Here is a 144179-nt window from a genome sequence, read left to right on the forward strand (position 1 = left end):
CATCGCTTCTGCGCTACGCAGCACACCGCTGCTATCTCTAAGTCCACGCACGTACGCGTATCTATTGCGTGGACCGGCAGTGCAACCATATAATGCCTGTTCTCTATTTTTCGATCGCAGGCGCACATATTTTTCTTTTATTTATCTCAAGATTAGCAATAATATTGTTACTGAAATTGTTCTTCACAATGTGAGAACATTGTGAAGGCGAGAGCAAGCAATGTGGCAGGGTTTTTGAAAAGTCATTTTAAGTTACCTACTACACGCAGTGGAATAATATCTGGCTTCAGTGTTCACAGGCGCGCCTTCTACAGCAACGCTTTCTTACTGCGTTCAAAAACAAAAAGTGTTTCAGGGCCCCATTAATTCACGCGTTACATCCGGCTGATGGTTGTGGTTTTTGACGTCTCACCTACAAGAACGACTGTTCTTGCGAGCATTTCGTGATGCTTCCGCCGGTATCTTAAGCGTCAAATTTTGCTAAGAGGCTGCGCTTTACTTAGACTATCATTTTACGGGGCCCACATTTTTTCTATAGTTGGCCTATGACAGTACACGTAGAAATAGATGTTACTTCTCTTTATTGTAGAGTGTAACAGTATCGCAGTAGGTGGACGCAGGAAAGAAATTTATGGGCAGTTCCACTCTGCGAAGTTGGATGACCAGGGGAGCTGTATAGCCCACGAAAAAGAGGTGAGTCAGAAATTTAAACAAAGATACGGACGTATTTAGAGCAGCTACCTATGGTCATCATGACGATATAGATACGCACACACATTCGCGTACCACTTCTGTTATTAAAAGTGTCCGGCGCCTAAGACAGTGAATGGCTTATACCCCCTTAAGCAAGGTCTCATATCCCCGTAAACGCGGCCTCCCCATTACGACGACGCTCGTTATCCAACCATAGTCGGTCACAAACAATGTATTTAGAGTCGAAATTAAGATCAAGGAAGGCTCTTTGAAACGCCACGTTCGCATTCTTGAACCCATTCACGTTGACCCTTTGACGTCGAAGGCGTTTCGCGTCATTCTCCAACTGACGGTATGCTTCGTCGGTTCTGGCTAGTCGCTTACGTACCGTCTCGCGGGGACGCTCGTCGGCCGCCACATTAGCGTCCACACGCCGTCGACGATCACGCTCGCTTTGCTGCTCCCGCCGTCGCTCTTCATGCGCGTGCTGTTCTGCTCTTCTGGCGACACGCAGCCTACGCTTGCACCGATGGAAATAAACTGAGATCAACTACGTTGTTCACCTGCAGAGCCGTGTCATCAGTCGCATGCGAAATAGCCATTAGTGATGCTGACAGGTTTTTGCATAATGAAGTCAGCTGTGGAAGAACACGATGACGACGAGGCTCGATCCATTGCTGGTGATGATAACTTCTGCTCGCGGACACCACCAAACCTCGGATCTGAGCCGTATACAGCATCACTGTAAAAAGCTGCTTTCTACACCTTGAGGACCGCCGCGCTGCCATGCGTCATACGTCATTCAGACAGGCACAGTGTACACACGAAATTCAAAGAACAGCAACAAAGACAATTGCTCGGCGACAATGAGGTTTGGGGATCAGACGTTTATTAATTGGTCTAACTCAGGCTACGTATAAACAAAACTAAGATATTCTTGCTAGGTACACACTTTCGTAACGTACTAGCTGGCTTCAGTAATAGAATGATTCATGGGAATGACGGAACATTTATATGATTGGCGTGTAAAACAGAGCACGATGCTTATTCCTAAACTATGTGGATCTCACGTGATGTGGGAATCGGTTTAGCGAAAGCAGTGCGTTTGCGGCGCATCCGGCTAAAGCAACTGGTTGCTATCATTGAACAATCATTGTGACTGCTGCCCGATTCTTGGCTTATGCTCCTTTGTGGGCGCGAACCATGATATAGGATCATCATCATCATCATCATCATCATCATCATCATCATCATCATCATCATCATCATCATCATCATCATCATCAGTCACTTTGACTTGGTGTCCTGCGCTCTGCACCGGAGAACGTGAAAGGGTCGTTTTCCTCATTGTAGAAAGGCACATAGCCAGTGGTCACACGCCTATAGTTGCTCAAGTTGGTGTCAGAAAGTTACAAAGTGTTGATGAAAGTGGTACGTACCCTTTGCCGCATGTACTGTGATCCTTGTCTGCGAGAATGGTTCTTTGAATAGCGGTACGTGAGACACATGCTCAGTTACCCAAGCTGGTCCGACGGTTGGTTTTGAACCATGTTCTACTTGCAGCCTGACGCACTACCAACTCGGTCGTGGACTAGCAATGACTCAGGAAGGCAGCAAATGATTAGGTATATACAAACAGAGGCTTCTAAAGTGGGCGAAATATCCTCGAAATGCTAACGCATCAAAAATAAAGCGAGCCGCTTGGTTTTGCACGAATATATTGTTGTTGGTGAGTACAACTAATCCTCATATTATGATGGGGGGCACTGGATCTTAGGGCGGATAATTGTTTGACTTGTTTGAGCGTGTTTACTTTGCTTAAAAAGAACGTGGAAACTTTGCTGTTGGTGATTGGTAGTAGCACGTTGCAATGCATTAGGTAGGCCGGCTAAATATTTAGCGTCGCCTAACTGTTCCGAATTGTTTCGACTGCGTGACAATATTTCCTCTATAGAGCGAACGAGCAGAGAGAGAAACAAACCTTAAAAGGCAGATTGTATTTCCTGCGTGTAAACGACGCTGCACTGGATAGGCAGTTGAAGGCATGTAAAGGTTCCAGAGAAAAGTAGATAAAAAGGAAAATAAAGACATTCCGGCAAAATCCACCTCACGACGACCGCCGATGGTAAGGCATTAGCATTGAATCAACATCGCAACTAAAGGCATTTTTACCGCCGAGTCGTGTCATGTATAAGACGTGTAATGAAGGATCACTCCTCTTTCGCGCTTCCTTAAGTACACTCAGCGCTACGTAGACCCACCGCCACGAAGCCTCCGCGTCGCTTCCGAAATTCAAAGCGCACCAGTGCGTGCGAACGCTGAGAAAGACGTATTAGCGACAACCGGGTTCCTAGGTCGCGCTTCTCTCTGGACACGTTGCGTAATCTATACTCGGGGGCAAGTTTCTGTTGCTCTGAAGGGAAAGCTACAGAGACAAAGCGCGCACATGTTAGAGTGTATCGAAAAAAAAAAAACTCCCGCGTTTTAATCCACGTTAGTTTAGGCTGGGGACAAGTTAACACATACACCTTATTAGCAACAGTTCAATAAAATAAAACACACCACTTAATGTAAGTGTACTTATTCGGCTGCTTTTTCCTTCCGCGTCTGGGCAAACGCGAAACCGTCGCTAATTGGTAGCTGTGTCGAGTCACCATCTGCTCCGAGCAACCGAAAGCACTATCAAACGCTTGCAGACTACTTGGCGCGTAACACATATGCCGAAGCTCCGCCCCCGTAGCTTTCCCTTCATAGCCACAGAAACGTTTCCACGACTATTGGCGGGTAGGACTTATGGAGTAGTCATCTGTCGAATGCGCTTCCTTTGTGCAGTATTAGGCATCACGTGGCGCGCTCCTCACAGGTTTGGCTCGCGGCGCTCAATAAAAAACACTATGGGGCAGCACTCCTGGCCATTTCTGTACATATTCGCCAAACGAGGGAAGTTTTTTTTTTACTGTCAAAATTATTTTCTTAGGGAAATTGAAAGCACAGAATCCTTTAAGACGCTACTGAATACGCACAGTGAACGCCATGCGCGCTGTCACCGCGATGGAGTCTCCCGAATCTGCTTCTTGCTGGAAAAGTAGGGAAATGCTTAGCGCAAGCTATGGGAACTATGTTCTTACAGTGGGCTCTCTGTATAACCAAATGGAGCATAACAAAAGGGCCTCAATGCAGTGATCGCTCAGGTTTGTAGTGACCGACTGCGCGTCTGCATGCCTGTCCGCGTACAATGTTTCGCTATCACTGCGTGCGCGTTTTAGCACCGTGCCGTGAGGTTTAGGCCGCAGAATATCATCATTTGAAAGTACACAAGTGACCATTGTAGAGCGTAGACTATCACATCTGTTCAAAAATAATTTCGTTATAGAGACGTCGATGCTTACAGCGACTGTGAGGTGCCGTGATGACGACTCTATCCTTTTTTTTTAATTCATCGTCGCCTAAATATTATTTCTCAAGTTGCGTCGTACTGTATGTTTATTGGTCTTCTCAGCGTGCGATTTCCCGCTGCTTTTTTTTTCCTAATCCAGTGCGTTAACTCCTAATACAAATATGGCCATATACCATCATTTTTCAATGTGCTTCTTACCGCTAACGTTCCATTCCAGTGAACTTGCCAGTATCTAACATCAACAAGTTCATAGACCAAACCATCTTGACATTAGCCGGCCAACGGGCATGGGCGAGCGTCTCAGTGCCCGTTTGCTATTACTTACCGAAAATCGCAGTGCTCTCGCAGTAGCAGAAATCTTCCTCGCGTCTGTGCTTGCTGCATACCCGAGTTGTAGCAGATGGCTGTTTGCCGGTTCAAAGTTTCGCGACCCAAGCTTCACGCAGCTTCTTGTCCTGCGGCTATGTATGAATAAAGCTGACACTGGGCTCCATTGCGTACGCCCGGCATTGCGGTGCCGAGCAGTAGCCTACCAAGCTTCAGGCGTCCAAGGGCAGTCATTACCTGCTATAGTGCTTTCAAATGTTGTCAAGCAGACACCCAAGGAGCGATAGCCTCACCAATTAATCAGAACGCAGCGCTAGTGGGATTTTAAACTTTCGTTTTCAGCTCGCTTTGGCGCTTTCTGAGCTGCCGACGGGGCCGCTGTGTCCGCGTGATCCCTCATGCCACGTCACGCCGACGGTGGTGCCAGCTTTTCCAGTGGTGGAGCTCGCCCCCAATAGGGGCACTGAGAAGTCCGCGCATGGCCTCCTAGACGAGAAGCACAGCGTGGTGGCGTTTGCGAACGATTAGAATTGTTCCTTCACTTGCCGCACACTGGCACATACTCAGTGACTCAAGTTCGCGAAACGTTCATTGAAGAGCGGCACATACCTTGTGCATTGCAGCTCGCTTAAGCGTTGTTTTGAAAGGCATTCATTGAAAAGCGCCGAATACCCACTGCGTTTTTGGCGCATCCTGCAAATGCTGTTCTTGAGGAATCTTTGTGACGTGGGTTCCTCATTGACTCAGTTACACAAGTTGGTCCGATGGTTGGTTTTAACTCTTTCGGCCTTGGTGTACTATAAAACGGACCCGAAGGAAAATTGTCCTAAATCCTGACGTAAATGGTTAGCAAACTAAAAAAAAACAATTTCAGATATTCTCTTTACGTCTCTGCCAACAAAGCCGATAGTTTCTTTGTCTTTGTTTTCATCAGAGAACCCTAGTGGTGTAAATGAAATGGCGCAAGGCAAGAAAGACGACTGCAGCAGTATCTATGTGTTTTAATAGTATTGGGCTCAATACCTACTGTCTCGATGGCGATCAAAATTTTATGTCCTCTTTCTGATAATCTACATCGTGTATTTATATCAGACGTATTTGCCTTTCCTTTGCGCATAGCCCATAGCACGCTATGACCTGTGTATGTTAAATATAAGACACCAGGGCTCAACGGATAAGGCTCTTACATCAGTTAAATGCAGAGTGAGAACTATGTTGCCTGTCTGTTGCTATGTTTCCGTTTTAATATTTTAGAGGCGATGAGTCAGCCTGAAACACTGTAATCAGCGGAAAGGGGACTCCTATAGCGAAAGGTCTGTATCTAGAACCCAAATATGTTTGCTGCAGTATAGGAAGTGTGCACGTTGAAGGTAGAAGACTATGACGATAAAAAACAAGGATATACAGCTTGCATTTGCAGCCTTGGGGATCTGTAATTGCTGCAACGTAGATGAAGAATCAGCCATATATGACAAAACCACATCGGACAAGCCCCTATCAAGTAGACAGAGGCCATTCAAGTGCAATGACGAGCCGTGTATTACGAGCCCAAATGATGTTTTTTCGGCCTTTCACGCACAACAACCACTGTCAAATTGCCATCACGGAAGTTTTCTTTTTTTGCATTCATATCTGTGACACAGGTGAGAATAATATGCAACTTTGAGATACTTTACATCGCGCTTTACAACCACTAAGCCCTGGTGTCTATATATAGGACATAACACCATATATTATACTGAGGAGCTACAACGTATATATTAAATATTTGGGGGCAGTAAATTCATAGAAAACTATGAAAATACGTTTTGCACGTTAAAATATTTCAGGGCTGAAAGGGTTAAAGCTTAAAAGTTAAAGGTTAAAAGCCTGTTACTCAGCACAGCAGTCCGATGTGCTACCCATCCGAGCACGAATTACCCCGTGACCCATATAGGCGGCATAATGGTTAGATACAACCAGGTAGATAGCCACCGACAAGTGCGTATTATACGCAAAGAATGCTAGCGCATTAAAAAGTGCAAATTCAACGAGTGCACCTGATAAATATACTTACAGGTAAGATTAGGGGTGAATTCAGCCTTCTCTGCATATTGAAGTGAACTTTTTTTTAAAAGCTTTCTAAGAAATGGTACTTTTAAATGCTTTCTAAGAAATAGTAGTTCTGATAGGCAAAGAAATACAAATCCAAGGCTCACCGCCTTCTTTAAAAGCTGACGTTTCCATTTCTACAAGAAGGGTGCAATACGCACAACGTAGAATAACTCATTGTCGTGCGCTCCTGGGGTCACAAAAGATGTGAAGCCCTAAAAAATAAGGGAAACAAATGGAATTGAACTGCAACGCTTGCGTACAGATGTGAACCCTACACATTATAGTGCTGTCGGGCCGTCAAGAAATTGCCATGATAGTTTTTTTTTTTCAGCCTCTGTGTGAACATGTATATAAAGGATTTTCAACGCAAGAAAAAGCACGCGACCGTGCATGTGTTAATCAGCATGGTGAAGGTTTATATCTTAGGAACTGCTCTTATTTTCATAGCCTTTATTTCGTTAAATGAGAAAGCGATTCCACCGTCGGCATTAGCAAGTCCCATTCCTTGGCCAACCTGGACAGGGTGGTCGTGTGGTGGTAGTCGAAGGCCAGGAGCTGCAGCCGGCAGTAGCAACGCTATGTCGGGTCAACAAGCAAGGCAATATCAGGAGCAGCTCAGGCGCCAACAAGAGCAAGAACGACAACGACGCCAACAACAACAACAACAACAACAACAGCGACAGCGACAACAACAACAGACGCGAGGTTGATGCAAGAAGAAATATGACCAATATGGCACCTTGTTGAGACGGTGAGTTTAAAGTTTAGTTCCTCTCTTCGACCAACAACGACATATAAACTTTTGAAGCATGCTATTAATATGGAGATGGGTGTAATTTGTTCTATTGAGACTAACTTTATCCCGCGTCTCAACCCCAGCTACTGCAATTTAAGAAAAAGGAGCTATGCTAAGAGCACTCTTACTGTACCGTGCTTCGGGTCCACGTCAAAGAGCCCTAGAAGTTGAAAATAACTCCGCAGACTTCAAACTATGGCTCCTTTTGCAGTTGCTGCGTTGCTTCGAGAATTGCAATACTCAGACAGCCGCGGTACTTATGTTGTCACTCGCTAACTAGTCCAGCAATCAATTTTTTGCAAAAACGCAGATACGCGTGGACACCACGCATGAAATAATAGAAGTGCTGGGTATCAAATCAAATGTTATCGAACAGCCTGACTGAATTTATCAATATGAAAATGACAATTCTGGCAAAGAAAGAAAATCTCCGTATGCTTATGGCACACAACACAGACCATGAGGCGTGTGTGTGCCATGCTTTAGTACGATGTTATAAATCTTAGTTTTGTCACGACATGCCTATGTTTTGTTTAGTTTTGCGATGAGTGGGAGTGGCAAACCCGCGTCACTAAAGCTGGTGCTCATAAAAGAATGTAAATCATACACTAGGCGTCAGCAGAAAAAAAAGTAACGATACTGCATCATATGAAACAATGCAACTCCTAAATCAAGTTGAACAAAAGAAACAAGGAACATGAAAAAGGAGCCTGTACAGTCTTAAGAATTAGCACTTTCTTCCATAAGGACATATAAGGACGAACAACGACAAATAAATGTTTAGGCGCCCTAGAGCCGTTTTCAATATTGAGATGGGTTGAGATGGGAGGCAAGTGTAGGCAAGTGTAATTGTGTAAGTCATGAACTGGCAAACCAGCCAGGAAACAATGTGTCAAGATGCGCGTACTTGTTTAAATATATTACAGTAATAGTACACTCACTTACACGAATCGATAAACTCGTTCCGAATATATATATATATATATATATATATATATATATATATATATATATATATATATATATATATATATATATATATATATATATATATATATATATATATATATATATATATTCCGTGTGTGTGAGTGTGTGTGTGCGTGTGCGTGTGTGCTGTGAGTGGGGGGCCACGAATTATAACCAACCCAGTCCAATAATTTAAAGCTATATACATGAGTAGAAAGTGATTGTATGTTAGTTAAATAGCAGGCTGAGGTTGGATGAAAATCACTTACATGTGCAGACAGCAAAAAAAACTTGGTTTTCTTTGCATGCCCTAACACAACATCATCATCATCAGCCTGGTTACGCCCACTGCAGGGCAAAGGCCTCTCCCATACTTCTCAAACTACCCCAGTGATGTACTAATTGTGGCCATGTTGTCCCTGCAAACTTCTTCATCTCATCCACTCACCTAACTTTCTGCCGTCCCCGGCTACGCTTCCCTTCCCCTTTAATCCAGTCCGTAACCCTTAATGTCCATCGGCTATCTACCCTCCTCATTACATGGCACGCCCATGGCCATTTCCTATCCTGCCCATGCCCTACGACATAAGTACACAAATCTGACAAACGAGGAGAAAGGGGGTTAACCGAGAGTCTCGGTTTATAATGATCATATCATGAGAAGCCAACAAACCCTGTCACCAAGAACAATATAGGGAAAATTACTTGTGCCTAATAAATAAAATAAGGAAACGATAAATTAATCGAAACACACGTGGTTGAAAAAACAACTTGCCGCATGTGGCGAACGATTCCACAGCCTTCACATTACGCGTGCGATGCTCTAAGCAATTGCTCTACCGTGGTGTGGTTCAACCATGCATTTGGCTGGGTATTTATGTGTTTTATTAAAATTACCCGGGAGTGTTAGGCAGCGCCTTCACTCACAGACATTGGCAGTGGATGTGGAAAGTCCTTTCTGCCGCAAACGTCACGAGAACGTGATCTTCTTGTGTGAAGGCAACCGGTCAATAAACCCACACATGCTACCTTCGAGATCCACAGATTCGAAATCCTCATTATGCAAGAAAGAGAAGAAAGCGTGTTAACCGAGGGTCTCGGTTTCATTAATCATATTATGAGAAGCCAACAAAAAAGACAACAAGGAAAACAAAGGGGAATATGCTTGCACTTTCTAATTGAAATCTAGAAATTATAAAATATTGGCAATGAAAGTGTATGAAAAACAAGTTGCCGCCGCTGGGGAACGATCCCAGGTCTTTGCATCACGTATGCGATGCTCACACAAATTCTCTTCAGCCGTTGTAAAACAGCCAATACTCATTATCTACTGCACTCACGACCTCATCGCGGCCTAATAGCTGATGGTGGTAAGTAAATAGCGCATCTTCAGAATTTTAGGAGCAATTCATCGACATGCAGGAAAGCGACCTCTGTCATATTGGTTCAAAGCAAAAGAAAACTGCTCACTCGTCAGCATAGCAGCACCCATAGCTGCTGATTTCGCCCTTCTCCCCGGTGTCTTCCAACTGCTGTTTGCGGCTCTTGACGGAAAAGAGCAGTGCTTCTATGATGACGCCACTTCTTGGTCGGGAGGGAAAGGAGGGTTGTGGTAACTGGGGGAGAGAACAAAAGACAACCGCAGTAAGGCTGATGCTCTACTAATCGCGTGCCAGCCGCCAGTGCTCGCCATGGCCTTGTCATCATCTGTGCCACCGTTAAATTGGCAACACCCCGTGGGTTGCACGTTGACCTGCGCAGACCGCTGGCGTTCAGATTAAGTGCACTTGGTGTAACCCTTACGAAAATGGGTGTTGAATTTCCATTGCCGATTTGTTGTACTATAATTGAGTCAAGTCAAAGTACATGGAATTTCAACACCAGTTGACTCACCACAACGAGAGTTCAACGGAATTTCCGTTGTGCACTGCCAATGATTTTTCCGTTGAATGCTTTCCAATTGATTTCTCGTTGTATTTTCACGTTGCGATTACACCGGTACCACATGGTCACTTTCGATCGTGATCTTGCTCCATTAGGATCAGTAATACGCGCATCGCGTTCGAGCCTCTTTATCGCGATCATAGGCTGACTACCATTTGTTTGATACAGTGTCTCGATGCTTAGCCAAAGGTTAGTGTGGATCCAAGCACTATAAGTAGCATTGAATTTTTTTAGGACAATTGTTTACATACTGAAGACTACTGAAATCATAAATATAGAAATGAAACAGAAAACTGAGAGAATGAAGGAATAGCATAATAGAGCGAATAATAATGAGGAGCAAGATTATATCGAGAACAGTGTCATACAATCAGCTGATGATAACGGCCCTATTCACAATGACAAACGAAATATTTTCCTTTAAAAAATGTTTTATGTTGAAATTTTTACAGCACATTAGACAAATTTGACAAGTCCCTTGGACCTGCAACACCTGAAACTCCATGAGGATCACTTAATTGGACAGTGTTATCAACTGTCACTGTCAATTGCAATCAAATTTGTTCCATATCAGGCTTGATTGCAATCGAAAGTGGCTCTGTGACACCAGGTATTAGATGGAATGACGAAAGCCAGGCGTTCTTCAGCTTGTGGCTGTTTGGGCTTGTTGTTCCACATGTTGACAAACTGAGCGGAGAAAACACAGACAGAAAGAATGATACGAATGCTTGTTTGTCATCTAGTTTCTTTTGTCTGTCCATGTTTTTCTGCTCTACATTTTCTCAACAGGCATCCATGTTTTCTTAATATTCCAGAGGTGTAAATTAGGATAGAGTACAGGCACACTGCAACAAGGCAACAGCAACTATCTGCAAATTACTGACAACCATCGTGATTGTTGCCCGAGGATCAGCTAGGTCACACTCGTTACAGTATGAGTATGCATCCTATCCTAAAGGAGTCAGGATAGCCGTCTGCTACAATATGAAAGAAAATACACCTCTCACTCTATTGCACTGCTTGTTTCTTATTAAATGCAAGTGTCTATATGCAGATTTACAAGCCCCCTGCTTGTATTGATACAAGTGCAATGCTGTTTAATGATGTTTGTTAGCATGCTGCAAGTGTACATTTCAATTACCCTAGCTATTTCACTAAGTGATTGTTGAATAAGAAACGTGTTTTTGTCCTCATAGGAAAAAGCTAATTTGAAATATGTCACACTGTTTGGACTTATAATATATTACCCAATAGACCTATATTTTGCAAGTTAGATCTAGCATGCAAATGATGACTGCTGTTGGCCACACAGTGTTGCTGCACCAATTTTCAGATTTGCAGACGTGGATAAGCAAATGAAGAGAAAATGAAACGCATGTTCTGTGCCACCCCATGATTCCAATGTATTGCTTGTGATAATATGAGGGGCCACTCGTGAACCTGTGTGCTACTCCCCCACGCAGCGATTACTCAAGGAACCAGACATATAATGCTCTTTATTATTTACAGGCATCGCAAAAGTGTACAAAAGCATACTATACATGAAAAAAATCTGTATATATCACTTTTGCTCACAGCACACATCATAACAAAGCATAAAAATGTGGCACAACATCACGTAATAACTTAACAAAAGCAAGCGTGGTTAAATAGGATGTGCTTAATTCAAAAGAGTCCATAGAGCTTTCCAACAAAACTGAGCTCTGTTGCAAGGTAATGTAACATTTTCTATGGTGTTGGAAAATCAAAATGCAGCTGCAGTATTCATTTTGTAACAAGCGATGAAAGTGACTGTAAGGTCTTGTGAGCAACTTCCAGACAGCGAATAGCTAAAGCAAGTCTAAAGCCCTTTGATGGCATCTCATATTACTCATCTTTTATTATGTAGTTTAAGGAAAATGTTACTTCGCCATGCCATTTGGACAACTATCACTCACTTATCTCAAACAAAATATTACGCAAACATCTAATTTTGCCAGCTACAGTTGGCAATCTGAAATTGTGGATATCTGATGCCATTGACTTAGCGTCTAAGTGTACCATTCATAAATTCAAATCGAAAAAGACGGTGACTCCACAAAGGACCCCAGTTTACGGCACTGTCGACAACATGCAAAAGAGGAGAGCATTATATGTCACGTACTTGATACCGTACAATTCCTGGTACTCAAGAAGAAACTTCATCTTTCTCCTAACTGTAGCAAGCTCCTGAATGCAGATGCAAGGGTCAAGAAGGTAATGCATGATCACAAAAAATTTCAACTAATGGTTGTACTGTCTTTCTAGAATGCGTCCTATTAATGTGACTGGGGAACAAAACAGCAGCCGATTCCTCCAACCGGCAGCTTTCCACTCCTTTATGTCCTTTAAAGACCTTGGCAGCCTCGTGAGCTCCCATATGGGGGCGAGGCTCAGAAGACATTTGTCTGCATCAGGAAGATGTCGGCATAGATAAAATCGGTGGCACTGTCTGGACTTCAGCCACATAAACATTGTTGCCCGAACAAAACCAGAACAAACGGCATGCACGTAGTGTACTACAAAGGCCTCACTAAATGAAAAAAAAATGAAAGAAGTGTCAGCACACTTGCTACTTTGATGCCACAACTAGGGGCCTGCACGACCTTTTGTGCATGGCACAAAAATGGCTCGTGTTCTGAGCTTGTTTGCAGAACCACTTGGCAGACACACACGACAAAACCCATTTCACACGACAAAACCCATTTCCTTTTGAAACAACCTGCCCAGAGTCCTCACACGATGCACAACCATAAGCACTGTTGAATTGTGTCATACTAGTTAGTTCACATTTGGAAACGCTGTCTACTGTACGGGGACCAGGAAATGTCTTTGACGTGTGCGATACACCCCTGCTGTCCCTCCAAACAACTCCAGTGGATGATATTTCATTCATTCTTTTCACAAACTGTATCAAAAAAGAGTTCATTGATGGCCTCTCTGTGCCAAACCACAGCCCAGACAACAAAAGAGTCTGTGCACATTCTTTGCATGGCAGTTCACTAATCATCAAAAGAAGAGACCACATGCTCGCATCAGAACTTTCGAAAAGGGGCACACCGTCAGTATTCAATGTCAATGTAATGTCATTCGAAGTCACAGGCAACTTGTACTGATAGCTTTTTGTGATGTCACACACACACAAAGGAAGTGCCTGTTCTACTGCATTGCAGCTTTCCCGATTCTAACACATCTGGAATTTGGCCCTTCAGATCCATTACAAGAAAAAATGATGAGCTTTTCAGTAAGCTGCCACTCGCATAGTTCACATTGCACTGACTGCCAACCACATCATTTCCTGGTAATTCTGGTAGTTCACCAATATACCCAGAGCACACACTACAGTATAAGTGCTTAGCATACTGCTTTTCGGATCCGGCAAAGTGTCAAAAAAGAAGTATACTTTGATGTTGGGTACGCGACACCTTCTGGCAAGTGAGCTCTGAGAAGCTGCACTAAGCTATCGGTGGCTTCTTTTGAGCAGCCATGGCGCAAGCTGTGGGCCATGACCATTAAGAGGCTTTCGGCTTTCGTAAGCTTGGCTCCAGGAAACAGGTCTTCATCCTAAGCAGAGAGGAATGGTAGCAAACAATGGTGGTGTTAGAAAAAGTACAACATTACAATCATACACTTGTAGATGCCTGTTTTGTTACCTGCACAGTAAATTGGACAGAAAGTCCTGCCATGATAAGGGCTTCATGAGTTATCTTGTGGCACTGAGTTTATACTGGCTAACATGTTACTTAACCTGGCAACTAACTTTAATGCACCATTTTAAGCTACCCCTTTTACTTTGTGAACCTGCCTCGAAATAATGCAGATGCCAACTGTGCATGGTGAACACCAGATGGCCACCAAAGAAACCTCTTTAAAGCAGCCATGGTACATGCAGCACAGTGAGACTAAGCACTGTCTTGCCATGAAATGTGTGCTTCGGGACAGCAGATATTTTTAACATGTACTTTTGGAGTACTATTAAATAACGACAGATGTTCAAGGAAGATTTGAGGGCTTCATTTACAAACAACCCCCAAAAAAGCAGGCTTTGGCCACAACACGACAAAATTACGCGCGCGCGCGCACACACACACACACACACACACGAACGCACGCACGCGCGCATTATGTATATATGCTAGAACAGGCGCCAAGATAACGCCTGAACGTTAAAGGAAAACCCTAGGAAATTCCATCAGCACATTACGTATTCTAAGGCTCTGCGGTGCTCTGTTCCTGCCTCAGCTCCACTTTACCAGCACCGGTTTACTAATGCTTTACCATCAGTAAACATAGTTTACTGATGTAAACTGTGTTTACATCAGTAATATGAATTTAACAGCGTGGTTTTCTCCTTAATTGGGAGAAATAACTGCTGCGAGCAATGATCGCATCGGTACGCTCCCTACTTAATTCATTCCATCACGTCAATATTTTCACTATATGACTCGGTCACTACGCTGCATAAGCTTCAGGAGATAACCTGCGGCAGGCGTTACAGCGGGGCAAAATAAGACGTCACAGCAACAAAATAATATCTGGAAATTACGCCTGACACCACAACGCTTACCAAGTCATCCTTCCAGCCTCTCGGAAAATGCTGCTCGCCGGGGTCAGGATACACGTCAGCGCAATCAGCGTCACATTCCGATTCGCTGCTCTCAGACGACGAGGTAGACAAGGTTTCATGCGTGCTTTCCAATGGATGACAGTCTTCAGTTGCAGCGTCAATTGAAGGGAATGGTGCGATGTGGCCTGCGTCAGCGTCTGCTTCGTTTTCGCAGAAATTCTGTTCACTTTCATCAGTAGAACCCAGTTCACTGTCCAACGCGGCAGACGAAGCACCGACTGATGAACGTTTTTGAACCTATTTTGAGCGTATGGGCACGTCGATGGACGGGTCCCATAAGTAATTTCCGAATTGTCTTCTCGGCGACATTATTCGTGAACGGCGCTGGGCCTTGCACGATTACTTTACGATAAAATCTAGAGCGCAACACCCAAGTAAAACATAGCGAACAGCGAATGCGGAGTACAGCGGAGTAGTCATTCAATCACGTAGTAGTGCACCCGCTGGCTAGAAAACCTAAAGGCTAGAAAACCTAAAGCCAGACGGTCAACTGCCTCGACGCTCAATGACTCAACAGTGAAACGTTAGATCAGCGTATCCAAGAGGTAGGTCTGGAAAATGCATTTTATATTAGTAGGCAATAGTGTGTGGCTCACAGGGCCGCAAACATTTATTAAATTTTTGTTTCAAGCTTTTGTTATGAGTTTGTTAAAAAATAATTTTAAGCCAAACACAGCCATATCTAAAAAGTGAGCAGGAAACACTGATACCATCTCTTTCGTTTGCGTTATAGTGAACTAGTTCACTATAGTTTGCGTCGTGTTTGCATTTTTCCGTCGCCATTTCGTACGTATTTTTGTTAGTTGCCTCCCGTCAAGTTGGTTCTTTATTTTATGTTCCGGCCTCGGCACGTGCGTTTGTTTGCTCGGACAGCTGGAGCGTAAGATGTCTCACGTCCTTGCGAAGTGAGTTGACGATAACAAGTGGGACGTGTATCCCGTGAATGCTTTGGCCGACACGGATGTGGCCTTCCGTCTCATATCGCAGCAGGGGTCAATTAAAGAAGTATTCAACTCATCATTTGGAAAGAAGGAGCGCCACCGGACCCGGCAGTACTCCTTGCCTTCGGTGAGTACATCTCGTGTTTTTTGACGGCTGTCCCTACTAAAGTAACATATTTAACAGGGAGAGGCGGGCTAGTTGGTGGTCGATATTGGAATGCATCATGTAACCGCGAAAACGACAACGGACGATGAAACATCCGCGCCTGTCCTGTGTGTTTCTTTCCTCGTCCGTTGTCGTTTGCGTGGTTACATGATGCATCCCAACTAAAGGCACGTTACACGGAACCTGTCTCAGAAAAGTTTATGCGCTGTCCAGGTTGCCGGTGTAGCGTGTTGCACGTACAATCAATTGATAACTAAGACACGAAAAAAAAAAAATCTCATACCGAATATGATCGACGCGACCAGTTTGTGTGCTAGACCTTGACATTTTTCATACGTATGCCCGAGCAGCGCAATGTAATACAGCCTAGCCACAAATTCGTGCCAGCTTGCCCGCTTATCAGTCATTCTGCTCGATATTTCAGCAAAGTTCTGACTGGTGTCGCATAAAAGTCGCGGGCCGCTTTTATCGTCGCGACAAGAGATTGGGGGATTTTTTACAAGCACTGCTCCCGGAGGGGACATGTAACCGGCAAACGAACGCTTCAGAAGAGCACTTGATATTATAACAAAAGTAGCGGCGCAGGTTCTCCAGGGCACCCAAGGGGTGCGGGAGGATCAAAGCTGGAAGCAGGGCGGCCCGTGAGTTGGGGCCGCGGAGGCCGAAGCGTTTCAGGGGCATTCACACTGTAAGGCATTCGTATTTCGAGCTGCCGGTATTCTACAGGTGGATGGTCACGCATTTATGAAAAAGAAGTAATAATTATTTATTTACAATATCGCAAAGGCCCCAGTAAAGGGATTTTACATGAGGGGTGGGCTATTTACAAATGCATTAAGTGTTATATACAATTTTTTTTATTACTGTATTGAAGTCGGTGCTACTGGAGAGGAGCGCAACGTCAGAGGGAAGGTAATTCAAATCTTCCAATGTTTTGACAAAAAAAAAATGAAGAAAGATTCACAGTGGTTCGAGCAGATGGTGGGTATACAGCTGTTTCGTGATTGGTGCTGACTTGATGGCAGGAGTACAAGGTGACGTGTGATAAAACTTGAACAATAGGCACAGACGTGCTATTCTGCGGCATGCTGAAAGACTTCCAAGGTTTGCACGAGATTTTAGTTCGGTGAGACTAGAATGGTATGAGCATTCTGAGAAAGTGAATCTGGCTGCATGGTTCTGTACAGATTTTAGCATTTTATTAGGGTTACTTTGGTGAGGGTCCCAAACAGTACATGTGTATTCCAGTTTGGTCGGATTGTGTGATAGGCGAGAAGTAGGACAGAAGGATGTGGTAGATAAAGGTTACGATGTAAACAACCAAGAACGCGGTTAGCTTCATTAGTAGTGTGCATTGTATGAAAGGACCGTGTTAAATGTGATGACAAATGAACACCTACGTACTTGTACGCACTTACACATGAAATTGCGAAGTTATAGATCAAATAATTCAGTGATGAGTAATATTGCTGGCAATGAAAAGAAAGTAGTGATGTTTTATTTGTGTTTAGTGACATGAGCTACTCGTTGCACCAGATTTCGATCCGTTGAAAGTCAGACCGAAGGGAGTGAATGTCAGACAGGTTGTTAATTGGACGATATATGTAGCATGCAGTCGTCTGCAAAAAGTGTGATGTTAGAAGAAATATCACTCGGTAAATCATTGATATATATTAGGAATAGTAGTGGGCCTAGGATCGTGCCCTGAGGCACGCCCAAGCTGACAGGAAGGTAGGCAGAAGACTGTTTATTGGCGCGCACGAATTGCTGGCGGTTAGTTAGAAAGTCACAAATCCATTCAAAAGCAAAAGAATTAACGCATGAAAGTTTTAGAAACGGGCGTTCATGAGGAACGTTATCAAATGCTTTCTCGAAGTCCCCCCCAAAAAAGGACACACACTCACACGATATATCTCACGTGCTCCTTTCTTCCGCATTCCAAAGAAAGCCTGCGAAATATAAAAAAATACCATGTGACGGGGCAATGGTGCACTGTTATTGTGTTGCTTGCTCTCAAGCATGCGATGGATGAAGACGTCGGCTGCAGCGAGACTGGCCCGTGACAGGGCGTTACGTCTGGTGTAGGTATCTGGGCGTGCGGCTTTTATCGCATGACGGCACAAATGCATGCTGCTGGCTGAGCGGTGCCGAAGCGATAAAGCATCTAAGGAGACGAAAGAGAACAAGAAGATAGCTTTATTTCTTTTTTATTCTTGAAATGGACACGAGCTGGCGGCCTGCCGATGGAGTGTAATGGGGTTGGGCGGGGAGGCGGCGTTAGGGCCAGAATGATTTTGCAGTGACCTTCAATCCAAAAAGTGCCTTTCGATTATAATGCGTGTTCGAAGAGGTCACCATCTCATAGGCACATTTTCCAAGCCGTTCTTGATCATGGTATCAGGGATGGAGTTGCAAACTTGTCTTACTTTTTCTTTCAGGCTCTCTGATGTTGTAGTTGGTGTCCGGTATACTTGATCCTTGATGTAGCCCCAGAGAAAGAAAGCAAGGGAGTTAAATCTGGCGACCATGCTGGCCAAGCAATGAGCCCATGCTGTCCAATACACTGCTGCGGGAATAATTCATGCAGCCATTTGCCAGCTTTGCTGCTGCCGTGTGCATGAGCACCATCATGCTGATACCAAATATCCTTGATCCTAGCCAATGGAACTCGGCAAAGAAAATCCTCAGGCGCCCCATCAAGGATGTCATTCATATGTTTCGCCTGTAAGCATGTTATTAAAAAACAGGAGGCCAATGATAGTGCCACCGTAAATTCCACACTACACGTTAACCGACCGCTGATATTGGTAATGTCTTCAAAACCCAGTGAGGGTTTTCGTTGCTCCAATAGTGAGTGTTGTGGATGTCCACGTGGGCATTACATGAGAAGGTAGCTTCATCAGTCGACAATGTTTTGTTGGCAAAGCCCGGCGGAAGATAATCTTCCACCTTGATTATAATCCAGTTTGCAAAGTGCTTTCGATTTTTGAAATAGCGGGGCTCCAACATCTGGTGCAGCTGCATGTGGTATGGATGAGGCTGCCTCTTCTTAAGTACTCTTCACATTGAAGAATTTGGCACTCCAGCTTCAGCACCCACACTACGAGCACTTGCATGTGGGTCTGAAGAAAACTGACACAGTATCTATCTCCATGTCCTCGTCCAGGATTGAAGATTTATGTTGCTTCTTCGTAAAAGTCCCAGTCTGTCTCAGCGTTTCATATGCATGCGCAATCATCATTGAGCTCAGATACTTACCTGGATGCCAGTGTGGAAATGGCTAAAGTGCACGCCTTCTATGTCCACTTGACGCACCTAAAGCCAAAACCATATCCTCCCTTTCCTCATTGGAGTAAGCCATATCCACTGCTCAACGTTGGTCACAGCTGAATAGCGTTGCTGTAGAGAACACGCAGGGATATGTGTGCCTGAGGAGCTCTGGATATTGGGGGCGAGCTCCACCACTGGAAAAGCTCATGCCACCATCGGCGTGACATGACATATGAGAGGTCACGTGGACACAGTGGCCGCATCGGCTGCATTGGAAGCACCGAAGCGAGCTGAAAATGAAAGTTAAGTGCCACCTGTGCTACTGTTCTGATTAAGTGGTGAGGCTTTACCGCTTGACAACATTTGAAAGTACTCTAATAGGTAGTGGCTGCCTTTGGAAGCGTGCAGCATGGTAGGCTGCTGCTCGGTGCCGTTGTGCCGGACGTACGCAGTGGAGCCTGGTGTCAGCCTTATTCACACGTAGTCACAGAACAAAGAGCCACATGAAGCTTGACTTGCGAAACTTAGAAGTGGCAGGCAGCCATCACCTACAACTCCGGTATGCAGCAAACAGGTGCGAGGAAGATTTCTGCTATGGTGTCAGGACTGCGCGATGTTTGGTGAGTAGCAGAAAACGCACACCGAGACGCTTGCCCGCGCCCACTGCCTAGCTAATGTCATGACGGTTTTGGTCTATGAACTTGTTGACGCTAGATACTGGCAAGTTCACTGGAACGGAAAGGCATGGCATATGGTCACGATTGTGTTATGAATTATTGCACTGGATTACGACGAAGAAGCACAGGGAAATCGCACGCTGAGAAGACCGATAAGCATACAGTGCGATGCAACTTGAGAAATAATATTGGAACGTCCAAGAATTCAGAAGACAAAAGAAGATTTAATCGTTGCGATGTCACATCACAGTCACCGTAGGTGTCGAAATCTCTATCACAAAATTATTTTTGAACAGTTGTGATAGCGTCCATGCAACAAAGATTGCCATTGTACTGTAAAATGCTCATATGCTGCAGCCTAAAGCTCACGGCACGGTGCGAAAACGCGCTCACTGCGAAAGCAAAACATTGTTCACAGACATGCATGCAGACGTGCAGTCGGTTGCTGCGAACCCGTCCGATTGCTGCATTGAGGCTTCATTCTGTTATGCCCCATTTGGTTACACAGACAGCCCACTATAAGAACATATTTCGCATAGTTTATTCGCAGCATTTGCCTACCTTTCACGCAATTAGGGAGACTCCATCCTGGCGACCGCGTGCAGTGGCGCTCACTGTACATATGTATTCGGCAAAGAGATAGCGTCTGTAAACAATTCTGTGCTTTCAGTTTGCCCAAGATTATTATATCGACAGTCAAAAACTTCCCTCGTTGTGAGAGTACTTACATAAATGTTGAGGAGGGCCGTCACGTGGTGTTTTTTTTTTTTAGCGCTGTAAGCGAAACCTATGAGGAGCGCGCCGCGTGATCTCATACTACGCAAGGGACGAGCTTCTGACAGATGGCGACTCCGTAAGTCCTCGCCCCCAACATTGCATTTCGCTGGAATTGGTTCAGACGAGGTACATAAGGTATGATCTACATCCGGTAAACTGGAACAGCCTGTGGGCGCACTCTTTCGGGGACTGACACGCTGGTGACGGTGCACAAGTGTGAAGCCAGATGCGGCCACCCGATACTGCGACCACAAAGTGATGTGCATCCGTGGGGTGCGAGATTAAAAAAAAAAAGTCTGGTAGACAGTAAGTGCGAGAAGGAGAGCAGACGGGGCCAGTATGGAAAGAGTTGTCTGAAGAATACATGTGTAATCTTCCTTGAATATAGCCAAGGTTTTTTTACCATTAGTTAGTTTTGTCCGCATGCGACTTATCCACTGTTATTCGAGCCCTAAGGTTTAAAGTTCTAGCATCATCGTTCAATTTGAAAACTTTTACAAGGTCATTTGTGTACAAAGGCAAAATTCCAGCAGCAGTAATTGCTTTCCATCATTCCCACGCAGTTCGCCCTTCCCTTCTTTCAAGCAGAATCAAAATGCTGCTTTCATCTTTTCTCTTTTGTGGCCTTAGATGCTTTATCGCTTTGGCAACATTTGGCCAGCAGCATGCATTTGCACCGTCCTGCAATAACAGCCGCATGCCCGGATACCTACACCAGGCATAACACCCTCTTGCGGGCCAGTCTCACTGCAGCCGACACTGTTCATCCATCGCACGCATCAGAGCAGCACAATAACAGTGCACAAGTGCCCCACCACGTGGTATTTTTTCATATGTTGTGGGCTTTCTTTGGAACGCGGAAAAAGGGGCCATGTGAAATATACCGTGTTGGAAACAATTTATTGAGAGGTTTCTGTAAATGCTCTACAACTTTGCATCTCACACTTGGGGTCTGCAGCCAATACTTAAAAAGTTGATTAATTAAACATAAATAATCCGTTAGTTAAGGGGAAAATAAAAAAACAGCCTGAGTAACTCTAGAACCGTGCCAACATTATGAATTTGGTTCAACTTGCGTCCGGAGTGCCTTTCATTTTTAAAGCTTTGGCTCAAGCTATGTGGGACAAGCTGTATATATAGTACACGAGGGAGATTGAAAGGTTAGATGACATAGCTGGCTGTTCATTACACTGTTACCAAAAAAGTTGTTTGTAAATTTAATAACTAACCCTCATTTATCACTAGTTGCGAATAAGCTCATTATGTAAACTAGGTTGGTACTTAACCAGACTTACTTAGTCAAGACAAGCATGGGCCGATTTTTGTAGCAATGCCTTTTCCCATGGAGGAAAGAAACAAAGTAGGAGGGCTTGACGTCACATTTTTGAAGAAGTGACTAGCGCAAGGGTGGACATGAGACAATGAGACACTAAAAAGATGACAAGGACAAGCGCCTGTCCTTGTCGCCTTTTAGTGTCCACTCTTGCGCTAGTTACTTCACCATGGAATACCAACTAGCCCGGTCTCGCACCCCACATTTTTGAAGCCGGAAATGCAGCCATGTTGGTGTGCCATCTCCCTTTGTGCCTCCAATCAGCTCGCCAGAACAGTTAGGCACGAGCTTTGAACTTGCATTGCTATGAGCTGCCAGAAGTGTGTGCTGCTTATGCGCATCAGAACAATGCCTGTGAAACTTCTTGATCAGTTTATTGAAGCAGACGCGATCCTGTGCCCATCTGGGGCATGTTCAAGATGACAAAGACCTGCACCGCAAATACTTGAGTATGTCTGTTGCTGACACTTTCCCTCACAGACCCAAAACATCTTTCAAGCTTACACACCTCGCTTCAAAGTCAGCTTGTCTTGCAAACATAATGTGCTGCGAGAAAGACGCGGGTCGAACAAGCTTATTTCACTTTTCAGAGGCCTAGCACAGCAGCGAGAGCTTAAGGGGCATGGTTGCTATGGCAAGGTTTTCATTTGGGGCACCATTACCAGTGCTGCATTGCGAAAAACAGCATGCGATTTCCGTCACACTACCTCCAACACGTCTGTGTTGGCCGGCGCCTCTCCTACGCTCTCCTTCCTCCATGCCTTTTCCCGATAACAATGCCTTTCAGTGCTCTTCGCTTTAGTGAGTGGTCAAGCGAGGCTGTGTATCGGGCGGAGCTTTAAAAGAGGCCACTCATAAATGCGAAAAGCACTGAAAGGCATTGGCATCGAGAAAAGGCATCGCCACAAAGTACTGGCCATGCTCGCCACTTCTTTCTGTATAAGTAAATACAAATAAAAATTGGCTCACAAATGTACAGGACTTGACACAGCATAAGAATTGGGGATAAGAGTTAATGGAGAATAGCTTAGTAACTTGCGAATCGCTGATGATATTGCCTTGCTTCGGAACTCGGGGGACCAATTGCAATGTATGCTCACTGACCTGGACAGGCAAAGCAGAAGGGTGGGTCTAAAAATTAATCTGCAGAAAACTAATGCTTAACAGTCTCGGAAGAGAACAGTAGTTTACGATAAGAATCGAGGTACTGGAAGTGGTAAGGGAATACATCTACTTAGGGCAGGCAGTGACCGTGGATCCGGATCATGAGACTGAAACAATCAGAAGAATAAGAATGGGCTAGGGTGCGTTTGGCAGGCATTTTCAGATCGTGAACAGCAGGTTGCCATTATCCCTCAAGAGAAAAGTGTGTAACAGCTGTGTCTTACCAGTACCCATCTACGGGACAGAAACCTGGAGGCTTATGAAAAGGGTTCTCCTTAAATTGAGGACGACGCAATGAGCTATGGAAAGAAGAATGATGGGTGTAACATTAAGGGGGATAAGAGAGCAAGTTGGGTGAGGGAACAAGCACAAGTTAATTACATCTTAGTTGAAATCAAGAAAGAAATGGGCCTGGCCAGGGCATGTAATGAGGCGGGAAGATAACTGATGGTCATTAAGGGTTACGGACTGGATTCAAATAGAAAGGAAGCATAGCAGGGAGCAGCAGAAAGTTAGGTGGGCGGATGAGAGTAAGAAATTCGCAGGGACAACATGGCCACAATTAGCACATGACCGGGGTAGTTGGAGAAGTATGGGAGAGGCGTTTGCCCCACAGTGGGCGTAGCCAGGCTGATGATGATGACGCAAGTGATCATTGTTAGCATTGTGTTCAGTGGGGCTGGTTGGTTCATGTTTAGAATAAAGACAGGGACAGCACATCATGGAGTACAGGACAGCGCTCTGTGCTGTGCTCTTTACTCGCTCGCCCTGTGTTGCGCTGTTCCTGTTTTTGTTCTAAAGGGATCATTGTCTGTGTTTATATATTTTTAAATAAGGTTTCCATTGAAACCGTTCAACGGTGTGGAGTAAACAAAAATATCGGGACATCTGAACATTCGAATATTATTCATCAAACAACCATGCAGGCTGACTGATCACTGGTTGTCCAGTTTTAATCTTTGAATAAGTTGGGAATCAAGCAACCGAATAACTGGTATTGCCAAAGGCCTGATTTAATGGTGCTTTTATAGTTTGTCAACTACCATTGGCAATATTGAATTAAGGCGTGTTTGTAAGAAGGCATTATGTTGATAACTTCGATGACAGTCTGCGAAAATGCACTGCCCACAGATAATTTTCGTGCGCGTGATACTGCTAAACCAATTGTTCTTGTATGTTTTTAAAAAAATAGATGCTTTCTTTTATTTCAGATATCAACCCATGCAGCACCTGTACTGTTCAGGTAAAGGCACTTCAAGAAGAAAATCGGGAATTAAAAGATGAAGTGGAACATATGAAGCGGATGGCAGAAAAAACACGATTACATTTATGGTAAAAAGCCTTTAAACATATGTTGCCACAACATTATACAGTCAGCAGCTGTCCTAACCTTGGTGCTTGACCACTTGCCATTGCTTTTGAAAAAGTTGAAGACCCTTCAAAATAAGAAAGTTAATTTCATGAAACATGTTTTTCAATGGAAAGGTTTTTGCTTCCGTTATTACCATGTGAACTTGGTCACAAAGTGCCAAACTATGTCATAAAAGGCGCTGGAAAGAACACTCTTCCTTTCCTATGAAAGCAAAACAAAATTTTTCAGGTAAATGAAGAGAAGGAAGTTTTACACCATAATGCATTCGTCGATTATCAGCCATTTCTAACATTTTTATAGGCCATTGAAAGGCAGTAAAATGGCCTGTATTTAGGATTTTTTCCAGTAAAAGCTTGAATTTTGCATCAGGCAAATGGTCAGGACCTGTACAATGCTGAAAAAAAAATGCTTGGACGGAATATGGTACAATAGTGTACACATGTGACGACCACTCAAAAAAGCTGATACGGTGTGCTAATTTAACAATGAATTGAAAAAAAATATGCAAACACTGCCTCTTGTGATAGCTCATTGTGTTGTTATTAAACTGAGAAAGCTTTGTTAGAATAATTTTTTGCTTAAAGGGAGAAAAAAGGATATTGAAGTGCTATTCCACCGATCTCAAAATGTACAATACATCTTCTCACTTCAGGAAGCCTCTTGGCGCCAAAGACGGAATGCATGGATACGAGCGCTCCTGTGCCAATAAATAGAGGTTAGTCTAAACGGATTTTAAGGTAATTGCTTCATTGCTAGGGTGGTTATGAGCCTCTTCATTCAAGCAGGGCTGCTAGATTACTTGTGTTTACCAGCATGTCACTGTCTGCTAATTTCCTGCTTGGTGCCCTTACACAGCATTGGGCAGTGCATTGATACCGACGTATTTGCTACCCGACTACTTGTGCCAGTCTAGTTAGAATTGGGCAGAATGCAATAAATAAAATAATAATAATAATTGCAGATTCTCGTAAATATCAAACGAGTAAGTTGGTGGGAATGAGCTGCCCAGTATTGTGTAAGGATGATGAGCCGGCCGTTAGTAGACAGCGACATGCTACTAAATACACGTAATCTAGCAGCTCTGCTTGACCGAAGAGGCTCGTAACCACCCCAGTACTGAAGGAATCAACATAAAATCAGTTTGCGTTACCCTTATGGCACAGTAACGCTCGTGTTTAGTACTACAGGCTCAATATATAACAAGAGATCAAAGGACGAGAGAAAAGAAATAAAATGTGCATGCATCCGCTAGCACAAAAACTTGGAAAAGGACAGCAGAAGCACAATGAGATAAACAAAGTGGCGAGTGATCGCTTTTTCATTCTGCGTAACTTGTGCATTTATCCACTTCCAGTTTCATTTCACATGCTGCCATGGCTCAGTGGCTGCATTTTGACTGTGGTGCAATCCAAAAGCACCTGTCTGTTGTGATATACTAAAGAACCATAAGTGATTGCTTTCATAATTTCATAACCAATTTATTTTGCAGAAGCACCCAAATTAGTCAAAACGACCTAAAGCTGCACTTGGCAAGGTTGTAAATCAAGCCAAACAAACAGTTGGAACTTTTGTTGCTTGCCCAAAGGTGCATATATCTATCATATCTTCTGTCTTAGCTAGCTAACATAAATGCATGAAATGGTACTGTCAGAAAAATGAATTTTTCGCACTATCCTTAAACTTGTTCTCTGCAAGCTCCAAGTCTCTTCAAGTCAAAGGCAGGAACATGCACATTGGTATAGCAATGCATCATCAGAAATTGCTGTTTATTTAAAAAGGTAGTAAGCAGGATGACCTCTCATTGATAGGCTGCATTTTTCATATCAATTTTGTCTGTGAAAGCACACATTAGGGTTGATGCCTGAGGAAACTTGTCACTGTCTTCACTGTAATTATGCATTTATGTTTCTGGCTAGAAACGTCATTTATAGTCCTAATATAATGTGTGCTGTGTAGCATCCATGTCTGAACCTGTTCTTACTATTGCCAAAAAGCACTCGTCCTGTCTCCCTTTCTCATCCGTGTTTTCTTCGATGAATTCATAACAGTGAGCTTGCGTTCAAATCCTTTTAAGCCACTGATAACTTACACCATCACCAGACAGTAACTTTAATGTCATGAGCTTGTACAATTTCACTTGATGGAGGTCACTTTGGTGTTACATGACAAAAAAGTGTCACCTGATATTGAGGGCTATGGTGCTTATGAGAGTAGTATGCACTTGAGCTTTTCCTGTGCCTTTATGCTGTGTGTAGATATCATGAATGGATATGAAAGTGCCAGAAAAACCAAACTTGCCTCTAGTGGGAGCCGAACCCACAACCTCTTCACTACAAATTGCGTTACCGCGGCAACTGTTCCAACTTCTAGATTCTTGGGTATTTTGTTTATGTGTAACCGTGGGTGTGTTAGCCAGTTCTATTCATGCCAATCCATTGGATGTGGACCATCCTTTTGGCCAATGGTGACGCATATGTGAACTTTATGAGCAGGCAGCTGACCAATAAACTCTTGTATGCTATTTGAAGACATCAAACCTGCCTGATTCAAGACCCTCATTATGAAATTAAAGACAAAGGGAACTGAGGGGCCCAATTTTGTTATACACAATCATGTGAAACCAACAGATAATAAGCCAAATAAAGCATAAAGGAAGTTATCTGTATTTTTTTACTTAAGTGTAGAAATGATAAAGCAAAATGATAGTCGATGAAAAACAACTTGCTGCTGTAAGTCATGTCAGTAACTGCTGCAGGTTACCGCATTGTTTCTCTCCTTTAAACTTAGCTATTTGTTCCTAGATGTGTCACCCGCTGTGGTTGCTTAGTGGCTATGGTGTTGGGCTGCTAAGCATGAGGTCGCGGGATTGAATCCCGGCCACAGCGGCTGCATTTCAATAAAGACAAAATGGAAAAGCGCCAGTGTATTTAGATACAGATGCACGTTAAAAACCCCAGGTGGTCCAGATTATTCAGGAGTCCCCCACTACAGTGTGCCTCATAATCAGATCGTGGTTATGGCATGTAAAACAGCATAATTTAATTTTTTGTTAGGTATGTCATTGCCAGCAAATTCTGAATCTTACTCTGCAAAAGGTTATGGGCTATACAGCTCCCACATGATATTTTTTTTTCATGTTCCCAGGTGGACATTGGGGCCGGTGTGAGTGTTGAACAAGGCACCCTAGAGAAGCTATGCTGAGCATGCGAAAGTGGCCTTGGCAAATTTGCCAGGGCTTTTTGTGGAATGTATTCACCCCTGAGGAGCTACGGGACGAACCGCTCCTGGGTGAGAAGAGCAACGTGCACTTAAACCAGCCATTGAAGGAGGCCTTGGACCCTATTCGTATCCGAGCTGTGATTGGTATGTACGTCAGTCCTAGTGGTACAACTCCAAATTCCAGTCTTGGAACATTATTTTAAAAATTCGCATCTCCTCGTGCGTTACTTAGCAAGAGATATGCGCCAGCACAGCAATATTAGCTTTTAGTTTGACTGGTCAAGCTCGGCACCACCAGGTAGCTGGACTGTACAGAGCGATCAGGCCACTCACGGACGTCTAGGCTAAAAGCTCCTTGTCACAGCAATAGTAGCATGGAGAGGATTTAGTGTACGCCTCCACCTATCCATCAAAATCTCCAAATCTTGCCTGTGGTTAACAGAAAACCAAACACGCTTGGCATTGCGACAGAATGCTCGCAACACATGCTGCTTCGACAGCTCGCTTGGGATCGACTGCCAGTCAGCTGGCGGAGAAGTTTGAGAGGCTTGGTGCGCTGGCTCAAGACAACTAAAAGGAGATGACAGGATGTCCCATCACGATGCAGAGCCAGTGAAGGCGGAGCTTAGCCTGGCGAATGAGTTGGAGAAAAAGCATGGCTATGGAGGTGGGTAACTTTAATTGGCTAAAGTTCTCTTAAAGGGCCCCTGAAACAGTTCAGACAAATTTTGTAGACGCGTAGGATACAACTAAAGTTAATCATTCACACCACAATTTGTGTGAAGCCTTGCGTATTAAGAGAGCCACTGACGATTACAAGTTACCCTCCTCCGTAGCCATGCGTTTTCTCCTCAACTCGTTTGCCAAGTGATCAGGGCTAAGCTCCGCCTTCACTGGCTCTCCGTCAGGACGGCACGTCGTGCCGTCTACTTCCAGTTCTCTAGGACCGAGTGCGCGAAGCCTCTCCAACCTCTCCACCAGTTGCTTGGCAGTCGACCCCAAGCGAGAGCTATCGAAGCAGAGTGCATTCTGAGCAGTCTGTTGCAACGCCGAATGTGTCTGGCATTCCGGTAACCACAGCTGAGCGGACTGATTGGTCTGCACGGTCTAGCCACATGTTGGTGCAGAGCTTAACGAGCCAAACAACGAGCTAATATTGCTCTGTCTCGGCGTAAAACAATTTAAGCATTTACAAAAGCATGTTAACGATTACGCTCGTGCAAAATATTTACACCAGCAGCAAGGAAGAATACACTTTGTTACTGTTACTGTTTTTGGTCAAGCTCTGTGCCATCAGGTGGCTGCGCTGTGCAGTTTGCGCTTCTGCTCATCCTGTGAAACGGCACAGTCAAACGGCCAGGCCCTGTCTCCTTGTGCTTGCATTTACACAAATACCGGACTCGCGAAACACTATTGTGGTTTTTAGTAATCCTCCGGTGTAAAGTGACGGCTGCAAACGTGCAAATCCTGGCGCCGATTCGATATCGACAGTCCGATGCACTGCAGCCACTTCGCTCGTCTGCTGCCTTGCAGAGGGACATGGTGTCGCAGCTTGACATTGCCAGTTACTACGTTTTCAGCCTTCAACGTAACAAAGGCGAATCGTGTTTCTTGCGAAAGGACTGAGACCGACAATGACTGCGGAGCTCTCGTAAAAATGGAGCACGTTGCAACACAAGCAGACGACACTTGCTGTGCGCCAGAAGTGTAGTGACAAATTTTTCTTGTGCATTCTCTTTCTGTTACTTTCTTTTTATAGAAACAAATTAACTAACATTCCAACTATTAAGAACAACATTGGTTCACCATAAAGTTAAAAAAATTATTGATGAAGCGCGCTGGGCGGCCAGTCGGATAGCTTGCCCTACCAGCATCATTAGGACAGTTTACATCAAATGGTTAGCTGCGGCTGAAAATTCAGCCGAGTGGTGTGCTGTGATCGGCAGCAATGTAAATTTTTGAAATCTTATAATAAATTATGTGCTTTAACCGGAGCACTTACATGTGTCACATAATGATCAGAAGGACCTATCCTCTAATGGCTCAGTATGTTTGTACAGAATCATCAAAATCATTTCGGGGTCCCTCTAATGTAAGATGCTTTACACAGATTGTTGTGCGAATGTTTTACTGTAGCTGTGCCCCACGTGCCTACAAAATTTGTCCGGACCATTTCGGGAACACATAAGTGTGTCTTAGCAACAAGGCTGTATGTCAACGCTTATTAGCCTTCATAAGCTGTGATACTTTAGTGTTGCTATCATTGCTTCCACTTTTGGGTGAAGCTTCAACTGTTTTTGTCATTGAAATTCATTTTTTCTGATTGCCCGATAATTTGATAAGGTTTACGCACCCTTTTGGGTAAGAGAAATTTGCTGTGAGGATAAATGAATTTATAAAAGGTCAAATTTTCATTCAACGAAATTTTTATACAACGAAGTAAAGTGCTGGTTTTACTGGCTTCGTTATAGAGGATTACCTGTACGTGCAAATGAATTATATAAAATTCCAATGAATAGCTGCTAACACACTGACCTGTTCTTTGTGCATGCCAAAGAGCTTGGTGCCAGTACTGAGATGTTTATCTTCATTCTGCCTCTGCTCTTTACAATATTGTGGTGCACACTTGATAACTGCAGACCGTGGCTCAAAGTACACAACGTAGCTAAATTACGCTGTGATGGTGTTTTATGACTGACACTAGCAGTGTGGCCTGCACTTAAACATAGCATAAGGCTTCAATTTGTTATTATTTTATTAGACAGCTAGAAAATCCTGTATGCATCGGTAATCTTATGCTGTATTTCTTTTCCAGACTACACATGCTCCAAGTTTCCCTCTGCCAGCCTCTCCTACATAAAGAACATCATCTCCTCAGTACTGGCAAGAGAAATGAAAGAGCCTGAAGCTCAATAAATGTGTGGGCTATTGTATAAAAGGAATGATTCACATACTTTTTGTTAATCACGAAGTTGTTTCTTTTCATGACACCACAGGGAAAGAGGCCTTGCAATGGAAAGCTAGAAAATGCACCTTGAAGATGTCCCAAGGCCAAGCCATGCCTCAATGGCGAATATCAACATTAGTTAATTTCATGTTGCATTGCACCTTACAATCCATAAATTTAATATTGCATTCCACTTTACAATCCATAAACTTAATGTTGCATTCCACTTGAAAATCCATAAACTTATTGTTGCATTCCACTTGAAAATCCATAAACTTATTGTTGCATTCCACTTTACAATCCATAAACTTAATGTTGTATTCCACATTACATTTCATGGAAATACAATTGTTCGTCCATGGGAATTCCATGGAAAGTCAAGGCAATAACTGGTAAATGAAATTACAATGGTTTCACGGTGGCCACTTTTCAATGCTGGTCAACAAATCTGCAATAGTGGGACAATGATATTTCAACAAAAATTTTGTTCATTGAGCAATAGGACGGCAATGGAATATCTACTAAAATTCAACACTAATTTTCATAAGGGAAACAAGTGTGTGAGAGTAATAGGTTGTGAACATAGGCAAGCAATAGATCTTGACGATACATTGGCAAGAACCAATGGCTTGTTTTCAGCTAGTTATGAAAATAAAGCAAGTGATTTGAATCACATACGCATGCAGAAGAGTGAACCATTCAAACTACATTCAAAACCACGTGCAGCTGCTAGCACGCAACGTAGCCTAACCGCGCACTTCCAGCCTAGGATTGCTCTTGCGCTGCCGCAAGACGGCGAACTTACTCATCACCTTAGGCTAATTGACGAGTTTGTGTCTGAGTGAGCCTGGGTGAGTTAAATGTTGGGGAGGATGAAGCTGAGTGAATCCTAAGTGCAAAATATATTTATTTTAGCGAGTGCGAGTCGGTGACATTCATTTTGCCGAACTGCGCCACCAACCTGAACGACCGAGGATAAAGCGGATTGCGTCGAACCTGTCTCGCAAGTTGAACCCGAATGAACCTCGTTGAGCAGTAAGTTAGGTTGTTTGTCATTACGATGTTAAGTACTTTATGGGTGCAACAAAGTTCTTTTCGAGATACTTCCTAAACAACAGGTTCATTACGGTGTCTACTGTTTGCAATACACTCTATTTTCAGTAGAAAGCGCCTGCAATGCACAGAGACGTTGAGCGAGATGTTTGCCGCGAAATACGTGTTCAACTTCGTCGTGTTTTCTATACTTACAAATTACCGGTAAACCAGAACAGCATGCATACATGGCAACATTGATGCCAAATTCGCTTATACCATTTCCCCCAGCGCTATAGATCTTAATTATTTTTATTAATGCCTAATTGACGCACGAGCCTCCATAATCTAAAATATAGGAGGCTTTGCTTATATTCAGAAGCGGCTCATTATGTCTGGCTCTTCACATGAGTCTATTCAAATGAATCACGAGACTGACCGCGTAGTATCAACTGACCAGCAAATCACACCCATAGTAAATCGACACCAAAGTTACGCAGAAAGCATTGCAGATGACTGTCAATGTATGCGAATAGTCCGAACGAATGGAGGAATGAAGAAGCAAAAGTACGAAAGAGTGAGCAAGCTAACGAGCAAGAGAACCCCCTCCATCTCCTCCCACCCACTCGGATCGGCGTGAGCTTACATTGATGCTCCTACCCCTCCACGTCCTCGCCTCCCCTCTTCGCAACTCTGAAGCCCGAAAGTACGCTCCCTTTCTACGTCGCGTTTGCTCAGCTTCCATCCTCGAAGTTCGACGAGCGTTCCACCAACCACCGACAACGGAAACGCTCGTAAAAGCCAAATACCGCTATTTCTTTATTACTTTGGTGTATAAATAAACGAAGAGATACTGAAGCATCAACCAATAGTAGAGTTGAAGTTCCGACTAGGCGTACATTAACGATCGTGACGTACAAGCGCGTAAAACGTGAAGGGCGAATGTAAACTGCTGTGCGTTACGTTCTTCTCGTTCGTCCCTTGTTAAATGCGCACGATTAGTTGAAGATCTACCACCAATATACTATTTGAATGAAGACGAAGCGGAATACATCTTTAATGGGAAAGATCGCATTGGGCTGCAATAAGAGAGTCGCAGTTTAGCCCGTAAGGTGAAGCATCGACTGCGATAGCAAATAAAAGACAGCTATACGAAATAAGGATGAAGTACGAAGTAAACGTGGCGTCACGCGCACACACACACACATGAACACATTTTAATCGATGAACGCGCACACTCGCTGTCAGAATGCTGCATGGACAAAGCCCGGCAGCTGCAGCGAAGCTATTGCCCGTCCCATCAACGCAAGCTAAGCAGCGAGAACACAACGCACACGAAGCTATTAGCCCTCGGTACGCCTAGGTTCTGTAGTCATCTATGGCGCGCAAGATTAAGCCACCATTGTGAGCTCACCTTCACACACTTTCACCCGCACATACGTCATACGGCGTGCGTCAACATTGTTATGGCCCCTGGACTATACAGGAAAATCACGGCGACAACGAGACCGAGGGGTGAATTGCGCGTGGCATGTAGATATAGAGGTTTTAAATAAGAAAGAAAGTTTAAGGAGACAAAGTAAATCGTACACTGGTGAACATATATATATATATATATATATATATATATATATATATATATATATATATATATATATATATAACTGCATTAGCGCAATCATCCTAGGTTAACATGTGTCACCTCCCCGTTTCGACGGGTGTGCCGGTAACTCATTATCATGTTCTAGCCTTTATTCTTTATTTATTTAGAGAAACCCAACAGGCCCCTAGAGGCGATATGCCAGAGGTGAGAGGACCATCAAAGATTATAATACATAAAGAAATTAGAACATATAGAAAAGAAACTCAGTGCCCTTCCACTCTCTGAAGAAGGACGACCAGCGAAGTTGTGTATGTGGGCCCCTTAATGCCGAAATGCACCTCCACCGCGGGTCCGCCCTTCATTGCACCAACATCGGGATCAGCCCACGTGTAGTGTTACGGTTTGGATGTACCACTACGGGCAGAAAGGATGCTCGAAAGACCCTGCTAAACTGAAACCGAAGATGGATTCCTAGTTTGCTATGATTTTCTCGTGGGGATACTGGTCTGGCAGGTGCCCCGCAGTGATGACAGGCCCCTTTGTGTGTGCGACCAAGGGCAGAACGCTTTCCGCGAACCAATACCGCCCTACGATCATCCGCGTACGTGTAGCCGCCTTATAAGCACGTGCGAACGTCACTTGGGAGAAGGGCAATGGCGCCTACGATTCCCAACGCACGTGTAGCCGCTAGCGGAAAGAAGCACGTGCGAACGTCACCTGGGACACAAAGCAGCACATCCACAACCAGACTCAGTGCCTGTCATGTGACGATGACGTGAGCAAGATCCCGCCTACGATTTTATAGGGCCTATTTAGACGACCTGCAATGTACTTTCATTTCATTGTCTTCTTGTCATTCTTCATCAAATTGAATAAACCATGCAAGTTCGAACTTGAAGTCGTGTCGTCCCTGCCTGATCGCCATGGTCTACCGGATGCCTGTAGCCTTCCGACAACGCCACGCCACCCAATAGTAACGTTGGTCGAGCTTCAAGTGAACGGCGTCGCAGCCACTGTCGGCAGTGGTGTGGTACGCTACCCTGGAGAACGCAACAAATGGTTGGCAGCAATTGGGTTACGCTACCCTGGAGACCCCAACTTTGTACGGCATCTAAGAGATGGTCTCCTCTTCGTCCTCGTGACAACGTTCGGCAAGAAGGTGTCATGATTCATGACTTCAAATGGCGAGTGCAATGTTATTTTCACTAATATACCACTTGGCTTTACGTATTGTTTGGAGAAGTACAGAGCAGTGATGTTTTTTTTTAACCTTTGACGGAAGTTTTGATTACGTTGAGGTTGTTATAGAGTAAAGAGTTAGCAGCACTAAGGGAAGCCATGGACTTGAATGCATTAAAGAAATCGTAATTGTTGAGCTTGGCCAGAAAGTTGGGCCTCCAAATTGCCGAATGAAACATAAAGCCGGAGATCATAGAGACGATAGAAGAAACCAAGGCAAGCGACGATGAACTGAAGGAAGGCCTAGAGAGCATTGTAGATAAGGAGTATGAGCGTAAGCGCCTAGAAGAAAAGGAAGAGCGTAAGCGCACAGAAGAAAAAGAAGAGCGTGACCGCATCGCACGCAACGCACTCGAAATGAAGCGCCTAGAGATTTAGCTCCTGAAAGCTCAAAATACTGAAATTCCTAGCACAGAGGCACGTGAAAGCGAGCGCGAAATGGCAGACTTGATGGCACCGTACGCAGTAGGAGGGCCATAGGTCTTTTTCTACTGCTGTTTTAGCGCGCTTATAACAAGGCAAAATACGTGAGAAACAAGTGGCCGCAACGCTTGCTTACGTTGTTGCCACGTGAGGTATCTGATATCATTGCCTGCATGGGGAAAGAAGAAGCAGATGACTTCGATGTAGTCAAAGCGAGTCTGCTTAAGAAGTATAGACTATCAGCAGAAGCATTCAGGCAAAAATTCAGGGAGGTCTTGAAGACCAAAAGTGAGTCATACTCCGATTTCGCATACACCTTGGAGGTAAACCTGAAAGAATGGCTCAGAGAAGAGGAGGCACTGGGCGACACCGAAAAGATAATGCAGTGCTTTAGAACAGTTATACCGCCGGCTGCCAGGTAACATCAAGTATTGGGTTCAGGATAGTCCAGGCGTGTACACTATCACGAGCGCGGCCAATCTCGCTGAGGCATACGTAACTCGCCGTACGTTCGAAGGCAACGAAGCTCCTAAGAAGGAGATCAATAGAGACCCGGCAAGTCAGAGCGATGGTCAAAGTTGAGTCAGTATAAATACATGGAAAGGTCAGATTCGGTGAGAATTAGTGACGAGTACACCAAGGGAAGGAACGAGTCGCCCGAACAGAACGCAGAAAGGCAAAACAAAAAAGCTTTCCAAGAAAAGAAACCAGTAGTTTGCTACAGCTGCCAGGAAACGGGGAATATCTCCTGGGATCAAAACATCCAAAACTAGTGTTGATGTTACTATCCAGTAACGAGGAAAAGCTGAAATTACTAGAACCATACATTCAAGACCTCGTGGTAAACGGCAAACAGTCTCGGATGCCTCGCGGCTCGGCAGCCACAGTGGACGTGGTGCATCCGTCGTACGTAGGTGAGGTCAGTTCAGGGGAGAATTTGCTTGGATAAGACAAGCCATAGAGGCCTCCAGTGTTTGTCTCTGTGTGGCCAAAATGCGTATCGAACGCCCTTTTGGAGTACTGGACACTGAAGACGCCGTCTCGGCACACCTCCCGCCTCAGTATCTATATTTGTTTTCTATCAAATCTGAGGATTTGTTGCGACGCAGCGAAATGGGCATTAGTAAAGGAATAGTGCAAACCCTAACTCATTCCAAAGCAAGGGAGCTCATGACCAAGGCAATGTATGAATGTCCAGTGGTGGAGGAAACAGCTTTGACGGAGAATTCATCAATCAGCACCAAACAGGACAGCGCATTAGGGGACAATGCGGAAAGTGCACTAGCTAATGAAGAGGTGAGGCAAGCGCCGGAGCCTGAAATGTCTCACGAGGCAGAATGTAGAAGAACGTTATTGAATGTAAGCCCTGCCACATTGATTGCTGAAGAGGAAAAAGAGCCCACGGCTGCCACCAGTTGCGTTTTCTAGGGTAGCGTACCCCAGCGCTGCGAACAGTTGTTGCGACGCCGTTCGTCGCAGCGCAAGCGGCATTACTCTTGGGTAGCGTGGCGTTGTCGGCGGGCTGCAGGCGTCCTTGCCTGATCGCCATTGTCTACCGGATGCCTGCAGCCCGCCGACAATGCCACGCTACCCAATAGTAACGCCGGTCAAGCTGCGAGGAACGGCATCGCAACAAATGTCGGCAGCGCTGGCGTACGCTACCCTGGAGAACGCAACAACTTACGCAACAACGGCGAGTGCTTAACGCCTGCTTCACTTCCGCTGGGCGTCGGCATTGCACTATTTTCGGTATTCGCCCACGTATGGGGAGTGCATGACGCCTGCTTCACCTCTCCCGTGGGTCGGCCCGGCATTGCATTATCTTCGGGATCGGCAAACGTATGGAGAGTGCTTGACGCCTGCTTCACCTCCACCGTGGGTCGGCCCAGCTTTGCACTGTCTCCAGAATCGGCCCACGTATGGGACGTTTCTTGCTTACGACACGAAAATTTCCTTGGACGGTAGACGTGTACAGCTCCGCTGTTAAATTCCCAACCTTTCCCCTAACGGATAATGGGGTTAAAGTGAAGCTTGTCCTGCGTGCACCTGATTTCCGTCACGTTTAAGTTGCCCACAGGATGGCTTCGCCATCACGCTACCTCAACTCGGGATCTTCTCGTTGCCGTCGGATTGCCTGGGCGCAGGCGTCTATAAAAGCTTGATCGGGGAGCCGACGGCGAGCCCTTTCATTGGTGAATTCTCGCCGCCACTCGTCGAAGGCTTCGTTCCTAACGAGAATGGAAAAGGCGTGGCCGTCTCATCAGTTCTCCGAGTATATACTAAACGGAAACGAAGCCGGCACAGTTAGTGCGAAACCCTTTCCTGCCTTTTCCCTGCCCGGCGGAAGCGTAAGTGCTCTGATTGGTTCGCGAGTAGCGTGAACGGGCGCATACGCAGCTGGAATACTTACTAATGACTCACGCTCTGGTGCCAGTGCAGCTGTCAACTCATCGAGCCACCCATTCCCGCAGCTGCACTGCTCGGGGACAAACTGGTTTTTTTTCCTTAAACAAAAAGTCATCGAAATCTGCGTCGCTCTAAAAAAAGCATGTTAAGAAATGCGCTAATGAACAGTAATATAGTGTTATGTTATGTGCAAGCAACAAAGCGGAAACATTTCAACAGTACACCTAATTCAACAGTGAAAGTTCACAGAGGAAAATATTATCTATAGAATTGTTCTTGTAAAATGTTTATTTCAGCAAGAGGCGGCACAAGAACTAAGTCGCTATCACGGCACAATTCTACCAGTACGATACCAGATAACAATTACGAAGCATCAAATACACGGCACGTTTTCAAAGTAGTGTTCGAGTCCTCACTCACTAATATATAACAACATAGACCCACGGAAACGCACATGAAATAATATTCATCATATCAATTGATCTTGAACATATACAGCGTGTACAATTGTTATGTACATTGATAATGTGACAGAGACACCTTCCACAATTTTTTAGTGATGCTATGAGAAGTGTATATAAAATGATCATGATACGAGAGCACGCACACACAGAAATAATGGGCCCCTACATTCTATGCACATTCAATGAGCACTTCTGGTGGCCTTGCGAAAGGAACCAGGTTGGTCGAAAATTAAGCCATACGCGTCCATCAGCCAACGAGACGAAACGGCATGACCACAGTCGAAAGAACTTTTCTTACAGAAACCGCCGTGGCTCAGACTAGAGCCTCTCCAAACAGCCTCACAGCGGTTACGCTATAGACGAAAGGCCCCCACTGAAATTAAAGGTCGTGCAAAGCAGCCACGTGAACAGCGAACACATGTAATAACGCGGTTAACTCCAAGGCCACGGAAACCAGTATCTATGCCCCCCCAAAATGTCCTGGCATCAACGCATCGCAGCAACGCATGATTATTGGATAGGTTAAAGGACTGCCCCGGAAAGGTTAAAGCTGCCCCGGAAAGACGGTGGTCCCGGGTTCGAGTCCGGGACCAGGACGAATTTTTCTCCAACCATGAGGCTTTTCTTTCGAGGAACCCGTATGGGTTTCCATTGTAGCAATTGCTACGAACGGGTGGATATCTCATTTTCCCTTCATTCATTACTTCTCTCCACCTTGCGGGTTTCCGCAGAACTACTACGTCAAACACTTGCCTTTGCTTCAGTGTTGTCGACAAATTCGACTTCGCCCTGCCATCTGCTAGTCGCCTGGTTAGCTCAGATGGTAGAGCGGCTGCCCCGGTAAGCGGGTGGTCCCGGGTTCGAGTCCCGGACCAGGACGAATTTTTCTTCAGCCATGACGCTTCTCTTTCGAGGAACCCGTATGGGTTTCCCTTGTAGCAATTGCTACGAACGGGTGGATGTCTCATTTTCCCTTCACTCAGAGCCGGTACAGGCATGCCGGCGCAGTGTCGATGCCACAGTCGACTAGCTGCAAAATCCTTTGCATATTTTCGACTCCCACGGTAAGTTGGATCTGCATAAAATTTTCTTCTTTCTTTTAACTTGATTTTGCAGATTTCTATGTTAACCGGGATATTATGTCAATGCGACGCACTTGCTCCCTTTTTCTTTGTAATATCCGATATACAGTTTCCACATAAAGTTCAGTTTATCATACGTTTATTTGCTGGCGAGAACGTTGTGCAATAACTAAAAATGAACATTACGTTCAGCAAAACTATCTCTATGTGTTTCACGTTCAGCATGCCCCGTTATCACTGAGCAGTGTTCAGGCTGTATTCTTATTGGTTATCGGCAGAAATACTTGATACATTGTTGTCTAGCATTAGGATACCTTGTAGGAAATACGCAACTCCCCCTTCCTCCTACGTCCCCCCCATTTGGTGATTTAAAACATACATTACTACCTCCTTAAAAAGAATGAAATCCATATAACTGGTGCGTAGGTGAACAGCCGTGAACACCGTGATTGGCCACGGCATCAGACGGAGGCCGTGACCCACTCCCAAAATATGATTAAGGTGGAATAGGTGGATTAAGGTGGATAATGTTGATATGTAGACTAAAGAAGATTAAGGAGGGCTAAGGTTGCTGCGAACTAGAGAAAGGTGGATTAAAGTGGCAAAAAGTGGATTAAGGTAGACTAAGTTGATTATCGTTTGTACAAATTAGAGAAAACTGACTTAGGTGGATTGAAGTTATTTTTAAGGTGGTTTAAGTTCCTACGCTTTGGCATTCAAATCACGTGAGGACTCTTAAGTGGCTGTCATTTTTTTTCACTACTTCCAATAGTTGAATTATTATCCCTCATTTCATAGTGTTCTTGATGCTGCTATATGTACAATTCAAGGAAATATTTTAATTACAAGAAGTACTGTCAGAACATGGCGAGTTGGCACCCTGGTACAATGATAGACATACTTCCTAAAGAATGTACTTCATAAACAACGTTCCCGTAACCCAACACATTACACCATGCTGTCGACCAGGTATTAATTATCCCACGGTGTATATGTAAAGGAAAACAGGGGGAAGGCGGGAGACGGAAATTCAAGACGATGAGCAAAACGAGAACAGCGCTAAAGTGGGAGCCAATGTTCCCGCAAGTGGTCTGGTTTTTTTCAGGGTGACATACTCATTCCTCGCCACAGTATATATATATATATATATATATACCAGAATACAAGCAGTTCTGGGTCCGGGTAAATATTCACAATGAAGTAGACGGGCGTATGAAGCGGTTTATTGACGTTTCGGCGGGGTCCGGCCTTCATCAGACATGATGAAGGCTGGACCCCGGCCGAAACGTCAATAAACCGCTTCATACGTGCGTCTACTTCACTGTATATATATATATATATACCGAACCCACAACATTCGCATATATCTGTGCGAATGTTGTGGGTTCGGTTCTCACCTGCGGCAAGTTGTTTTTCCATACACTTTATTTCCCCTAATTTAGCATTTCTTTATTTCGTTTATTAAGCAGAAGTAATTGCCGCTGTGTTGTCCTTGGAGTCAGTGTTTGTTGGCTTCTGATGACATGACAAATCAAAATCGGGCCCCTCGGTTGACCCCCTTTCGTCTCGTATATATATATATATATATATATATATATATATATTAGCATGGTGAAGTGAAGGAAGAAGTTCAATGGGACTAGAAGCAGAAGAAGTTTGGCAGTTGCCTGTACGCCATATACACCATTTCTAAATATACATTACTTTAAAGTCGTGGGCCTGCTTTCTTCCCGCAACATTTTAGTGGAGGTGCGGGGTACAATCACGGAACTTCGCAGCGGACGTCATCTACCTGCCGCCACAATGGCAAATCAACCGACACAAGCGACAACGCCTCAGCAGCCCGTGCCAACGGTCATCCTCACTCATCCGCGGCACCCGGGGACATCTTGTGGCACGGACAACGCCGACGTTGAGGACTGGCTTACGATTTACGAGCGAGTGTGCGACAACAACAGGTGGGACCCAACAATGATGCTAGCAAATGTGATATTTTATGTGAGGGTAACTGCGAAGCAATGGTACGACACACACGAAGCTGACCTAACGAGCTGGAATGTCTGCAAAGGAAAAATGCGAGACCTGTTTGGCAGACCTGTCGGTCGTCAGCTGGTAGCAAAAAAAAAATGAACTTGCGTGCCGCGCTCAGACGTCCATAGAATCTAATGTCGAGTACATACAGGATGTGCTGGCCCTCTGTCGCAAGGCTGATGACGACATGACCAAGGCAGACAAGATTGGTCATATACTGAAAGGTATTGCAGACAATGCGTTCAATCTCCTGATGTGTAAGGATTGTGCCACTGTGGATGCAATTATTAAGGAGTGCCGGCGCTTCGAACAAGCGAAGGGCCGTCGCGTCGCTCAAACTTTCGACCGATTGCTGAATACCGTCGTGACATCTTCTTGCGAAGACCCGCCGCGTTTCGTTCAGCCCACAGGACCGGAAGAAATAATGCGCATCGTTCGCCGTGAGCTTGAGGCCATGGCCCCGGCTCCAGTTCATTCAGACTGTCGGGAAAGCGTACCCGCTATCTCCGTTATACAAACGGTCGTTCGAAAGAAAAAAATCAAGTTTGGGCATTCCCTCTCTGTGCTTCGTCTGCCATACCAACACCTACCAGATTTCTCCTGCCTCTCGCTCCCAGACGCAAAGCTTTCCGCCACTCCGTCGCAACCCAGCTGACTGGCACACAGCGAATGGTAAACCCATCTGTTTTAATTGTTTCGGTATTGGACACATCGCCCATCATTGCCGCAACCACTAGTGGTCGCCTCTTCGGTGGTCGTCTCCGAATCACGACCGCCAAGTACCAGACAATCGTACTTTCTCGCCCTATACGCCGACTAAGAGCATCAACGCCGACAATGCTCCACCACGATCCAGCCGCTCCCCGTCTCCGCAAGGTCGTAGGTCCCGTTCGCCTCTCGTTCACAGCTCTTCGTCCCCTTCTGCAACCGGTCGCTTCGCTTCGGGAAACTAGGCGGTGCAGCTCCCGGAGGTGAAGCTGCAACTCCGACCCAGCTTCTCTGTTAACCCTGCCTACATGTGGAAACCTACTGGACATTGAAGTTGATGGCGTTCCTTTTAGATCTCTCGTTAATACAGGAGCGCAGCTTTAAGTTATGAGCGCTGCTCTACGCCGAAGGCTCAGAAAGGTTCTGGCACCCGCCGTACCGTGCACTGTGCGAGTCGCCGATGAGAGTACTTCACCTGTCCTTGAAATATGCACAGCACGTGGGACCATTGGGGGCCATTATACCGTTGTTTTATTTATCTTCCTTGAACACTGTCTACACAACCTAATTCTCGGCCTCGACTTCCTTTCGAAACACTCTGCCCAAATTGAATGCTCCGCAGGTGTTGTACAGTTGGATCTGCCACTTACTGCCGACGCAACCACTTGTACTTCACACCGCTTATGTTCTGCTGAGTTTGCAAGGCTGTCTCCACAGGCGGCTACAAATGTCCTCCTGATGCCCTGTCCTCCCGTACCTGATGGCGAGTACGTCGTGTCGCCGCTTACTGACGTGGTTTTGTCGTGCAATATTTCCTTACCAAGCACCTTAATCCGGATCCGCGAAAACTGCGCTCGCGTGCCCATCGTCAATTTTTGATTTTTGTCGCATGTGCAGCCACATGGTATTGCCATAGCGCAAATCACTCCTTTCGAAGAATTTCAGATTTATTCTTTCACATCTGAATACTTCCGCAGTACCAATGGACCTTTGTCACCCACTCCTTCGAACTAGACGCCTGCGGACGATGTTTCTAAGATGATCGCCCTTGACCTTCCTTCCGAGCAAACAACAGCTCTTCGTCACCTCCTGTGATCTTATCGGGAGGTCATTGACTTGGACGACCGTCCACTTGGCCAGACATCTGTTGTCACGCATTGCATCAACACCGGTGGTGCCAGCCCCATTCATAGTCGGCCATATCGTGTCTCCGCACCAGAAAGGGCCATTATACAGTAAGAGGTAGACAGCATGATGGACAAGGACATCATGGAACCTTCCAGTAGCCCATGAGCATCATTGGTTGTCTTAGTAAAGAAAAAAAAACAACTCGTGGCGCTTCTGCGTTGACTACCATCACCTCAACAGCATAAAAAAAAGGATGTTTATCCCCTGCCTCGCATTGATGACGATCTTGAATGCCTTCACGGATCCCAATACTTTTCATCAATTGACCTCTACTCCGGCTATTGGCAGATTAGCGTCGATGAGATGGACCGCGAGCAAACCGCCTTCGTCACACCGGATGGTCTGTACCAATTCAAAGTCATGCCCTTTGGGTTATGCAATGCGCCTGCTACATTCCAGCGCATGATGGACTCTCTCTTGCGTGGCTTGAAGTGGTCTATCTGCCTCTGTTACCTCGACGATGTGATTGTGTTTTCGCCGAACTTTGAGAGCCACTTGCGGCGCCTCAGAACCACACTCTTCGTTTTTCGCAGGGCTGGCCTTCAGCTAAACTCCTCCAAGTGCCATTTTGGTTGCCGTGAAATTAACATGCTCGGCCATCTTGTAAACGCCACCGGAATCCAACCTGATCCACAGAAAGTTCACGCCATGCGAAATTTTCCTGTACCTTTTTCAGCAAACGATGTCCGTAGTTTTTTAGGCTTATGCTCTTATTTTCGGCGATTTGTGAAAAATTTTGCCGACATCGCTCGCCCTCTCTCTGACCATCTTAAGAAAGACGTCTCTTTCTCTTGGGGACCACTGCAGGAGAAAGCCTTTTCTACCCTGATTGAGCGGCTTACAGCTTCCCCAATTCTGTCACACTTTGACCCTTCTGCGCCCACTGAAGTACGAAATGACGCGAGTGGTCATGGCATCGGCGCGGTCCTCGCTCAGCGTCAACAGCGCCAAGATCATGTCATCGCTTACGCTAGCCGCCTCCTTTCCACACACGAGCGAAATTACTCCATTACTGAGAGAATGTCTTGCGCTCGTATGGACGGTCCCGAAATTTCGACCGTACCTTTTCCGGTCGGAGCTTCTGCGTCGTAACCGATCAACACGCCCTCTGCTGGCTCTCCTCTTTAAAGGACCCAACTGGAAGCAATGCACGTTGCGCATTACGTCTACAAGAATATACATTTTCTATTATGTATAAGTCAGGGCGCCTGCATAAAGATGCTGACTGCCTGTTCCGCAATCCCGTGGATCAACCGCACGATACCGATGCAGACTCGGACATCAGTGTTCTATCCCTCTCCGGCTTCCTCCATATTGGCTACGAGCAGCGCTTTGATCCTGTTCTTCCAACACTTATGGAACGCCTAAGCTTTTCGCCCAATGACCCATCACTTCGGATGTTCACCTTGCGCGATGGAACTTTATACCGTCGCAGCGCTCGTCCTGACGGCCCGGAACTCCTCCTAGTCGTCCCCAAGCACCTTCGACTCGCCGTGCTCCAGCAACCTCACGACTCTCCTACTGCTGGACATCTGGGCATCACTCGTACATACGACCGCTTGCGGCGCTGCTTGTTCTGGCCCGGCATTTATCGCTCTGTGCGCCGTTATGTCGCTTCTTGCGACCTGTGTCAGCGCCGGAAGACACCTGCTATGCCTCCCACTGGTTCGCTTCAACAAATTCATATACCTACAGAGCCCTTCTCCCATGTGGGCCTGGACCTCCTTGCACCCTTTCGAATTTCCATCAAAGGAAACAAATGGATTGCTGTAGCAACCGATTATGCCACCAGATATGCCATCGCATGAGCGCTGCGAACCAGCTGCGCTACAGATGTCGCCGACGTCTTACTATACGACGTCATCCTGCACCACGGCGCCCCTCACCATTTGCTGACGGATCGCGGCCGCTACTTTCTGTCGAAAGTCGTCCATAATCTGCTATGCTCCTGTTCTACAGAACACCAGATTGCTATTGACTACCACCCTCAAACAAACGGCCTCGCCGAACGACTCAACTGCACACTAACCGAAGTGCTCGCCATGTACGTTTCCGGCGATCACCGCGACTGGGACGTCGCTTTACCATACATCACTTTCGCATACAACTCGTCCCGTCATGACACTGCCAGATTTAAACCATTTTATCTTTTGTATGGTCGCGACCCCACCTTGCCCTTTGACACGTTGCTACCTTCCGCAGTACAATCACCCAGCACTGGTTACGCTCGCGACGCTACTGACTTAGCCGCCCAGGCCCGAGATGTCACCCGTCATCGCCTCACAGTGTCGCAAGGTTCTCAAAAGCGGCGCTATGACCTTCGGCACTGAAGCTAACATTTTTCACCTGGTTCCCTTGTCCTTCTCTGGATGCCTTCACGTCGCGTTGGCCTGTCGGAAAAAACTAGTTTCCCGTTATTCTGGTCCGTACCAGATCCTACGCCAACTGTCCCACGTGACATACGAGATCGCCCCGGTCGGTCAGCCTTCAGTGCCTCCCAACGTAACTAGCGATGTTGTTCATGTCGCCAGGCTCAAGCCCTACTTCCCCCCCATTAAGTGATGCTCTATAACTTGCACCAGGACGGAGCTACCCCACCGGGAGGGTGGTGTTACGGTGAAGTGAAGGAAGAAGTTGAATGGGACTAGAAGAAGATGAAGTCTGGCAGTTGCCTGAATGCCATATGCACCATTTGTAAATATACACGTGGGCCTGCTTTCTTCATGCAATACACACACACACACACACACACACATAAATATATATATATATATATATATATATATATATATATATATATATATATATATATATATATATATATATATATATATATATATATGTATATATGTATTAGTCTATAATGAGAAGCCAACAAACACTGACACCAAGTACAACATAGGGGAAATTGCATGTGCTTAATACATGAAATAACGTAATGATAAATTAATGGAAATTAAAGTGGATGAAAAAACAACTTTCCGCAGGTGGGAACCGAACCCACAACCTTCGCATGTCGCGGTCGATGCTCTACCAATTGAGCTACCGCAGCGGCGTTTCCCCATCCACTTTGTTGGGTATTTATGTGTACTAATAGAACCCTGGGAGTGTTAGCTAGCGCCCCCACTCACAGACCTTGGCGGCGGACGTGGAACGTCTTTCTTGCCGCAGGCGTCACGAGAACGTGATCTTTTCGGGTGAAGGCAACTGGTCAATAAACCCACATATGCTACCTGAAGGCATCAATGTTGCCGGATTCGAGACCCTCGTTATGTAATAAACGAGAATAAAGGGGGTTAACCGAGGGACCCGATATTTATTAGTCTATAATGAGAAGCCAACAAACACTGACACCAAGTACAACATAGGGGAAATTGCATGTGCTTAATAAATGAAATAAAGTAATGATAAATTAATGGAAATTAAAGTGGATGAAAAAACAACTTGCCGCAGGTGGGAACCGAACCCACAACCTTCGTATGTCGCGTGCGATGCTCTACCAATTGAGCTACCGCGGCGGCGTTTCCCCATCCACTTTCTCGGATATTTATGTGTACTAATAGAACCCTGGGAGTGTTAGCCAGCGCCCCCACTCACAGACCTTGGCGGCGGACGTGGAACGTCTTTTTTGCCGCAGGCGTCACGAGAACGTGATCTTTTCGGGTGAAGGCAACTGGTGAATAAACCCACATATACTACCTGAAGGCATCAATGTTGCCGGATTCGAGACCCTCGTTATGTAATAAACGAGAAGAAAGGGGGTTAACCGAGGGACCCGATATTTATTAGTCTATAATGAGAAGCCAACAAACACTGACACCAAGTACAACATAGGGGAAATTGCATGTGCTTAATAAAGGAAATAAAGTAATGATAAATTAATGGAAATTAAAGTGGATGAAAAAACAACTTGCCGCAGGTGGGAACCGAACCCACAACTTTCGCATGTCGCGTGCGATGCTCTACCAATTGAGCTACCGCGGCGGCGTTTCTCCTTTTGCTCACTGTATATGTGTAAATTATACACAACTGGTCAATCCCAATCAATCTTCACTGAGAAGCAAAATAAAACGGAACTGTTTATTTGTATTCCTCACCGTAAACGCAGCTTACTATTAAGTGAGGTTAAGAATATACAAAGGGGCGAATCAATTGAAGGAGAGCTACTTAGTAATGAATACAGAATAAGATCTGTATTTAAATACTGCAGTGATTGTTCTTTTTGGTGGTTATTAGGTGTTCTTTTTCATATCATCGCCCTCTGCACATAGCAACACGGTTGATTTATCAGCCGTGAATCCTATGCGCAGCTCCTATTATTTATTAACTTCTATTGAACGGCTACTCACAAACTGCTCTTCGTTTTCATAGAAAAATAAAGACAGCGTACATGTGGAACTTTAGTGAATGGGATTTCAATTTCCAACGAAGCTGTAACTTAAAACGCTTAATAGCACCTGTCTAACGTATTTATTTGCAGACCCACACGCTCTTTAATAAGCATTCATATCACACATAACCTCGCTCATATATTAAGCAAATGTAGACAACGCTTCCATTGTAAACCATGGAGGGCGACATGCACACGTAAGTGGGAACTTGCACACGGCATGAAAATATGAATAAATAAGGCAGGTTTACGGATACAACGGCAGTAAGCATGGCATGCAGAAAAAAAATGATCACAAACAAACTTACCACATGAGAACACGGTCGAAAGCGATTGTTAGCAAGGCACCTTCTGTGGATTAGCGGCTATGGCATTTGAATGCTGAGCATGGGGTCACGCTTTGGAATACGGGCCATCGTGGCAGCATTTCAATACGCCCGATGTGCAAAGTAACTGACAGGCTTGAGGATTTAAAGTTATGTGCATGCTAAAAAACAATTTCTTAATGTTACTTCAAAGCGCCTTGCCTAGAGTCAGTGTTGTCCTTTGGTGTTAAACTGGACAAATATATCTTGCCTTATATTCAAAGCCGCCCAGCTTACATTGATGCCTTTTCTGATAGGTGGAGCTTGTCGCGTGCTCACAAAGCTGGTGGTGCGCTCAGAAGAAAGAATGAATTGCTGTAACTTCTTGCCATCTTTTTTCTTGTCTCTGTAAAGTGAATCCTAATAACCCTGCTTTGTTTGCTGTATTGTACTGACTGATTTTCTGCGCGGAATTCTTGATAAGGTCATAGTGCGAAAATATTGTATAAATATTGTCTTCTACCGCAGGTATCTCGAATACGACCAACTCAAGGTGCAGAAAACCGCTTCGTCGGCTATTCTTATTGCATCACTTGCCAACATTAGAATCGCGCCTAAAGAGTGCCGCACGGCCAGGTGGAAGTGAGAAATAAACGTTTCATCTCTCATCAAGAGTATCTACTATTTGATTTTTGTATGTTACATTAAGCATGATTGCATCTGAGTTTTGGAAGCAGCACGTATTGATATTGAGCACCATATTGATGCTAGAAATTGATCTGTAGGAAGCAGGGCACCACCAACATCTCCGATGTAGAATTATGCCGAAACATTGAAGAAAAGGCCTCGCATGAAGTACAAGTCAGCCTTACCTGTCCCGTCATCAACCACAGTGCGCCAACAATGACTACAGCATAGAAGACGGCATGAAAACGCCCCGGTGGGTTACAAGTTAGGAACCCGTTTTTATTCAGGGTTTGAGTTGAGGGGCGTTGTGATGCGCATATCATGAATGTGGCCTCTATTTGTGACTTCTATCACGGCTTCATTGACAAGATGACTTCAATTAATGGACAGACCAAAGCCCAAATAACACCGGCGGAGCTTTATCATAACTTTACTAGGGTACATATAGTTAAATAGAATAGTAAATGGTTGGGGATGATGGAAAAAACAAAAATGGACGAAGCTGTGACGTTTTCTGTTCATCCTGTCCAATATGGTGTTACTCTATTTAAGAGGAAGCTTCAGATCTGGTGCTCCTATCTAAATACATGTAAAAGGAGTTTTTTTTTCTCAGCAAAACTGCACCAAATTTTTTAAGTTTGGTAGAATTTGAAAGAAAAACGTAAAACCTAGTGAGTATTGGTTTCGAATTTTTTATTTAACGTTTCAACTTTTTATTAAAAATTGGCAAATATTGATCAACTTTAAAAAAGCAAACTATCAAGTTTAGTACTTTCTAACTCAGATATGAGAAATGATACCACAGTTATCTTAACTGTATATAATTCTACATCTAAAGAGGACAAAATGGATATATTACATTCGAATCTAAAAAATATACCAATATTGAAATGCCGCTTTTGCAGAACCCTCGTACACAACGTAACAAATTCACGTAAGATATAAAATAACGTATCAAATGTGTCAACTTCCAGTGGTCTAATGGATGCCGTTTACAGAACTCAGATGTGTGTTACACGCCGTGGTTGCTCAGTGGCTATGGTGCTGGGCTGGTGAGCACGAGGTCGCGGGATTGAATCCCGGCCACGGCGGCCGCATTCCGATGGGGGCGGAATGCGAAAACACCCGTGTGCTTAGATTTAGGTACACGTTAAAGAACCCCAGGTAGTCGAAATTTCCGGAGTCCTCCACTACGGCGTGCCTCATAATCAGAAAGTGGTTTCGGCACGTAAAACCCCATAATTTTTTTTTTCAAATGTGTGTTGTTGATGGAGACCTTTTGATTTGTATACTTCATGCTTCTATTTCTCTCAAACTTTCCATGTTTGAAAATACTTGTAACAAAATTCAGGCCATAAATCGAAATCCCGCTTCCAACAGTCACTAGAATTTTACTTTCTTTCTCAAAAGCAAAAAATTTAAGTTAAACTCAGTCGAAGGGTTATCTCAGAAAAACAGTTTTGCGTTTTACAGGTATTTGAACAGGCTGCGTCGGAGTTAGGCCCGAGCTAAAGCTACCTCTTAATAAAGGGAAAATGATACATCCACCCATTTACTCTATGTACCTTCACCATGCAGCACCCAGCCCAAGTCACCCTCATTCTGTTTGTAAACTTAGTCGCCGCGGTGTCTTAGGCGCTATGGCATATTGCGCCTGAGGACCTAGTCTCGCATTTAAGTCCAGGACGCATTTGATGTGGTCGAAGGGCCAAACCGTTTCTCTGCAGTCTTTCGAGAGTGCAGTGAAAAACCCAGAAGTTCGAAATTACTTTAGTTTCTTCTCTAATATTTTCTGTTTGTACAAAAGTAGCATTGGGACGTTGAACCCTAAAACTAAGCGAACTGTTATGCCTACAAACCATAATATATACATCGACAGTATACATAAGGTATACATATTGACAGTATGTATGAAGATATCCCCGATGATTACGATATTCTTAATACGAAATTTGAGCGCAGCTGTATAGGCGTTTTCGTTTCGCGATATAAGCAGGTGTCGCACAGAGCACCCGAATTTGCAGAGCCACGTCAGTGTGGGCAAACTCCATATACCTCCCTTTAGACGCTCGGCCGCATGCCACTGGCAGCTGCCGGATATCCAACCTGAAATAATTCACAAACAATACAATACCTCCATGACGTCACTGATGAGGTCGAAGGTAGCGGGAAGGGGCGCGCACCCGGGAGGAGGAGGATCGCGGCGGAAGCCTTCCGTTCCAACTTCGCAAGCAAGCGGGATACGTTTGCGCTCTCTTGTAGGCCCGCTGGCCGCGCGGTGACATCGGCCAGATTGGGGAGCATGACCTATGGAAGTGTGCCATCTTTACGAAGCACTTTTTATGCCACGTTTACCTTGCAAGCTTCTGTCCATTTTCTAAAGCACTGACGTATCGGTCGTACGCACAGCGCTAAGCATATATAATTGGAAATATTTATATTGGAAACCGTCGTAAACTACCAGTATTCACTGCTAAGAATGTTACATTTCTTCATTTCGCGACATTAGTCGCATTGCAATTCCTAACCTGTGGTTATGTTTGGGAGTACAGTTCGTCTAGTCCATAGATATAGGGGGGGGCTAGCTCAAGGAAAATAACTTCCTGGCACCAACATGCGGCAACTTTGTCCGTGTGTTGTGAAGTGGATCAAATAAAGTTGGCCGATTTCTCAGTCATCCAAAACTCAACAAATGTAAAAGCTGCACTTTTTTGTTTTTATTCCCACAACTCTCCCCGGAAGAAGACCAACCTCCACGTAGTGCGAAACTGTCAATCTGCAAATAAATAGAGAGACAATGCATGGCCTAAACCTTCTTCAGTATGATCATGGGTGCATAAGAAGCCAACAAGAAATTACGTGCGTACATCGTTTCGCCTTCGTTGCTTCTGAAAGTTGATAAAACATGACGGCCGTTCATGTCGGCAGAGTAAATGTTGAAGAAAATCTATAGCCCAACAAACACGCGCTCAAGCCCTTCATTACAGGTAATTAACCAGCAGCAGATGGGCTGCCGTAAGACGGTAATGAGTCGAGGAACACCATTCTTAAGTAAGTTAACTCCAGCTTGCACAGAACTGGTTTACTCATTAAAAATAAATACCTGCACAGAAATAATTGTGAAATACTTGCGAATACTTGTTCTCCATAAGAAACCCGAAAAACTTCGCAGAAGTGACTATCCCGGTGTTATAACCCCACAGAGGCGCACAAGACATGTGATGCGCCGATTTCTTAATCTTTGTCTAATGCTTGGTAGAGCCTCCTCCGTTCCTTGGACGCCTGATCAAGCTTCTCTGTCTTATCTTTCCCATCTTCATGCTTGGCAGCACAGCCGAAGCTGATGACCGAGCCCAATCCGATTGGTTATATCGCTGAGCGAGTGGCAAGTATGAGCGGAGAGAAGCTGGAGGGACACGCGAAGTTCACAACTTCCCGGATTTAAAATTCACAAAAAGAGAAATAAAAAAATAACTAAGCAGAAAGAAGATTTGTTGCCCGTTGACTAAACTTTTTTATTGCTAAGAAAGTGTGAATGACAAGAAATGTGAACATCCACGTCTACTTCTTTCCGCGAGATCTTAGATTGTCCGGCAACTGCTAGGAGCGCGTGTGTTCCTTGAAGCCAAAACTAGCACTCACTTTCCGGGAGTTAACCACGTCGCGCTGAGGTTTTATTAGGCAGGCCCCACAGTTGCCGCTTCCCTGCAGCTGCAGGTTATGCAATCGTGATCTTTATTATGAAACGCTGGCGGCGAACGCCATGGGCGAAGGCGAGCATTCTTGTTCTTTTTCTTTGTATTTCCCGTGCACAGCCGGAGCCACCGTTACCGCGGATGAATGAATAGATGCTATGAGCGTACCTTTTTAAACGGGGCGGTGGGCTGTGCCCCCAAGGTCATGTTGTAATTTTGCCTATAATAAAATAAAACAGAATTATCAGAATCAAACTGCCATAACCACTATAAGGAACTATAGAATTTGGACGCCTATATTGTCAGTGATCTCCCCACTTTTCTGCCTCCAAACTTCCGCTCGCCTATTACCATTCTCTAAAGCGGACATAATTGCAGGAAAATATTTTAGGGAGCAGTGGTCGGACGTCCTGAATCCAGAGCCCAACTTGCCTATGCCGTCTGCCTGACCTGGCTAATTAAGGACTTTTCTTCTACCAAGTCGGAACGGCTGAGCTGTGCCTCCCACTGCTCCATTGTGATATTGCTATTTGGCCCAAGAGAGCGCTTAGTGCACACCCAGGATACGTGTACTGGGGTGAGTATGCCACCGAACCAAGGTGGCGTACTTACCCTAATACACGGATAGTACTCAACGCCGTGCATCCCACTCGTTGGCCCTATAGCGAGTGGGATGCACGGCGTTTAGCATTTGTAGATGCAGCCTTTCGAAACAACCAAATCTCAAAACAAATGACAATCACTTCAGTATACTTCTAAGAAGATGAAGGTGAAAGCCTACGCCCTCAAGAAACATTCAACAGATTACACAGTATTTTCATTGGAATGCCTTGTTACTTCTTATCACTTGTTTTATCTCACCAAAACTTGTTGCCTCGAGTGTCTTATTAAATCTACGTGAATTGATTGTGCCTTTTTTGGCATGATGAGTGGCATCAGTGCTAGCTGTGGGAGAAGACGACGACGGACGTGCGAGCATTCGCACGAGCGGGCGTCTGCCCTATATGAACTCACATGATTTTTGTACCGCAGCCGCATTTTTCAGACCATCGGGGACATGAGTGACTTAAGGCATTCGCCTTACTAACACATGCGCCAATGGAACGCGTGATGAGGAGGCAGATCAGTGGTTGACATGCACAGTTGCCAAATGTGCAATGTTGCAGTTACATGAACTCGAATTACAGTGGCGGTGGTTGTGAAAAAAGCCTCGTGAGCCTTGTGGTGATGATGGAACTCTGGATGTGGCCGCGGTCATCGTCAGCGTAAGAGAATAAACGGGCGGACAAGGTAAACCAACTTTTCTAGCTATACACTGCTGCCGCAGTGAAACACTAGAGTGACCGGTGTTTCCGATTTGGCTTTGTCAACCGACGTGTTTCTCACTGCTAATCCAAAATGTCATACGGAACAAAAATTCGCGCTAGGGATAGCTGTCATTATCGCAATATTGAAAATATAAACCTATAAATGGGCATGCATGTAACAACTTTCTGGCACCGATCCCCTTTTTCCTGCGGGTTTAAGTCATTTTGGTAAAATGCGAAAGGTTAAGTTTTGGCTGGACTTCGACAGAAACATAATCCGTTTAAACAGTGGGACTATAATTCCGATGGCCTTGACCAACATGCAAGTACAAAAAATTGCTTGTTCCGAATCCTGTAGTGTAGTTGTTATATTTGTTTCATAGCTGGGAGGACTGGCTTACGGCATAAAACAAATAGTTATAAACTACTAATAAATACGAATACAGCCCTGTATTATGCAGGAAGTCTAAGAAGATTCACAGCACAGTGTAGTTTGCACCGTAGCTTCGATGAGTACATTACCCTCTCCACAGTTTCTGCTCTGGTAAAAATGAATCTACGAACAATTGAAGATTGCCAGTGTGACACAGAAAAGTCTGTTGCTTAAGTTGGGACACTCGCACCACTATTATGTATATTTCAGAGAAACATAAACATGCGCAGCACATGGTCAATGCACAAGCACAGCGCGCGCATTGTTGAACGAGCTATATGGAATGTTCTACGGTACCTAATAGTGCAGCTATATCAAAGCCATGCCAAGATTATACTATGAGTATGAGTGGATAATATGGCTGGACTAAGAGTTTCAGTCTTTTAGGTGCACACTCTACTGTTTGCAGAACTGAGAATCACCGAAAAAGAACAGCATAATGAAGGGCAGAACTTGTGTTCTACGTAGCCGCTATGAAGCAACACTCAAACAGCTAATTTGCGAGCAGTAAACGAACGCATACACCGACAACAATATTGCATCATCCAGCAATAACTTCGGTAAGCAGCGAGCCTATATTTGGATACCGCACCTGGAAACGTACAGGCCCACAGGCCGCGTATAGCACCTACACAATTTCAGCGATTCGAACATATGCGTTGAACCTCGGAGTTGGAGACGCTTCTTCACCGAAGGGTATCAACAATGGAGTCGCACAAGAAAACCTATTGTGGAATATAACGTGCTCAAGCTGGCCCTATAAAAGCTTATTTTGAGTGAAAAGTCATAAGAAGGAGCTTTCTCCTTCGGTTTGCAGAAACTGAATTGTGGGGTCTGCTCGAGCACATGTGCACGACTGGAAAGGCCAGAGATAGGTTTTGAGGAAGGGAAGCTGGGCGAATTGCGCGGTTTGATTTTTTTTGCAGTTGCGAGAAGCAAGACAAAGCCGATAAAGAAAACGTTACATGGCTGTGCAGACTCGCCTACAACAGGCATTAAACCATCTCAACAACGTAGAGCAGGAAAACGAGAACAAAGAAAAAGCTGGAGCCGATGTTCCGACAAGTGGATTTGTGTTTTTGAACGCCTTAAAATAGACAAGTTCTATTGCCGAAACGTCGGCTCCCGCTTTTACCTTGTTCTCGTTTTGCTCATCGCCTTTAATTTCCATCCCCTGCCTTCCCCGTGTTTTCCACAAAAATGTACGTAACAAAATCACATAGGTGTCCGCTTCATAAAGATATCAGTGTTTAAAAATGAGAGCACTTAAACTAAAACATAAAAGCTGCAGCTAAAAAGTAGCCTAATTTTCAACTTTTCTTGATTATCTTTATTTTTCAACAAACAGCAAAAGTGTTAAATTGGCTTGCGGCTTTCATGCACTCGTTGTCTTTAAATAGTCTCTTGACGACAGCTTTTCCACGCGTACTTTTCGGTTTGCGCTGCACTAAAATATGAAGGGTTGAGTCAAAACTGAAATGTTTTCCAAGAACCTTTCAATATTGATGATGTGCGGTGTTTTATGGCGCAAGGGCCAGGTTTGGCCAAAGAGCGCCATGAAAAGTTATAATGTTAACGATGTTTTTTGGATGACGTGCACAATGAATTGCTCATGTTATATGTGATATGGCTGTAAAAGGACTTAATACCTGTTGCTGTAATTGGTGTAGGATATATAGGTGCTAAAATAATGACGCTGACTGAGCAGTGATGTGGGCTATGAAAATGGGCTTTCGTGAAAAACATGATGCAACAAAACATAAAGATGACACCACAGTTCCAAGAGAGCCCTTCAATTCAGGCCTGTTAGTCAGGTGCTAAAAGTTGCTTGGCCAAATGATTTCCAAGGTGTAGGTTTCGGCTTAGAAGTCTAAAACTATTTGCAGATTAAAAACAGTTCATCGTTAAAAAAATGCAGGGTGAAGAGGTATATTTTCGCGATCTGCCGTAGCGAAATACTTTTTCCTCTCTGTTTCTATTGCGGGGCACTGAATAAGAACATGGAGGACTGTGAGACTATTGCGGCACTTAATGCAAGTTGGAGGATCGCCCCAGTCAAGCGATAAGAGTGAGTACGTGAGTACGCACGTGGGTACGTACGTACGTGAGTGGGTACCACGTACGTGAGTACGCACGTGGGGCCTATTCTTAATCTGCAAAGAAGTACTTTCTTGTATCGTGCTGTTTTGCCATTTATCTAGTTCTCCAGTTTTCATTTTATTATGTGACGCTTATCGATTACTTATGTATCCCACTCGCCTTGCCAATGGTTCCTGAATTTACGGCATAGAAAAGGCTTTAAGTCTATGGCAGGGTTGGGGAGATTTCCATCTGCATCGCTAAAAGTTACTGACCTAGCGCTTTCATCAGCAGCACCGTTGGCGTTTATACCTTTGTGATCAGGTACCCAGCATATGGAAATCACTTTTTTCACATGTATAGGGAGCACAATAGACTGTACAGCTCACTAAAAACGGAGTTATATTTTCTCGGACAAAGTAGGGCTCTGACTGCACTTAATGAATCTGTAAACCCAATTGCCCTATCAAGGTTTGTGAGCCTTATCTTTTGAATATCCGATAGTACAGCGTAGGCTTCTGTTGTAAGGATACTTGTGTGTAGATTTAGTGCCCCGGATATTGAATATGAAGGTCCCAGAACTGCGTAGAAAACTCCTTTAGAAGGCTTGGAAGCGCCTGTATAGTATTCTGTACAGGAATACTTCCCCTGAAGTTCACGAAAATGGAATTGTATATGTGCTTCTGGCACCCGCATAATATTTCTACGAAAGAGATGTCGCTTTCAATGGTCTGTCATTCTCACGGTTGGAGTAGGGAGCGAGTGATATTAGGACATTCTCTGGGACTATAACACCTGTTTCTTCTGCCAGTGCTATCAAAAGAAGGTCCAACGGAGCCCTAACAGCTGGGTCGTCACGAAATAGCCTGGCAGTAGACACGTCACGAATAGATGAGTCACATGGATGATGCACGTCTGATTTCACCTTGAGAACATAAGAAAAAGTTAAATATGCCCTTTGGAGAGGTAATGACCATTCATTACACTCCACATACAAGCATTCGACGGGACTTGTCCTAAAGCGCCTGTAGCCAGGCGTATACTCAAGTGGTGAATGGGATCTAGCGTCTTGAGAACACTAGGCGAAGCAGAGCTATATGGTCGAGGCAGGACCGTATAAGGCTTTTGTAGAGGCTCAAAAGGCATCCCCTCTCACTTCCTCAAGATGTGCGGAACAAGAGCTTCAGTAAATTCATTTTCTTCAGACATCTCGCTCGAAGATACCTAAGGTGAGGGACAAATGTTAGTTTTGAGTCTAAGATGATTCCTAAAAAATTATGTTCGTGGCTGACAGATGGCCGCTGTCCATTAAAATGGACAGCAGGGTGAGGTAATACACCTCTCTTTTTAGACAATAGAACGCACGTGCTTTTTGCGGGTTTACCTTAAATCCACTCTCGTCAGCCCACTTAGATATCTTGTTTAGGCCAAGCTGTACATGTCACTCACATAGAGCAATATTGCATGATTTACATCCTATCTGTGCGTCATCCACATACACTGAATAAAACATTGTTCGTGGTATGACCCTACAGAGGGAATTCATTTTTACGATGAATAGGGTGCAGCTCAGCACACCACCTAGTGGCACACTTGTTTCTTGCGTAAATGGACGATATAGCACATTACGAACCCTCACACGAAACGTACGATTAGAGAGGTAGCTTTGACTCAGGTTCAACAGATTGCCTCTGACACCCATGCCAGCCAGGTCACGAATTCCAGCACGCCAAGTTGTGTCGTATGCCTACTCTATATTTAAAATACCGCTAATAAAAACTGTTTGTGCACGAAGGCATCTTGGATATTCGCCTCCATGCGGACAGTGTGATCTGTCCAAGATCTGTCCTCCCTAAAATCATACTCGGAGGGTTTAGTACTCTGCTGCTTTCAAGATAATGAATTAGGCGTCTGTTTACCAATTTCTCAAAGAGCTTGCATAGGCAGCTTGTCAGGGCTATAGGCCTGTAGCTGCTGGCCGAAGTCTAATGCTTGCCTTCTTTGAGAATAGGAATTACGACTGCTTGTTTCTAGGCTGATGGAATATAACTGGCTGAGAATATGGCGTACAAAAGTGTTTGTAGCGTTTTGAGTATTTCGGCGAGGTATTCCATCATCTCATCAACTATGCGATCGTCACAAGGAGACGATTTTTTGCAACAGTTCAGTGCAGCCTGGAATTACGCCATGTTGAATGTTTGGTTGTAAGGTTCATCTTTATTTCCTTTTTGATCCAGAGGCTGTCGCCCCGCTTGCCGTTTATATCGTAGGAATGTATCTGAGCAATGGGATGAACTCGATATGTACTGAAATTGTGCCCCTAGAGGATAATCTTCGTCCTCAATAATGTCCCCTTGTGTGTTTGCTAAAGGTAGAGGATGAGCTTCGCGGCCTTTTATTTTGTTGACCCTATTCCAGGCTTTCCATCCGTCTGTATACGAATTGCTGCTACTGATGTATTTTGCCAACTTTCCCGTTTAGCCTGGCGGCGTGTTCTTCTACCTAGTGACTTTATTTTTTTGAAATTGATCTGGCTCTCGGCAGTTGGAGATTTCCAAAGGTGGCTCTAAGCGTTATTTTGATTTCTACGAGCTTCCTTGCACTCCGCATTCCACCGGGGAACATGTCGTTTGAAGGGCGATCCATATGATTCAGGCATACATAGTTACACCGCATCAACAATAAATGCTGTCAGATATGCCACTGCATCATCAATAGGAAGTGCAGAGATGTCTTCTCAGGTTATGCGGGTGAGTTCTTTAGAACGTTTCCAGTCGGCTGACTTCTTTCTAGCGGGGGAAGCATGGAGAGCAGTCATCACGGTTTATTGATTTTATGACAGTTGGAAAATGGTCATTCCCATATAGTTTTTTAAGCACGTTCCAGTCTAGATACGGTCCGAGTGTACCAGATGCATTGCTCATATCGATCGATGAAAATGTTTTGTTTGCCACGCTATACAATGTAGGCTCTTTGTTATTTAGTAAGCGTGCAGCTGTAGTGAAGAGGAAGTTTTCTACTAAGCCTCCCCTGGCATCACAACAACCTCCCCACTAGGCGTTGTGTGCATTGAAATCTCCCACGAAAATATGAGGTTCGAACAGTTCATAAAGAAAGCTTTGAAATTCTATTTTTGAAATATGGTAGTTCGGAGGGATATATAGGGATGTAATTGTTATCAGTTTATTAAACAGTACCGCATCGACTGCAACTGCGTCTAGGGGTGCTTTAAGCTCTGATTGCCGGCAAGCAACACCCTTGTCCACAATTATTACCACACCGCCAAACGAGGCCAGGGCATTGTTGCGGTCTTTTCGAAAAATGGCATACTGCCAAAGAAAGTTCGCGCGTGAAGGATTAGGATGTGTTTCTTGGACACACAGTACCTTTGCATTGTACTTATTTAAGAGTTCCTTAATTTAGTCGAGGTTGTCGAGTAAACCCCTGACATTCCACAGTAATATTTGTGTATCCATAATATACGTGTTTTCTGCTCTGCGTCTAAGCGATTAAACTAGATTAGCTCACGAGACCTTTCCAGGCCCCATGATACGAGGTTTCTCTTTCTTCCCGGCCCGGTCGAGGGAGCTGCGCCGTTCCTTGGGCGTCTCAGATGCCGGATTCGTGCTGGTATATATCACCTCATCTGAGGCGGTGGATACTGCCCGCGCAGAGGGTACTTTCGCGGGAGTGGTGGGCAGATCTGCACGGGTAGCGGCCCTGGGATCAACAGGCCCGAGGGTCTGCTGGTCCTCCTTTGCGGGGGCCGGAACAGCGCTGACTGTTCCAGCCGGGGGGTGGGGGAGCTGATGGTGTGACCACCGTCACACTCCGTGTGACATGGACGGCCGCCGAATGATGCGGCGCTGACCCTCGGCGTGTCACATCGGTGTAGGAAGGTGTGCGCTGATTGTGGAGTGACAAGCACTTACGTGCCACTGGGCAAAATGAGTTGAGTTTACTTTCATTTCTACGATTTGTTTTTCTTTCTTCCAAAAGGGGCATGATCGCGAGTAGGATGGGTGATCTCCTTTAAAGTTGGCACAGTGCATTGCTGAAGTGCAGATCTCTGAAGCGTGCTCTGTTGAACTACACTTAGCACAATTGTCACGCCTTCTGCAGGTTTGGGACCCATGCCCAAAACGCTGACACTTGAAGCATCGACATGGATTTGGGATGTATGGTTTACGAAGCTTGCGGTAGCCAGTTACCATTGCTTCAGGCAGGTTGCCAGTTACGAAAGTAATAATTATGTATTTGGTCGGTAGTTGCTTGTCACCTGGCCTTAATTTTACTCTTTGCACATTTACTACGTTCTGGTCTTGTCATCCTTCTAGTAGTTTGCTTTCGCTCAGTTCTAGAAGATCATCTTCTGAGATGACCCCGCTCACTGTGTCCATGGATCTGTGTGGGCCCACTGAAACTGGAATTTCCCCAATTGTTAAAAGTTTCGAGAGGTAAAAGTTTACAAGTATACAGGGTACAACTTTCGAGAGGTATTTCGTGTACCGAAGTTACCCAGGGGAGCCAGCAAGAGGGCAAGGCTCCGCCCAAAAATTGAGCCTCTCACCAGCGAGAGCGTTGCCAAAAAGTTGAACATTTCCCCTCTTGGCGACTGTGGCATCTGTGCTGCGCAGCACGCCGCTGCTATCTCGGAGTCCACGTAGCTACGCGTAGCTATTGCGTGGACCGGCAGTGCAGCAATATAATGCCTTTTCTTCTTTTTTATTGATCGCAGGCGCACATATTTTTCATTTATTTATCTCAAGATTACCAATAACATTGTTACTGAGAATGTTCTCGTCCCATGAAACCAGTCAATAGGTGTCGATGGGCTTTGCTTTGTCGGACGATGACATTGTGAAACGATTTTGCATTGTTTTTGACACGACATCTTAAATTACCTAATACGCGCAGGGGATTAATATCTGACTCCCGTGCATACAGGAGCGTCTCCTACAGCAACGCTTTGTTACTACGTTCAAAAACAAAGAGTCTTTCAAGGCTCCAATAATTTTCGCGTTACATCCGGCAAGCGCTGATGACTGTGGTGTTTGACGTTTCACCTTCAAGGACGACTGTTCTTGCGAGCATTTTGTGGAGCTTCGGCTCGTATCTTAAGCGTCGAATTTTGCAAAGACGCTGCGCTTTACTTACACTATCTGAAACAAAGCATTTTACGAGGTCCAAATTTTTGCTATAGTTGGCCTATGACAGTACAGATAGAAATAGAGGTTACTTCTCTTCATGGCTGAGTATAGTAGTATCGCAGAATGTGGACGCAGAGGAAAAATTCATGAGCAATTGCACTCTGCGAAGTTGGATGACTAGGGAAGCTGTTAAGTGCACGACAAAGAGGTGATACAGAATTTTAAACAAAGATACGAAGATATTTATTGCACTGATCTGTGGTCATCGTGACGATATAGATACGCGCACACATTCGCGTGCAACTTGTGTACGCGTACAACTTCTATCGGGCACCTAAGACACTGAATGGTTTATACCGCCTTAAGCAATGTCTCATACCCCCGTATACGCGGCCTCCCCATTACGCTCGTTATCGAACCATAGTCTCTCACAGACATTGCACTTGGAGACGAAATTAAGATCAAGGAAGGCTCTTTGAAACCTCACGCTAGTGCCCTTGACCCCATCCGCGTTGACCCCTTCGCGCCATTCTCCGACTCATGGTATGCATCGCCCGTTCTCGCTAGTCGCTTACATGCCTTCGCGCGAGGACGTCGTCGGCCGTCGCATTAGCTTCCGCACGGCGTCGACGTTCCCACTCGTGTCGCTGCTCCCTCCATCGCTCTTCATACACGCGCTGCTCTGCTGTGCTGGCTACGCGCGGTCTAGACATTGTACCGGCGAAACGAAACAGAAAAATTACGTTGTTCACCTACAAAGCCGTAGCGCCAGTCACACTCGAAATAGCCATTGGTGATGCTGATAGTTTTCTGCACAGTGGAGTCAACTGTGGAAGAACATGACGACGACGACGCTCGATCTATTGCTGATGATGATTATTTCTGCTCGCAGACACCACGAAATCTCGGATCTCCGCCATATACAGCTTCGTTGTAAACAGCTGCGTTTTACATCATGAAAACTGTCGTGTGGTCATGAGTCATACGTCCTTCAGACAGGCAGAGTGTACACAAGCAAATCAAAGACCAGCAACACACACAATTGCTGGACGACAATGAGGTTTTGGTATTAGGCTCTCAATCATCAGTCTAACTGAAACTATGCATAAAAAACTAAAATGGTCTTGCTAGCTAGGTAGGCACTTTCGTAACGTGCAGGCTTCAGTAATAGATGATTCGTGGAAGCGACGGAACATCTACAAAATTTACTTGTAAAACAGGGCACGATGCTTATTCATAAGCGTTTCCGAAACCATCTGGATCTCATGCGATGTGGGAATAGGTTTAGCGGAGCCAGTGCATTTGTGGCGCAGCCTGCTAAAGCATGTGGTTGCTGTCCTCGAAGCATCGTTGGGACTGCCGCCCGACTGTTGGCTTATAGCCCTTAGTGGGTGCTAGCCATGACCCAGGTTCATTGTCTTCATCATCATCAATCATGGTGACTTGGTATCCATTGTGCTCTGCATCCTCGAAGGTAAAGGATCTTTTTCGACATTGCAGAGAGGCACATACCCAGAGGTCGCATACCTATAGTTACTCACGTTTACGTCAGAAAGTTACAAAAAGTTAATTACAGCAATGTGCACCCGGTGCTGCATATACTGTGACTTATGTCGTCGAGAAAGGCTCTCTCAAGAGCGGAAGGTATGCAACATGCTCAGTTACCTTAGCTTGTCCGACGGTTGGTTTCGAACCCTGTTCCCCCAGCAGCTCTACGCACTGCCTATTCGATCTTGCACTGTCAGTGATTCAGGAAGGCAGCAAATTATTAGGTAGATACAAACCCAGCCTTCTAAAGTGCACGAAATACCATAAAAAAGTGAGCCGCTTGGTTTTGCACGAAAGCAGTGCAGTTGATGAGTACCCCTGATCCTTATTGTACTGTAATGGTTGGTAGCGGAGCTTAGGGCGGATAATTGTTTCACTTATTTGAGCGTGTTTGCTTTGCTTAAAAGGAACTTAGAAACTTTGATGTTGGTGGCTGGTAGTAACACGCTGCAGTACATTACGCAGGCCGGCTAAATATTTAGCGTTGCCTAGTTGTTCCGCACTGTTTTGACTGCATGACAATATTTCCTATATAGAGCGAACGAGCAGAGAAAGGAAGAAATTTTAAAAGGCAGATTTTTTCCCCGCGTGCAAACAGCGCTAGGCGGGACAGGCAGTTCAAGGCACATAAAGGTTCCAGAGAAAAGTAGATAAAAAGGAAAATAACAATATTGCGGCAGAACCCATCTCACGATGACTTTCGACGGTAATGCGTAAGCATTGAATCAATATCGCGATTAAAGGCATTAATACTGTCGAATGGAGTCATGTATAGAGCCTGTACTGAAGTCACACTACTCTTTGTCGCTTCCTTAAGTGCACTCGGCGATACCTGGACCCACCACCACGAAGCCTCCGCGTGACTTTCCAAACTCATGGCCCATCAGCAATAACCGGGCTCCTTGTTCGCGCTTCTCTCTGGACACGTCCCGCCATCCATATTAGAATAGAATAGAATAGCTTTATTTCCATCTACTTGATGGAGGAGGCTGCAACTAAAAGTTGCTCCAGTAGAGGCAGCTTGACGAGGCCCGCAGCCCCCCCCCTACAGAATATTCGGCAACACCATAGATGCAAACACACACACACACACACACACACACGCACACACAAACACGCATATATATATATATATATATATATATATATATATATATATATATATATACGTATATATATATATATATATATATATATATATATATATATATATATATATATATATATATATATATATAATGCACACCCATATCCATACAGAGCCACTGGTGACTAAAACAAAAATACTTAGGGCAGCTTGTGTAGTTCTCGTGGTGAATAGAAATGAAACAAGAAGACGCCACTGAACATTGTATACACACATATATATACACACACATGCATTCATATACCCGTATATGCGTACACACTCGTATGCATACCTACATATATACGCACTTTATACACATACTAGCCGAGAGGATGTACATTTAACCAGTAATTTAAAAATCCTGCACATACAGTGTCTCAGTTGTTGGGCCGTTATTTGGATGATATCAACGCCTAGAATATTATATTTATTTAGAAGCATTGGCATTGTGTGTGACAGCTTTTCCCTTAAATGATTTGTTCTGGGTGTGACCATCCACCATATCTCTTTATGACGGGTAAAATAAAATTTGTCATTAGGTTCAAGGTTACAAAGTTCTCGTAGAAAGGAGCAGTTCAGTTTTACTTCCCGTCTAAATGCAGTTGTTAACTTGTACTGGTATAACTTTAACACAGAAATTATGTTGGCTTGCTGAAATAAGTTTATAGTATGGGAGTTGTAGGGGACATTAAAGAGCAGCCGAACAAACTTCTGTTGCAAGACAAGTAGTTTATGCAAATTAACAAAAGTAGTTGCACTCCATACCAATAAGCAATAATAGAGGTACGAATAAAAAAGCGAGCTATAAATCAGAAGTTTAACTTTAAACGGCAATACAGATTTACATTTTCACGTCATGTCAATGACCCTAGATAACTGGATTGTGACTGCGTCAATGTGTTCGTCCCAAAGCATATTACTCGAAAACATTACGCCGAGAGTTCTCATACTAATAACCATTTCTATCGTTTTTTTCCCCGTACGTAATGTTAATATTTGAATTCACTGGCTCATTCTTAGGCCTAAAGAGCACAGCTTTAGTTTTGTTTGTATTTATTTCTAATTTGTTCATTATTAACCAGTCCCTCAGCTTCTCTAGCATGAAGTACGTTTCATACTCTATATCTGTACAGTTTGTTCCTGAAACAAATATACTGGCGTCCTCAGCATACAGGACATGTTTCGCGTTTAGGTAAATATTCATTACATCATTGATATAGGCGTTAAAAAGAAGGGGCCCCAAAAAACTTCCCAGCGGAACTCCTTTTGAAGTAGGCTTCATACTTGAGCAATGCATACCTATCTGAACAAATTGCTGTGTGCTTGCTAGGTAAGATTTATTAGTGCTAAAGAATGACCTCGAATGCCATAGCTATGTAGTTTTTCAATCAATGTTAAATGGTGAATATTATCAAATGCTTTGCTAAAATCCATGTGGACGCCAAGCACAAGTCTTCTTTCTTCGAACTGGAATAAGATGAATTCCTTTTGTTCCAACAGCGCATATTCGGTGGACTTAAGCTTTCTGAAGCCGAATTGGGATGGTGGTATTATATTGTTCCTCTCAAAAAATTTATTAAATTGGCAATGTAAGATTTTTTCCAGGCCTTTAGAAAAGATAGGCATTATGGATATAGGCCTATAATTTTGGATATCATTTCTGTCTCTCTTTTTGAATAAAACACTCACTTTAACGATTTGCATTCTTTTCAGAAAAATTGCACTGGGCAAACATAAACTAATAATATATGTAATGTACGGTGTGACAATATCTAACACGTGCTTTATCGGTCCAATTTGCATGCCTTCAAAATCACACGAGGAACTATTTCGCAGTGACGTGAAAGCAGCGAAAACTTCATGCTCAGAGACAGGCTAAAAAAATAATGAGAAGGGGCTAGCAACAGGCTTCAACTTAAACAATGTCCTAGATGAACTGTTTTGATTGTTGCTAACAAAGTGATCATTAAACATAGTGGCGATAGGGATACCAGATGTCCAGTTTATGTTGCCATTTGCCATAAACCATTATGTTGCCATTGCCATTTATGTTCAGTTTTACTACACGAGAATGCGATTTATTACGATTCAGGACAGTATTTAACTTTTCCCATAAGAAGTCGGGTTTTGGTGCAGAGCACTCAAATTCGACTGAATGTGTCACAATCTACTTAGTTTTATTTCTTTATTCAGTTTATTTCGATAAGTATTTAATTGTTTCAGTGTATCTGGCACCTTATTTTGAATACATTTATGATACAATTCATTTTTGCGATGTATTTTTGCAAGCAGTTCAGGCGTTATCCAAGGTTTACGAATTTTTTTGCCTAATGTAATTCTTGTTTCAGGAACGTGGTGCTTGTATACACCAGAAATTATATCTATGAACTTTGTATATGCCTCTTCAGCGTTCGTCATTTGACCAATAACTTCCAAGTCACAGGTTAACATCTGAGTTCTAAAAGCCTCAAGGTTGGCTGCTGTAATTGGCTGATAAGTGAAGCATCTCACATCTTTCTTGTCTCGAGAACTATGTTTAGGTATCATGATAAATATTGGAAGGTGGTCGCTTATGTCGTATGATAGTACACCGGCGGTTATGCTTTCGCTTTGCATATGTGTTATGAATAAGTCGAGTAAAGTTTCACTGCTGTCTGTAATTTGGGTTACAGACAGCAGAAAGCATTCGCTGGCTACATTCTCCGGCTCTAAAGGGAAAGCTACAGAGACAAAGCGCGCACAACTTAGAGTGCTTCATTAAAGAGTCTCGCCTTTTAATCCACGTTTGTTTAGGCTGGGGACGAGTTAACTTACACACCTTATTAGTAACAGTTACATAAAATAAATACACCGCCTCATGCAAAAGTTTGCTTATTTTGCGGTTTTTGCCCTTCCGCGTGCGGGCAAGCGCGAAACCGTCGCAATTGGACGTTGTGTCGATTCCCCGTCTGTTCCGAGCAACCAAAATCACTTTCAAACGCCAGCATACTTCTTGGCGTGATAACACATCTGCAGAAGCTCCGCTCCCGTAGCTTTCCCTTCATAGCCACAGAAAGGTGTCCGCGACTGTAGCGCCACTGAGAAGTCCGCGCGTGGCCTCCAAGACGAGAAGCGCAGAGTGGTGGCGTCGGCGAACGATGAGAATGGTTCCCTCGCTTGCCGCACACTGACTGGCACATACTCAGTCACCAAGTTTGTGAAGCGTTCATTGAAGAGCGGCACATACTCTGGGCATTGCAGCTCGCTCAAGTGTTGTTTTGAAAGGCGTTCATTGAAAAGCGTGGCATACACACTGCGTTTTTGGCGAATGCTGCAAATCCAACGGGTTGCTCTTCCTGAGGAATCATTGTGACGTGGGTTCCTCCGTGAATCAGTAACAGAAGTTCGTTCGATGGTTGGTTTTAACGCTTTCGGCTCTGGTGTTCTTTGAAAATGACAGAAAGGGATATTGTTCTAAATCCTGAAGAAAATGGCCAACTCAAAAAAGCATTTAAGAGCTGCTCTTTACGTCTCCGCCAGCATAGGCGACAGTTTCCTTGTCCTTATTTTCATCAGAAAGCCCTAGTGGTGCAAAAAAAAAATGGCGGAAGGCAACGAAGACGACTGCAGCAGTATCCATGTTTTTTCGTAATATTTATCTCTATATCTATTGTATCGGTAGTGATCATAATTTTATGTACTGTTTCTTAAATTCTTCGGGGCGTATTTATCTCGGGGAGATTTGCCTCTCATTTGCGCATAGCCCATAGCACGCCATGATCTTTGTGTCCTAAATATGAAACCAGGGCTCGCGGTTAAGACTCCTGCATGAGTTTAATGTAGCGTGAGGGCGCTGTTGCTTGTGACAGCATCCGATTTCGTGTTTTCTTATTTCAGAGGTGATAAGTCAGCCTGAAACGCTGTACTTAACAGCAAGGCGACTCCTATAGCGAAAAGTCTGTTTCTAGTACCCTAATATGTTTGCGGCATTGTGGAAAGTGTGTGTGTTGGAGGCAGAAGGGACTATGACCATGAAAAGAAGGTATACACTGTTAAAAAAAGTGACGTCATATTACGGTAAAATAAGCTCCAAACTCTTGATGCCAGGAAGTTCCCGTAATGACACATGATACTACTGCAGCCGTAATTACCAAACAACATTACCTATGCCGTAACTGAAGAAACTACTGTTGAAACCGTAGTGTTCCTTAACATTACCAATTCCGTACCACAAGCAAAAACCTTTGAACCGCACATATTTACCAATATTACAAATGCCGCACAGCAATAAACAGCCATTAAAGCTGTAGTACCTCCCAACGTAGCTGATGCCATACTACGAATGAAAACTTTTGAAGTCGTAGTTACCTACCAACATTGTCAATTGTGCACCACGGTTGAACGGTTACATCAATGTAACATGCAAGTTCAAGGTCGGAACCGTAACTGGCGCCCATGGGATCTCACCTGTGAGAAAATATTACTGTAATGACACCGTAATAAACTTGAATGGTTGCTATTCTGTAGGGCAGGTTTCATGAATAGTGTAAACGTCATAAAATAATGCAACGGAAATAGACGGAAGAAATAGAATTGCCACAACAGCGATTGCTACAGGTGCTCGTGTGTGACTCCTTTTCTTCTTTCTTGTGCAGAATTTCCGATTGTTGTAGCCATCTGTTAGGTAGTCTAATTACAGTGGAACTCGTACAGCCAATAGTCCATTAGAAAATAAAGATGTTAGCCAGACTAATGAACAAAACCAGCCTTTTGGCTCTTGAATGAGAATTAGGAGCTGAACAGACAGACACCAACAGACACGAATTTTGTTGGTGAGCTTTCTCCTTTTCTAACACCACCAAATGTGTTTCATGCAGAACAATTGATACTTCATAAAGGTTACATGTATACTCAGGATAGTCTTTGGAAAAAAGACAAACACAAGAAGGTCAATTTTCAATTCTGTATTCAAAGAACATGAACCTCAGCCAGAACGTGAGCCTGTTTTCTGCCATCAGCGGAGCTGAAAATGAAACGCAGGAAATTTAGGTCAGTACCTGAAGTAAACCAAGCAATATTAACAGACGCACAGGGCTCCATTTGTTCTTGAATGACACAATCTCTGCGCTCGCTGCCAGAGCTGTCGAGCGGCCACCTTTGCTCCTTTTCATTTGCTGGCGTGTGCTCTCCTCTCATAATATGCCGACGAAGTATCTGGAATGAATGTGAGATGGGCAGGTGACAAATGCAATTAAAAACAGCCACGCAAAAAAGCCATTGCGTTAACTAAATTATAATTCCAGCTTGGTTCCGCATCCTCTACTATGCTTGGCACGCAATTTCGGCCCCTACCAGTAGATACACACTGATCTCCGCATCTACAGACAATCATCTTTCCATATCTTGGCACTCATGCTAGGCTATTCCACACTGCGATGGAAATATGCGCCGCCATGAGGGTATCCATGTAATGAGCAGCTTGTATATGAATATTTGTGCCTGCATTGTTAACAGGCATAATCAGTGATGGACCAACTGAAACCTTTGTTCTTTTATATGCAAGAAATGATATGATTATGATAACTTTCAGCTTGAAACTTCCAAAACTTAGCAAAAAAGTGCTACTTTCAATGTAACACCAAGCAAAAATGAAAGATGGCATGTCTTCCTGATGGAGAAGTCAAAATAAGTATAATGAAAATAGAACCCCAAGGACACTAGTCCAATAAATCTACCTTCTGTTCATTTTCTTCAGCAATATTGTTTACAGATAATGCTATCTGTACAATAAGGGTAAGGGAGGTTAAGCACACCAATACATGTCACTCTAACTTGCAGACAAAACTTGCAAACTATACTGCCTAGCCTCACATGCTTCCTTCAAACCATCATTACCTGCTTTTTGTGATTAAGCTGTACAAATGGCAGGGCATAACAGACGAGATAATACCATGCAGTGTTACCTTGAGGTGTTACCTTGGCCAGTCTTGGATAGAAGGAATTTTACAGAAAAAGAAAGTTGAGAACTGCCAACTGTAGCACACATTTTACAGCAAGTAGATCATCTATATTCACCCTTGTTCTTAGCGCTATATGGCACACGTTATAAAAAGCAAGGCTATTGAACAAGATAGTAAAGTCTATCTATTGTAATACATAGTTGTGTTCCGTGTTAACTCTGTGGAACACCCACTATTTGCTGTGTTCAAATAATTTAGTAATTCCTCAAATACCTCTGTCAGAGTATTACAATGGGTGGGCTTCTCTTCAATAAGGAAAATGTTTTATATAGTGGCCTTGAAATGGTACAGTTTGATCGGCGGATGTCTGAACAAAGAATTTCAGGTACAAAGAAGTATGTGCAGGCGGTAGATACACGATTTTATGCTGGATGTGCAATGGCGCAGTAGCTATGTACAGGCGATATTGCAGTTCAGAGAGGAAGAACTCGATATGAAAAAAAAATTAAAAATTTTGTTTCGTATTTCTAAGTCGTGATAGGTAGTCTGTAAGGACATGATGCAGTAGTAGAAATACTCGTAATAAGCAAATATAACCGTAGGACTTTGAATAGATTTGAGGGTAGCAGACTGAACTGTAACATTTTTTTATCGTACTTTTATTGTCGAATATGCTAGTAGTTTTACAGAAAGTGATTCGACAATCCAGCAACGATGAAAGTAATCAAGAACGCAGTTAGCTTCCTTGCTTACTTTAGTGCGAAAGCACTATTAGCCTACCAACCTGGATTTTGCCTTTGTCTGGGGGAAGTCTTGTAAGGTGGGAAAATTCCAGACCGAACACCCAGGACCACCACAAAGTGACGAGACAAGCAGTTGTCCTAGATACTTGCACTGGAATTTCCCCACCTTACAATACGATGTACCAACTAGCACCAACCGAAGTTTTATCATGAAGCCTACTCGTACAGCCCCGCGTACGGTTCCACGTACAGTTCCGCGTACAGCCCCACGCCGAGGTTCCATTCCACCGTCAGGTGGAATGGAAGCTCGTCTGTCAAGCGCAGTATCCCGGTGCTCTAACAATTAGGCCGCGATCCCATGCATACTTCTCTCTTTCCAAAGCCAGACCAGTTCTGTGAAACGCTCGGCGTGTGCACCTCCTGCCACTTCGTCTTCTTTCTTTGTGACAGCTCACACATCATGAAAATGAACCATGCGCCCTATAATGTAAGCATGCGTGCCGTGCTGCTTAGCAACTCCTCCCTTACGCCTTGCCTTGCGCGGAGTGACGCCCGCAGGCGTATGTGTAAGAAGACAGTCTAACAATGACAACACCACTGCAAAGCGTTTAATTAGCAATCGGTCAAACAACGGCGTACCAATGCCTAGCTTATTGCAAGAGAATGGCTGATCTGGTGTTTTCACGCCATGTTCCGTGGCTGGCACAGCCAAACCGTGTCATATTGTAATGCGTTTTGAGCAACAAAGATCATGGGTTCGATTGGTTCCTAGAAATATGCAATTATAAGGTAGGGAAGTTTTTGTTGTATTAATAATATAGTTAGAAGAGGGTTAAGCCTAATTTGCTGGAAAGAAACTGGAGAAGTTTAACAGACACTCAGTCATTAACCAATTGTTACACTGGTCTTGAATTCCACGCACAAAGCAAAGCCAATCAATGAGATCAACTTCAGTGCAAAAATGCAGAAAGATGAAATTTTGTTTCCAGCAGTCAACAGAACACAGATTTTCTGGCTCAATTAAGAAAATTCCATCCCTTGTGAGGCTCAAATGTAACAGTGCCCCCCTTCTTATATGTTATCAGCCTTGCTAACAAAAATTCTACTTCCAGCCTTGCAGTGTAGTAAATACAATAATTTTTTTGCAACTGCAATCTTCTTAGGCACAATGTACTGTTGTACTGAAGCAATGGGAAAATGCATCACAACAGTATATTTGTTTGAATGTTCATTGCATGATAAAATACTGGCCATTTGCATGGTGTCTTTCTGAAGCAACGGGCATAAATGAACTAAAGGAAGAAAATTGTACCAAGACTCATTGCTGAGAACAGGCAGAGATTGATCATCAGCCAATTGTATGTCTGCTGCCAAACAAAGGCCTTGCCCAACTCGTCGAATCCACAGCGTTCCTTTAGTTCCATGAACACCTAGATTACTCCTGTGAATTTCTTAATCTCATGAACCCATCTCAGTCACTGGCAACACCTACTGTGCTTCATTTCCTTCGGTATCCATTCTGTTATAACTTTAAGGGCCACTGGTTGTCATTCTGGTACATTACATGATCTGCCCACCTGCATCAGTTTCGCTCGCTGTCAACTAGAATTTCACCAACTTCCATCTGTTCTCTAACCCAACCAGCTTTCTTCCACACCGTATAATTTTTTTCATTCCATTACTCTCGTTGCACATTCCTCAGTTTTGTTTCAACTTTCTTCCTTACCTCCAAAGTTACAAAACCATAAGTGAGAATTGGCAGAATATATGGATTATGTACCTTTCTTTTCAGAGAAATTAGTAAGCTGCTCGTCATCGCTTGGGCAGTGCCTGCCAAGTGCACCCCAGCCTATACTTATTGGTGTATTTACGAGCTCAAAGTTACTGTAGTTTTTTCTCATATATATTCTGTTCATAAAAAAGTGGCTCTGGGTGGTTAAATCCTAACACTAAGCGAACTGTTATGCCAACAAACCAAAATATATATGCATACCAATTCAAAGTATACACAAGAATATCACCGACGATTACGATACTTCTGACGCCAAATTTTAGTGCAGCTCTGTGCGTGTTCCCTTTTCGTGATATAATAGAAGGTAGAAGCAGAGGTCGCCCCGCCGGCAGGAGTAGAGTTGCCGCGGAAGCCTTCATTTCCAACTTCGTAGAAAGCAGGATGCGTTTGGCCTTTCTTCTAGGCCCGCTGGCCGCGCGGCGACATCGGCCGTATTGGGGAGCAGGACCCGCTGAAGTGTACCCTCATGCAGCGTTTACCTTGCAAGTTTCTGTCCATCGTTTAAAGCACCGTGCCATCGACCGTACGCACAGCGCCAATCATTTATAATTCCAAATATTTAAATGGAAAACCATCGTTAACTATCAATATTCACTGTTAAAATGTTACATTTTTTCATTTCGCTAAATTAGTCGCTTTGAAATTTCTAACCAGTGTTTAAGTTTAGGACTACAGTTAAACTAGACCACAGATATAGGCTGGCTTGAATAAGAAAAGCAACTTGCAGGCACCAACATTCGTTATTTTGTTCGTGTGTTGTGAAGTGGATCAACTAAATCTGGCTGATTTCTCAGTCATCGGAAAGTGAACAAAAGTAAAACGTGAACGTTTTTTTTTTATTCACACAATTCGTACTAAAAAAAAACACCAACCTCCACGTAGTGCGAAAGTGTCAATCTGGAGACACTACACATGTTAAACCTTCTTCAGTACGATCAGTGGTGCACGAAAACGCAAGAGGGAATTACGGGCGTGCATCGTTTCGTTGTCATTGCTCTTGAAATTTAATGAATCATGATTAACATTTTTTTTACTTTAGCCTTGGCTGTTCATGTCGACAAAGTAAATAGTGAACAAAATGTATAGCTTCAGTCACACGCACTCAAGCATTTCATTACAGGTATTTCACCGGCAGCATATGGGCTGCCGACATGACGATAATGAGTCGAGCAACGTTGTTTGCGTGTCACGTCACTCAGACTTGGAAAGAACTTGTTTACTCATGCAAAATGAATACCTGCTCAGAAAATATAGGGAAATATTTGCGCTTACCTGTTGTCAATAAGAAACATGAAAAACTTCGAAGAAGTGGAAATCCCGGTGTTAGAATACCACATAGCCGGAAAAGACGTGCGATCTGCCAATTTAGGCATTTTCATCTAATGCTTGAAAGACTGTCCTCCGTTCCTTGCACGCCTGATCAGGCTTCTCTGTCTTATATTTCCCATCTTCCTGCTTGGGAGCACGACCGAAGGTGATGACCGAGCGTGATCCGGCTTGTGATATCGCTGAGCGAGGGGCAAGTGTGAGCGGAGAGAAGCTGGACGGACACACGAGGTCAACCACTTTCCGCTCTTCGCCTGATTTATTATTTACAAAAAGAAAAATAAGAAATAACTAAACAGAAGGAAGAGTTGTTAGCTGTTTACTAGGCGTTCTTCATTTCTAAAAAAAAAACGTACGTTTGACGAGAAATATGAACATTTATATCTGTTTTTTTTCCACGAGATCTAAAGATGTCCGGCAACCGCAAGGAGCGCGCATGTTCCTTGAAACCGAAACTAGCACTCACCCTCCAAAGAGTGGCTGCGTCGCGCCGTCGTTCAAATAGACAGGCCTCGTGCACTAGAAAACCGCACGGCGCAAAGCCAATCGTCTAATCAATCCCCACCCTTTACCTTCGTGCCCCTGCTATCCAATTACTGCGGCCGACTCAAGATCCAGCGACTCAACCGCATGATTTAGCCTCTACCTCACAGAAAGCGCAGCACTGAAGAGGTAGTATCTCTCAGACGTATTCAGACTAACACATTCCTAAACCTACACAGATACAGCGCAATGTGCCCACAAACACATCGCGGCCTCTGCTCCTGTGCGGCGACACATGCCCTACACTATTCACATGTCGTGGAGCTGTGGGGGCAAACATCAACACTTAAAGACGCCTAGAATGGCATTTGAGTGGATGGACGTACAGCTAAGCGGCGATACCCTGGCGGGACAAGAAGCTCTCGTCCAGCAAGTACGTCGAGCAGGCATTGCCAGTGGAGTCCTGGAATGAGAATACCTCCCACTCTTCCTCAAGAGCAACGATCTCGATGGTCCATATCAATGCTTTCTCTCTCAGACAGGCACCGCAGATGAGGCTTTCCGGCAGCTACAGTTAACGCAATCGTAATCTTCACCAGGAAGCGCTGGTGGCGAATGCTATGCGCTAAGGCGAGCATTTTGGTTCTTTTCATTTCTTTATTATTTTTTTTTGTTTCCCGCACACAGCCGGTGTCACCGCTACCGCGGGTGAATGGATAGATGATATGAGCGTACGCTTTCAAACAGAGCGGTGGGTTGCGACACCAAGGTTATGTGATAATTTTGCCTATATTAAAAGAAAAACAGAATTCTCACCATCAAACAGCCTTAACCAATATAGGGAACTCTGATTTCGTACGTCTACGTTGTATGTGATCTTCCCACTATTCTGCCACCAAACTTCCAATCGCCCATTACTAATCTCTAAAACGGGCATGTGTGCAGGAAGAGATATTAAGGAGGGGTGGTCGAGCTCCTCCATCCAGGGCCCCACTGGCCCCTGCCGCCTGCCTGACCTGGCTAATTCAGCACTTTTGTTCGGCTAAGTCGAAATGGCCAAGCTGTGCCTCCCACTGCTCCATCGTGTTTTTGCTATTTGGCCTGTGAGGGCGCTTAGTGGCTCCCAGATTACATGTATTAGGGTGGGTATTCCACCGCAAAAAAGGCAGTAGGCTTTACAGCGAGTGCGATGCATGGCGTTTAGTATATTTAGATCGGGAAATGTGAAACAACAAAATCTGAAAACAAATGAAAGAACTTCAGTAGACGCCTAAGAAGTTGAAGGCGAAAGCCAACGTCCTCAAGAGACATTATAAGATTACTGTGCATTTTCCTTTGATTGCACTGTTACTTCTTATGACTTGTTTTCGACCCCGAAAGGTTGTGTCTTCGAGTGCCTTATTTACTCCATCCTAATTAAATGTGCCTTTTTTCGCATGATGACCGGCATCAGAGCCAGTTGCGGAAGACGACGAGCGCGCGGCTGCGCTATACGAACTCGCACGACTTTTTGCACCGTAGCCGCGTTTTTCAGACCGTCGGGGGTTTGAGCCAAATAAGGCATCCGCCGTAATAACACATGCGCCAAGGTAACGCGTGATGAGGAGGTAGCGTAGTGGTTAGCATGCCAAGTTCCCAAATCCATAATCCTGGAGTTACATGGGCTCGAATCCCAGTGGCGGTGGCTGTGAAGAAAGCCATGTGTGCCCTGTGATGATGATGAAGCTCTGGATGAGGCCGCGGTCATGGTCAGCGTAACAGAATAAGCGGGCGGGCAAGACTAAACAACCTTTTTAGCACTATACTGCTGCCACAGTAAAACACTACAGTAGCCAGTGTCCCCGATTCGGCTTGGTCAACCTATGTGTTTGTCACTGCTAATACAGAATGTGATACGGGGCAAAAACGCGCGCTTAGGGATAGCTATCATTATCGCAGTAATGAAAATATAAAGATTCAAATATGCGTGGACGTAACAATTTGTGGGTGTCAATCATTTCCCTGAGGATTTAAGTCATCTTGATAAGAGGCGAAGGCGGAAGTTTTGGCTGCACTTCGACAGAAACATAATCCGTTCATATAGTGGGACTATAATGCCGATGGCCTTGACCAAATGCAATTAAAAAAATCGCCTGTCTCGAATCTTCCAGCGTAGTTGCCACTTTTATTTTACAGCGAGGAGGGCTGCCTGACGCAATAAAACAAATAATAAGAAAAAGATAATAAATGTGAATGCAGCCCTGCATGTTGCAGGAAATCCAAAAAGATGCAATGCACAATGCAGTTTGCACCCCGCGTTGCACACTTTCTGCTCTGGTAAAATACTTTTACGAAAAACTGTAACATCATCAACGTTCCGCAGGAAAGACAACTTCAAATTGGGACACAGCCTGCTTTTTTGTGCACGTCAGGGAAAAACGAATAAGGCAGCATGCGCTCGATTCACAAGCAAGGCACTTGCAGTGTTCACTGCGCTCTCTGGAATGTTCCACGGTACCTAATATTGCAACTATGCCCAAGCCATATCAAGACAAAAATGATATGATGGGATAATGCGACTGGACACAGCGCTTCAGTCTATTAGGAGCACACACTATTGTTTGCTGAACTGAAAAGCACTGACAAAACAGCATGACGAAGGGCAGAATTTGTGTTCTACGTAGTGGCACTGAGGCAATGCTCAAACGGGTAATTTGCGAGCTCTGAACGAACCCGTGTACTGTTAACTCTACTGCGTCATCCAAAAAGAACTTCGGTAAGCAGCGAGCCTATATTTGGAAGCCACACCTGGAAACACAAGAACCCCTAGGCCACGCACAGCGCCAGCTCAACTGCAACGATTCGAACATATGCGTTGAACGTCGGAGTTAGAGACGTTTCTTAACAAAAGGGTATAAACAATGGCGTCGCACAAGAAAATCTATTGCCAAATATAACGTGCTCAAGCTGGCGTTTTAAACGCCTATTTTGAGTGCAACGTCACCGGAAGGAGCTTTCTCCTTCGGTTTGCAGGAGCCGCATCGTGGGGTCAGCACGAGCATGTATTCACGACTGAAAAGGCAAGAGATAGGTTTTCAGGAATGGAAGCTGGGCGAATCGCATGATTCTGTTCTGCAGCTGCGCAAACCAAGACAAAGCCGATAGAGAAAATGTCACAAGGGTTTGCAGACTCGCGTACAACAGGTATTAAACCTCACAACAATGTAGATGAGCAAAACGAGAAGAAAATAAAAGCGGGAGCCAACGTTTCGACAAGTGGCATTGAGATTTTAACGCCTTGAAATAGACAAGGGCGCTTGTTGAAACGTTGGCTCCTGCTTTTACCTTGTTCTCGTTTTGCTCATTGTCTTGAATTTCAATTTCTCGCCTTTTCCGTGTTTCCGAAAAAATGTAGGTAACAATATGACGTAGGTGTCTGCTGTTTGAAAATGAAACAGCTTAAACTACAAACATAACAACTGTATCAGAAAAGGAGCTTACTTTCTAGTTTTCTTGACTATCTTTATTACTCAGGAAAGAGTAGGAGTGTTAAAGTGGTTTGACGCTTTCACGTACTTTGTTATTTTTTCATGGGCTCTAGACAAGAGCTTTTCAACACGTACTTTTCTGTCTTTCACTTGCTTTGTGCTGCACCTAAAATGAACGATTGGGCTAAAATTGAAATGTTTTCCCATGGGATCTCAATCTTGATATCTGCGCACAATTTATTCGCGCATATAACTAGAAAAGTACAACCTGCTAATTTTAGCAAGAATCTTTGCCTATTCTATAAAAGTGATAAAAATAAACACGCTTCAATATAATAAAAGTTACCAATTGTAGCATACCTTCACCTATTTTATGTGCAAGACATCCTGAAAATCCGCATTTGTGTGTCTATGATGCTTTGGGAAGTTACGTTTTTTTTCCTTTCAGTAAATATTTTTTCACTAATTTACGTAAGCTACAAACAGCACGCCAAACGAAAAGAGTGAAACACGAGATCAAAACTATCTCCCACCTACAAGCGTCAACATGGCTTTATAGCGCCTAAGTAAAACTCCTTCAGTTTGCTTGAAGTTGGCAAGAAGCTTTTTATTTTTTGCTTTTACTATAGCAGGAGGGTCTTCAAAAATGCGTTTTGCTTCGCAAAGTGGAAATTTTTGTTGATATGGACATTGCTGAGGGTTGGCGGTAGAGCGATTGTTTGCATATATGTAAGCAATTCTGTTTTTCGTTGTTGATATTGCGCAAATCATTTCAAGCAAACAGATTTGTGCTCACATACTTCGCACCGAAACAGGAACGCCTCTTTTCCTATTAAAGGCAACCAAAAGGTTCAGATTCATTTGAAACGATTTGCTGTCTGCATCAACAACGCGGTAAGATGGCAGGTGTCCTTAATTACTCAGACTCAAGCTAAGACAGATACCTTCAGTATCTTCAAGGAAGGATTTTTAATTTACACGGGGTGATATGCGTTTTTATAATCTAGGCACGATAATTTACAACTTAACACTAAAACGCAATTTCTATTTCTGTGTCCATTATTGGAAGGTTTTGTAAAGTTGTAAACTGTATAGCCAAAATGCTGAAACAAAACTATTATATAACCTCAAAATGTTATTTGATGAATAATTTCTATTCGAAAATTGCAGTGATTTGAATTGGCAATGCTAAAATTGTTACTTAGAAATAAATGGCAATCTTAATCTAATTTTCTTAGTTCAGTCAGAATGCAATATCTTGAGCCAGTTCTGGGAGAATTCTCGTTATTTCTAAAATTGTGATAGATTTCCTGAGGATTCTTGGTGGTTGCAATTCTAATGCGTGTGAATATCTTCAATGAAATATTAGTAAGTGTAATGAGAAATGTCACTACGAAGCATCTACAAAATCTCCCATATTATCGTTTCGAAAAAGTTGAAGATATCACGAAACTCTCGGACACGCGCTATGTGTCGACTATCATCGCTTAAAGCAGCCCTGAATCACTTTTCTTTGAAAGTGGAAAATGCATTTGGCGTAAAGACACACTATTTCAGAAATACATTGCAGCAGAAACACTTTTGGCCTTCTTCGCGTTTATCCCGGTGCTTCTTCGAAGTATTGCACTACGTAGGCTAGAGCGGAGCAGGGTGGCGCCCACCGTATAGTGTCATGCACTAATTACTACAGAGAACTGTGGCACTAGTGTCTATGGGTGCTTCAATGGGGACAGTATAAACAGCATAAGAATTACGGGAAGTACGCGCCATTGGCCTAAACATCGTCCTTCTGGCTTCAAGATGGCTCCGCGACTTCGTAATTTTGTAAGTTTCAGCGTACTACTAAGTATAAAATTATTAAAAGAATTTTTTTTAATTGTCGAATGACAGGATTCGAACAATGGACTTCTAACATAGAGGTAGGATAATGAAACCACTTCACCCTGGACACATGCATCGACAAGCGGCATACAACGCCCTTGTGAATTTTTCTTGCGGTGAAGGCAGCGTGTTGAGACGATTGGCGCGATTCAATTTCGTCACCTGGACAGGCTAAGCAGCTGCAAATAGTGGCGATTGTGTGTTTACGCAGTATTCTGCACTTAGAAAAGTATATATCGCTTTTAAATTGAGGACAATGAAGCCCGAGAAAGCGTAAATAACCGAAGCCACAAGAACGTCTTAATCCACGAGAACGAAGACCAGAAAAATGCATGTACTTCCCGTCCTTCCTATGGCGGCACGACGATTTCAGCGCCGGAGTTCCCTCTCGTAATTATTGTATGAAACTCTATGGTGCCCGCAACGCCGGGCCAACGAAGCGTCGCCATGATGCGCAGTTCAAACCTAATGTTGTGTGTTCACATCAACGCCACAACATCCGATTCGGGCGTCTACTTGGCGCCAACTTAAAGGCCACCCCTTAAGGTTATGACCATGCTATCTGATCCGTTTATTTGACTACAATATACTCAATAGCTACGTGGGGCCATTGTCCCACCGTGTGACAATCACACAACTTCAGACAGTCCTACAAACATAGTCTTCATGTTCACTTGTGCAAGTGGGTGGACATTGCGCACATAAGTTTCAGTTGAGTTTGAATGTTTACAGGGGGTATTCAGAGACCTGGATTGGGAAGAATTGGGGATAAGAGTTAAAGGAGAATACCTCAGTAACTTGCGATTCACTGATGATATTACCTTGCTTAGTAACTGAGGGGACCAACTGCAATGCATGCTCACTGACCTGGAGAGGCAAAGCGGAAGGGTGGGTCTAACAATTAATCTGCAGAAAACTAAAGTAATGTTTAAATGTCTCGGAAGAGAACAGCAGTTTGCGATAGGTAGCGAGGCACTGGAAGTGGTAAGGGAATGCATCTACTTAGGGCAGGTAGTGACGGCGGATCCGGATCATGAGACGGAAATAACTGCTATATGTAAATGCTCGTTCCAGGCTTCTTGTGCATTCATCCAGAGTTGTGGCACAATGTAAGCAGCAGTCATTGCCGTATGAAGCTCCACCGGATGCCACCAGCTGAAAAAAATTTAATTACGAGCATGTGTAATATTGGTACATTGAACTAACAGGAATATTGCGTGTAGAGGCGAATCCTGCGGAAGTGGTGAATGAGCAGCATTACAGATAAATTCACTGTTACATACATTTCGTAGGAAATAGACTCCTCCCAAACAGCGCCACAAAATCTGAAGGAAACATCCGATTTTAAGCATTCCTGCCTACCCGAGCATTATTTCCTGCACTTTAAGAGCACAACTACACGGGTGACTGCGCGTTTCTAAGACAACTTGGCCTCAGTCGATGGTATGGTACGCCAAGTACACAGAGGTGGCTACAACGCAGGCTTTCAGCCATACCATGGTACATGCTTGCAGAATGTCTTCTAGTCGCACTCGAGACATTCGTGGGCGCAAAGCCTGTTTTCAGTCGCTCAGAAGACAGAAATGTCAAGTTATTGAGCTCCTCAGCGTAATTTTTTTACGCGTCCGGCCTGCCGGACAAATAGAATAAATGGCGAATAGAAGAAATTGTGTCCGAGTTTTAAAGGTGAACCTAAGTTAGTTATTTCCAGATGCACAACCACTGCGGTACAAACATTCGTCGATTGTCATAAACTACAGGCCAAGGAGATGGTAGTCCCTTATTAGCGCCAGGCGCTGCTCACTAAAAGCGGGACACTCCAATATCAGGTGCAGAAGTGTCTCGCAGCAACTGCAAGACATACACGATGGACTGGCCGCACATGTTTGTATAAACATTCGCACACGTTCACACAGTGAACCCTTATCTTGAGTAGTTGCGCTCCAGCGTGACGAGGCAAGCCTTGACCGCGATTACACGGCGCTAACATTCCATTTGTGACTCGTTGGTCTGTATGCTGCCTAAGTATGTGGCGACTAATCAGCAGGCTAGCGTCATCAAGCTTGTACAAAATTTCGGGGCACACACAGTTGTTATGAGTGCAAGCTGAAGCCAGCCGATCAGCTTCTTCACTTCCGTTGATGCCTATGTGTGAAGGTGTCCATAGAGCAAAGAGAGACACCCGCCGTGGTGAAATGTTGTTTCCATAGCCAGAAATGCTGCGCGCAAATGGACAATCAATCAAACTGTGTTGTAATCCACTAAGGGCAACGCGACAATCAGTAAAGGTTGCAATCTTCGATGCGGGAAACTCCTTTTGCACGTATTTGAGTGAAAGAGTAATCGCTGGCAGCTCCGCAGTTGTTAACGAGGCTGAAAGGGGTATTTGATGTATACCTCGTACTTGAGTCCAAGGGCAGAAAAAAGATGCAGCGGCGCCATGACCGTTGTTGTGTACAGATGCGTTTGCGAATACTTGAAGATAATCGGGAAATCTTTCGAACCTGTGTGACTGAGCCAATTGGAATATTGCCGATACAGAAATATCAGAGATTTTGCGTATGTCAGGGATTGTTAGGTATATGGGGAATACTTGTTTGGTGAGATCTTACGGAGACGGAAGCATAAATGAAACAGCATGTTCAGAAATGCCATGATGTTCATAAATAATGACGCCATTTTTCCCATGTGATACAACTGAAAGTGAATAATATGATCTAGGAGCGATTGACCATTCGATGTACGGTACATACGCTCAACATGACATAGAGCTCTCTGGCCTGCTTGCAGAATCAAGGATAACTGATGTGCCTCGGTGAATAATGCAACATAGTGCGCTTCAAGATGTAATCCCACCATTAGTGTAAGTGCAACGGAATAATCTCATTCTACTCTGGTCATCAAACTAGTTGGTACGTTCAAGAACGGCAACGCATACATCATGCCTGAGAGTACAGATTACTCGTACACCTTCAGACCGCAGCCAACACCCCAAGCAGACGAGGCGGCCACATAGTTAAGGAGGAAACGCGATTGGCGCCGTACAAACTGAATGCCAGGACGCCAAGAAATCCGATCATCCGCAATTATGCCCAAGTAACGATGTTGTGGCATCCCGCTTATCCGCATTTGGTCAAGGCACAGTCGGCTCATTGTTCGACGAGCGCGCTGTTTAGGGTTATTTGCTATTGCAGCCGACTTAGCAGGCGATATCAGCAGACCAACTTCACCCAAGCACTCGGAAGTCGCGTTCAGAGTTCTTTGCAAGCTTACACGAAGCTAGTGACGAAAGTTCGAAGGACCGCTTATTCACAGCGCAATATCAATAGCATAGATAGCTGTGCTCACAGGGAAGTCACTGTCCCGAGGCAACCTACTTGGACGCACGGTAAGTACGGCGTTAAACAGAATGGGCGATAAAACGCTGTCCGGTGGGACACGGCCCTTCAGAGTGGTGGATTCACTTGTTATTTCTCTGACACGCACTTTCATACGGCGCTTCGATTGATAATTCAGCACAAAGCGGAGCAGACCGCCCGAAATTAACGTGGTTGTAAGGACGAAAATAACAGCCTTATGCTGTTTAAGTGTGGTTATTTCGACTACTTGGTTAAATACAGCAATGAGGCTCACAGAGCGAGGAGACATGGCCAGGAGTGAGATAGGACGAGAGCTCGTTCTTATTTCGCTCTTGTCCATGTCTTTCAGCTCTATGACGCCCATTGCCTTATGCGGAACCGAGTGGAAAGCTTGCAGTATGTCTAGGAAGAGCATGCAGGCGGAATGCTTGCTGCCTCTAGAAAATAAGGTCTGAAATGCTGCCAAGAGCTCCAAGGCGGCGATGAAAGTCACTTGTGACATCAGGGAAAAACGTGAGCTTCTCTAGCATGACAACAGGCCGAAACATGACATTTGCTTCATTAACTTCACGTTTGAAGTTAGGTATATTGGCCGGTAGGACTTGGTGTGTCTTGAAGGGCTCTCCGGCTTTATAATTGGCCTTTATGTGGAAGATTTCCATCAAGCAGGTATTGAACCAGTTCTGCATATTTTATTATACTCGTCCAATATACAGACATTGTTCCGCAGGGCTTGATACGTCACTCCGTTTTCACCTGGGGCAGCGCTACGTTTGAAGTCGCAGCTCCTCAAGAGTAAAGTCTGCCTCGTGCAGCTGGCACGCTCGATCGTACGAAGTGATCGTACGAAGTGGTCATCTGACTTGTCGAAGAAGGAAAGTTGCCATTTATCGTGCCACTGGAAATAGGATAGGCTAATAGGTATGCAAATGCCTGCGCTGCAATTTTCGGTGACTGGACAGTCGCCATGCAGAATGTAGCCGTAGGGGCCTTGCAGATTTCGGGAGTGTGGGGTACCTCCAATACGTCCCATATTCTTCGAAAACCACTTCCAGTATACAGGGAACTACACCTCTTGCACTCAAGTTTTCTTGATGTTCTATATCTTTCTGTTGCTTTTTCCCGTCTCGTGCAATTAATATCAGTCCTCCGCAATATACCAAGCCCGCACGACGTTGTACTGCAGCATACCGGGTATATATATTGTACTGGAGATGAACGAGCAGCAGAAACTGCTTCGAGAAAGGCGACGACTACGAGTGGTTAGAAGCCTTCTGCCTGTGTTGCCGAAGCTCTTTTTCCTCTCGCTGCGGTGCTCTGCTATCTGAGCATTTTATCAATTGCACTATAACGCACGTTGACATTTGGTGGACAAGCTGGGCCCTTCCCAAGCCTTGAACTCCGCAGCCTGACGCCCCCTAAATTTTCTGCCATGCCTCAGGAAGCTGCGCAACCCAATCCTCCCCTGGCATCGCCTGTCGTCTGCTCCGGTGCTCTACGTCAACAAGACTCTCCGGTCTTCAGCGGCAACGACGACCATGACGTGAATTGGCTCTCGTCATACGATCGCGTGAGTGCGCATAAAAAATGGGATGACAAAGCTAAATTGACTAACGTCATCTTCTATCTTTCTGGAGTAGCTAATCCCTGGTTCCGGAATCTTGAATCAAACCTTTGCACCTGGACAGCACTTACCCATTGTTTCAAAGAAGTTTTCGGTCGCCCTGCTGTGCGCAAGTTTCGCGCAGAACAACGCTTGCGTGGTCGCGCTCAGCAAAAGGGTGAAAATTTCACCAGCTACGTTGAGGATGTCGTTCACCTTTGCCGGCGCATTCAATCCGCCATGCCAGACTCTGAAAATATCAAGAATGTCATGATGGGAATAGAGGATTACGCCTTCCAAATGCTCTTGGCGAAAAATCCTCAAACGATTGACGAGGTCATTACACGGTGCCAGAGCTATGGTGAGCTCCGCAAACAACGCATTATTAGGCGACGAGTTGCCGCGCGCGACGACATCATTTCGGCTTTAACCGACAGTTCCAGTGCTGCTCCCGCCCACTCTTCGTTCCTCGACCAAATCAAGCAATTCGTTCGCGAAGAAGTCGCGCGCCAACTGTCACTGCTGCCTGCTACCCAGTCGTCTGAGTCCTCTTTGTTCCCAGGACTCAGACGCGTCATGCATGAACAAGTCAGCGACGCACTACCTCTCGCTAATCAGCCACCTTCAGCGCCGGTTCCGCTCACGTACGCTGCCGTCGTCACCAGGCCAAGACCACCACCGGAAGTTGCGCACTACACCGCCACAAACGGCTTCTACGCCTCGCCTTCTGCAGCTGCGACCTACTCGCCCAGAAGCGGCTTTTGCGCGCCTCCGCAGCCACTACGCCCTGCTCAGAACTGTGCACCGCTACCTAGGCCCCCTGTTGATAAACCATGGCGTACCCAAGACAACCGGCCGATCTGCTTCGCGTGTGGCATTGCTGGCCACGTGGCACGGTTCTGCCACCGGCGGGGTTGGTATCCCCCCGATACCGCGAGATTTCAAGGGAATGCTCCTGACCCCAGTCCCGCTATTAGTCACCAGTTGCGCACTTCGATCTTTCATCTCCTGTTCCCCGCAGCTTCAACACTCGTCGCTCTCCATCTCCCCGTCGACGTTCACTCTCCCCCATCGTCCACCGACCTCTAGCTGTGGAGGAAAACTAAAAGGTGTAGTTCCGGAGGCAAGAACGGCGATCTCTTCGAACGGCTCAAGCCCTCGTTTATTCCATACGAACATCATTGAAGCTTTTGCCGAAGGTGTCGCTGTTCACGCGCTTGCCGACACGGGTGCCGCAGTGTCCGTGATGGCCGACCAGCTTCGCCGCACGCCCCGAAAAGTCGCGAGGCCTTTTTCTGTCATTTCGCTACGCACAGCATGTGCTGAGCCAATTGAGCCCTTAGGAACATGTACCGTCCGTGTCACCATACAAGACAGTTTACACCACATTGAGTTTGTTATTCTTCCCAGCTGCTCTCATGCCATCATTCTAGGATGGCACTTCCTCTCATCTCATCACGCTGTTATTGATTGCGCCCCTGCAGAACTTGCGCTGACTCCATTTTGCGCAGCCTTCTGAAGATTTGCCTCCACCTCCTGGTCGAGGGTTCGTCGCTACCGACACTGATATCCCTCCTTTCTCTTCCGCCTTTGTACCCGTTTCCTGTGGTGCTTTAGCGCCGAAGGAGCGGCGAGGCTCTCTCGATCGTTCCAAAAAAGACAAAAATCCCGTCACGGTGCCTGGAAAGGACGCGTGAGCTAATCCTGGTCTCTTAAACACACAGCACTTAACACAGGTAGCATAATAGATACACAAATACTACAGTGGAATGTACGAGGACTTCTAAATAACCCCAACGACATTAGAGAACTACTACACAAACACAATCCCAAATTTCTGTATGTTCAGGAGACACATATGAAATTCAGAAACACAAACTTTCTTCGCAATTACTTCATCTTCCGGAAGGACCGCGATGAGCCTAACGCCTCTGGCGGAGTAGCAATAGTAGCGGACAAGTCTGTAGCATGCCGACACGCCGCCCTTCCGACCACCCTTGATGCAGTGTCAGTTCGGACCATTCCTTTTAATAAATTAATCACTGTCTGTTGTATTTATATACCCCACCAAACCACAATCTAAGGAAACAGACTTTTACAACCTTATTTTCTGGCTTTTATTTACGCTTTATTTTAATGCTCACCACACGATGCGGGGAGACTCACGATGCGACGTGAGGGGTCGATTAGTAGAAAACGTTTAAGTAAACACGGGTACGAAACGACTTATTATAATATGTATCACGATTCACATTGTTCTATAGATCTATCTATTGGCTCGGCAGATCTTTTCCCTTACCTAGAGAGGAGTGTTATTAAAAACTCTTACGGAAGTGACCACATTCCTATACTTTTAACCTAATTGAAGAACATCAATGGTCTTCTTATACGCCTCGGTGGAAACTCGCTTCTGCTGACTGGGATAATTTTAGAGAATCGACTTGCGTATCACGAGATTTTGTCACTGATTTTACTATTGACGCGGTAGCGTATTTCACCGCTTTTAACATCGAGGCAGCTAATAACTTCATCCCACAATCAATGGGTACCTCATCCAAAAGACGACTTCTGTGGTGTAATGAGGAATGCAAGGAGGCGCGCAAAAAAAAAAAAAAAAACTAAAGCGTGGGGCATACTGCGCCGATACCCCACTATAGAAAGTTTGATAGAAGTTAAAAACATTATGTCACAGGGAAGGCGGACGCTACGACAAGCTAAGAAGACAAGTTGGGAGAGATTCATGTCCGGCATCAACTCCTACCCACAGGAGGCAAAAGTCTGGCACGGGCTGAGGAGACTAAAGGGACAACAATCTCAGCCATTGCCACTTGTTGATAAAGAAGGAAACAAGTTGAAAGACACGGCTGATGCTCTTGGTGAGTACTTCGAGCGCGTGTCTAGCTCCGCTTACTATTCGGATAAGTTTATTAAACATAAAGCAATAGAAGAACTTAAGCCACTCAATCGCGAATGCATCGCAAACGATCCTTATAACCATCCTTTTACCATTGCTGAACTTAACGCTTCCTTATCAGTGCGTCGCAGCTCTGCACTGGGCCCCGATAGAATCATGTATGATATGCTTAAGCACCTGCACTCCGACACACAAATCACGCTACTAACATTTCTCAATACTATCTGGGCTTCTGGTTATCTCCCATCACAGGAGGAAGGAGGCTATTGCGATCCACATTTTGAAGCATGGTAAAGACACTTCATTGCTTACTAGCTACCGTCGTACAGCGCGTACAAGCTACCTCTGCAAGCTTTCTGAAAAAAAAATGATCAATCGCCGCCTCATACATCTCCTAGAGTCCAGTAACATGCTTGACCCATTTCAATGTGGTTTTAGGGAAGGGCGATCTACCGCCGACCATCCCGTGCGCATCGAAGCGAGCATTGGCGATGCCTTCGTGCACAAACAATCTTTGTTATCAGTATTTCTGGGTATGAAAAAAGCGTACGGCACAACCTGGCGCTGCGCAGTCCTGCGCGACCTTCCGGCGCTGGGCATCCGCGGCAATATGTTAAATATTATGGAGAGGTACCTAGAGAACCATACATTTCGAGTGAAAATAGGTCATGCACTGTCGCGTAAATTCATACAGGAAACTGGGGTACCCCAGAGCGGCGTTCTCACCTGCCCGCTCTTCGTCGTAAAAATGAACACGCTTCGTGCATCATTACCACCAGCTACTTTTTATTCCGTCTACGCAGACGATATCAAATGGGTTTCAATTACTGCAACCTCACAGTATGTGAGAGACAAGTACAGCAGACGCTAAACAAGGTGTCCACATGGGCAAAACAAAATGACTTCAAAATCAACCACAACAAAAGTTATTGTGTTTTCTTCCCAAGAAAGAGAGGCCTGGTCCCAGATCCTTTTCTAGAACTGGGTGGGCAGCAAATTCTTTTTAAAACAGAGCACAAATATTTAAGTGTTATACTTGACACAAAGCTGACTTTCATTTCACACAAAAAATGACTAAAAATAATATGTCTAAAAAGAAGGAACTTACTTAAAATCCCATCGCACACAACATAGGGTAGCGACAGGAAGTACCTGTTCAATTTTTACAGGAGCCTAGTTGAATCCCGAATAGGTTGTGGTGCCGTAGTATATCACTCTGCCACCCCGAGCGCGCTAAAAATCTTAGACCCCGTTCACAATTTGGGAATCCGCCTAGCCACTGGCGCATTTAGAACAAGCCGTGTTGAAAGTCTGTATGTCGAGTCAGATGAGTGGTAACTCCATTTTCTGATAACATACATTAGCTTTACCTATTTTCTTAAAGTGTGCTCTAATAAGGAACATCCGTGTTTCACAACCGTTAACGACTTGACGTGTGAAACACTTTTTCGTAATAGACCCTCTATGAGATTGCCTTTCCCACTGCGTGTAAGAGAAGTTAGCGAAGAAATGGACGTCCCATTTATCTAACAACGCTTAATGCCTGCAGCTAAGCTATTACCGCCCTGGAAATGGCAGGGGATGTAATGTGATGTATCCTTTGTAGAGGTCACAAAGCACGCTCCTGAGCTTGAAATTGCCATGCGTTTCCGTGAGCTTCAATTGAAGACTTTTACAGAGATGCCTCAAAATGAAGTGCTGGCGTATCCTACGCTGCTGTTGGTCCCAATTTTTCGCAATTTGACGTGTTGAACCCCCTAACAAGTATCTTCACTGCAGATGCCTATGCAGTACTGTGTGCAGTAAAACATAATGAAACTGATACATGACAAAGCAATCATATTCACAGACTCGTTGAGTCTTGTGAAAGCACTTATTTCGCCAAAGCATATGGATCCTGTCTTCAATGAACTCTACTCACTCTTATGCAGCATCTATTTATCACATAGACATGAAGTAATATGCTGGGTTCCTAGCCATAGAGGAATCGAGGGAAATGTGTTTGCTGACGAGATGGCGAAATCAATAGCACTGCAGGGTATTCATTCTGCTGCAGTCTCTGCCAGTGACATGAAGCCTTTCCTAAGAAACAAACTGCGAAGGCACTGGCAACGCTTCTCGGACGCAGAAACGAGTAATAAGCTTTACCTAATTAAGCCCAAGTTAGGTCTCTGACACCCAACTACGAAAACACGAAGAACAGGTGTCCTATTTACTAGACTAAGAATAGGACACATATTCAGCACTCATAACTTTCTCCATACCGGTAACGAGCCTCCAACCTGTGGTAGATGTGGCAACAGGCTGACCGTCCTCCACGTCTTCCTGAAGGGCCAGGAAGCCGAAAGACACAGGAGGAAACAATTTCCTTTTGCATACCACCATTGTATTCCCCTGCATCCGGCTATATTTCTTGGTGAAGAACCGCTTTTTAAGACCAAAGCAGTCCTTGCTTTCTTGAAAGATGTTGTGCTACCTGTTACAAGCCCAATGGTTTCGTAGCGCATCCTCTTTCCAGAGGATATGGCTAGGATACTTTTCTTTGTATAGCAAATGCCTCTGCGCCCTTGGGTTTCAAGGGCTCTAGTGAGGCAGTTGTGCTCTAGATAATTTTAGCATGTCAGGTACTTTATATTGCACCATTCCTTTTCAATGCATTGCATGCTCATAGTACACGTCAATAGTCAGTCCAACAATTTTATTACAGGTAGATTTTATGGAATTAACATCAACTCTTTTAGGCCCCTTTACAGCCACGGCACATTAAGAAAACAGAACCCATCAGTCCACTGTGAACTCATGAAGACTAGCATGGCGCTCTTTTGCCACACCTTATCCTTGCGCAATTCAACATCAAATATTCATTTATTCATGTACTGCCTTCTGGTCAATGGGCTGCTGGAACTTTGTGATGGCAGCTGTATTCTCCAGGTTCAGCCGCACTCCGGATTTGGTGATGACATGGCCCAGGAAGAGAAGCTCATCGTAAGCGAGGGGGCATCTTTCTGGCTTCAGAGTGAGCCCTGATAACTTGATGGCCACTAGTACTGGCGGAAGCCGCTTAAGGTGATCGTCAGAATTTCCGGCGAAGAAGACGCCATCATTCAAGTACACAATACAGGCCTGCCACTCCAACCCTGCTATGACATGTCCATCGCGCCTTGAAACGTCGCACGCGCCCAGCACAGACCGAATTACATGACCTTGAATTCAAGGAATCCGTCTTGCGTGATGAAGGCGGTCGTTTCTCTGTCGGTCTTGTCAACTTCTATTTGCCAGTGGTTAGTCTTGTCTAACATTATACGAGAACTGTTTTGCGTTGCAGAGCGGATCTAATGCGTCCTCTGTCCGTTTGTGTGTGTGTGTGGGGGGGGGGGGGAGGTTATGCTTCCTTCTTCGTGATCTTGTTAAGTCGACCATAATCGACGCTTAAACACAGGGTTCGCCTTTTTTCTTCAGCAAGACTACAGCAGAAGCCCACGGGCCTTTCGGCGGCTGTGCGATGTCGACACGCAGCATTTTGGCGATTTGTTGCCTTATAGCTTCAGGTTCTCGCGTCGAAATTGAGAAAGGGCTCTGGCAGATTGGTTGAGTGCACTCTTCAATTATTTACAGTGCATTGCAACTGGTGTTTGTCGAGTCCTCGATGACGTCGAAAAACAATCTTTGTATCGTAAGAGAATATTTCTGAGCTGTTGCTGCTTACACGCGGGGAGGCTTGGATATGAGTACGTCGAAGGCTGATTCGGAAACTGTGGTCGTCGAGGTAGATGTGGCAGAATGCGAGAGGACAAACGTATTGTTGGTTTAGCCAATCTCACCGATGTATGCGATAGCCTTGCCACTGTTGACATGATTGACCTTATGACTGAAGTTGGTCAACATCACTTTTGACTTTACTTCATGCAGTCGACCGATCCCTGGTGCGACGCAGATTTCACGATCGAACAGTAGAAGTTGATAACCCCCGATGACGCCTTCTACGTCAGCGGATGTTTAACTGCCAGCGGAAATGGCAATGCTAGAGCGAGGCGGGATGCTGAATTGGTCCTCAAGTACACTCAAGGCACGCTGACTGGAAGGCCGCTCCGGCGGTATCGCTTGGTCTGTGGATTGGGTAATCGAGTTCGGCCTCAGACAGATGATTGCGCCGTGTTGGCTCAGGCAGTACGTGCCGATAATTACGTCTCAATAGCAATGCTGTAGGATAAAGAACGTCGCAGGGTAAGTCCGGCCATTAACTGTAATCCTTGCCGTGCAGATTCCAGTCAGCGTAATGAGGTGTCCTACAGCTGCTCGAATTGGTGGACCGCCCCATGCAGTCTTGACTTCAGCTAGGCAGAGCATAATCCACTGAAGAAGGAGTAGTTGGCGGCAATGTCTACAAGCCCGGTGATTTTATGACCATCGAGAAGCACGTCCAGGTCAGTCGTTCTTTGTATTCCGTTGCAATTAGGTCTTGGCGTCGCATCTTGGCTGCATCGCGTTGAACTGTGGCTGGTACGTGGCGTTCCCAAATAGTCTTTCGTCGGTGTATTCTTGGCTTCCAGGCTTCCTCGGAATGGCGACGTGTCGTTGCTTGGCCGTCTAAATGGATCTTGCAGCGTCATAGTCGACGGCGGAGGATTTTGGTCATTTCGACATACGGCAACCGAACCTCCACAGGTTGCTGCTTTCTGTTTTCCGGATAAGGGCTCATGGACCTAACCCGGGCTGGGCAAGTCTATAGTCGGCGCTCCGTCGACAGCTATCCTTTTGGCGACGGCGAACGTGACTCTCATCGAGGGCTCCACTGCGTGGTGGTGAGGTAGTCGGCGATTTCACGAGGGCGTTCATCTTGCTGCGGGAGCGGAGCTTTCACGGCGAACGCTCGTAGTCCAATTTCGCGGTACGTGCTCCGCCGGTATACGTGGCCTGCATTTCCGTTGTGGTAACAGAGCGGACGGTGGTCCGGAACATGCCAGACTGCTGTCTTCCTCCGGAAGCTGCAACGCGTGGCGGGCTGGCGTGTTGATGGTGGCGCCGGACGAGGGGCTTGCAGCTTTGCTGGGTTGTGTTGCGGACGCGGAGAGGGAATCAGGTGCGCGTTCAACGGCGGACTTGGTTATCGCTTCCGGCTGGGGCTTCAGTGATTGTGGTTGCACCTCAGGAACTACAAGTGATCGCTGAACATATTCTTTGACGATGTCGGCGATGAAGTCGCTTGATGCAGGACCTTGCAAAGAGCTTCTGCATTTCGTCGCGAACGCGTGCACTGATGGTCACTCGCAGGTCGCCGACGCCGAGTCCTTTATGATTAATGTACTTCGGCCACAGCTTTTGGTGGTTATATTGCCTTGTTCGTATACCGAGCGTCCCCTCAATGGTTGTGGTGTCGAAAGGAAATTTAGCAACTGTCTTAGGGGGATTGCGGATCAATTTGGGGAAGAGCTCTGGCTTCACACCCCTCATCAAGAAGCGAACTTTTTTCTCCTATGGTATGTCAGGGTCGGCTTGTGTGTACAGGCGAGTCATCTCCGTAAAAATCCCGATGTTCTCGTTGGGTAATTACAATCTGGCTTCTAGCAGAGCTTCGAGCATTTCCTTGCGCAAGACGTTCGTACCGGTATGGAACAGGTCCCATGTTAACAGAGTCAACTCCCGCTTGTCAAACCACATTTTGGCGGCGTCTTCTAAAGCGAAGTATACATGCCACAGCTTTTCGTTGTAGTTCCAATTATTGAAACTTGAGATTCGTTTACAAACCTCCAGCCAGGTTTCTGCGTATTCCGCCGATGATCCACGGATAGTCGGTGGCTCCCGAGGCTTTTGTAGCATGATGGGGGCACTGGGGCAGCCATTCGGGTTGTGTTCTTGGCCAAAATTTTCTTCGTTGTCCCAGGCAGAAGTCTGTCTTCCGGGGGCAGGTGTTTTAGCCGGTGGCTTGCACGGAGTTGCTGTTTTATTTGCGGTCTGGGCTTTGATCACGGGCAGTCGGGGGCGTCTGGTGCACGAACGCAAAGCACCACCGCCAGATTGCACGTAGTAGTGATCACACAGCAAAACTGTGTGACGAAACTGACATTTTACGGGGCGAACCTGTTCCCTCAAGAACCGGCCACACTCAAAGAACGACAGCGGCGAACACATTCGGCGATCGTCGAAAATCTGGGGCCGAATCTTATAACGGTTCGGAATACGAACCGTTCGCTTCGCCACTTACGTCACTTGATGTGCCACTCCAAAGCCGGCGGTGGAAGAAGGGGAGGAGGTGACCAATAGATGAGAGGGTGCCACCTCTGAAGTGTACGTCACTATATGACGAGCTAATCGAGGAATTGCAGAATGTTTCTGCTTGCTAAACAAATCTAAAATATAAATTAAATATTACACGCCAAGTTTTGAAGTATAAACTTGTGGTGCCGGGCGTTTACGCAATGTAGAAGTAATTTATTAGTGTCATTCTTTTTCATAGTCAGCCCACAGGCGGTATCGTAAGCGTAAATGAGTTGGCCACGGAGTGGGCAGAGCACAGCGCTACGTCGTCTGCTACCAGGAGCTCGCACGATGCATGCAACAGGAACGCACTACCAGCACTCCTCAAATAGATAGCGCGACAAAACCGTGAACTGGTTCTTAGGGACACCTTTACTAGCCGACTATATCAATTTTCCTTCTTTTTCGCCCTTCGTCATCGGCTCGGACATGACTTGCTCACCGCCGCGCTGCCGCTATCCCTACGATCTGCCCCATGGCGCGTCACGTGATAGAAGCAATGAAACTTAAATCGAACATTACGGTATACGGGCCCTGCATTTCCTGCGCGAAGTCAAATCGAAGAGTGTGGTGCTGATGGTGCGCGCTGTGCCGTGAAATTGAGAAACAAAGTATGGCACTCCCGAAATAGAGAAAAAAGGGCAGCCAAATAAGAGAGCTCTACAATACCTTCCCGTCCTGACTATAATTTTATCAGCCGAACGAAGGAAGCGCTGAACCAGCCTAGGTTGAACCCTTCTGACTGCTGAACGGCGATCTGCGAGCTATTAGCACTGGCGATAGCACTGGGAATTAGATCTCACCATGCAAATATCTCCTTGGCATTGACTTTGAAGCTGAGGTCACGGGAAAGCTGACCCAGCCCTTCAACGGGCCAACACAGTAATTGCGAGAGCAACTTTGTGGACAATGTCAGCAGCAGAGATCTAGGCAATTCCGACGAATGTTTTGCGTCCGACTGAGCTCTGGGAGCTGCAGGCCGGTGGCAATCAACCCCAGCGCGCAATATTCCTTCCTCTGCGTGGAATGGCCACTCGTACGCTTGCAGCCGAGTCTCCTCCATTTGATAGCGTAGCCTGCAAAAGGTCTACTTAGAAAGCCAGGAAGGGCGGTGCAACTCATTATCCGTCACTTCTTCGAAAGCGTATCGCATTTCCAGCCGTGGTCGACACCGAAAGAGCAACGCCAAGCAGACGACGAATACAAGTAATAGCCTCCGAAGCAACCAACGCACGCGCGCGCGACGCCCGCGTGTCTCCGGGGACGCGCGACCGGCGCGCGCGGCCAGAGTCACAAGCCAACAGCCAAGCCACAGAAACGGAACCCAAAGCGGACTACCCCTTCGCCGGTTCCTACGACCGGTTCGCTTTGAAGATGATTGACAGATGCGTGACGTATTCGAAAATTGCGATACCGCCCCGCTGCCTCTGACGACCTGTGACGTAATCAAAATTTTGGACAATCAGGTGAGGCCAAAGGAACGGTTCCCCAAGCGAACCGTTATAAGATTCGGCCCCTGATCAGCGGATCAAGCTTGTCGGTTTTTATACATGAGTCCTCGAGCGTTCTAGAGCAGTCGCTGGTGTGCGTGTGCCTTCCACTGCATCACCCACACATGCAATCACATTACAGAAGGATTGGTGATAACAGACAGCGGGTAGAACAATCGATAACATTCAAGAAACTTCCGATGTGTTCAGGCGCATCCTGCGCTCAGCGATAACATCTGTTGCACAGTGAAACGCGGTCACCTGATAAAGTTGAACAAATACACGCGTCAGTAATGAGAAGAGGGTTTTATATTCTCATGACGCGTCAGTGCGGCCAGCCGCTGTTGACTACTTCTGTCTTGCTTTCCTATGCGTAATAGCATGACCATCTTCGAGACCTACAGCCGTCACGAAGCAGCCAATGGCACCACTTGAATCTTCTGTGGGGCCAGCGTACCTATGAACTCGCATCAAAAGTGAAACTTGCTGCGTGGCCGAATATAAAAATGCAACTAAGAAGTCGTGAGGAATGAAGAAAAAAAGACGCACACTCGGAAGAAGGCGCTCGGATTGACGGCCTCTTGTTGGATTCTCTCTATTGGACCAGCCGTGGTGCCTTAGGAGCCATGGTGTTGCGCTGGTGAGAACAAGGTCGCGGGATTAAATCCTGGTCACGGCAACCGAATTTTGATAGGGACGAAATGTATAAATTCCCGTGCAGCCTGCCTTGCGTGCGAGTTAACGAAATCCAGGTGGTCGAAATGTCTCCGCAGTACCCCACTATGGCGTGGATCATAATCGGATAGTGATTTCCGCGCGCAGATACGTGCTATCGATTAATTACTAAATAAGTATCTTCACTAGTGCATGCCCTATTATAAATACTCCGTATTCCCCACAATTTAAGTACCATAACTCGAATAATATCCAACACTATCATGTGACATATAGCAAAAACGTGCTTTTATTTGGGACCCTATATGTTTTATATCGGATTGTGGGATATGGGAGTTATAGAACATATGTATTTTTTGATAGGGACACACACACACCCGCATACATACATACATGCATGCATGCATGCATGCATGCATGCATACATACATACATACATACATACATACATACATACATACATACATACATACATACATACACACACACATACACACGTACATACATACATACATACATACATACATACATACATACATACATACATACATACATACATACATACATACATACATACATACATACATACATACATACATATACTGTAACGGTAACGAAGAACACCACAAGTGTTAGAAAAGGAAGGGCACGCAGAAGGCTAGCGTAGTAGTTCATTTTTTGTGACAGTTGAGATTTGGGTGTCTTGTACCGCTTTAAACCCGTTCAAGGCGCCTGAATCCCGTAACATTTTGGTGGCAGCAGTCATGCTAAGCCGCAGCAAGACGTGCCCCAGTACGATGCTTTACAGTTTTATATAATTTTCAAAATTCGTCTCTTGCAGATAACGCATTTCTAGTCCTTCACCAGGGTTATTCAAGCAGGTGGAAATTACTTTCCTGATCAATCGAAACTCATATTCAACAAATAACAATATTTCACTATGTAACTTTCTCATTAGTTACATTACGACACATATTGAAATTTAGGAATCGTAACCGGTCAGTTTGAGATGCGTATTCATGTCGAACGAACCTCCATTATTACACCAGTTTGCAGATATGTGCCATGAAACTCGCCGTAAAATTGAACTCTTGTGACACTTTATTGTCAAACCACTCTTTTATGCGTTCAAGCAAAATCGTAACTGGAACGCCGATGCTTTTCTCCCCACACTTGTGTAAAAAACGTCTCGAAAGTGCCGCCATCCTGGAAATTAATATCAAGTGAATAGGGCTTCATAGCTCAGCGGCTCCAATGTGTAAATTTCAATGTATGCCTTAAATAATTAGTAAAGAAGCTCTTTAGCCCATTCTTGTTAACTAGTGGAATACGTTTCGATTTGTTGTGTTGATCCTGTCCGGTTCTTCGAATAGTTCGAATAATCGAGCTAAGCAACAAGAATTATGGTACTTTGGCCTGGCGATTTTTTAATTATTTCGGAAATCCTACAAATCATCCCCACGTGTATAAAACATGTTTCAGCATGGAAGGGCACCAGAAAGACTAGGAAAAATATATATTTATTCATTCTACTTGCGTTCCAGCTCTGTGCATTTCTAAGAATGGTCTGGCAGTAACCTTAAGCTGTGAAAAAAAAAGATAACCATTGTTCTTTCTTGTGAAGTCAAACCATAGTGGGGTATAAAATACAACATCATGGAAGGGTACAAGAAAAAACTCGGAACAAATTCTTCGCTTCTTCGCTTTGCTGGTCTCCCAGTTCTAGGCACTTTTGAGAATGGTCCTGCAAGAACTGTAAGCTGCAAAAAATAGGAACAATTGGTCTTTGTTCTGAAGCCACGTTGAACAACACGAAGGAATGCACAATGTCGGCAAAGAGTCTCATTTTCAAGTTGCTTTTATCTTCTCGAGTATAGATAAATGTCCTGCTCAGGTGGGTCGCGAGAATAGGAGAGATGGTCAGTCTGCGCATACATATTGTAACAGGCACGCCAGGCCGACTTAATCGCTTTACGCTTTACTTACCGCAATCGTTAACATCTTCCAATTACTCTCACTTCGCCTTTCTCAACGTTTTTTTCCCAAACGCATACTAGCTAGTGCACGCCGTAACATCCCGCCGCCGGGTGAGAATGAAGAGGCAATTTATATCGACAGGTTTTTTTTATAAGCTAGATAGAAATGCCTCATGTGCGTCTGGTTGATCGTTTTTTTTCTGTATTACTTAGAGTGATCATACAGCTCATCATGCAAACAATGCGTAGGCGATGTGCCGTAGCTTGAACTGCTCTCGAAGTCTTACATTCTTACAAAATATTGCACCACTTGGGGCTTATCTTGCCCCACCACAATAGTCGTCCTCAGGCTTGCTTCCGTTTTCTTTCATCAACGCTGTGAGCCGGGTACGTCCAGGTCATGAATGGCATGCGCGTTATCAGTGTGACGCAGCATTCTCGACGGGACAGTAGGAAGCGCAGATTTTTCAAGATGAAGTGAAAGTTTGCAGTCCCAGGGGCTGCAAACTTTCTGAAGAGTGTACGATGGTCAAGGTGACGAATAAAGGGATAAGTTTGTGCCAGCTTGGACGGTGGTCAAATATCGAGGCAGTAAGGCAACCATACGGCATTATCGTCAATACCATGCTCCGTAATTTCAGCAGCTGCTCAAAGACTTTGCCAATTATTTTATAATGAAACGTCAATAATTTATACCAAATTGCTCCTTGTTTCCAAGATACATTCATTTATTCACACTTCAAGTTCTTTTCTTCGTGAATTTTCAGATTTCAATGAACCTTGGCAACAGAAATATAACAGTCTTTACTGTCATAATGCAAGAAATACATTCTATCAATGTTGTAATAACCGAGAGAAATTTTCTTACAGTATTACGCAATTGAATCGTCTCAAGTATCAAATTTTCGGCAATTAAGTATACACCTCGGTGAAGCATGCGATTCGCGGATGATATTGCCTTGCTTAGTAACTCAGGGGACCAATTGCAATGCATGCTCACTGACCTGGAGAGGCAAAACAGAAGAGTGGGTCTAAAAATTAATCTGCAGAAAACTAAAGTAATGTTTAACAGTCTCGGTAGAGAACCGCAATTTACAATAGGCAGCGAGGCACTGGAAGTCGTAAGGGAATACATCTACTTAGGGCAGGTAGTGACGGCGGATCCGGATCATGAGAAGGAAATAATCAGAAGAATAAGAATGGGCTGGGGAGCATTTGGCAGGCATTCTCAGATCATGAACAGCAGGTTGCCATTATCCCTCAAGAGAGAAGTATATAATAGCTGTGTCTTACCAGTACTCACCTACGGGGCAGAAACCTGGAGGCTTACGAAAAGGGTTCTACTCAAATTGAGGACGACGCAACGAGCTATGGAAAGAAGAATGATAGGTGGAACGTTAACGGATAAGAAAAGAGCAGATTGCGTGAGGGAACAAACGCGAGTTAATGACATCTCAGTTGAAATCAAGAAAAAGAAATGGGCATGGGCAGGACAAGTAATGAGGAGGGAAGATAACTGATGGTCATTAAGGGTTACGGACTGGATCCCAAGGGAAGGGAAGCGTAGCAGGGGGCGGCAGAAAGTTAGGTGGGCGGATGAGATTAAGAAGTTTGCAGGCACGGCATGGCCACAATTAGTACATGACCGGGGTTGTTGGAGAAGTATGGGAGAGGCCTTTGCCCTGCAGTGGGCGTAACCAGGCTGATGATGATGATGATGATGATGATGACGATTATGGTGATAAAGGACACACTCGCCGAAACAAATGAGTAAGCTGGCTGATATACACTTGCTGTGCATTATGCCATATCTATGTTTCTTCTACTGCTATGACCACTTTCTTCAAAAGATTATTGTTTTAATTGGGTGCAGAGTGCTCTGGTTATAGAAAGCCTTTCTTTATTGTTGTGATATATTTACAGTCGAGTGATGCATATTTTAACTGGTTGCATGTCCGAGGCAAGCATTTTACAACCTGCGATCAAATTGATTCTTATCTATTGATCTCAAATGTACAATGACTCCTAAATAGTGGAGGAATTAAATTACGAGATTCCATTTTCCATGAAGGCCATCGGGCCCACCACGAATATTGTAAATCGCTGTACTGGGAGCAGTTCTACTTTAAAAAAACCACATGATTTATTGACATCTTTGTTTTGACGCCCCTTCTTTATTGTCACCACACTTCGACAAGATGTCACCACACTGGAGCTCTATTCCGTATGCCGGAGATAGATTTGACACAAATTTTCACAGTCACCTTAATGATATGGCGCAAAGCTCGTTTGTTTTATAGAAAACTTCGAGCAATATATTGTCAGTTTTAGGTAGATCCATGCCTGTTCTATAAGACAACGCGTGAAAATATTTGTACACAGTTGCAATAAATATTCAATTCAATTTTTATTTTTCCAGAAATAACAGGTCCTGGAAAGGTTCAAGAGCTAAAAGCTGTCTCGACAGCTTGACTAGGCCCATGACCCCCTCTACAAGGCAGTATTGATGTACAGCAAGAGGTAGTGTCCATGACATCAAGAAATGCGAAGAACAATGAATTATACAGTAGCATTAGAGCAATTAATTAATAAATCTACAGCATATGATTTCAATATGTGTGTAATAACTTTGTCTATAGTTATGAACATATCACAATACAAGCAAAAGATGTTTAAAACACCACAATATAAAGAAAAATAGAATACATACATGTTCATGTGAAACAGTACTTGCAAAACAATAAGCAACCATACATAGCCATTCATTCTTTGGATACAAAATATATTCTCAGTCCTTTTACGCCGTAACTGATCACACATTTATGCTCACTTAGAATAAATGGCAGATTATGCTGTAATGACTGAACTTTATAATTATTTCTAAATTTCGGTTGAAGCCAAACATCATCGTTACGTGTGGATAGTGTAATATGTCTTTTTCTTAGAGATGCTAGATTCATTGGAAAATCTTAGAAAGTTGCAGTGGAAAAGTAAAAGGAGCGGAGCAAGCGATACGGATTTCCACCCTAATTATATTGTAGCTTATAAAAGCACTTCGCGTGAGAGACTGGTAATCAAGGTTTGCAATATGTCACATGATCCTCTTTTGAAGTACACCTATCTTTGCAACGTTTCCTTTAGTCGTTGTAGCCCATACTAGACCACAGTAGTTGATATATGAAGCAAACAGTGCATGATAAATTTGGATTTTAGCCTGTGTTGGAAGAAGATGTCGGCAACGAGATAAGTTCCCGTCACTGCGGCTAATTTTCTACAAACATCTTCTATGTGTTTATTCTATCTTATGTTTGAAGAAAATGTAACCCTGAGAATTTTGTGTTGATTCACTACTTGAACTTCAAGGTCTTGGCATCTGACAGCATGGCATGTTTTGACTATCTTTTTTTTATCTCTAAATATTATTACTTGCGCCTGCTTTAGATTTATTCTGATGCAATTCAAATGGGACCAGGCGTGTAATTTGTCAAGCGTTTGATTACATTTGATAATTAGATCGTCTGAATTTGGACCCGAAATTATTATGCTGCTGTCGTCCGCATATATGATCAATTTTACGGTTGAATCAATGCTCACGATATCATTATTATATATACTAAAAAGCAAAGGCCCTAACACGCTGCCTTGTGGTACACCGTTTTGCACTGGTAAAAAAAGGATTGTTGATTATCTATATATACTAATAGGAGGTGCAACACTGTACCCCTCGTTGAAGTGAACCAAAAGCTGCATGGTGGTTCCGACATATAACAATTTCCATAATTAAACACCACTAATGTTACTAGTATGTATAGAACAAATTGTCGAATGTCAACCCCTTGCACTAAAGGGGCCCATTCGACCACGGGCACCGTATTGCAGCTCATAGATAATCTGACTGGACATTGGCACGTTTATGACACGAGCACGGTGCGGTCGTCATGTTTAAGATGTTATCACAAGCAACCATTCAAGAGAATTCATATATAGCTAACTACATGCGTAAAATAAACAGGGTTGTTCCACAGCAGCAAGGAACCAGCTGTGTCTAAATTTTTGTTCGGCCGGTAAATATTACTACTTGACATATGGCTCGTGTTCGACTAGAATCACTTTATTCGCAACGTTTTTTTTAGGTGTACGTGAACGCGTTAGAGATTCTATGAAGCAACTCAAAGGGTCATATAAATAGGGCTCCAACAGGTAGCTAGAAAGCAGCAACTGAAATTATAGTTTTACAGGCGCAAAAGTGAGGGTCTTGTGGTTTATTTATCAACGCATCTTCATAAACGACGTCACTATTGAAGTTGGAAAACGAGAAGCAGACGGCTCTTTCTTCAATCTAAACAGAATGATGGGGGATAGGCATTCATTTACACATAAGGGGAGGTATATTCCAAACAAAATGTCATCGAACCTATTGAATCCAGATGTAATGCAGAAACTCACAAGATGGAAAAATACTGTAACAAATCTCACTAGTTTCATTCAGCGCCATCCAGTGTAACACTTATCTCTGATATGCCAATCATTGCGTTTATGTTTTTGAGCATACCATTTGTAATGTCATGGATGCACGAACTGTCTTCTTGCAGCCGGCTTGCCAAGTACGAGCATATTTCGGCTTGGGGATATCCACAGCGTAATGCGCCAGAACCACCTGGTTGTTACAATATGATTTAGAGAACTGTTTATTAGCGGTGCCATAAATTTTGAAATGGAAGTGCCCAACGCATTTTACGAATAGTAGGAGCAGCTGATTTACCAAAGAGAATTGCTACCTGCGACTAGTGGACAGGTAGTGAAAGCAGAATGTATTCATGCGCAATAATTGCAAAGCAAGGTAATCAGAATCTCATTCTGCAGTATAAGAAACGGCAATTCAGTTCCAATCCACTGCGGCCATATTTCAACGAGAGCGCAATGCACAAGTGCTTGTGTTATGGAGTGCGTAAAGACACCTGGCCTCTAAAACAACGTCAACTCTCTACTGCGGTGTCAGAGCCTTGTTATGACACGTGGCTTTTGCGATAGAGATGAAGCTGGCGCTGCGGTCAGATAAAAATATTATCACGTCTACGTTTCTTGTTTCTGTTTTTAGGTGTTAGTTCTTGTTTCACTTTTAGCTAAAGCTTTAAAAAATTGCACAAGCTCTATAGAATATGTTTGTGTAGGTTTTAGCAAAGCCTTTGGCCACGTAAGGAGTTTGAATAAATGTTCTCGCGTACTTGCTTTCCCTGTACTTCATTTGTCTATCTCCTAGGCGGGTGTCCTCGTGGACGTTAGCATTCTTGCGGCTTTCTCCAAATGTCAAAACAAGTCGCCACACAGGTAGGCATACGTATGAGACGGTGATTAAATGGCCCGTGCCGTATGGCACCTCTCTGTGTTGTCACGAACCTGTGCGCCATGCATTTCGGATGCCACGCACAGGCTTCTGGGAGGTGGCTCTAGATGGCGCTGAGCTATTGTCAGAAATTGGTGAGAAAAAGAAGAACGTACCTAGAAAATTTTGGACCCACATAAAATTATTAGGCGGGAAGACAACAAGAACACAAGAGATCCTAGACGAAGATAGAAACAAACCGGAAGGGGAAGCGGCATTATGTTTGATCCGAAAAATAAGATCTGAATATTTCTAAGCCCCTGACGAGGTTGTATTTGAAGAATAAATGAGCATGAAAAGAACCAGCTTGAAAAGGAGCTGCTGCTGACAAATTTCTACTGGAAGGAAGCCGAAGAGAAAATTCCCAATCGCACCGCTACAGGGCTACACGAGGTTCCCGTTAAGCTGAATAATGAACTAGGATCAAAAAGTGAGAAATCTCTGGTGAAAGCAAGGGAAACAACTTTAAAAGATAGAACACTGGACAGTTGGCGACGAAGAAGAATGAATTTAATTTATAAAGGTAACGGGGAGGAAGATAGCATTCACTCGTATGGACCGTTGCCCATTATATCGGTAATATAAAGGTTAGGAATGCAAGCTATCAAATAAAAGCTGCAAGCATGGGCAGAGAATAATGGTAATTAGGGAGAACTTCAGAATGGCTTCAAAATAGGCAGGTGTTCGGATGATAACCTATTTTTGCTTACTCAGTGTATTGAACTATCTATAGTAGAAAGCAAACCTTTTATGTGGCCTTTTTAGACGCTACAGGAGCGTATGACAACATAGACCGGATTATATTGTGGCAAATTCTCGAAAAGCAAGGCTTGCGACGATTGTTTACAGCTTTTGAGAGAGATCTACCTAAAATACCGTTTGCGTTGAACGGGAAGGGACGAGGAGCGAGGAGAAAGTTCATATCAAACAAGAACCGAGGCAGGGGTGCCCTTTATCGCCCTTGCATTTTATTATGTACATGCTGAGGATGAAAAGGGTGCCAGAAGGAAGTAATATCGGGTTTAATCTCCCATACAAACAGGCAGGTAAAGTAGTCGAGCAGCAGTTTCCAGATTTGTTTTATGAGTACAACACTGTAAGGATGTTAGTAGAACAAGGATATTTAGTAAAGGCGAACTCGTGCCCACAAGTAAATGTCACTGCGGTCGTGAAGAAATCCGCGGCAGTCGCGTTCTCAAACTGGGCTCGAACCGTCTTCCTCTTCCTTCTCGCGTGACACGTCGTGCGCGTGGCGCATGCGAGCCGGGTCCAACTGGCTGTCCGTACCACGAAGATTGCTGCCTGTTATTGCTGAACAACTCCACTGTACGGCGTGCATAGTTCCCAATGCAAAGGGCGCGCAACTTCAATGTCACCAAGTTTGTCGTGGCATTATCCCCCTCCTTACCGCATTGGCCCGATGCGTGAGAGGAAGTAGGGGTTCCTGTGGGCTCTCACTTTTTGTTGTTGTTGTTCATGACCTCTCTTGTAGGGTTTCATTTGGACAACATGCACAACTTCCGTGGAGTTGCGCCATCTTAGGCTCTGGTGTCGAGCGGATTTCACTTCGTATGTGACGTCGCTTATGCGACGAAGTATTTCGTATGGGCCGAAGTATCGGCACAGAAGCTTTTCAGACAGTCCACGGCCTCGCGCAGGGGTCCATAACCAAACCCTGTCACCGGGCTGGTAATGAGCTTCAATACGGCGCTGGTTGCACCAGCTGAAGTCGATGCGTTCTTGGCGGCGTATTCGGTACCTTGCCTTCTGTCGTGCCTCTGCGGCTCGTTGCAAGAAATCATATAGGTCAGATGAGTTACGGTTTTCTTCATCTAACGGCAACATAGCATCCAAAGTTGTGGTTACTGCTCAGCCGAATACAAGTTCAAACGGGGCGACTTGTGTTGTTTCCTGAACGGCCGTATTATATGCGAAGGTGATGTATGGCAAAATTTCGTCCCACAGCCTATTTTCAACGTCGACATACATCGAAAGCATGTCGGTCAGTGTTCTGTTGAGGCGTTCAGTTAAACCGTTTCTCTGAGGGTGGTGCGCCGTAGTTTTCCTATGATCAGTATGTATCTTTTGCAACAAGCATTTCATTAGGTCCGCAGTAAAGGCCGTTGCACGATCGGTAATAACAACTGTGGGAGCGCCATGCCTGAGCACGATATTGTGGACAAAGAATTTTGCAACTTCGACAGCCGTTGCATTGTACAGGGAATCAGTTTCTGCGTAACGGGTCAGATAGTCCGTGGCCACAACCATCCACTTTTTGCCTAAAGATGATGTGAAGGGTCCAAGGAGGTCCATACCGACTTGTTGGAATGGGGCTTTTGGTGGCTCTATTGGCTGGAGGAGGCCGGCTAGTTTTACGGATGAAGTCTTGCGCCTTTGACACTCGCGACAAGTCTTGACGAAGTGCTGCACTGATGCTAATAACTTGGGCCAGTAGTATTTCAGACGAATCCTGGCGACTGTACGGCTCACGCCCATGTGTCCAGACTTCGGCTCATCGTGACATGCATGCAAAATTTCTTCTCGCATAGATGTGGGTACGGCAAGTAAAAACTTTGTCTCGCTGTTCTCGAAGTTTCTCTTGTAGAGGACACTTCCTCGCAGACAGAATGAGGATAGCCCCCTAGAGAAAATAAGCGGGAGTTGAACGTCGAGTCACTCCAGGCGCTGTATAAGTGGAAGCAATTTCGGGTCATCTCGTTGTTGTTGATAAATTTGTGACGCGTCAACAATGCCAAGGAACGGAAAATCCTCTTCTGAAACAGTTGTCTCGACGGGGGCGCGTGCCAAGCAGTCGGCATCGCTGTGTTTCCTCCCGGATCGGTATACGACAGTAATGTCATACTCTTGATGCCTAAGGATCCATCTTGCTAGTCATCCGGATGGATCCTTGAGATTCGCCAGCCAGCAAAGCGAATGGTGATCGCTGACTGCTCTGAATGGTCTACCATGGAGGCAGGGCCGAAATTTACATATTGCCCAAGTGACTGCAAGGCACTCTTTCTCGGTTGCGGAGTAGTTTGGCTCTGCTTTCGAGAGCTTACGGCTGGCATAAGCAATTACTTTCTCCTGGCCGTTATTCTCCTGCACTAGTAGGGCACCGAGGCCGACGTTACTCGCATCGGTATGAACTTCAGTGTCGGCTGTCTCATCAAAATGGGCAAGGATTGGAGAAGCTTGCAGGCGTTCCCTTAACTCGTCAAAGGCGTCTTGTTGTTCGCTTTTCCACATGAAGGGTTGATATTCTCTTGTCAGTATTGTAAGGGGCTCAGCAATGTTTGAAAAGTTTTCCACAAATCTTCTGTAGTATGCGCATAAACCCAAGAAACGTCGCACTGAATTTTTTCTGTGGGTGTCAAAAACCTCGCAACAGCTGCTGTGTTTTCGGGATCTAGGCGAACGCCTTCAGCACTGATGACGTGTCCGAGAAACCGAAGTTCATCGAAGCCGAATTGACATTTTTCCGGCTTAACTGTCAAGTCTGCTGGGCGGATAAGTTCTAATACTAGCCGCAGGTGCTCTAGATGTTGGTCAAATGTGGTGGAAAATACGACCACATCATCCAAATACACTAAGCATGACTGCCATTTCAATCCTGCAAGCACAGAGTCCATCATTTGCTAGAACGTTGCGGGCGCGGAACAGAGGCCGAATGGAAGTGCTTTAAATTCGTAGAGGCCATCAGGGGTTACGAATGCTGTCTTTTCACGGTCCCATTAATCCACCTCTATTTGCCAATATCCACTTTTGAGACCCAGGGAGGAGAAAAAACTTTGCACATCGGAGCCGATATAACGTATCGTTGATACGCGGAAGGGGGTACACATCCCGCTTAGTTACGCTGTTCAGTTTACGGTAGTCGACGCAGTGTGTTATCTTTTTTTTAACGAACACTACCGGAGACGCACATGGACTGCTGGAAGGCTGAATAACGTCATCCGAAAGCATCTTCTCTATTTGCTTCGTGGTGATCTCCCTTTCTTTTGGGGAAACCCGATACGGGTGCTGGCCTACCGGTCTTGCGGCGCTCTCTGTTATGATTCTGTGCTTCGCAACAGACGTGCGCCATACCTTCGAGGACGTAGAGAATCAGTCAGAAAAATCCCTTATCAGGGCATATATCTTTTTCTTTTCGGCTTCTGGGAGTCTCGGGTTGACGGTAATTGATCTGTCGACACTGCAGGTGCCTGGCAGGGCAGTTGACGTAGTTAGGCTGCATAATTCGGTCGCTTCACAGAACTCGTGGAAATAGATAATAGCTGTTCTTTGGGCGATGTGTTGCAATCCATTAACGAAATTTGTAAGTGTGAGATTTGCACGGCCATCGCTTAACTGAACAAGGCCCCGAGCCACGCAAATACCTTTGTTGAAAAGGAGCTCTATGTTTCCATCCGCTATGCCTTCGTGGTCGGAAAATCTTCCATTCTCCACAAGAACAATTATACTGCAGCGTCGCGGCGCAGTTACGTCGTCGTCAACGACGCGCAGTGCAGCGAGACGTCGCTCTTCCGACTCTTCCACAGGTATAGCTTGTTTTGCCGAGAAAGATACACTGGATCTCCACTCCACTGTACAGCGTGCACAGTGCCCAATTGTTGTGTCGGCAGCGGCAGGCAAGCGGGGGGGGGGGGGGGGGGGGGGGCCCGACCAGCGAACGCGCGGCTACTGCCGGCGCAGTGAAGGAGACTCGGAGCGAACTGCTCCCGATGAAAACCGGAACGAAGACTCGGCCAGCCTCGGCCGTTTATTGCTAATAAAGGCTTCACACGCCAGATGACACCTCCCGATTGGTCCAATGCTCGTCACATGACAGAAGGGGGGTGCGCCATCTAGCTAAACAACTACAAAACATACATGTGCGATGACACATAGATCTGACAGGGGGCGACACTATACTACATCATCCCCCCCTGGAAACAAAGTAAACATACAGTGAAACGCGCACACAAGACGCGCACTTAAGTCCAAAGGCGATTTCAGTTCATTCCCCCCCACGTTCACACACGCGCACCAGTTGCACACAAAGCACGCCTTAAGTCCACAACAAATTCAATCCGTCCCCGCCCAAATTCACATACACGCGCACCAGTCTTGGGCACCAAAACACAGGCAGTCACTCAAACAAAGTTCAACAAGGAACACGGCACAAAACTCACTGCACCGCAACAAGGAACACTTTAAACCTGTGTTAATGAAACATGTGGACTGTCTCCTAAATGTCGCAGCGATGCCCCTAGCCGTGGCATTTCGAGGACGGCAATGCGCTCTACACTACATAAACAAAATCATCGAGCCACGGAGGCCGTTTTCTGTTACGATGAGGACGCGTGCGTACCTCAGAAGAACTTTGGGGGTTGCGACGCGTTTCGGTCGACTTTAAAGACCCAGTCGTCCCACTACTATTTCCCTCCCCCTGGTTGGAAAGTTGAATGTGGTTGTCGCTCAAAGCTGCAGAGGGTTGCCCAGGAAGCTCCTCTCGAAGTCCCAACAAGTCCTGGGATGCTACCGATTCCCCCACGGAATCAGAGACGACGGCCGGCTGTGTAAACTCGGAAGTGATACAGCCAGACGGACTACTTAACTGATGCTCATAACTATGAGAACACGCTGTCACGACAGACGAGTCATCGGAATGACTATCCAAGATTGAATATGAGTACAAAACGTGTCTATCACTTGTACACAATGTACTATCTGCTGAATCCTTTATCACTAGGGTTAACTTAGACGCATGCCACGTCTTCCCATCACTGAGTAGAAAAGTAGATGGTCCTATCTGGGCCTTGACTTTACGAGGTTTACTGTACTTAAAAATTCGTTTCCTGTTAAATCTAATTCTGACGGTGCCTCCCACCTTGACACGAGTTGCCTGAGCACCTCTACGTTTGTATACGTACTGCTTAGTTTGCCACTGTTTCTGCAAGACCCTTTCTTGAACGTGAGACACAAGACTGTCCTGTTCCCGTAGATCTACACAGAGCCGCATGGTTCCATCCTTCTTGTGCACCACCACGAGAGGAGATATCCACTCAGAAGCCTCGACGCGATCTATGACGTCGCAGTCCTCGAGACGTCGCAATTCATTTGTGACCTGGTCACGGAGAGCCAGGGGTAGTCGGCGCAACTTTGAAGATACTGGTTTCGCATCTTGCTGCCGATGAATTCGGTGCACAAAGTTGTTGACGAGACCCAACTCCTCACTGGAAAGGTGATTAAAACCCGGAGGCACACCTGTGGGGCTCTGTACTGAAGGAAGCGATGGTAGACGACATATCAGCAAGGTACCGTCGATCTGTATGCCCAAACGTTGGATGGCGTCTAAACCCAGCAGTGATGTTCCTGTAGTCGTTACGTGGAACGTGACGGAGCATGACCTTTGAAAAAACTGGACAGTGGCTTGAAACAGGCCTTGAGTGTCGATGCGTTGCTTGGAGAAATTTTTCAAGTCCACTGTTGTTTGTGACAGTCTGTGCTGTCGACCAAAGTGCTTTCCAAAATCTTCGACCATCATCAATGAGACAGACGCTCCTGTGTCCACGAGCAGCTGCATGGCGACGTCGTTAACCACGACCGGGACTTGTAAATCCCTTTCAGCTTCCAAAGTGCTCACCGTCAAGACAGACGCGGACGGCTGTCCTGCGGAAGTTGAAGACAGCGTCTCTGCGGAAGAGACGTGCTGATCAGTACGGGTTTTTCGGCATACTGATGCAAAATGGCCCAATGTGTGGCAGGCGTTGCACCGCCGGTTCCTTGCTGAACAATTCTTGTAAGTTGCAATATGTTTCGTGCTGCCACACCGATCGCATGCACCACGGTTCCCGGAGGAGCCACGTGCGAATTCTCGGCCCTCTTGGCGGCCTCTCGGAAGAAGTCGGTCGTCTTGGCGGCCTCTCGGAAGAAGTCGGTCGTCTTGGCGGCCTCTCGGAAGAAGTCGGTCGTCTTGGCGGCCTCTCGGAAGAAGTCGGTCGTCTTGGCGGCCTCTCGGAAGAAGTCGGTCGTCTTGGCGGCTTCTCGGAAGAAGTCGGACATCTTGGCGGCCTCTCGGAAGAAGTCGGACATCTTGGCGGACTCTCGGACTACGTCGGCCATCTTGGCGGCTCCCCGGAAGAAGTCGGCCATCTTGGCTCGTCGACGGAACGCCAAGTTGCGATGCCTCGATTCTTCGTACATTTTCGGAGCCGAACGCGCGGTTCGCTCGATGCAAAGCTTCTAACGAGCGTCCAATTTCTTCTGCCTTGTCCAGAGACAGGGTTTGGCCATGAGCCAGCAACTTTTCGCGAACGCTGACGTTCGCTCCCCCATGTATGATTTGGTCTCGGACGCGCTCATCATAGCTTGTGCCGAAGTTGCACTGTACCGCCTTCTCCTTCAATGCGGTCACGAATTCCAGGAATCCTTCTCCCTCGAACTGCTTTCGACTGGTGAATTCGTGCCGTTCCGCCAGGACATTTGTTGACGCGGCGAACAGCCGGTCAAGCCGCTGCAAGAGTCTCGGAAACTCTGACGCTGGCGGGACCGCATCACTTGACGTTGAGGCTGCGCCGGTCGACTGCCTTGCTGCTTCGCTTGAAGCTGACGCTGCGCTGGTTAACTGCCTTGCTGCTTCCTGCTCCTCGTCTGCAAAGTACTTCCGTTGTCCCTCACGCCCGAGAGCGCTGACGAGCGCGGACGCTCGTCGCGCGTCCCTCGAGTCGCCACAACCGGCCGCTTCGAGGTGGGCCTGAAAAAGTTTTTTCCAGCGATACCAAGGGATTAACGGTGGCCCGGGCAATTCCAGAAAAACGGGAAGGTTCACCGTAAAAGACGCCATGCCCGGTAGCGTGCAGGAGACAGCGCAGAAAACAAGCCGGAGCTCGCAGCAGGAATGGGGCACGGAAGAACAAGGGGGCGAGTAGGCCTAGGCTCGGAAGCCTCGCGACGCCAAGTGTGTCGGCGGCGTTTGCCGGCCGTGCAGACACGGAAGGGACGCTTCACTTACGAAGCTCGTTCGTTTCCCGGAGCTTCGGTCGGAACCGCAGCGGGAATCCCATCCGCGTCGCCAAAAGATGTTGTGCCGGCAGCGGCAGGCAAGCGGGGGGGCCCCGACCAGCGAACGCGAGGCTACTGCCGGCGCAGTGAAGGAGACTTGGAGCGAACTGCTCCCGATGAAAACGGGAACGAAGACTCAGCCACCCTCGGCCGTTTATTGCTAATAAAGGCTTCACACGCCAGATGACACCTCCCGATTGGTCCAATGCTCGTTACATGACAGAAGGGGGGTGCGCCATCTAGCTAAACAACTACAAAACACACATGTGCGATGACACATAGATCTGACAGGGGGCGAGACTATACTACACCAATGCAAAGGGCACGCAACTTGAATGTCACCAAGTTTGTCGTGGCAGTATTGTGTTGCTAGCTAACATACAAAGTGATTTGCAACGTTTGCCTAATATCTGTGGACAGGAAGGTCAAAGTTCAGGTTTGAAATTTAGCGTTAGAAATTTGGGTGTTATGGTATTCAAACGGAAACAGTGAACAGCCAGTGGTTATACTGGGCAAGGAAATACCTCGGTTAGTAGAAATATAAATACCTTGGTATATGGACAAAAGAAGGCAAAAGATATATGGAAACAAAGGAAAAAAATAACAGTAAAGGAGAAGAGAAATGCGGCCGTAATGATGCACAGAGCACCACGGCGATACAATAGGTACGAGGTGCTGCAAGGCATGTGGAAAGGTGTAATGGTTACAGGGCTTACATTTGGAAATGCGGTTGTTTGCTTTAAATCAGAGGTACAATCAGGCCTCGATGTGAGCCAAAGGTCCCTGGCACGCCTCGCATTGGGCGCTCACGGGAATACTGCAAATGAAGCTGCGCAGGGTGATATGGGCTGGACTAGATTCGAAGTGAGGGAAGCTCGCAGTAAAATTGATTATGAAGAACGACTGAGGAATAAGGAAGAACTTAAAAGGGCTGGGAGAGTGTCGACGTATTTGTAGAGGCAAAAACATTGATGCACAGAGGAGGAAAAGAATTAATAAGCCCACCAGCAAGCATGCGGCTTGTAGGATGGGCAATACAGCAACAAAGAACGCCAAGCGGAAAGTCAAAGAGGATGAAATAATCTCGTGGGTGGCGGTAACGGAAAAGAGACCTGCCATGAGTAACTACTTAAGAGGAAAAAAACGAAATGAGGGAAGAAACAATTTATCATAACTCAAAGGAAAACTTATTGTTGTTCGAAGCGAGGTCAGAGTGCCTTAGAACACGCACCTATAAAGCGAGATATAAGAAGGAAGAACAAGCATGTGCTTACTGCGGTAAAGCTAGGGAAACGATGGAGCATGCTTCATTAGAATGTGAAGCTATATCTGCCCAGCGGTCGTATGGGACGACTTGACTCCCTGAAGCCCTTCAGTTCAGCGAGAGCAGGGGGGTGAATCATGTCTGGATAGAGGTTAGCAAAAGGCGATTGGAATATTGATGGAAGATGAGTAAGGAAACGACAAAAAACAACGGAGACGTACGAAAATAACGTTCACTATTTAATTCTTCATCCGTTTTTTTTTCTTTTTCTTTCTTTATTCTAGGTAGGGCATTACGCAGTGTAATAGCAAGAGCTTGGTGGTGCAACCCACCACCCCTCCTCAAAGGGGACGCCCATAACATTGGGGAAGCGCAAAAGACGACTCCCGCTGCAATACTCACCTCAGAGATAACCCGTTTCGGCCGTGGTGATACGTCAGCATGTTATACCGCTGTGGGACAGGCGAGCTGTTCCTTTTATGTTATTTAATTAGCCTGTTAATAATTTTTCTCCTAATAAGTTGTGTCACTCTATTCATTCAACGCCAAACCCATTGCTGTCGACAAGCATCGTGCGACGGATTCTGCCAAATTTTTCTCTACGTCTATGTCGCAGCTGTGTATCACGCCACAGCGCAGTCATTCGTCAAGTTAGTTAATTTGTTGTTTTGGTTTATATGAATGTGACTACAGTTCATAAACAATAATTCAAAGTTATTTATTCATAGTAAAAATCACTGTTTTGAAGGTGTCCTGAACCGCCCCACTGCCTCGGTGAAAAAAGAAACGAAAACTGATCCCTCTTACAGCATACGCTGCTGTCGTGCGCGGCGCGTATAGCTCGCAAGCGGTGCACGAAGTCACCTTTTTTTGGAACGCTCTCTTTTCAACAACGCCTTCTCACTTTTTTCGAGTGCTATATTTAGTGGATATAGCTATATCAGTGGATGAGCAAGGGAAGCTTTAGCTGAGGACTTGGCTTCGTCGCGGCCCCCACAAATATGTTGGCTTGTTGAAACATAAGCTACTCAAATTAAAAATTATGGGGTTTTACGTGCCAAAACCACTTTCTGATTATGAGGCACGCCGTAGTGGAGGACTCCGGAAATTTCGACTACCTGGGGTTCTTTAACGTGCACCTAAATCTAAGTACACGGGTGTTTTCGCATTTCGCCCCCATCATAAGCTACTCAGGTAGGCTCAGGTTTCTCTTGCTTACCTCTGCTACTCAAGTGAAGTATTCATCTCGCTGGAACCTGTTTGCTTTTTTTGTATACACAAACCGAGATGTTTCTCAACACGGACCCATAAATTGCATTTTACGGGGATCCATGAGCATTACCTGGGCTAATTTATATGTTTATTTAATGTTCTTGGTTATTAAGATAATATTTGCAGAGGTCCTCGTGAGCACTGTTGTCTCAAAACGTTCCTTGCTTTTCTACGAGCACTCCACTTGTGTCAAAGCCTTTATTGCCGCAACTGAACCCTAAATGTGCAGCAGAAATATCAAGAGCAGGTAATGTGCGATATAAAATTTAGCACAACGTTTTCTTTCCCCTGCACTTCACACGTCTCGCCAATGTGTTATGAAAACGATGGGAAATTTCATCTCGAGCTGCGTTGCTGGCAGCACACCTTTGCCGAGCACATTTTATTTTTCTATTTTTAATCTACCTGAAATCATCGAACGAGGGCAATACGTATAGTATGAAACACATCAACCACAACTGTTCGCGATGCAAATTCGCGGCATAAATATCATTGTCTGAAGCTTCGTTCTCCCTTCTTTAGGGGCACGGCGATCACGATGAGAAAAATTCCGTCGATTTCAGCTTTCAATTCCATTAAATAGAAGACTATCTGTGTTTCTTATGATGTAAAATTCGTGAGTCACAGCATTAACTTCACCTGACCTGGACGAAAATTGTGGGCATGTACTGCTTGATTCACTATTGACAAGAACCAGAGGAATCTTATTTGTTTGAAGTGTATTTTTGCCCTTGAGGCCTCTCGGTCCAGTGGTGGCATAATAAAGATATGTGTAGTCAAGCTAGAGTACCGTGCGCAAGAATACCGCCGCATAAGGGATAGCGAAATGCCCGAAACCAGCGAGCGAGCGGCGCAGCGAGCCCCACTATCCACTGCGCTGGCGGCTATAGGGTTCACGATGTAATGATGATGATATTAGTTTCGACTTTGTCGGCGCCATCTCTTCATTGCACAATTTAGTTCACAACGCCAGCGCTACTCCTATTTCCGTTGCACTGCGCAAGGGACAGCTTCCGTTTTCGATGTTTATATAGGTCTTAATTTTGTTGCCGTATCGTGAAAAGGATATCCCACGTGGCCAAAGGGCGCGTCTACGTGGACCTCATCTCGACAGCAATCTTCGTAGTTTGCACAGTGCGCGTAGTGCCGGTAGGTCCGTATGGGCTATGCTTTCCACGTTTCGTTAGAGTTGAAGCGAGAGATGAAAAAAGGTCAATCCGCGCACTGCTGCTACCGCTATTACTGACTCCATCATTTTGAAATCGAGTTTGCCCACTCATCGAGTGAAATATGTTCATGTTTACCTGTACGCACGGAACAGTGTGCTTGTTAATTTAGTTAAAACACACGGGCAGGCTAGTTGGTTTGAATCCATTATAGAATGCCTAGGCGTAACTTAACGAGGACGTAGCAAGAGACAGACACGCAGAGACATCTCTGTCTCAGTGCGTCTGTTTATTTCTATGCCCTCGTTCAGTCACACATACACATCCTATTATTTTTAATTTAGTTGATAAGCGAATCTTCAGAATTTTATGCGGCCGGCAAAACTGCTATCTTTACTTCGTATAGCTGCCTAGTAATTCGCTATCGAAATTAGTGCTTCGCCTTTCGGTCGAAACAACGATATTTGTGGTGGCATGTTTCGGTCACGCCGACTACTTCGACGGATGTTCCCGTTGTGCGGCATATAATGTTTTCGCATTAAATTTTCTTGACAAATAGAGAAATTTTCAAACATTTACTATCCGGCTTGCCGAACAAATTGAGCAGGACGGTTTTTTACCCGTTATTTCATAGATTCGAGTATTTCCAGGCGCGGGCTGCACCTACAGTTCTATACTAGGACAGTATAGAACCGTATGTACACGGCCGCGATGTCACTGGCATCGACCACGATACGACAAGCAGGGCAACCATTCCTCAAACGTCATTACAATTTTTAGCGCAATAAAATGACGTGGGTAAGGTTTTAGAGAGACGGAATTCCGAAACAAACAATTTTTTTGAGTTGCTAAAATTCTATATTTAAAAATGTAGCAGATCCAACGTGCCAAATCATAGACAGCGCAGCTTTGTATCAGTGAGTAAAAAGTGGAAGTACGAGATTGTTTTCGTTCAATGTTCGCACAAAGGGGGACAGAAATTTTAATTGAGGCATGTACAGAGGCTGATGCAATGCCGCCACGGATATGCGAAGTCTGCCTTTCTGATTCTTTGTATTTTATTTCGCCCGCAAGACCACCGTCACCACTGACACGGATGCGCGTAGGTGAGCGCCACCTGGTGGTGGCGCTCAAGAGAGAGCGACGGTCCTACGCTGTGATTGGTTGGCCTGTTGGCATAGAGAAGGCACGCAGCACCCACAGTCACAAAAGCGATGTCAGGTTCTCAACGGAACACTCGCATTTTATAGGGCAGAAACTCCCCAGCAGGGAATTGTCAAATAGTACGTTGCATTCTTTGTGATCATTGCTTAGGAAGTATATAATGTGCCCTTGAAACCAAGACTGCGGTATTTTGAGAGATAAGCAACTGCAAGAAATACCTCACACATGAAGACTATCTCCCCATTAAGCAAATTTTTACTAACAAGTTGCGCTTCGTAAATGAAATAACTGCTACTTTAGTACTTTCACGCGCCACGTACCTGCCCCGTCTATGAAAGGGGCGAGGTTATGCGTGGCACGGCGAGGCAAACGAGTGACAGAGGAGGAAGGCGCTTGGAGGTGGAAAAGAAAATGGCGCGCCGCGAAAAGTGCCATCTAGAGGAAAGTCTAGGTGGCTTTGAGCATAGAGGGGAAGGAGAAAGGAGACGAAGTGTCGTGCAGGAGGAAGATAGGCGTAGGCACGCTGGGTAGACTTCTTCTGGCAATAGGTACGGGTTCAGCGGGAAACCAGTACCCAAGGAGGTACTGGTTCCCTCTAGTTTCCTCTCGAGCTGAGCAGCAATAACAAAGCAGCCACGCAAGCGGTGGCAGACCGCTTGTGCCAGTGGTGACGTCGTTGCTCTTTATCGCATCCGAGCGCACACGCAGCAGAAATCCGATCGCAGCAGAAATCGCAGCAGAAATCCGACACAGAAATCAGTAGGCCATACGTCATACGTACTCGAGAAGCAGGCAGTTTTCGAACAACCACGCTGCGAGCAGAACAGCGAATGAACTCATCCACGCTGTGCCGAAGCAACCGGCCGGGCAAAAGAGCGGGCTCGCGCTGCCGAGCGCAAACAGCAACTGCGTACCAAGGATTCCGCAGCTTACCAGGCCGTCGTTTAATGAACCGCCGGGATTAACCCAGTGATAGACACTGGTGCCGCATGTTTCACCGTCGCTTCTTAAACACCTGCACGGAAAACTTGGGTGCGCGTGATTTCTATTTATTGAATCTTGCCAGATTGAAATAATTAAATTGAGAAACAATAAAACGAGACGGGCCCACGCAGGAGGCCACGTTTCCATATGACAGCTAGCCTTCGTGCTTAGAAATGGACGCCAGCGTTTCCCGATAAACATTGCGGTTACATAAGGTACAGTTGCCGGGAAGCGTGAAAAGCTGTGAGGAATCTTTGAATACTATCGCATTGCACTCATAAAGGCGAAGCTTAAGCGTACTCCTAAATATTATTGGTATATATTTATTTATTAGCGTACAGAAGTTTGTGTGCCACGGAAATTCACCTAGTAGAACCTAGACGATGGTACGGCTTTTCTCGGGTCACGAAACGGAAGGATGAAGGGAACGGAGCACTAAATAGGCCTACACACCTAGCCAAAGAATTCTACGCAGTAAGAGTGCGATGATTCGCCGGCCCAATCCTTGACCTAATTTTGAGGGGCGTCTTAGATAGAGGGCTACACAATAATTTTGGACACTAGTATTATGTAAGGTGAACCCAACGCCCCGTACGCAAGCGTTATTGGCCCCTGCCTCAATACTCGCGATTGAGTGGTAAATGCGAGAGTACTGCGTTAGCATTAAGGCTCACTGTTTCGAAACCCCGGATTCATAATTTTAACGGCGTTCACCACATTGCAAAGAGTAGTTCAGGAGTTCACGCAGCCCACGTCTTCCCTGTGCAATGGTGGTCCGGAGCAGACTAGTGAGTTGCAATATATACATATATATATAACAACTGTACGTATTGCCATCTTCCATCTTGCAACGCCTCGTCTTCCTGGTTGCCTCCTGGCACAGTTTTTCATTCCACAGTTCCCCGCTCTGTTTATGACATATACAGGGTGTCCCACCTATGATGAACCGCACTCCCTAAATTAACGAGTAATTCCACGCAAGGATAACCAAGTGCATATTCTTCACCATCCAGTAAAGTAGCTGCCAGCAATTTTTTTATTGTTTATTGAGGCCATTCTATTTATAATAAATGTCAATCGGTCTCTTTTTCATTGCTTCTTGAATGCACTGTCGTCAATGAAAGTGAAGGAAACTGAAAGAAACTTAAAGCCGCATGTTTTCTACGAAGTAATTTTGAGGTTTATTATTTTTCCGCCTGATAAAGAAAATACGCGGAAAGAAAAATGTTATGCCACTTATTGTCCGCCCTCACCAAAATGGATCGCCCTGAAAGAAGCTTCGCAGTAGGTATTGCCAGATATAGCACTATATGAGGTGCACCCTTCCAACAACAGCACGGTGCCTTTGCGTTGATAAGGAAACACTGCCAATCACTGCCAGTTGATGCATATTAAGAACAATGCGCTCACTAATTGCGGTGGAGCGTCCCCTTTGTGCTTTGGCGGCCGGGCTTTAAGTTCGATTTTTGTGTGCAGCATTGGCAGAGGAAAGTGTATGGTTTGGTCTAATTTTTGTGTTTGGGCCTAAAGAGGGATTTCACTTGGAGCTGTGTGAATTCATGTAAGCATGCATGACAGTCCCTGACTGACGAGCCGGCTCGTGGACTAAACACAGCTCTATATTTACCGCTACTATGCGGGGCATAGAAACCAGCGTTGTTTCTAGCCCATAATGTAGTCTCCTAGAGCTGCTGATGTTGTAACTGACGGGAAGTGACTGAAAATACTAAGTGAAACAGGAAATGCAAGGTCCGAAGTAAGCAACCCAACCTCAGTGTTACTTCTGAAGTTTAGAGTTGTCTTTTTTGCTGCTCAAAAGCTGAATTTATTTGTTGAGATTTTGTCGCCTTTTATTATGTACGAGTGCGTGACCTTAAATTATCTGCAAGGTAGTTACAACAGTGCAGTGCAAGAACTACGAATGCTGACAAAATTTTTACTAGATTGGTAAAGCTGACATTCTTGCATGCGAAATCCAAGCCTGGCCTTGTTCGGTATGGCGGTAATTGTATACCCCACTCTCTACATTCACGTCTGCGGCTTTATCTGCCCTCTCCAATGTAAGGCTTTTTTTAACAAGCTTGAATTGACCCGCCTTATAAGACCGCCGCTTCAAACAAAAGTGGCCGCACTGCATAGTGAAAGAAGCTCACGCTAATGGCTTTTCTTTTCGAAAGTTGGCGCTGGCGTTCAGTTAACTGCGCACAACAAAAAGCGTAATCAGATGCTCAGCTTTTGACAATGGTGCATATAAGCACACTGTGATGGGGCTGATGAATGCTGACAATACAAGAAAAAAAATATTAGAAGACTACTTTTTGGTCACTTAGGCCTGCACTAACTGTCATTAGTGATAATGAAATAGTATCAGATAGCCTATGATTATCATTTTTAACAGTCTATTGCGTATAGATAGTGAAACCAGGAATAAGACATCGCCGGTTGACATGGTTGTGGCTTTTTTTATGTCTGTAAATTTCTGAACAATATTAGTTTCGAAGAACAAATAAAAAATGAATGCGAATGAATGGGTGGCTAAGGTGCGCAAATATTTGTACCTGAAAACCATGACGACAGAATGGACGAAGAAGTCGTAAGAGTTGCATAGCAGGTACAGAGTAAATGAAAGCGTATATGGACAACAGGAAGTCACCAGTAAGAAAGTGAGAGAACTAGAGACAGTAAATTGAATCCAATGAATAGAAACAGAAGAGAACATCGATATTTGCAAGCATATCAAAAAAGAAAGAAACATGGGAAATCTGTGCGGTATCACAAAGCGCAGTCAGTGCCTTGCTATTTGAGGTCAAAGCTGGTCGCCTAAGGACAAAAACACACCTAAGCAAATATTCGCAACAGGATGAGGTATAAATTTGCCGCAGCAAGAATATGGAAACAACTCACCACATCCTAGTGGGATACGAATGTATTGCCTCAGCGAGACCCGTAGGCAATGTCCACTTTCCAAAAGCGATGGATTCAAAGCGGATGGAAGAATTCACTGCCCAGCCGACGAGGTAAGCAAGAAACGTTTTGTGTCATTGGTTGAAAAAAACAAGTGGAGAATAGTTTGACAGGACTAGATGTGCTGAGGATATAGGTAGGTAACTGTACAATGTCTTAAGAAAAAGAGAAAATATAAAGCATTGACAGGCAAAATACTAGACTAATCACGAATACATTACATGACCAGCTCAAGCTCGTTCGGTGGGTGGTTAGCACCGCCCCGCTTCAAATCTGATGCCAATAAATCATCATCGTTATTACGAGGTATCAGTTCGACAGCAAACCATACTTATAGTCAATCAATATAAATATTAGCGTGGCAAGGATTTTTCACGTTAGATTAGCCAATTATTTACAGAAAGCGGTAAACCACAGTTGGGTGAAACCAACGACGTATTGCCTGCCGTCATGTGGCCTTCCTGCGGCTATTATTTTTATGTTCAGCTTATTTAGTCATTAGGTGTTAACTATTAGAAAAGGCATTGTCCCCGTAAGATACAACTGCCTTTTGTTATGTTCCACAGGGGGGCAGAAAAATCGGATCGAGATTTTTGTGGAAGCTTTCCAGCTGCGTGGTGCTCTATTGCGACACTGACACATAGGCCGCAAAATGTCAGCAAAAAAGAAAGTTAGACACGTGAGTGCGCTCATGTACTATTGTATTTCACCGCACTATAGCGTGATTTGCGCGTAATAAGCATGATGTATTATGGCTATCGGTCATCAGAGTCGGCGACGCGTCCTGAACACAACACAACCGCACATCAGTGGTGTTCTTTATACAGAGGACCGCACGTTGAGAAAAAAAATGATACCCAGGCGAACGATATCACTTCACCTCAGCGATTGCTCCTGAATGCTTCCAGACTTCATCGGTGTACGTGACTCTGACGTGTTGCCTATAAAACAGTACGCTGCGAACAATATCATACTTCGCTAAAGGGTCAGCCCTTGTTTATGTGGCAGCTACAATGCATGCTTGACAACTAAATCAACTACTATGTTGCCACAACCAAACGACCAAGGCCCGTTCCTTCATTGCAGCTATGAGAGACATAGGTTCCCGAGACATGCTGCTAAGGCGCATATTGCCCGAGCAAGCTACTAACAAACACACACCCGCTAACGCGAGGCCGATTAACAATCCAAACCGGCTCACGGACACACATCGCTGGAGGAACCCCCCGGAACCCTCCAAAAATAATTTCGACAGCAAGTGCTAGGCGGCCGCATAGGGAAATTGAAAAAAAAAGAACACATTCAGTAGCATTTATTGCAGCGTGTCCACTTTCAGGATCACTCCCGCTTGAGTAACACTAGCAATGATCAAATGGAGAATGACGCTCCTGATCCGCATTTTTCGCCATAAAGGGAAGACCATGTTTCCTAGCGGTAGAGTGCTACTCTGTAGAATGCCAAATTTTGACACATTGTTCAATTCTGGAACAGTGCCAGTTTTTCTGTAAACGTGCCGGATCGGCGGCAGCAGCCTATTGTGTCAGTCAGGTCTAACAAAAGAGCAAATCCAAAAGTGACCCGAATCCTGACAGTGTCCAAAATGGTACTCCCGCATGGTCCTCGTAAACATAGCAATATTGCCACACAGAGGAATCGCAACTTTGTGAAAGCATTAGAGTAACAGTGCTAGCGACAAAGGTGTTGCGATTCCGAAAGTAACAGCTGCATAGAATTCGAAAAAATCGTATTGTTATTCTACAAGGCAAAAGCAGAATGCAGATTTGCTTTTTTTCTTCAATCGTGACGCCAACTAAGTTAAACTTATGCCACAAGGCCCGCTCAGACAATTCACACTGGGCGCCAGGGCTAAGTTGAATTTGACCAGACATTTTCTGCTACGTGCCTACATTTGACGCTGCAAAACAATGTCTACATTAAATATGTCTTGATCTTTCTTAGACCCTACCATAATACCCCTAACATTGTCTGTGTCTAAATCACGTCCTGTGAAATGAGCTTTGTTGCGTGAAATTCAGCAGCACGCAGTTGACAAGAAGTATACTTGATTGGCATGTGCTTGCATTTTCTAGAGGGAGGGGGTGCAACATCTGTCAAGACTTCGAATGTCTGCTGATTTTGGTATGGCGTTACTGCGGAAAGTGGTAATGAGGTGTTCGCTCTGCAGTTGTTTATTTGGCATGAAGAAGGCATGCAAGACCATGCATCTCATTCATCACACCACAGTGAGTCCATCTGTTCAACGAACACACGCAATGCTAATAACGCGCAAAAACAGATTTTCAATGACAATAAATTCAACTAGCTATTACTAGAGCCGAAGTCAACTGGCACTTGCTGAATAGCACCATGGGAGGTATTTGAACTTCGGTGCTCACACGTGTCAAACATGATTCGTTCTTTTATGTTACGTCATAGGCAAGCAGGCTATATATATATTTTGCTCTCACTGAAATAAACGTTGTTGTGCGTTGCTCTGCGGTCGTCTCCGCCACTTTCTCACCTCCTAGAACATCATAATCATCATCATCATCATCATCATCATCATGAGCCTGGTTACACTCGCTGCAGAGCAAAGGCCTCTCCCATACTTCTCCAACTATCCCGGTCATGTACTAATTGTGGCCATGTTGTCCCTGCAAAATTCTTAATCTCATCCGCCCACCTAACTTTCTGCCGCCCTCTGCTACCCATCCCTTCTCTTGTAATCCATTCCGTAACTCTTAATGACCTTCGGTTATCTTCCCTCCTTATTATGTTTCCTGCCCATGCCAATTTCTTTTTCTTGATTTCAACTAAGATATCATTACCTCGCGTTTGTTCCCTCACCCAATCTGCCCTTTTCTTATCCCTTAACGTTGCGCCTATTATTCTTCTTTCCATAGCTCGTTGCGTCGTCCTCAATTTAAGTAGGACCCTTTTCGTAAGCCTCCAGTTTTCTGCCCCGTAGGTGAGTACTGGTAAGACACAGCTGTTATAAGCTTTTCTCTTGAGGGATAATGGTAATCTGCTGTTCATGATCTGAGAATGCCTGCCAAACGCACGCCAACTCATTATTATTCTTCTGATTATTTCAGTCTCATGATCCGGATCCGCAGTCACTACCTGTCCTAAGTAGATGTACTCCCTTACCACTTCCAGTGCCTCACTACCTATCGTAAACTGCTGTTCTCTTCCGAGACTGTGAAACATTAGTTCTCTGCAGATTATTATTTAGACCCATCCTTCGGCTTTGCCTCTCCAGGTCAGTGAGCATGCATTGCACTTGGTCCCTTGAGTTTATTTATTTATTTTATTTATTTATGAATACTGCAGGCCTTAGAAGGCCCAGGCAGGAGGGGAAAGGTACACACAAAAAAAGAAAACAATAGATTGACAAACGAGTAAAAAAAAAAGCTCCGGAAAAAATGTATTAGAAAATACAATCGCATAATGAGTAAAGCACCTCTAAATAATGCATAGAGAGTGGCAGGTACAAATTGAAACACTGTTTCACAAGCAAAGTTTCAAAGCACAGGAAATGTAACACAAAAAAAAGGAGGAGTGCATAATTCAATATTACTACAACGCGCAAATGAATAAATATTGCACAACGATACAAATTGAAACGAGATTTCGTAAGAACAAGCACTAAAATTAGATAGTAATAGAGGCTATTGAGTCAGTGCTGAGAAGTTTGTTATAGGGTAGGCTGTTCCATTCCGTTACTGTTCGAGGGAAAAAGGAAGACATAAAGACATTGGTTCTACCATTATAAGGCGTTAATGATGCAGCGTGGCGATGTTTTGTTCGGCGGGCAGTAAGGGGTGTAATGTAAGGTTCGGGAGAAAGAGATAGTTTATTGTTACTCAGCAAGAAGAGAAATTTAAGCCTGTGAATTTTTCTTCTTAGTTGCAAAGACTGAATATTGTGTTCAGCCATTAACTGAGTTGGGGAATCACTTGTGCGATATTTAGAGAAGATGAACCTTATTGCTTTACGTTGTATCATTTCTAGCGCATCGATGTTAGTTTTAGTATAGGGATCCCATACAATAGCTGCATACTCGAGTTTAGGACGGACAAGAGAGGTGTAGGCGATAAGACGGGTTTCAGAAGGAGCGTGTTTTAATTTATGCCTGAGGTAGCAAAGCTTCTTAAAAGCCGAGTCGCAAAGATGGGAGATGTGCGAGTTCCAACTAAGGTTACTGGCTATTGTAACACCGAGGTATTTATATTCATTCACCTCCGTAAGAGGTTTGGATGCTAGGCTATAGGTAAACGACAATTTATTAATTTTCCTAGTTATTTTCATAAATACTGTTTTCTCAATGTTAAGCTGCATGTCCCAGCGCGCACACCAAGCTAGTATGTCTTGAAGGTTAGAGTTTAGAATAACTTGATCTTGTCGGCAAGTGATCTCATTAAAGAGGAGGCAATCATCGGCAAACAGTTTTATTTGTACGGGTTGAGTAACAGTGTCGACAATGTCATTAATATATATGTTAAATAATAATGGTCCAAGAACACTACCCTGGGGAACACCAGAAGTGACAGGAAGGGTGCTTGAAGAGCAATCATCAACTACTACGAATTGCGTACGGTTAGAAATATAAGCGCGAATCCAATTTACGAGATGGGAAGGAATGTTCAAATGTTCAAGTTTTTCTATTAGCTTTGCGTGTGATACAAGATCAAATGCTTTCCTGAAGTCCAAGAATATGATGTCAGTTTGCCCTGATTTGTCGATAGTGCTAGCGAGACTGTGAACTACAGTGGTTAATTGGGTTACAGTGGAGAGGCCCTTTCGAAAACCATGCTGCATAGGAGATAGAATGGCTCTATCGTCGAGAAATTTATTGATTTCAGAAGCAATAATGTGTTCTAAAAGTTTGCAACAAGATGAGGTTAGTGAAATGGGACGATAGTTTGCCACTAGTGATGGATCGCCTGTTTTTAGTATCGGAACAATACGAGCAGAAAGCCAGTCGTTAGGAAGCACCGCTGATGAAAGGGATGCACGAAAAATGATTACGAGAAAGCGAGATAGCATTTCAGCGTACCTGTGAAGAACCACGTTTGGTAGGTTATCAGGCCCAGGAGATGATTTTGTTTTTAAATTCAGAAGCATAGAAAAGACGCCAGACAAAGAAATAAAACTAAAATCATTGTGTGCTACGCCATTTACACGAGGGGAAACGGGCGAGTTCGAAAAGACACTGTTAAAATAAGCATTGAAGTGAATAGCGATATCTTGTTTAGCGACGACAGGATTGCCCTGATGCATAATATGATCAACTGATTTACTTTTTTTACTAAGATAACCCCAAAACTTGGAAGGAGCAGTTCTGATGAAGTTAGGAAGGGTGAACTGGTAATAGCGAAGTTTAGCAACACTGATAGCCTCATTTAATTTTGCTTGGTAAGGTTCTACTATGTCACGAGAAAGACCCTGTCGTCTTAGTCGTTTAACCTTTCTCTTTATGTGCACTATGTCGCGCGTCATCCAGGGAGTAGCTCTATATGTTCGCTTGGTTTTATTTGGAATAAAGTTGTCAATACAGTGCGTACAAATATTCATAAATTCATCCCAAAGTTCAACGGTGTCATGTCCCCCAAAACCGCTAAGACTAAAGTCAAGATAATCCAGTATGCTCTCATCCCTGGCACGTGAAAAATACTTTACAGTAATAGTATTACAATGAGTAGATCTGAGAGGATCAAGGTAGCAAGAAAAAGCCACAAGTTCATGATCCGAAATGCCATGTTCAACAGAGACAGAATAATTATCTAAAGTCCGGCTAATAAACACAAGGTCAAGTAATGAGGCAGAAGTAGTGCTAATTCGTGTAGGCTCAGTAACCACTTGCTGCAAGTTGTGCATCAAGATTATGTTACGCAACTGCTCATTATTCATATTAACATCAGCGCTAGGAGTTCCGTGAATCCAGTCAACTCCCGGAAGATTGAAATCACCTATGAGAAAAATTTTTTCGTGCACAAAAGTCGCCATGTGATCACGCAGATCATTGAGAAATTGCGGAGCGGAATCGGGAGCGCGGTAAACAGCAAAAATCAAAACAGAAACGTTATGGCATAGAATTTTTAAAGAGATCACTTCAAGATTATCAGCTTGACGTAGGAGAACTGCCGAAATATCTTGTCTCACCAAAATAGCAACACCGCCACCTCTAGTAGGTCTATCACGACGGAAAGCACGGTAATTAGAGGGAAAGACATCTGTATCTTCTATTTCGTCATGTAGCCATGTTTCTGTGATGACGAGAATGTGTGGGTTACGCGCAAGAATTATCGCGTCAAGCTGATCACTCTTGTTGATAACACTGCGTGCATTGATATTTAAGATTCGGAATTCTTGAGGGGGAGCAAGTCAGTCCTTTTTTGAAGTACTGCGATAGTCATGGATTTTAATCCTGGTGTTAGTGGCATCATTCCATATAAAGTATTCATTGTTGACCCGCAGTTTTGCGTCTATTAAAGTAACTTTTTTGCCCTCTATCTTTTCAACCTTCGCGCTGTCCCAAAGCAGTTTACGTTTTCTGAGGGTTTCATGCGAATAATCATTTTGGACTGAAATTCTGGTCCCTTTTAACTTGTTGGCGTTTCTTAAGATTGCACGTTTTTCATTGAAGTCCTGAAAGAACATAATAACGGGTCTTTGTTTACCAGTCTTCCCTAAACGGTGGATTCTTCCAATCGAGCTGCAATTTACGTTTAGCATGTGGGAAAATATGTCAGTCACAATTTTTTGCTTAAGCTCAGTTTCTGTTTCAGCGGCTTCCTCCCGAAGGCCAAATAGCACCAAATTGGAACGCCTACTCCTATCTTCCAATTCTACTATCTTGTTTTCTAGAGATTTAACGGTTTGTTCAAGTTCACCAACACGAGCGACACGTTTTTCTAAAACAGTGAATCGATTGGCCCAATCAGTAAAAAGTTTTTCCATGTTATTCTGCTGCGTTCTAAGCATCGCCATTTCTTCAACTAACTTAGTTTGTCCTGCCAGTATTTCTTGCAGCACTTTTTCAATATCGGGGCCTGGATTTGTCTCAACGTCACCGCACAGCAAAAGTAAACACATAGAGTACATTTCGTAAGCAATACTAGCACAACGCCGGGGGCACGGCAAGACCAAAAGACAGCGGCAATCACTCCTAAATGAGGCAGAGTAGTAACTAACCTGCATGAAGCAGAGGAAAGGCTTGTGAGGCCACATGCCCGCAGTTGGTCCGCCGTGCCCACTGAAATTGTGCAGCTGCAGTCGTCCTTTTGTACAGCAGCCCACTGATGTCACATGATGTGTAGGTGGCGCTATGGTTGGATTGCGCGGGAGCAGAGCTGGCGTGACGTGGAAGGAAGGTGTTTCGTGATAACTCTCCATCGTTGCTGACGTGTTAAGAAGACACGTGGAAGGAACAGGCACATTTTGGCAGCTTGAAGATCCGGTAGAATAACAGTTTCGGTGATACGTCGCTCCGGTCAAGCCAAGAACGAGCACCTGCATGAAGCAGAGGAAAGGCTTGTGAGGCCACATGCCCGCAGTTGGTCCGCCGTGCCCACTGAAATTGTGCAGCTGCAGTCGTCCTTTTGTACAGCAGCCCACTGATGTCACATGATGTGTAGGTGGCGCTATGGTTGGATTGCGCGGGAGCAGAGCTGGCGTGACGTGATGATATGATGATATTGCCTTACTAAGCAAGGCAATATCATCAGTGAATCGCCAGTTACTAAGGTACTCTCCATTACCTCTTATCCCCAATTCTTCCTAATCTAGGTCTCTGAATACCTCCTGTAAACGCGCTGTGAATAGCATTGGAGAGATCGTATCTCCCTGTCTGACACCTTCCTTTATTGCGATTTTGTTGCTTTCTTTATGGAGGACTACGGTGGCTGTGGAGCCGCTATAGATATCTTTCAGTATTTTTGCATACGGCTCGTCTACACCCTGATTCCGCAATGCCTCCATGATTGTTGACATTTCGACTGAATCAAACGCTTTCTCGTTATCAATGAAAGCTATATATAAAGATTGGTTATATTCCGCACATTTTTCTATCACCTGGTTGATAGTGTGAATATGGTCTCTTGTTGAGTATCCTTTACGGAATCCTGCCTGGTGCTTTGGTTGAAAGAAGTCTAAGGTGTTCCTGATTGTGTTTGCAATTACCTTAGTAAATAGTTTGTAGGCAATGGACAGTAAACTGATCAGTATATAATTTTTCAAATCTGGCGTTCCCTTTCTTATGGATTAGGATTCCGGTACGCTCGGTACGCTCGAAGATTCCGGTACGCTCGAAGTCATGAGGCATTGCGTATACAGGGTGTCCAGTTTCTCTAGATCAATCTTCCCACTATCCTTCAACAAATCTGCTGTTACCTCACCCTCCCCAGCTGCCTTCCCCCTTTGCATAGCTTCCAAGAGAGAGAGAGAGAGACAAAGAGGAGGAAAGACAGGGAGGTTAGCCAGTGTAAGTACTGGCTGGCTACCCTGTGCTGGGGAAAGGTGTAAAGGGAATAAAAGGAGAAAGAAGAAGAAGAGGAGAAAAAAAAATAGCTTCCAAGGCTTTCTTTACTTCTTCCGGCGTTACCTGTGGGATTTCGAATTCCGCTAGACTATTCTCTTTTCTATTATCGTCGTCGGTGCCACTGGTACTATATATATCTCTATAGAACTCCTCAGCCGCTTGAATTATCTCATCCATATTAGTAATCATGTTGTCGGCTTTGTCTCTTAACGCATTCATCTGATTCTTGCCAATTCCTAGTTTCTTCTTCACTGCTTTTAGGCTTCCTGCGTTCCTGAGAGCATGTTCAATTCTATCCATATTATACTTCCTTATGTCTGCTGTCTTACGCTTGTTGAATAACTTCGAAAATTCTACCAGTTCAATTCTAGCTGTAGGGTTAGAGGCTTTCATACATTGGTGTTTCTTCATCAGATCTTTCGTCTCCTGCGATAGCTTACTGGTATCTTGTCTAACGGAGTTACCACTGATTTCTATTGCACACTCCTTAATGATGCCCACAAGATCGTCGTTCATTGCTTCAACACTAAGGTCTTCTTCCTGAGTTAAAGCTGTATACCTGTTCTGTAGCTTGATCTGGAATTGCTCTATTTTCCCTTTTCGAATTGCTCGATTTTCCCATTTATCGGTTTCTTATGTAGCAGTTTCTTCCGTTCTCTCCTCAGGTCTAGGCTGATTCGAGTTCTTACCATCCTATGGCCACCGCAGCGCACCTTGCCGAGCACGTCCGCATCTTGTATGATGCCAGGGTTAGCGCAGAGTATGAAGCCTATTTCATTTCTAGTCTCGCTGTTCGGGCTCCACCACGTCCACTTTCGGCTATCCCGCTTGCGGCAGAAGGTATTCATTATCCGCATATTGTTCTGTTCTTCAAACTCTACTAATAACTTTCCCCTGCTATTCCTAGTGCCTATGCCATATTACCCCACTGCCTTGTCCCGCTACAACAGTATTTGCCTATACTAAGACTTTCTTTTTTTGTGATCATCTACAGCAGCGTCATTCGCTTCCAGTCATGCGCCCTCGGCAGGCTAGAATACAAGTGCACATGAACTCAGACTCAGCAGTCGGACGCTGCAATCTGCTGGGCCTGCTCATATTAGTGCTGTTACGTGCAAAGCTTCAGCAGCCGATGAAATTCAAAGACCGGCCTCTTGTGAGCGGCCACGGTTGCGATCTCAACTTTTGTTACAGCCCAAGCCTCCATGCCCTTGTATTCGAGGGACCCGCTGAGGCTGTTGTGCTACTCATAATCAACAATCAACTGTCCATGTTTATGCATGTAACACTATTACGCCCTTGTTGCAGATCCTGTACTTATGCCATATCCCACTTCTAGTCATTCTCATTCTTTTATTCTTTCTGGATTTTAAGCGATTTATAGCTCTCAGTTTTAGACCTCTATACAGCCACGTAACATGAGCCATTAGTCCACTGAGTACTCATCATCACTGCCTTGGCGCTCTTTTGCAACACTTGGCACTTGCGCCATTAAGCATTCCACATCATCATCATCATCATAATCATCATCATCAAATATCCGGAGCTCTTCCCTGTCTAACCTTAATTGGCTATGACCGACGTGTCTCACGATCTTGTGAACATGTTCACTCTTCCGTTTCTATGTGCCGGTCAATGCTAAAACAAGTTGCTCATAGTTCACTAATTCATTGAAATGGCTGCCTCATCTGCCTTCATGTACGTAGCAAAAGAGGTCGCTAGTAAACTTATTATCGTTTTTCCGTTTAGCATATAAAAGCTTTAAAAATCTGCTATGTAACATCAGCTTCAAACTGCATGGAATTGTTTAATGCCCATGCTCGGTCGTAATGCAGCAATTGTGCCTCAATGCCGCGACTTCGGCGTGGAGCACGACAGGTGAGATAGCATGCAAATGGAGTAACAAGGAAAATTATCACACAATCCACCATCTGACGCCAACGCGTATGTAGGGCGTTGCGTGACGCTCGTGAGAGCTTAAGAAACCACATTGTTCAAGCATGGGATTGTATTCAATTCGCCTCCACTCTCCTCCACGCTGCGGTTGCGTGTTTTTTTGTAATTTTTTATTGCTCTTTCGAAATGGATATTTTAAAGAATAGATGTTGCGTCAGAACACAATAGCTTCATGTTAAAAAGGCCTTCATACTTCGTGAGCCATGACGTCGAAAGGGAAAGCTGACCACCCACCAACTGTAAACGCCGATGCCGCTGATAGACTTCTTTCACTATCTTTCTACAGCAGGAATGATAGTTTATACTAACAGTAGTCAGCTGGAGTAAGCGCATTTTAGGAGAGGAACAAGTCAAACGTGTTGGACGATTTCTTTTACAAAATCTTGGTCACATAAAACAATTATCAGTGTTCTCGTTCCCTAATATTAGGCGGGAGACTTTTACACGTGTGATACATATGATTATAGGCGCAAATAGATCTGCTCCGCAGTTCTAAAGGGCGGTACTTTGTGTTCAACAGGGCAAACAGCACAGACAAAGGGGCTAGAGACACACGAACGAGAAATGCTGACCATCGAATGTTCATTATTCAGCGATAGAGATGAAAGCAAGAAACAAAGTGCACTAGAATACGTTCCTCTCCAGTGCCGACAAAAAAAAACAGCAAAAAATAAAAAATAAAGCAAACCCCACGAACTGTTGCAACCAATATTATTCGAAGCGTTTTGCTGTTAACTTGCTACCCAGAATTTTTTTTAATTGCGCAAAGGATTTTCGGGTGCAGAAACGCTTTTGATTAAGGCTGACTGCTGTATATCTGACCGAAGCGTGTGTACGACGACAGTAGCAAGACGACGGTGAAGACGATGATGTCACGTCGCTGACATGATTTCTCCTCCGGCCCTGCTACTCAAGCATACGACATGGCAATTGCTGAGCTCTACATAGGTGCAGGACAACCGGAAGCGAGCGAAACACGAATCGTGACGCCATCAAAGACCATGTGTTATACAATCGCACATTTCTATGGCTATGCCATGTGACACACGTTCGAACAACGATGGCATAGCCGCTGGAGTGATGAAACATTAAAACCTGTTCGACCTACACCAGTCACGCAACCTGTACAGCATTGCGTAGTTTCTGCATAGCTTATAGCTGCTTCTAGGAAAGTACTAGGGACTGTGAAGTCTAGCACAACTGCTCAAAGCACGAGTTATCACGAAGAAAGGACTCGAGAAACTGGCACGTGGTACACGTGCCACATGGATCACAAGAGAGAGAGAGGAGAATAACAGATATTAGCCCCACAGAAACTAAGCCGCAATCGGCTTTGGAGCAAAAAGAGAAATGGTGCGATTTTTGCCGAGTCATTAGATCTTCGGAGTGCTGTGCGTAATGGCTGAGCATCGATTCCACTGTCGGTAATTGCTCTGATAAAAGAAGTCCAAAGTAGGACGAGACATGAATTACCTGTCTACCGCAAAGCACCTGGAATCAAGCAAAGAATGCATCATTCCTCATTCCGAGAACACTGGGGCAAGAACTCCCCACCGGGTTATTGTCGTATAATGAACATCAGTCTTTCTAACTGTTGAAAGGTAGGCAAAGCCCGGGACACTATGCCGACCAAAGTAAATTTACCGTTTGGCCATACGGCTCATGAAGGGTAAATAAAATTGAAATCTTTACGGAAGCTGATCTTGTCGGGATGGAACATGGTGAAAGGCAGACAACACCCGGGGCACTATATGAACCAAAGCGCCTCACATCACACGGGGATACGCAATTTCCAGTGCGCGCGGTACGTGCATGCTGGACACATTTATAGACGCCCAATTCACACCGCTTAATAATTTGTCAGTTCCTACTCCTTGGCGTGACCACCCTCGCGCGCCGCCACTCTCGCCGGACTTATCTTGGTGCCTAGGAAGGACGACCGTCTTGTGGTCATATGAACTCGACTGCTGGGGTGGCGACCATCATCCGATTCGCCGTGGCTTATCTTCGCACGAAACAGGGCACCTCCGCCGACTATGTCGAGAGGTGGACTGGGATTGATACAGGGTGGTATCAGAAAGCACTGTATCCAACTCCATGCGGGACCCGTCCCATCGTCGTAAGGCGACATTAGTTGAGGCCACACGTACGTCGTGGGTTGGTGAATCGCGAACTGCTTCCGATTTGCTACTTGTGCGCCACTGGGCGTCACGTCGGCAAGTAGAACGTGACCCTGCATCAAATAACCTTCGATTAGAAGCCCAACGCATTACTGCAGTAGCTTGGCGCCATGAGCACTGCTAAAGAACCTGGCCGCTGGATGGACGGGAGCTCTTCTGTCGGACCTTCGTCGTCCAATGCCTCGATTTCGCGCACCTTCCGAGTAAGGCGCCCTCCAGAACCCCCACCCTGCACCCTATTAGCATCAGGCCAGACACCAGTAGTATTCGCAAAAACTGTCGCCCACACATTTTTTCCGGCTTTGGACACATCACCGCTTCTTTCGGTTGTTCAAAACTGCCATCTCTCGGACGCGGGCATGCCACGAACGCTCTCCGACATCGAGGGTATACAAGCTGTCTTCACTATGGCGGAATTGTTAGCGGCAATAGGCCTGTCGAAGCCATGCAAGGCACCAGGACTGGATGGCATGCCGTATGAAATGTATAAAAACACGAAAGGCAAGGTTCTCGAAGGGCTATTGGGGGCCAAAAGAAAGCTTGGGGTACAGGAGTCATCCCCAATTCTTGGCGGCATGCCGAAATGGTCTCCATTCCCAAACCCGAAAAAAACGCAGATAATATGGCTCATATGCGCCCAATCACACTAATCTTAGTGCTAGGTAAGCTGATGAAGCGAATGCTCGCGACACGTATTACATGGTGGCTCCAGCGGTACTCATGGTATCATCCTGGTAAAATCAGGTTCCGTGCTTATCTAGGCGCAGAGGATGGCCTTGCGTACCCATATTTTATGGTTCTCATCGGAGTACGCTCCAGAAGAATTCGCACCATTCTCGGAATGGATGTTCGTAGAGCGTATGACCATGTGAGTCGCGAAGCAGTTGTCGGAATTCTCCATTTCCTTCAAATCCCTAGCCATGTATGCACATTCGTCGAAGCCTTCCGGTGCGCTCGCACCTTCTCAATTCGCCTGGCTGGCCAAGCAGCAGCTCAGTTTGTCGCACATCGGGGTGTCCCACAAGGATCTGTGCTCGTACCAGTCCTTTTCAACATTGCTCTCCTTCCGTTAACTTGGAAGCTAGCGATGATACATAACGGACAGTACAAAATGTACGCGTATGACATCACTGTCTGGTCAGTTCATCCTGAAATCTGCCGCCAAGAACAAACGCTCGAAGAGGCCCTAAACGTGAAGCACAACTGGTGCGCTTGTGAGTACATGTGAGTAGCGAACAAGTATGGGTGCCGTCTACTGGCACTCCAGCTTTTTCAGAAAACTCTGGATCAGCAACCACTGCACAAGGCCTCAACTCTCCGTGTACTCGGTCTTGAAATGGATTCCCCCGGATCTCGGGGGACCATGGGTTAAGAATCCAAAGCAACAGGTGGCAGAAACGATAGAGTTGATACGTCGAATTGAGAAAAAGTCTGCCGGAGCGAGCACCAACATGGCTCGCCTTCTTGTCCGTTCTCCATTTCAACCATGACTAGTCTACCGAGCCCAGTTTCATCTCACGAAGGCATAATGGGCTCGCCTTGAGGCCACTAATAACGAAGCCATGCGGACCATAACGGGACTACCAGGTCTCACTCCATTTCCAACCCTACAGGCCGAGTATCAACTCAACAGTATCGACGAACGCGTCCACCAACGTCTATGCGTGCGTGCCCTAAAGCCATCAAAGTTCTGCTGGGCTGCTTAACTGACACGATGTATGGGATACGAAATAGACAATCCAGCATCTACGAGACCCGATGTAGCTCCGCGGAAGAGGCTAAAATTATTCGACAATAAGCCTCTTGGTCGTCTGTATGGCCTGGTTCCTCGCCAGGGGACTGCACAAGTTTCCCGCCTTCGTCGGGGCGATGATAATTGAGACTATGTGACTCTTGTAGCATACACTGATGCCAGTGTTAATGGCACCATGAATCACACAGCTGTACTGTGTCCATTCATACCAGAGGCAGGCCAGACGTGCTCGCATGTTGGTGATCCTACACCACCGGCCTATCTTTCCAACCTTGCTGCCATACGAGACGGCTTGGCCGCGTTGCTACCTACTGTTCAAGCTCCTCGACACTCCCAACTCATCATTCGCACAGACTCTACTTAGGCTTTCCACAACATACGTAGGGTATCTCGGTCCACTCAATTTTCAGATAGCACCCACCGTCTTGCTGCCACTACGAATATCCTGATACGCGTCCAGTGGGTGCCTCGAGCAGCCCTGCCGGGTCTCCTTGAAACAGATATGGCAACCCACCCACAGATTACAACATACCCACTTCGACATTTCCCCGAAGACGCCTGTGGACGTCTGATCCAGGAAAAAGAAAACATTCGACGTGCCACACGAGTTCTTATACCTCCGTGTGCGTCAGACTTCACTGGTGGGTTAAGCCGCCGAGAGGAGGTTACGTTAAGGATGCCACGTTTCGGGGTCGCGCTCACCTCGTCTGTGACCGCTCTCTGGCCACAACTGTACCATGGTCCTTACGACTAATCGTGTCCATTTTGTAACTTAGAAATCCAAAATGTGACAGTGACCCACCTATACTGGACGTGCCCAGGACTTTCTCTAAAGCGTCTCCGCCACTCCGGGCAACAGGCCTTCGGCCTGGCCACCCACCCTACATTGAACGTTGCGTTCATGGACCACATCATCGTTCACTTCTAGATCTTTTGCATGAGTCGAATCTGTTCGTGTAATATATCCTTTGTATTATGCCTAAGGATAAGATTGCAATTAAAAAACTACGTCTGAGCAAATCGGCCAGGATGATTTCAGGTAGATAAGATAATGATTATGGATGTTTCTGCTGAAGGTAGTGCTAGTGAACTGAATAACCAAAGAGTTTAGATATAAATCAGAACACCGATTCCATTGCGCTGGCGGAATTTTCAATCATCCCCAGAATTCTTGTGTTTGATAGTGTATGCCTGTCAAGCGACAGCGCTTCTTGAATCAGTGCTTCTTGATGCTTCCTTCTTGCTGACATCATTCTTAGGCTGCATAATTCTTCTGTTTAAATTCCCTGTTTCTCCCGTAGAAACAAATTTACATTCTTAAGAAAACTTGTAAATGATTTCCGGAAACTAGCTGATGGGATCAGAGGATGGCATGCACCCCAAGGCTAGATATGCATTCAAGAGCCTAGAATCTTGCAAATGTTGAAGATATGCACCTGCTAAGCAAGTTCTTGGTACCATCCACAACATTATTTGCGAATACAAATTTTGCCTAAATTGGGAAAGCAATCAATCTAAAACATGCCAAGCGAGATCACTGACGAAGCATACACACTCCAACTGAAATAAGTAAAAATATAGCACCTAATGCATGAAGCATTGGCATGATGACATTCTTTCAGTGGAATAAAATCTGTCTTCAGATCTAAATATAGGCTCCTTTGAAATTCAGACTACGAAATACTTCATGAGGGTTGCGATGTGAAATATACATGTATATATTCCTCCTTTTTTACTCTTGGACCCTATGATGCTTAAACAGCATTAAGAGCACTGAGATCACATTACCTTATACTTTATATTGCTCTAGAAATCACATTCTCTTCCGACCGAACCATCCCACACAACCAATTTTTGACAGAAAATGTGAGACAGAAGACATACCACTTAGAGTGATGCTATTCGCTTTGATTGTTAAGAAATGAACATCTTAATATGTATGTTGTGGTTCTGCGTGTCACTATCTATAAGCAAGAAGAAGTGGGGTTTTTTCATTTCGTAAAACTGCATAGAGGTTTTTACTGTGTGCAGTTCTATTTTGAAAACCTACAGAACTGACACTAAATGCACTTTCCACGGCGTTAGGCTATGCAGGCACACTAGCATTCACAGAACGCACTTTTTGACTCTTCGCAGCCCCGGTGGAGATTCAGGTTCTTCAAAGGTATTTCATTTTACTGGATGGGACATAGTACTTCACTTATTTGCAGAATATTGTATTCCAGTCTTGTCTAATGAGATAAATTCATGAGAGTTTTAACTTGCCCTAAATGTATTACACCTGTCTGTTGGTAACTAAAGCTTGTGGAAGTACAATTGCAACTTCAACAGTATGTGCAACTGCTAGTGCGCAGGCATCGGCAACAACGGTGGTTAGGGTGCAGTAGTTTCTTCTATTCTGGAGTCCTCCAGAATAGATCCATGAGAAAACAAAGTTTTTTCCTGATCCTCCTCTACCAGATTGAAATGTGAAGCGGGGTGTAATTTGTAGAGTACACTCTTGCATATACTTCATAAGCATTTCTCCTTGTTCGGCCAAAGATAATTGTTTCTACGACTCTAAAACAGGGTGCCCGTTTACAGCACCTGTAGAGAATAGTCTGTGAGTCTTTACCGAACAGTAAAGATAATGAATGATTCAATACTTTTTAGTTATCTTCCATAAATTTAGTCCTCTTTGCCTTCCACTGAGGTGTTTTTCAATCTCCAAGGTTGGCACGTCTGCGCAAGACTTGACTGCAGGATCTTTTTTGCATGTAAGACTTCATTTGTGCGCATCGGCAAAGTTCTGCTGCACAGAATGTCGTGAGCTTTTGTATGTAAGGCTCACCATCTCACAAACTGGCTGCTCCTTTTTTAGTTAGAATGTAGCATTATTTTAAACACATTTGACGCTCTAAAAAAGAATTGTGGCCTCTGATCCCCTAATTCTGTTCACTTGATGCGTAGTGTTATAATAGCATAATCGACACCATCAGAATCAGTGCGGTGTATAAATATTGTGTGTATGGTTGGGGGGGGGGGGGGTGTAAAATAATTTTAGCAACTTTTCTGGACGACTTGAATCAGTATTGTGGAAGGTTGTTTGTTTCTTTCACTTATTGTTACCAGACTTCGCTTCGGTTGTGGCAACAAGCTTAATATAGTTTGCTAGTGCTCTTGGAAACATATGTAATGTGTAGGCATCTGTGTTAAGAAATAGATCAGCTAGTGGTTTGCCAGGAGCTAAGGACCATTTAGACCGTTACATTCTGAGCTTACATCTGTGCATATTACTGCAGAAGGAATGCCCACCGAGCAGACCTGCCCATAACATTTTCTGCCATTATAATCACGCAGAAGCTCAGAAGAGTATTTATTTGAACTTAGAGTGGTTTAAAAAATAAACCATTTCCTTGTCTTTCAACAATATTAGTGGAAAAAAACTTGCAGGTAATTTATAAACTATTCGAAAAATATTCTATATTCAATTCCACTCACTTTCACCATATCAGATTCCTAATTGATTCGCTCGTGTTACTAATTGATGCGTGTTTTATTTGGTTTGAAAAACTACTATTTGTACATCCCTTCATTCAAACATTACAGCGCCACCGCATATGTAAAAGCGGCTTTATTAAGAATTTGGAACGCTCTTGCTGCTTTCTTTGGCTCTTTCGACCGATCGGTGGTGTCAGTGGGTTATGGTATGGTATGTGGTGGGACATAGGTTGGTGGAAGGTGAGGAAAAAACTTGGTGGAAGAGAATACGTTTTAAAGCGACCGAATTGCGGGGACGTTGCGGGAAAGGGTTGGTGCTAAGGTGCACTCACACAAGAGAAATTTTGGCGGGGGACACGTTTGGAGGCGAGTGACGTTAGCCACCGTGAAAAATTCCCCGTAGACGCCACCACTCACACGGGTGAGGCAATCGGGGAAGAAGAACAGTGTTAGCAAGATACTCTGCTGGCTTCTACTCTCGACATCACTCTTTATTTTTTCAAATTGACCTTCTTGTATGTTTCAGATTCAAGGTCCTACGCACACGCGAATTGTAGCAAAAAAACTGCCTCGTAGTGCAATTTGGCCATCGTAGTTGCTCACGTTGCCCAATTTTAATTAGTCATATCATGAGAAGCCAACAAACACTGACACCAAGGACAACATAGGGGAAATTATTTGTGCTTAATAAATGGAATGAAGAAGCGATAAATTAATGGAAATTAAAGTGGATGAAAAAGAACTTGCCGCAGGTGGGAACCGAACCCACAACCTTCGCGAACCGAAGGTTATGGGTTCGGTTCGGTGTGTGGGTAAAGTTGTTTTTTTTCATCCACTTTATATTCCATTATTTATTGTTTATTCACTCCATTTATTAAGCACAAATAATTTCCCCTATGTTGTCCGTGGTGTCAGTGTTTGTTGGCTTCTCAGGATATGACTAATAAAAATCGGGCCCCTCGGTTAACCCCCTTTCTTCTCGTATTTGGGGCACGAAATACGACGCTGAAAGCGGGAACCTATAAAAGCTAAAGTGGAGGCCATAGTTTGTCATCGACGTGCCATAGATGGCACGTCGTGTCATCGACGTGCCATCATGACGCAGAGCCACTGAAGGCGGAGCTTAGCCCCGATCCCTCGGCGAATGAGTTGAAGGAGAAAATGCATGTCTGTGAAGGAGGGTAACTAGTAATGATCTGTATCTGTATTAATATGAGACGTTTCAGACAAATTGTGGTGCGAATTTATTTATTTCTTTAGAAAATAATGCAGGCCTTGTAGTGGCTCTTGCAGGAGGGGCAGAAGTACAGGAAACAACAACAACAAAGAAATCCAAGAGTACATGATTAGCAAAACAAGAATAACAAGAATTAATTGCATTGGAATGATTGCATGAAAATCAAATAACAATTTCAGAAGCGCTGCAACAAAACATTATAAAAAAGAAGCAAACAACATTTTGCAACTGTCGCATATTCAGATTTCAAAGCATTCAATGCTTTGAGTGTTAATAACAAGCGATATGGGCAAGGTATTTCATTTAGTTATTTTGCGAGGAAACAACGAATATTTAGCGGTGTTGGTCCTGGCAAAATACGGAGTAAATCGTTAGGCATGCCGCTGCCTTGTTAATCGCCCTTTTAGTGGTTGTATGTATTGCTGCGGATTAAGAGATAGCTGATTATGATGAAGGAGATAGAGGAACTTAATCCTTTTAATTTTCCTTTGCAATTTATTGCTTGAATATTATTCATTAGCATTAAATTTGAGGGAGAGTCAGTTGGATGGTATTAAGAAAATATAAAGCGTACAGCTTTTCGGAGATTTTTTTCTAATGCACCGATGTTGCGAGTTGTGTACGGGTCCGAAACAATTGCTGCATATTCTAGCGTAGGCCTTATAATACAGTTCTAAACCAACAGCTTGGTTTCCGGGGTTGCCATATTTAATTTATGCCTGGGCACACCAAGTTTTCCTAAAGCTGAAGCATATGTAGTGGAGATATGGTTGTTCCAGGAAAGATCATGCGTTATGATAACCCCCAGGGTTACCAAATGGCATGTAGCCCGAAGCATCGATGTTCGCTCGCGGCCTCAGGGATCGTTCTAGTTATGATGGCTGATGTCACACGGCAATTCAAGGGCCTAGTCCGTGCTTCGTCATGTCCACCTCCCTGGAAGTACACAGGTACACACACACTCGTCGGCGTGGCCGAGTGACATGCCTGGCGTACTCTATGATCCCCATATCGCTTTACAATGTTTTACCCTTAGCTCTGTCTTCCTCCTTTCTAGTCTTTGTCAGCTCTCTACAACACAGAAATAGAAGAGCGCCGCTTCAAACAAAATTGGCCGCACTGGTGAAAGAAGCTAACGCTAACGGCTTTCCTTTTCGAAAGTTGGCACTGGCGTTCAGTTAACTGCGCACAACAAAATGCGTAATCAGATGATCAGCTTTTGACAATGGTGCATATAAGCATACTGTGATGGGGCCTATGAATGCTGACAAAACATGAAAAAAAATATTAGAAGACTACTTTTGGTCACTTAGACCTGCACTAACTGTCATGAGCGATAATGCAATAGTATCAGCTAGCCTGTGATTATCATTTTTAACAGTCTATTGCGTATAGATAGTGAAACCAGGAATAAGACATTGCCGGTTAACATGGGTGTGGGTTTTTTTTATGTCTGTAAATTTCTGAGCAATATTAGTTTCGAAGAACAAATCAACAACGAATGCAAATGAATGGGTGGCTAAGGTGCGCAAATATTTGTACCTGAAAACCATGAAGACAGAATGGACGAAGAAGTCGTAACAGTTGCATGGCAGGCACAGAGTAAATGAAAGTGTAAATGGACAACAGGCAGTCATCAATAAGAAAGTGAGAGAACCAGAGACAGTAAATTGAATCCAACGGACAGAAACAGAAGAGACCATCGATATTTGCAAGCATACCAAAAAAGAAAGAAAAATGAGAAATTTGCGCGGTATCACAAAGCGCAGTTAGTGACTTGCTATTGGAGGTCAAAGCTGGTCGCCTAAGGATAAAAACACACCTAAGCAAATATGCGAAACAGGATGAGGCATGCATTTGCCGCAGAAAGAATATGAAAACAACTCACCACATCTTAGTGAGATACGAATGTATTCCCTCAGTGTGACCCGTAGGCAATGTCCACTTTCCAAAAGTGATGGATTCAAAGCGGATGGAAGAATTCACTGCCCAGCAGTCGAGATAAGCAAGAAACGTTTGGTGTCATTGCTTGAAAAAACAAGTGGAGAATAATTTGACAGGACCAGATGTGCTGAGGATATAGGTAGGTAACTGTACAATGTCTTAAGAAAAAGAGAAAATATAAAGCATTGACAGGCAAAACACTAGACTGATGACGAATACACTACATAACCAGCTCAAGCTCGTTAGGTGGGTGGTTGGCACCGCCCCGCTTCAAAGCTGATGCCAATAAATCAACATCGTTATTACGAGGTATCAGTTCGACAGCAAAGCATACTTATAGTCAATCAATGTAAATATTAGCGTGTCAAGGATTTTTCGGGTTAGATTAGCCACTTATTTACAGAAAGCGGTAAACCACAGTTGGGTGAAACCAACGACCTATTGCCTGCCGTCATGTGGCCCTCCTGCGGCTATTATTTTTATGTTCCGCCTATTTAGTCATTGATTAGGTGCTAACTATAAGAAAAGACATTGTCCACATAAGAGACAACTGCATTTTGTTATGTTCGAGAGGTGGGCAGAAACATCGGATCGAGATTTTTGTGGAAGCTTACCAGCTGCCTGCTGCTTTTTCGCGACACTGACACACAGGTCGCAATATATCAGGAAAAATGGTAGACACTTGAGTGCGCTCATGCACTATTGTATTTCATTGCTCTATAGCATGATTTGAGCGAAATAAGCATGCAGTAATATGGCTATCGGCCATCAGAGTCGGCGACGCATGCTAAACACAACGCAACCACACATCAGTGGTGCTCTTTATGTAGAGGACCATACGTGGAAAAAAAAATGCTACTGACCGAACGATATCAGTTTACCTCAGCGATAGCTTTTGCATGCTTCGAGAGTGCATTGGTTTGCGTGACTCTGAAGTGTTACCTATTAAACAGCATGCTGCGAAGAATACCATACTTCACGGAAGGGTCTGCCCTTGTCTATGTGGCAACTACGACGCATGTTAAACAAGTACATCAACTACCATGTTGACACAGCAAAACGACCAAGGCTCATTTCGTCCCCGTAGGCATGAGTGACATAAGCTCCCGTGACATGCTGCTAAGGCGCACATTGCCTGAGCAAGCTACTTACAAACACACACCCGCTTACGCGCAGCCGATTAACAATCCAAACCGGCTCACCGACACACATCGCTGCAGGAACCCCCTGGAACCATCCAAAAATATTTTCGACAGCAAGTGGTAGGCGGCCGCATAGGGAAATTTAAAAAAAAGAATTCATTCAATAGCATTTATTGCAGCGTGTCCACTTTCAGGATCACTCCCGCTTGAGTAACACTAGCAATGATCATATGGAGAATGACGCTCCTGATCCGCATTTTCCGCCATAAAGGGAAGACCATGTTTCCTATCGGTAGAGTGCTATTCTGTAGAATGCCAAATTTTGACACATTGTTAAATTCTGGAACAGCGCCAGTTTTTCTGTAAACGTGCCGGATCGGTTGCAGCAGCCTCTTGTGTCAGTCAGGACTAACAAAAGAGCAAATCCAAAAGTGACCCAAACTCTGACAGTGTCCAAAATAGTACTCCCGCATGGTCCTCGTAAACATAGCAATATTGCCACACAGAGGAATCTCAACTTTGTGAAAGTATTAGAGTAACAGTGCTAGCGACAAAGATGTTGCGATTCCGAAAATAACAGCCGCATAGAATTCGAAAAAATCGTATTGTTATTCTACAAGGCAAAAGCAGAATGCAGATTTGCTTTTTTTCTTCAATCGTGACGCCAACTAAGTTAAACTTACGCCACAAGGCCCACTCAGACAATTCACAATGGGCGCCAGGGCTAAGTTGAATTCGACCAGACGTTTTCTGCTACGTGCCTACATTTGACGCTGCAAAACAATCTGTCTACAATAAAAATGTCTTGATCTTCCTTAGACCCTATAATAATACACCTAACATTGGCTGTGTCTAAATCACGTCCTGTCAAATGCGCTTTGTTGTGTGAAATTCAGCAGCACGCAGTTGACAAGAAGTATACTTGATTGGCATGTGCTTGCATTTTCTAGAGGGAGGGGGTGCAACATCTGTCGAGACTTCGAATGTCTGCTGATTTTGGTATGGCGTTACTGCGAAAAATGGTAATGAGGTGTTCGCTCTGCACTTGTTTATTTGGCATGAAGAAGGCATGCAAGACCATGCATCTCATTCATCACACCACAGTGAGTCCATTTGTTCAACGAACACACGCAAAGCTAATAACGCGCAAAAACAGATTTTCAATGACAATAAATTCAACTAGCTATTACTCGAGCCGAAGTCAACTGGCACTTGCTGAATAGCACCATGGGAGGTATTTGAACTTCGGTGCTCACACGTGTCAAACATGATTCGTTCTTTTATGTTACGTCATAGGCAAGCAGGCTATAGATATATTTTGCTCTCACTGAAATAAACGTTGTTGTGCGTTGCTCTGCGGTCGTCTCCGTCACTTCCTCACCCGCTACAACATCTCCATCATCATCATCATCATCATCATCATTAGCCTGGTTACGCTCACTGCAGAGCAAAGGCCTCTCCCATACTTCTCCAACTATCCCGGTCATGTACTAATTGTGGCCATGTTGTCCCTGCAAACTTCTTAATCTCATCCGCCCACCTAACTTTCTGCCGCCCTCTGCTACCCATCCCTTCTCTTGGAATCCATTACGTAACTCTTAATGACCTTCGGTTATCTTCCCTCCTTATTACGTGTCCTGCCCATGCCAATTTCTTTTTCTTGATTTCAACTAAGATATCATTACCTCGCGTTTGTTCCCTCACCCAATCTGCCCTTTTCTTATCCCTTAACGTTGCGCCTATTATTCTTCTTTCCATAGCGCGTTGCGTCGTCCTCAATTTAAGTAGAACCTTTTCGTAAGCCTCCAGTTTTCTGCCCCGTAGGTGAGTACTGGTAAGACACAGCTGTTATAAGCTTTCCTCTTGAGGGATAATGGTAATCTGCTGTTCATGATCTGAGAATGCCTGCCAAACGCACGCCAGCTCATTATTATTCTTCTGATTATTTCAGTCTCATGATCCGGATCCGCAGTCACTACCTGTCCTAAGTAGATGTATTCCCTTACCACTTCCAGTGCCTCACTACCTATCGTAAACTGCTGTTCTCTTCCGAGACTGTGAAACATTAGTTCTCTGCAGATTATTATTTAGAGCCATCCTTCGGCTTTGCCTCTTCAGGTCAGTGAGCATGCATTGCACTTGGTCCCTTGAGTTACTAAGCAAAGCAAT

The 144179-nt window shown here is 44.9% G+C and overlaps 2 long non-coding RNA genes across 2 annotated transcripts; both read left to right on the forward strand.

Moving 5' to 3' along the window:
• The first annotated feature begins 7077 nt into the window (after window positions 1-7077).
• LOC135919448 (uncharacterized) lies at window positions 7078-100146 on the forward strand. The gene is made up of 2 exons (XR_010569965.2): window positions 7078-7262; window positions 99953-100146. It is a non-coding gene; the product is annotated as an uncharacterized lncRNA (long non-coding RNA).
• LOC139050063 (uncharacterized) lies at window positions 15492-30709 on the forward strand. The gene is made up of 4 exons (XR_011508761.1): window positions 15492-15933; window positions 24405-24525; window positions 27710-27928; window positions 30600-30709. It is a non-coding gene; the product is annotated as an uncharacterized lncRNA (long non-coding RNA).
• Window positions 100147-144179: the final 44033 nt, after the last annotated feature.

Source organism: Dermacentor albipictus, chromosome 9 (assembly GCF_038994185.2).
Source record: "Dermacentor albipictus isolate Rhodes 1998 colony chromosome 9, USDA_Dalb.pri_finalv2, whole genome shotgun sequence".
Classification (NCBI taxonomy): domain Eukaryota; kingdom Metazoa; phylum Arthropoda; class Arachnida; order Ixodida; family Ixodidae; genus Dermacentor; species Dermacentor albipictus.